The 144,179-nt window shown below is 37.0% G+C and overlaps 2 protein-coding genes across 2 annotated transcripts; both read right to left on the bottom strand.

The window, feature by feature from the left end:
• Positions 1 to 21,563: 21,563 nt before the first annotated feature.
• On the bottom strand, positions 21,564 to 50,450 carry LOC145667576 (testis-specific serine/threonine-protein kinase 3-like). The gene is given in 7 exon segments (XM_081735046.1): positions 21,564 to 21,617; positions 27,215 to 27,391; positions 39,893 to 40,166; positions 43,121 to 43,270; positions 45,393 to 45,436; positions 45,438 to 45,563; positions 50,415 to 50,450. Coding segments are annotated over 7 exon segments (861 nt in total).
• On the bottom strand, positions 45,400 to 91,739 carry LOC145669180 (uncharacterized). The gene is made up of 6 exons (XM_081737509.1): positions 91,655 to 91,739; positions 75,631 to 76,000; positions 69,837 to 69,997; positions 65,293 to 65,418; positions 57,288 to 57,441; positions 45,400 to 45,563 (listed from the first exon to the last, which is right to left on the bottom strand). The coding sequence occupies exons 1-5, from the start codon at positions 91,661 to 91,663 to the stop codon at positions 57,304 to 57,306; spliced, it is 804 nt and encodes a 267-aa protein (XP_081593635.1). The 5' UTR covers positions 91,664 to 91,739; the 3' UTR covers positions 45,400 to 45,563; positions 57,288 to 57,303.
• Between the last annotated feature and the right edge of the window lie 52,440 nt (positions 91,740 to 144,179).

The following is a 144,179-nucleotide window of genomic DNA, read 5'->3' on the forward strand; positions in this document are numbered from 1 at the left end:
TCCCCGTGGTCTAATTTACAAAATATATAAAAATCAGGTAGGGTCCAGTTTGCTTCCCTGCAGCCTACTTTTCAAACGAAACAGTTTTCCAGTGTGTACATTTTGCTTCAAACTGAGTTCTGCCCTGGCTAACATACGTAAATTCGCATCTATAATAGTCTTTAAAGTTCCACTTCAAATTGTCGTTCGGCATTCTTGAAGGCATGAATAATTCAAGTATGTTTGTCACAACATCTACATTCGTATAGAACTTCCAATACATTACATTAAAAACACATGAACTTCACAAAGAAAACCATTCTGCATTAGAGCAGATCTCTTATTAATAAATGTACCTGCACACGCGCACTGTTCAGATAGCCCACAGCCTGAGCCTGAGCGCGAGTCTAAATTTAACTCAATCGCGACTGAGATTGTCAGAGGTGTGGCGGTTTACGTTGAATATACCACCACTTTATCAACTAAGCCGTCTTAGATTTTTCTCCAATCCCAAAAATCGGGTGGTTTTTCGTGATTAAGATATGTTTAAGTGGGGAACGAATACAGAACCTGAAAATCGGGTGGTACCCGTTAAAATAGGGTAATATGACAACACTAAGCTAAATAGAAAATAAAGTATATCCCTATTTAAGATCACTCTATATGCAACTCATAAAATCAATTTGAAATCTCATCCACTTAGACTGAGATCTTTCATATTATTATTACTCTTTCACCTTGTTTTTAAAAATAGTACTGCCACTCTTTCTTTTCTTAACAAAAAAAAACCTTCCCTTTCTTAAAAAAAAATGAATGAATGAAAATTTAGATCGCAATATACAATTTTATTGTTGACTTGTTGCCACTTCGATAAATGTGAATGTTGTGGTTTTGCATGTGTTGACTAGTTTCTTATCGCAAGTCCCAGACACCTGCAATAGTTCATACGTGACGGAAACACCGATCATGTTTTATTCTGTATTTTTTTACTTCCCAATAATGATAGCCGTGCCTCTTTATGAGAAATTGCAACTTATTTTTTTATTCTGCCAATTGTAAAAGTATACTCAACAAGAATTTCCCTACACTTTGAGACATGTTAAGAAAAAAATATATTCTTTCCCCTCTGCAAATTTTCAGCATTTTTTCCCTACACCGAGGGAAGTTTCCCTCCATCTGGCAACTGTGAGACGAAGTGGGGAAAGATTCTTAGCTGTTTGTCGTCGTTACTTGATATTAGTGCTGTCGAATTACTGTGACATTTGCAGTTTTCGGTTTTTAAGGAAACCGACTTTCTGAAAACCGAAACCGCAAAAGCTGTTTTCAAAACCGAAACCACAAAAACGGTTTCCAAAACCGACATTTCGGTTTTATGAAATTTCACTTTTTCAAAAACCGGTTTTCGATTTTTCAAAAACCGATTTCGACAGCACTACTATTAATCAACCACGTTTTTGTCAATACAATGAAATCATAGTTTTCTGTTAAAATACCAGTATATATTTCATTTAATTCAGTATTAATTCCTGGTACATTCTTGTAACATATTGAAATCACTCTATCATTATTACTCATAAATTATATTAGTTTTCGAATATCCTCTACTGTAAGAAGTGTATAAATTAGAGAGTCATCTGCTATTTTTCTCAACTTCATATTACCAGAAAAATCGACTCACAAGTACTCGTAATTTTTCTCTTTAAATTTTCCGCGCCTCATTGAATACCATTTTCCTTGCGGAGAGACATTATTTACGTAAATATGTCCCCCTGTCGTTAACCTTTCTTTTATGTAAAAACATATCTTTATCTATTCTTCTTACAAATTTAACAATTATATTAGCAGCATCCTGACCTCGACGTTTTTTTTTTTTTTACTCCGTGGCACGCATCAATCATGGTGTCATTAATATCTAAGTCTAGAGCACGACCTATATTTTTTTTACACTAATTAATATGTCTTCATTTGGTAGCTCAGGGACGCCGCACACTTCCAACGTGTTCGTATCCAATACGTCGTCCGTATTGATCCAACTCATCAATTTGTAAGTTCATTTTATCTATTTGTTTTTGCAACCTTAAATTTTCACTTTTTAAATTATCGATAGTTTCCTGTTTTTAACAGTTCACTTTGATTTTTGAGAAGCTTCGAGTTTTCATCTAATTTTTCATGTGCTAAGTTTAACGACTTTCCCAATTCTCCTCCGACTTCCTTGTTCGCTTTTTTTCAAATCACTAATTTCTTCTTTAATAGATAACAATAACTGATAAATTTCAAGTAACGAAGGACAGTGTGTTGTATTCACTAGTAACTTGTCACTATCTATACTAGAACGCCTAGCTCTGTCGCAATTATCGCAACGCCAAGCTTGATCCATCGGTCGATGAAATTTAATATCATCTTCAGAGAGACTAACACAAGTATCATGATATATGTTTTTACAATCTTTGCATTTTTTCAGATTCAGTTCCTGCCTGAGAACAGCTTTGAGACATTTATTGCAAACTCCCATATTTAACAATAAATTTCTTAATACTTAGCAAAAAGTTCGAAAACTTGCTTCTAATCCGTATTTTATTAATAAAAACTGGGAAATCCCATGTTAACCATATTTAATAAAAAAATGTTTTGAAGTAATGTAGCTATAAAAAGTATCTATGACACTGACACAACACGGCTATCAGTTATGAAAGTTTCAAGATGTGACCTAGTAACACTGAATTTGCATCACAACAACTTTCTAATACTCAGTTTCCAATGCTGTCACAGGTTTGTTTACATTCTTTACGACCGATCACTTCAATATTTCATTGCTGATAATTTACTGAAATGAACACCAGCAAATAAAGTTATTAGTCCATTATAATCTACAGTACTAATAGTTCACTTGACACTAAATTATATTCAATAACGGATATTTCTTCTACATTAATATACAAAAATTTGCGGAGGACAAGTCACCTTCACTCTACCATGACGGGAACACATTCTACTATTCATATATATATATATATATATATATATATATATTATATATATATATATATATAAATATAATGTATAAATAAAACTTTACTTACCGAAAACAAAGAAGTTTCAGCACGGGTGAAAAGGGCCAAGACACATGTGAAATGTGAAGAAAGCGAACCTGTCAATACATAAGGCATTTCTTGTATTCTTTAACATTTTCCGTCCGAGTGTGCTAGGATGCATAGGCCCGGTATAGAGTTCCAATGGAGAACGATTCAGAGTACGATACTTTATTGCAAACACTATCGACGATGCTCACAGCAAACACACTTCTGATTAGTGATGAATTCAATAGATCTTCAATACCACTTCTTTTTAATGATACCTGAAACTAATAATAATGAGAAAATTACCTGTCTGTAAATAACGTTAATTCCTAATAATTAACAGTGGCCAATCCGTTAAGTTTGCCTGTGTTTATTTAAAAATGGATAAGGCATGAATGTACTTAGCTTTTTATTACTAAGACAATGGGCTATTTGAATATTAATAAGGTTGTAATCTCTTATGTAAAATCTATAACTATTTCTTTCATGACAACCAAAAGTATTTAGTAACTACATAACATGAGCACAGTATATAAACTGAAACTAGTTGTTACTGCTTACTTTTAGAACTGTGCAATATTTAACAAGTTTTAACATCAACGAACATAAATCATATATAGATTTGAGCATTATTTGTGCAGCCGTAAGTTAGTTGATGTATGAACTACTAATAATAGTAATAGTACGTAATAATTAGCATAAATGCAAGTAGATCTGTCTGAGTACAGGGTAGTGATAAGGGGTACCATGACGCACATAGCGTCATGTGAAATTTTTTGGGACGCAGGGATAGAAATATCTCAACTAATTTGATTTTCCGTTTAAATTATTTTACAATGTGATTTAAAATTAAGAATAATGCATTGCAGCTACTTCGTATCTTCTCTAATGAGTATGATTAAAACTATTCACGGGAGATAGTGCTTGATTTGAGGAAGGGGTGGAATTATATACTCGTCACTTCAAACATATTCTCAAATTCTGTTTCAATGCACTGCCAAGTTTTGGTAAATTTTATTAAAGGTAATAAACCATTAAGTGTGAAACTTCCGTAAATTAGGAGGGAGGGAGGGTCAGTCTGCATAGGAGTACAGAAATATTCACTGAAAATTAATTATTATGACTATTCGTGAAAGAAATGTCCTGGAGTATTTCATACTGTAATCCCTTTTGTGAATAGTAGAAACTATCCACAGGTAGTATTCGAATTACCGAAACTCTTGTAGAACTCGATGGCCCCAATAAGTAGAGATACGATTTTGTTGTAAATAAGAATTCGTAATTTCGTTATGAAAATATACGTAAAACGGGATAAAGTCGGTGAATTAAAGTTCAAATGTAAGAACACTATTTTCCTTGGTAATTACAATTAGTTACCTTTCATTTCACCTTAATTTCCACTCAATAATGATAATGACATGAGCTCATGCATGACTATATTAAACAATATTTTAGTTTTTTTAAAAAATAATACTAATCATCCTCATTGAATAAATTTATCATTTAAAGAAAAAAAGTCACACACAAAACATTTATAGGAAAAAATAGCTTTAGTGTTCAGTTTACTTATGAAAATAACGTAAGCATTGTTTCTATGTTTTCTGGTGTTAAATTTGTTCTTTTGTAGGTAAGTATGTCGTTGTAAGGAATCTCTCTCCATGTCAACACTCGAAACTGATATGCACATTAGCTGGAGGCACTTTCCAGCGATTTTTGAATGCTCATCTAACACCACTCAATACTCCTTCCACACTATCCACTTCACCAGTAGATACAGTTTGGAGCTCATTTTGTAACTACATGTAAAATTTGAAATATTCATGGTGGTCTGTTTTCCCAAAAGATGTTAATTTTCATTACATTGCAAGAAAACGATCACGTTTCGCAAGTTTGAGCTGGGGAAGATGAAATGATGATACTGTCTTAAAAATCTTACCAGCTGAATCCTTTTAAATCATGTTTGTTGCTGCACGTCACCCCAACTTCCTTGAACTTCTTTTCAGACTCTTTTTTTTCTCCACTCAACTCAGTTTTGTTTTTCTTCCTTAAACATAAGTTGTGCCACAAGATTATATTCGGACATTGGAATAACTTTATGGCCAAAGGAACGTTGAAATTTTCGAAGCACGTTATCAAGTCATGCTCTCTCGAAACATGTGATTTTCGGTTGCTTTGCGTTGCAGCCATGAAAGGAGAGTGAGGGCTGGTGCTAGACTTCAAACAGACCTGTATTTTATTGTGGTAGACATGACAAACCAGTAGCGTTTACTTACGGTGAAGTATGCAGAAGGGAGAAATAATGGTAATGAATAAATAGTAAAAGAGTCGAAAAATTGTCACTTTTGCGTAAATTTCGTGGAATATCGAGAATTGCTGCAGATTTCGCTAGATTCAACAGAATTTTGCGTTTAGTCGCGAGCGTTATATGACCTAACAAATAGTGAAAAATATATATTTTACGGAATAAACATTTTCATACTAAACTGATACATTTCGCGTTTTCGCGTGTCACCAAAAAATCGTGTTTCTACCGATAAATTTCCATTTTTCATGCTCATTGTTATGTGAAATTTGGGTTTGAGACAAAAATATTTCACCTAACCTTTTAATCTAAAACTGATATTTATTTTTCCATGTAATACTAAAAGTAACTGACCGAAAATACTTCGTCTCTCCTCCTGGGCATTACGATCATTATATTTTATACATCTGTAAAAGCACAAGCTCTCTGTGTGAAGGTATTGTGTCCTACATGATAAATTAGATGTAACTCTTAGCAGTGTTGATGGGGTATTTAATTTCCCCCCGGCCTCTCTTCGGCAACGTACATTTTCTCGTTGTAGGCAGATACATTTGTTGTTCAATGTAATCCAAAGAAAGTATTTAAAAAAAATACATTTGTACGTTTGTCCAGATTATGTGTAACCATATCTGCTACTATTGTGCCCAATAGAACTGTTACCGCAAGGTTTACAGTGTAATTTTAATGTGGGGTTTTCAGATACCCCACCAACAAAAAAAAAAAAAAACTACTTTTTACCAGCACAGTTAAGAGATAATAATATTTTGGACTGAAATTCTGTGAAAACAACAAATATTACTTATTTGAAATGAAGGACAGTGGACATTATCAGGTCAATATTAAAGCTATATTTATTTCTATCATGACGACTTATCTTCATTTACATACTCAGATACAAAATAATTTCTATTTTGTGTCAACTCGTTTTCTTTTATGTATTTCTTAATATACAAACTTGTAGATTGTTTCCTGTCTCCACCTTCCAACAATCACCTTATTTGATGTTCAATCTACACACCCTGTGTTTTCATGTGGCAATTCATTGAACTGACATTTCAATGACTCAGGCCGCTCAATAAAACCAAAAGAAGAGGGAACAAATGAGTAGTAGTAGACAAGCGAAGCTAGAATGAAGATGCAGGCGCGCGGACTGCGATTCTTGATCTTAGAATCATAACGTTGCTCATGTTTAAAAAGGGTAGATAATATCTACATTAAAGTGAAAAGTTATTGTAGATAAGAATGACATTGTTATCGGAGAGAGTATCCAAGCTTTGAATACGTAGTTCATCGCCGCTGAATAAGTAGTTTTTTTTCTGCATTTACGCCTAGCTTCTATTCTAGAGCCTTTCTATTTCAAGCGTGTCCCTTCTGGCGCTGCTGTTGATATGTTTTCCCGTACCTCCCTCAAAAGAGGAGGGACAAGTTGCTGCGACCGAGATCTTTCAATTGTTGGATTTGGAAGCGTTGCCAAAATGAATTATTTCACGGACTCCGCTGTGCTGTGTCTTGTTAGCCATTCTAAGTAGCCTACGATCTTCACTCGTCAAGAACAAACAACTGAATGACAAATTAGCAACCCAGCTGAAGTCATTCACTTCTTTTCCCTAAGCAAAGTGAGAGTTTCCTCCGTCAAAGGATGGCGGAGGTGAGTCCCAAGTATGTTTCACATATTTTCCGAGGGCACACCTGAAATAGACAAGCTCTAACAGTGTGAGCGCCCATCGCCTAGTGGTAACGCAACCAAAGGAGAACGACAATACACCGAGAGAGTCACCGATGGAGGATCACCGAAGGTTCCAGCTAACATGTAAGTATAGATTGTACAATAGCGAAACAAAGTATTCTTCAGTTGACAAAGTCGGTACTCTAATAGGTCAATTTATTGTTGACTTATTAGAAAAATAAATGTTGTCAAGTTATAACTATTCTAAGGATAACAACAAAAGTATCCAAATTAATTCATTTGTTCCCGAGTTATTGGCAAAAGAAAATTTGTCAACTGTCAAGTACTTTCTTTTTCGTGTGTACCTGTCCCAAAAATATCCTTACTCTCTTTTACTCTCTTTTATTCCCTTTACATCACACTCTGCTTCCAAATAGAAAATGTTCTGTTACATTTGTTAAGCAATCCAGGTATCAAATCCATTACGGTACCTCTGCTTTAGAAATTAAAATTTACAAATCCTTGGGTGGCTTGTCAGTTCTAAATTCCTTACTTCTAATTTTTATTGTTTTATTTCGAGTTACATCCAGTGTTTCTTCCAGACATGTTTTTTGGAGGGCACTGTCCCCATGGAGCTATGAGAGTCCCCGCCCGGACGAGACCAAAATAATACGTGTATAATATAATAATAAATAAAATAGTACCAGCAGTGTCTCCTCGGAATACTACGTGTGTCCTCCCGGAACAATTTTTTTTTTTTTTGAAAGAACGACTGGTTAGATCTTACCGGTAGCGCTTTTTTGTTGTTGCAAGGGAACCTACCACGTTTGTTTCACTTCTGTTTTTAGGATAGCAAGAAGAAACGTGTTGAAGAGCGTTGAAATATTCAGATCTTTTAGCTCCAGGTGATTTCGAAAACGATTTGAAAAAAAGATCAGGTAATTATTGTAAATGAATTTGGAAAGTGCATCAAATAGTAGTAGGGACAATACACTCGTAAGAGAGCCTAAAGCAGGCTGAAAAAAAAATTGCATTCAGCTCTTGATTGGAATTGTTTCACTCTTTCCGGATGAATGTATACTGATTTTAACTGTTCACTGTTTTTGACAATGTTTTACTTTCTATTTCGCAGAGATATCGAATAACTCTACAATGTATAATTAGTGTTTGATGAAAGTATAAATCTTCATGTGCAGTTTTCGAAAAAAATGTTATTATTATTATTATTATTTTGTAAACCTAAAGGTTGATTCTGTACTTTAACCTCACGGCCTATTGAGACAAAACTGAAATAAACTATACACTAATCAAGGTATTATGACACTACAGCATGGTTAACGGGACATAGCTCAAAATTATTATTAATTCTTAGGTCCTTATGCAGAGCCTTTTTTTTTTTAAATCGTTTTACTAACTCCCAATGCTAACTTCCGTATTTAGTAACACATAAGTGAAGTTAACAGCGATTTATATCGAAAACAGGAGAGTCACGACTTTTTAGCAGGGTTGTCCAAACACTTTAGGAAAAATCAAATTAAGGGAGTCCTATTCTCTTCTATATTGCTTTCTTCTATTGTATTTGGACAACCGTACGGAAATGTCATGGATGACCTTTTTCAATATAAATTATTGTTAACTTCACTTAGTGCTAAACACGAAAGTTAGAATCGCGAGTTAGTAAAACTCTTAATACAACGCTAGTTCAACTAACATCAATATTTTGTTCGACTAACTGTAAGATAAGACACGTCTATCGATAAATCACATCGAGCTAAATAATATGATATACTTGTAAATTCTTATATGTAATGTTTGATAATTGGAAAGAGGATAATTTTTATGGAATTAAATCATACATCATTCGTTGAATAGTTGATAGGAACCAGTTGATAACTTTTATTTTTGCTTCAAATGTTATTTATTCATAAATATACCTGAAAATACAATTTTAAGTAGCAAATTGTATCTATTGCTGCTTGGTTTCTCTTAACACTGACATTATAGTCCTAACAGCTACACAATACTACTTGTAAATATATCAATAACGAATAAGAGTTAGTATATAAAGTCGCAGGAAGTGCCAGTAATTAACCATTTTCGGTTTCAACGATGAACTCCGTAGAGCAAACACGATAACGGACATAGAAATTTGCAGACAAAGCTGTTTTTTTTTTTTAATCGATTTAAGTCTGATGAAAAAGTGTCATCTTCACCTACATCTCTGTATTAAAACCGGAAGTGGTAGAAATGTACTATTTTGTAATCATTCTACGTCCTAACAATAGGTTCCATCTATCATAGTGGATCAAAATTGCTTCAGAAGTAGATTTTATTTTATTTTTAAGGCAAGTTACAGCTACAGATTCTACACCATGGGCGCCCGAAGGAGAGGGCAAGGTGGGGCCCGAGCCCCCTCTGGCTTACGAAAATGTATTATATTACTTAAGATTTTCTTAATACTATTATGTTCCAGTGGACATAAATAATGAAAATTTCTATATTCACAAAAGTGAACTAATAATAATAATAATAATAATAATAATAATAATAATAATAATAATAATAATAATAATAATAATAATAATAATAATAATAATAAGCGATCCAGGTTTAAAATTAAAAAAGAAAACAACTCGCTTGACCTTGTTTTGAAAAAAGACTAATACGCAAATGGTATTTCCAATAAATACTCCGAAGGTAACTATTTTAAAGAAAAAGGAAAACATACTTTCCTTTATTTCGAAAAATAAATGCAAACATGTGGTTTTCCTTAAATCCGAAATAGTCAATCCGGATTAGTATATAACCTGGCATTTTCGAGCAATTATCATCATTCTTCATTCGATAACCATCATTTAATCGACGTTCGTTAATAGTGTGTATTCGATCCACTTCGTTAGTAAGTGCCAACTTCCAGGACCTGCAAGATGTCTCCGCTGGAGCCGACGTTCATTAAGGAATTCCTTGGTTCGTGAGTATGCTTTGTGCCTGTTATCATTGCATGACAAAATATAGTATAAAAAGGACTGCATAAACTCATGAGAACACACGAGGGGCTTCTAAGACAAACTATTTGATAAAAACCCCAACTATTATACCGTCCGATTTGATTTGTGATTTTGTAAACATCTTTTGCGTTATTTCTATTGTTTAATGTAGGTGATGGATACATTCATTCAATAAATGTATTTTTTATATATATATATATTTGCTGTGTTGCTTCTTGAAATTGAAAAATAATTTATCTTCTGTAATACTTATTTCTCAATTGTATATACAATGTGACAATTAAGCAACTCTCAGCAACAGTTTAATACAATACCAAACGTAATATAGCAACCTGGGATTTGAGCCCCTCCCTAGAAAATTTTCTTCGGGCGCCCGTGCCCTACACCTTTAAATTTTGAAATCTACGCGATAATAGTATACCTGATAAATAGACAACAATGTTAACAATAATTAAATTACAAACATTTATTTATGTTATAAGTGTACAACATATAATACATACATACAAGTGGTCCGTGGAATTATTTATATATATCTTTTATAAATTATGAAATGTTGAGTTGATTTTGAGTTTAACGTCCCTTTCAGCAGCAAGGCTATATAAGATGGGACCTACTAATTAACGTGGAATCCGAACCACATGAGCGCCTGCCGGGAATTAAACCCGGGTCTCCCATACCAAAGCCGCGTATACTAACTGCTTAGTCACAAAGGAGCTCAAAATTATGAAATTTTGAAATGTAAATAATGCCACGCAGAAGTTTCGTGGATCACAATTGGAAAAGACCGATCTATGCCATTTACCGTAAATTCAAATCCAAAATGGTAGTAATTAACCATTTCCAGCTTCAATGTTGGTCATAATAGCGAGAAAGCTCGTGTATAAAGGAAAGACACTAGATAGGGAGAAAAAGATTTCTGAAATCCATTTAACGTTTCAAAAATATGTTCCATTTCTTCCTTTAGCTCTTTATGCAAATCGGAACTTGGATGGTAGGTTAGCTCCCAAATGATCACCATATTGATTTTGTTTCTTTCCTACCTTCTTGTGACATTGCTCTTATGCTTGATTATGCAGTCCCATTAGAAACGAGGGGTTAAGGTGGCTCAGTAGTAGAACGCTTGTCTCTGGGCCACGGGGTCCTTAGTTCGATCCCCGGCCAAGTGGTGGACAACATCATGTCCGTGGGCTTTCCTCCTATATTATCATTCCACCAGTTCTTCCATCTTCATTCATTTTCCTTAATCACCCGTCTTCCTTAACCTAAAGAGCATAATTGTGGAACGCTAAACTGAAAAAAAAAAATCATTTCATTTTGTATTTAGAAACGATTCATGCGAGAAGAGTTAAAATTTAAAAAAAAAAAAAAAAAACGAAAAATAGAAATTAAATTAACTTCAAGTAAACAATGAAAAATGCCATGTAATAATATTTTTTTTCACCTACCTCACCCATAAAATAGATTCTTGATGGGAACCTCTTCGATGAGTAAATCTCTTCAAAATCTTGGTGTTTCTCACTAGGACAATTGATTCTAAGAGGAGTTCTAATTCTGCAAAATAAAAAAAACTCACAGGGAATATATGAGGTTCTAGGAAGTGTATTGCTCAACAATAATACAAAGAGAAAAGAAAAGAAAAAGAAAGGAAAACTAAATCATAATATGAAATTAGTTATAAAACTCCTTATCATTATCACTAGCAGCAGATCGTTTGCTGTCATTTGAGAATTTTCCATACAATATAAATTACCTTAGTTTCTACACATTACCTTCTACAACACCGTCTATGAACAGACTTTATTCCGGTATATGTTGTCAGAGGCGGGAAGGGGCAAATGTGAGAGAGCTGCAATAGGACATTACACTATATGCTAAAGAATGTTCCCTGCAGAAGAGTGACATGTAATTAATTTCATTAATTTTACTTTCGGGGGCGGATGATTATCTCCGGAAGAAACACTGAAGTATTGCTTTTCTACACCCTGTTTGACCGCTCACCATACGTTCTCTCGCATCTAGGGCTGTTCCGTGAGGTGTAGGAGGCAAAAAAGATATGGATTTAATGATGTGATATATGATTTTATTTAGCATCCCTTTCAGCAGCGAGGGATATGAAACATGAACCTACAGTTTAACGTGGGATCCGAAGCACCTGAGCTCCCACCCAGAATCGAACTCGAGTCTCCGACGCTAAAGGCGCAAACGCTAACCGCTTAGCCATGAGGGAGCTCGAGATTTGGATTTAAGATTTCTAATTAATTGTCTTCATTCCGGCGAAATTAAAATACCGCTAATTTTACAGTAGTTATGTGATATCTTCCAATAGATAAAAGATAATCGAAATGTGGAACAAGAGCGCCCTAGACATTATTATTTTACATGAGAAACCGCTATCACGACTCACTTATCTGCTTTCGATTTCGAGCCATTTTGAAAATCGACATTTATTTTCGCGTTTCTAAACAGCTGAAAACGGAAAGCCACTAAGTGACTTTTGATAACGGTACCTCACGCAAAATAATTTGTCTAGGGCGCTCTTGTTCCATATTTCAATTATCTTTTATCTATTTGAAGATATCACATAATTACTGTAAAATTAGCGGTATTTTAATTTCAGCGGGATGAAGACTCTTAAGCGCTTCTTTCATCAGTGAGTCTATAGGAGATGTACACCTACAGCTTAATATGGGATCTGAACCACATGAGCTCCCGCCAAGAATCGAACCCAGGGTAAAAGGAAAGAGTTAGGTCCTTCAGAAAAAGTATAAGTTTTTCACAATTACTATTTCTAATTCATTCTTCGGATTCAAAAGATTTATAGGTTATGAACCATCATTTTGTAAGACATTTTTACGACTGTATACTATTAATGTTAAGAATGGCTATTAATGTCAAGAATTACAAGAATGGTGACTGCTGGATTTCATTATCATTGATATGAAAAAGTAAAAATTGGTGCAAAATATGAATGAATATGAATTTTCTAACCTACATCATTGGCCCCAAAATTGACTATCATTCTAGGGCCAGCAAATCGATTGGCCAGCCCTGATTATATCCTAAGAAAAACAATTTATTTTCAAAATCTCATCAGTTTTGAGTCATTTTTAAAGGTATCTTCAGTATTGTTTTTTCCCAAACTTTTGCCAAGGATTCATTATTAGTTTATCCTTCCAACAGCAATGTTTTCTATCCTTGTCCCACCCATACATATTTAAACGTTTATTTATTTGTTCTTGATGTTCAGATCTCTCCTTCGTACAGCACAATACGTCACACGAAACATTCAATATGATTTTTTAAAATATATTTTTATTATTACTACACTGCACCATTAATAATGCAATACCAAGAAGGATCAACCTCGCTGGCGATACTCCACTGTTTTTATTTATTACTTTCCAAATCAGAAGCAGTGACATAACTAGTTATTTTACTAGAGGCTGATCATAGTTTCAACCGGTGATCCAATGATGTTTTAGGGGAGCCAGCGGTGTTCTATGGGAAAATCACACGTCTGTTCCCCTCAAGTTCGGCCTATGATCACAAGAAGGGAGAAGCAGTATAGAATGCGATTATGGTACTTAAGGATCTGTATCAATGAAATAGCATGTTTTTACACGTCCGATGGACATGTACAAGGTGGTACCAAAAGGAAACCGGAATAGCATTGTGGTGTGCGAAGCTTCTGTAGTACACATTTATGCTGCTAGGCGTGTATAGCGCAACTCATTCGTATTCAGTGCCATCTGGTTGTCGACTTGGCTTGTTGTGTTCATCTGCTGAGAGTGTTTCTGCTAGCTCTGTTATGTTCTTGTTTCGATTTTTCTGATAACAAGTTTAAGTGACCAGGTCAGACCATCAATCAAGCCTTTTATTTGGAAGGTTAAGAAGATTGTGCAACAGTGTTCGTCAAAAAAGACCCGATTTATGTCAGATAGGAAACCGGTTCTTCCACCACGACAATGTACCCGCACACAGCCATCTCTGTTCGCCAGTTGTTGGCTAAGAATAGCATGGTTCCGCTGCCCCACGCACCTTACTCGCCTGACCTGACTCCGTGCAACATTCTCTCACTTCCACGCATGAAAAGAGGCATGAAACGGCACCGATTTGACAATATTGAAATAACGAGGTCAAGAAAGTAGCGAGGGAAGAACTGTCAGCCATTTCTCAAGATGACTACAAACAATGTTTCGAACAGTGGAAGCATCGTTGGGACAAATGTATTAATAGCAATGGAGAGTATTTTGAAGGATATAAGATTGTTTTGTAAAAAGTTTGAAAATATAGCTTTTACACAATAATTCCGGTTTCTTTTGGGTACTTCCTCGTACTTCAAATGAATTCTGCACGTGTATAATGATAGATTTCTAAGTTTTTTTCAAAAATACGAAGTTCTCTTTAAAGTTGACATCTTTTCAAAGGAAATATTATTGGCTGGAGTAAATTCCAACTGAACAATGAAACTACGAAAATGGTAAGACAAAATTAAGTTGGATATGGGAAAATTGATTTGCAGTTTATATGGCGCTTGTTACGGAATCTGAAAGGAAAATCAATAATATGTTAGAAAACTTGAGGAAGGACTGGGAAGAATATGGCATGAAAATAAATGTTAGAAAGACCAAAGCCATGGTGATCGGAACGAAGCGATCGTGTCAAATATAGGAGAGGGGAAAATAGAACAGGTAACTAGTTTACAACAGCGGGTAGTAATACCAGTGATGATATGATGTGCAAATGTGAAATAAAACACGGATAGGAATGATAAAACAATCCTCTTCTGTCTAAAAAGAAAGTCTGTTTGATGGGACTTTGAATGAAGAGTTGAGAAAAATCTCATAAAATGTTTCATGTGGAGTATTGTACTGTATAAAACATAAACATAGACATTACGTAACGAAGCTTTTGAAATGTGGGTGTGAAAAAAATGGAGAAAATTAGCTGGGTGGAGCATAAAACTAATGAGAGAGTGTTGGAAATGGTGAAGGAAGAAAAGAACAATTTTAAATATTATTAAGAAGAGAAAGATGAAATTTGTTGGGATTATTGACTAAGAAGGAACTGTATTATGAGGAACGTGCTAAAGGGTATGGTGGCAGCAAAGAGAGGAAAGGGAGCAAAGGAGGCAACAATTAATAGACGATATTAAAACGGAAAGATCATACTTGAAGACGAAGATGCTAGCGAAATATTGTGAAGCATGGAAGCTACTCACAAGTAAACCTTACGTTTGGGTGAATCGAGTTGCTGAAGGAGACACATATGAGAAAGTAGTACTAAATGTGGTCAGTATTTCAGCGAAGTTATAGGTGCGAAGCTCCAGGGGTTTAGGAGATACAGCTACCAGAACATCACATGGAAGTACAGAATAGTCTTCATACAGTTGGAGGTAAAAGCTCTATAAGACCTCTTGTAGCGACAAAAGGTGAATAGCAAATATATGGATACATATTAGGACTAGAGAGAAGTCATATAGTAAGGGTATATCTGACGGCGGCCATCTTGAAATCCGCCATTTTGAATTAAGGTTAAGTTTTTAAAATAGGAATAGGGTCATGTGATACATGATTTAAGGCGCAAATTTAATCAGAAGAACAATGGTGACGTTAATTTTGATTTACGGACAATTGGTAAAAAGGTATAGGGAAATTAAATATTGTTGCAGCATATGTATTAGTCCTTTACCCCACCTTGTAATTTTTTTGTTAATGATAATAATTAAATAAAAAGCAGGTGGATAAATATTAGGTCTATGGTAAGAGTTGCCTTGATGGCGGCCATGTTCAAATCCGCCATTTTGAATCAGACAAAGTTTTAAATAGCGAACGAGAAATAGATGTGAACAGGATACAAGAAAAACAACGAAATGACGTGCAAGTACAGCATCAAACAACTAACATTGTAACGCCAACATTCTATTTTTGATTAACTTCTAGCCTGAAGTCATCTATTGCATTACTCTATTCCCATTTAATTTTGTGCTGAATAATGATAAAGCAAAAATGGTTATACCGTTGGATTTATGGCAAATTTGCTATTAATAAGATGTCACTGTTATGCGTTTTGTTTAAAACTTTTGTCTGATTCAAAATGGCGGATTTGAACATGGCCGCCATCAAGGCAACTCTTACCATAGACCTAATATTTATCCACCTGCTTTTTATTTAATTATTATCATTAACACAAAATTTACAAGGTGGGGTAAAGGACTAATACATATGCTGCAACAATATTTAATTTCCCTGTAACTTTTTATCAATTGCGCGTAAACCAAAATTAACGTCACCATTGTTCTTCTGATTAAATTCGAGTCTTAAATCATGTATCACATGACCCTATTCCTATTTTAAAAACTTAACCTTAATTCAAAATGGCGGATTTCAAGATGGCCGCCGCCAGGTATACCCTTACTATATGACTTCCCCCTTGTCCTAATATGTACCCATATATTTGTTATTCATCTTTTGTCGTTAAAAGAGGTCTTATAGAGCTTTTACCTCCAACTGTATGAAGACTATTCTGTACTTCCATGTGATGTTCTGGTAGCTATATCTCCTAAACCCCTGGAGCTTCGCACCTATAACTTCACTGAAATACTGACCACATTTAGTACTACTTTCTCATATGTGTCTCCGTCAGCAACTCGATTCACCCAAACGTAAGGTTTACTTGTCAGTTGCGGCAAGTGGCAGTCTATAATGGCAGAATACCTATGATAATGGTGATGATGATGGTGACGGAAAAAATTAAAACGAGTGGGATATGAGAACGAGTTTGCTGGAAAATTTAATTAAAGATATTTGGCTTCGCAATAACAGAAATAGAAACTAACTGCAGGTCACAATAGTTCAAAGGAAAGTTGAGCATAACGAAGGAAAAGCATATGTTACAGAAGAAATATTGAAAGAAATTATGAGGAAATAAAATTATTGGAAGAAGGAAAAGGATGTAAAAGAAGTAAAATAAAAAGGCGAAAGGAAACCGACAAAACAGGAAGCGTACTACAAATATAAATACGATGATGCAGAGGAATGAGAAAGAACAGTGAAATATGAGCAAATGTGTAGGGAGGTAAAAATTTGTTTTCAGTTTTGAACAGTAGGACCTTAGTTTATCGTGTAATCTGTTCTTTAAAAAGGTTACTATAATAATAATAATAAACACAAATCATAACTTGTTTCTTTGTTTGTAATGGACTATATTTGCAAACATGGGCGCCCGAAGAGGAGGGCAGGATGGGGCCCGAGATAGTTCCAAAATTCATTTCAAATGGATCGACCGTTTGTCCGTGATGCGGTCACAAACAAGAAACATCTTATCAATGTGAAGGAGAAAATTGTAGAAAATACCCCCTTAAAACGTGAATTCTCAAAAAACGGACACGGATCTACTTATTTTTAATGAGGTTTATATACCAGTTTTTTTTTTTTTAATACTTGACATGATTGTAAGAGATTATATTTTGAGCGCTCTCTACTGCCCTTCAAGATGTACCCTTTCATCAATATAACATGGGAAAAGTCCAATTTGAGATAGGTGATAACTGTCCAAAAATTCATTTCAAATGACTCACAAGATCATTTTCATTTCTATATAATACGAGGGTCGTTCAATACGTCTTTAGAAAATCCGAAAGATGACACTCGTAGTACCGAGAAAAGGTTTTCTTTCAGCAAGCGTCACTCCTCACTAGACTGTTGTTAAATTTTCAGTACAGCCGTCAACCGGTTTTATAGTCATAGTCGATTAAAGAAACAAACTCGTGTTTATTTAGAAAAAAATGGAAAGAAATGAGTTTCGTGCGGCTATTAAACACTTTAACACCGAAAGAGATCCAAGCTGAGTTGGATGAAGTTCATCACACATCTACTCCTGTGTTTGCGACTGTTTATAATTGAGTAAATGAGTTTAAACGTGCCCGTACATCCGCAAATGATGAACTCGTATAGGAACCTCCAGTGGAAGTGACTTCCTCCGAAATGATTGACAAAATCCATAATATAGTTTTGAGTGAGAGACGAACCAAATTGCACGAAATATCACAATATACAGTGTTTTCAATTTTGCACGAAAAATTGGGTTTGAAAACAATCTCGGCAAGATCGGTACCGTGACTGCTCTTATCTCAGTGGAGAGTAAATACAATCGTGAGATCGATTCGAAGACTGGTTTGGTACTTTTCGTCGCAATCCCAGCGAGTTTCTGCGTCGATACATAACAGTGGATGAGACACTACTACACTTCAGAAAGAAACGAATAATTGAAGCACTGAATGTTTAAAGGCGATCCAACTCCGAAGAAGGCGAAGAATTGAAATCGGCCGACAAGGTAATGGCCACAGTTTTTTTTTTGGGGTGGGGGGGATGCACGCGAAATCATCTACATCAATTACTTGGAAAAAGGACAAACGATAGATGGAGAGTATTATACGTCATTATTGCATTGGTTGAAAGGAAAAATCAACAAAAAATGTCCTTATTTGGCAAAGAAAATAGTCTGGGCCATCAAACCAAGTTTCGATGGCGAAAATCACTAATTTAAAATTCAAATTGTTACAACATCCATCGTACTCACAAGATTTAGCCTCCAATGTCTTTTTTTTTTATTTCCAAACTTGAAAACAGGGCTCGGCGGAAAACGATTCACGTCGAACGAGGAGGTTATCGCCCAAGCAGATGCCTATTTTGAAAACCTTCTGAAATCCTACCTTTTAATGGCTTAAAGAGTTGGAGAGTCGTTGGGGAAAATGTGTCGAGCTGAAAGATTATGTTGAAAAATACATAAAAATCTACCCAAAATGTTTTATTTTTTGTATCTTTTTTCTAAGGACTTATTAAACGACCCTCGTAGATCATGTAAATAATTTGCAAGTATCAGGAAACCGAGAGAAATTATGTAGAGATATTTAAAAAGAAAAATCCCTAAATTTTCCTTTTACTGTGAATATTGTACTCATGTGCACCACAGAATCAGGAATGACGCGTATCAGTATCGAAAATTAGCTTAGAGTGCGGATTAAGCATTGTTGTTAGAATTTTATGTTAGCATGAGAAGAAAATATGTTTGAAATATGTCTTTCAAACTACTGCTCTGGGGAGAAGTCCTAAACTTATATAACCTGCTTATCATGTAGAGAGAAATTAGACCACTGAGTTAGAATATAAAATTATGTAACTGACTAACATTTTTTTTTTTTTTTTTAAGTTTTGAGAGTTTCACATCTGGAATACTATAATCTATAGACCAAAGAAGAAATTAAGAAGCATGAGTGGGATATAGTGAAAGAAATGGGGTGATTGGTTGATTGATAGATTGGAATTCAGTGTCAATTTTAGCACCGAGGTTATATGAGATGGTACTGTTGCTTGAAGTGATAGACGAACTACTATAGATATACCGCATTGACTTGACACCTAATCTTCCATTCCAAGCGCTGCTATCGGCTAAAGGAATTCTATTCCCTTTACTACGGCTGCCTAGCTTAGCAACAGCTGAACCCTTATTGGCTCAACGCGTGGGTGTGTAGCAGGTGTGAGCTTTAGTTCACATTTTTGCCACGGCTCAAGCCATTTTGGCAGCACTATAGTGAGATTTATATCTGAGATAGTGATTAATGAGGGATAAAACCAGTTTTTATAGTTTCCTGTTTTCTCCCAAACTGGTTTAGTTTTTCCATCGAAACAGGTTTCAGCTTTGTCAAAAAAAATCCGTTTTTCATCAAGTTTTATAAAAAAAGAAAAAGAAAGAAAGAAAGGTTTTTAATTTTTACTGAAACCAGTTTGATTTTCGCCGACGCCGGTATGTTCTTCTTCTTCTAGTACTCGTTTCTAAATAATGATTTCTATTTGAGTTCAGCGCCCCTTTCGGCAGCGAGGCTAAATGAAATATGTACCTACAGCTTAACGTGGGATCTGAACGACATGAACTTCCACAAAGAGGGAACCCAGATCTCCCGCGCCAAAGGTGCTTATTATTTTCAAAAAATGACAAAGAAGCAACTAGTTTTTGATACGAAACAGAATTGGTTTGATAGGAGGCCAAAAACGAAACAGGTTAAGAAAAATAGGCTTTTTTGAAAGTTTTCAAAAACCGGTTTCGATTTTTCTAAAAAAAGAAAAGAAAAAAGAAAAATTCATGTGTCCACTAGGGACTGAATACAGAAACTGCGCTCGTTAGCCAGTTGGTTACGAAAGATTACACCAAAGAACAAAGTAGAGAACGGTCGCTGAATAAAATCTTGCATTAAAAAAGTTACGTCATGCATATATAGAGATTTGAACTGCAGTGTCACTTCTAGATTTTTCTGCTTCTGAGCAATTACGAAAACGATAAAACGCTACTATTTTGTTTGTTCCGGAGCTCCTTCTCGAGGGTTTGATTCTATTTTATAACATGTGAAGGCATTCATTATGACCTAATGAATGAGGGCATTAAGTTATATGAGGGCATTAACAGGGCATTAGGTTATAATGAATGCCCTCACATGTTATATTCATACTATATTCATGTGAGGGCATGAACAAATAAATTTTTATTATAACCTAAGGACTAACCGCGGTTCTAGGGAAAGAAAGTGCTAATAATCATTTTTGCAGACTTTTACAAGAGGAGACAGAAGTTTATTGATGCGACTTAGCTCTTTCAACAGAAACAAATACACTTTCTGAGACAACGAGACATCTTGTAATCTTATCCCGTAGGCATAGACAATCATTTATTAACTTTCTGTGTATTTTTTTCTCTGTCTTCCTTCAAATGGCTAAAGAGAAACACGAAAGACGGATAAATGAAATTAGCTGGTTCTTCCTCTAGAACCTGTAATTAAAACTAAAGTGTTTGAACCAAGAAACTTACTTACCATTTCAAAATTACAGTATCATCTTCTCACGGAATGCTGTTAGCCCTAAACTTTAAAAAAAAAAAAATCACGGAACGCGAACTAAAGGAAATGAATGATCTATTCTGCTTCCTATGGTACAGGACCTATTTAGAAAAAAAAATAAATAAATATAGTTTATTGAACTACCCTAATAAAAATTGTTTAAAAAAATTAAAAAATTGTGGCAGGTTGGAGGTAGGGATAAGAAGGGGGGTTGTGGGTCACCCCTCACATATCACATTTTTAAGAGGACCAATGGCCAAGCAAATGTTGAAGGCCGAATGGGGCTAGAAAATAAAATCGAGTAGACAATGTGAGATTCCCCCGAACCTCCTTTGAAACTCCGCTAGGAGAAGGGAAAGGAAGTCGGAGGGAGTACCCACAGAGTCAGCCTCGATATCCCAACCCCAATTTCCCTTCAACATTTACTCCTGTTGCAAATATGGCTATGAATGCCCAGGTCCCACCTCTTCCCCTTTATATCCCAACCTGCCTCACGTTAGACCTCATGAAAACTTGCGGGTCTTTAGTAACAATATTTTGAGTCCTAATCAGTCTATACTGGGGGAGAAGTTGCGGAAGAGAAGCAGCATCTGCTGCCATTTATCACCTGTACGAACTTTATCGGTGGTCCTGCACCAAACTATAAACTAAATGCAGCCCATGAGCCGTGAGTAACAGCGAAATGCCTTTTAGCCTGATAAAGAAAAAAACAATAAAATATATATTAGTACTAGAATACTAATTCATGAAAAAAATATTTTTTAGTAATTTTAAGCTAGTATTGCCCATAAGATGAAAACAAGACTAGATGATATGAGGCGGGAAGTTTCTCGAGTTTCGTGAGCAATATTAGTTCACTCAAGTCTTAGATCTTAAGGGTCTTCACTACAGCAAAATTAAACTACCGCTAATTTTAGAGTTTTTCTGTAATATCTTCAAAACAAATAAAAATATTCGAAAAGCAGAAACGTAGTGAACTAGACAATACGATTTTGCATGTGATACCTTTACCATAATTCACCTATTTGCTTTTGATATGCCGTTATTTACAGAGCCCGCAAAAAATGCTAAATCTACCTACAGTTGCAAATCGAAAGCAGATAGATGAATTGTGATAACAGTATCACATGCAAAATCGTATTGTCTAGTTCACTACGTGTGTGCTTTTCGAATATTTTTATTTCTTCTGAAGATATTACAGAAAAACTGTAAAATTAGCGGCAGTTTAATTTTGCTGTAGCAAAGACCCTTAAACATGGTTTTAGAGTTACATAATTCATAGAGACTTTCTATTTCAAGTGTGCCCCTGCTGGCGCTGCTGTCGATGTGTTTTCCCGTACCTCCCTCGAAAGGGAAGGGATAAGTTGCTGTGACCGAGGTGTTTTTTTTCAATGGTTGAATGTGGACTGGCTTGCCACATTGACAGGCTTCGCTATGCACTGTCTTGTCAGCCATTCTAACTAGCCTACGATCTTCACTCGCCAAGACCAAACGATTGAAGCAAGTCAATGATAATAGAAGAATTGGTGGAATGAAATGTGGGAGGAAGCGGGAGTACCCTGACAAAACCCACGGATACGATCTTGTAGACCACAAACTTACTTGATCCACCAGAGGGAACGCTCTACCATTGAGCCGCTGCGCCCAATGATTGAAGCAAGTCAATGATAATAGAAGAATTGGTGGAATGAAATATGAGAGGAAGCGGGAGTACCCTGACAAAACCCACGGATACGATCTTGTCAACCACAAACTTACTTGGCTCACCAGAGGAAACGCTCTAGAACTGAGCCACCGCGCCCAATAATTAAGGTAAGTGAATGATAACAGAAGACTTGGTGGAATGAAATTTGGGAGGAAGCGGGAGTACCCTGACAAAACCCACGAATACGATCTTGTTCCCCACAAATTTTCAGGCAGGGGATTGAAAGACCCAACGCACCAGATGAAGCGTTCTACCGCTGAGCCACCGTGCCCAAAGATTGAAGCAAGTCAATGAAAATAGAGAAATTGATGGAATGAAAAGTGGGAAGAAGCGGAAGTACCCTGAAAAAACCCACGGATACTATCTTGTCCACCACAAATTTACTTGTCCCACGAGAGGAAGCGCTCTACCACTGAGCCACCGCGCCCAATGATTAAACCAATTCAATGATAATAGCAGAATTGGTGGAATGAAATATGGGAGGAAGCGTTAGTACCCTGACAAAACCCTCGGATACAATCTTGTACACCACAAACTTACTTGACGAACCAGAGGAAGCGCTGTACCACTCAGCCACCGCACCCAGTGATTTAGGTAGGTCACTGATAATAGAGGACTTGGTGGAATGAAAAGTGGAAAGAAACGGGAGTACCCTGACAAAACCCACGGATACGATCATGTGAATTACAAACTTACTTGGCACACCAAAGGAAGCGCTTTACGACTGAGCCACTGCGCCCATTGATTGAAGCATGTCAGTGATAATAGAAGAATTGGTGTAGTGAAAAGTGTGAAAAACGGAAGAACCCTGTGAAAACCCACGGATACGATCTTGTTCAGCACAAGCTTACTTTGTCCACCAGAGGAAGCGCTTTACCACTGAGCCACCGCACTCAATGATTAAACCAAATCAATGATAATAGAGGAATTGGTGGAATGAAAAGTGGAAAGAAGCGGGAATACCCAGAGAAAACCCACAGATACGATCTTATCCACTACAAATTTATTTGGGTGGGCATCGAAACAATAGGGATCTTACGCATTAGAGGAAGCGCTCTACCACTGAGCCGCCGCGCCCAATGATTAAAGCAAGTAAATGATAATAGAGGAATTGGTAGAATGAAATTTGGGAACAAGCGGGAGTACCCTGAGAAAACCCACGGATACGATCCTGTTTACCACACAACTTAATTGGCTGGGGAACGAAACAATAAGAACCCCACGCACAAGAGGAAACGCTCTACCTCTGAGCCACCGTGCCCAATGAATAAAGTAAGTCAGTGATAATGGAGGGATTGGTGGAATGAAAAGCGGGAATACTCTGAGAAAACCCACGGATATGATCCTGTTCCAACACAACTTACTTGGCAGGGGTTCGAAAAAATAAGGACCCCACGCACGAGATGAAGCGCTCTATCACTAAGCCACTGCGCCCAATGATTCAAGCAAGTCAATGATAATAGAGCAATTGGTGGTATTAATAGTGGAAAGAAGCGGGAGTACCCTGAGAAAACCAACGGATAAGATCTTGTCCACCACAAACTTACTTGGCCGGAGATAAAAACAATAAGGACCCCACGCACCACAGGAAGTGCTCTGCCACTGAACCACTGCGCCCAATGATTACAGCAAGTCAAGAGTGAAAGTGGCAGGAAGCGCGAGTACCCTGAGATAACCTACGGATACGATCTTGTTCACCACAAACTTACTTGGCCTGGGATCGAAACAACAAGGACCCCACGCACCAGAGTAAGCGGTCTACCATTGAGCTACGTGCCCCAGAACAAGAACAAGAAAATTGGAAGTTACTGGGAAACATTTTTAGAAGCAATATCTTTCAATGGTAAAGACAACTGTCCGATGATCGTCTTTTAATAACTCCATGAGCAGAAAAGACTGATACGTCTCCTATTATGTCTTTTTAAAACCATATACGTTATCCGGATCTTATCCGTCATCCGTTATCCAGATATTATCCGTCAGCCGCATATTACCCGCCATCCGTTATCTTGATATTATCCGTTATCCGTCAACCGGATATTGGAAATCCGGATAAGTTTCTATCTGGTAATTGTATAAAAGATTATCCAGTTGTGGCCATCCCTAATCAGCATCGTCAGAAGCATACACGAACTAAATGTCTTCAAATCTGCTACACAAGAGCAGGGGCGGATCCAGGGGGCGATCATGGCGATTGTCCCCTGGAAAGGGAACTTTTCTTATTTTATATATAAATAAAACCCATTTCAGAGTTTGGATCTCTTAAAAGTAACTCTAAATAGGAGTATTATCAACCACCGAGCCCTCACAAGTCAATCCTAGATCCGCCTCTGGACAAGAGAATGGGAAACACTTATTATTAACATTCAGTTTGCATATCTCAAAAATAAACAATATTTTCATTCACTTCCATCTACTACTGCATTCTACTGAACTGTAACGACTTTTTATATTTAAAAATAATTATTCATTTTTCAATAATTGTAAATGTTAGTAAGTTTAGTAATTTACCATAAATAAAGTCAACTACAAGTGTTTTTGTAACAAAGAAGCAGCAACATGAACTGTGAAATATCTTCTCACAAACTGTCGAGAGTTGAGAGTCGACAAACTATACTCTTTCGTTTACCGATTACCTCGAAACCGCGGTAGCCAGAATTAGGACAGGATAAGGGACTTATATTAAAAAACTGAAAATCTCATGAAAATGCAGAAGTCTTTTAGTCTGAGAGAAAAAAGGAATGAAATCTCTAATTTCTAGTTCTGTTATTCTTGTAGCACCTAGTCTGTACCAAAGTACTGATAGAAATATGGCCAATGAATTATGACTATTTTGTAGAACATTCCACTTTGATATCACAGGAAATTCATCTTCCGGCTTGCTTGGTTGTGAAAAGTTATAGTGTTATTGGTATACTATGTAAAGTATGTGCACTGTCGCTGATTTGTGATAACAATCAGAAACAGAAGTAAAAGCTAAATTACAGTAATAGTTGTCTGTTAATTTTTGTATTCAAAGGGAGACGGAAAACCTACTTTTATCTTAACATTTGTTTTCTTAAAATTTCTATTCGGGTTCACACCCTTCCCCCTCAACATTGAATACGGAAATGGAGAACTTATTTAGAATTTGATTCTTGATACCAGTATATTTCAAACATCACTTCTCGGACCTGGGCCTGTGGTATGTCGATACATCGCTATCGTCGATATCTATATTATCATATATCAACATTCGATATCGCGAATATATGGACATGAATATATCATTCTAAATTTTCGATATCGATATTCGGGGTGTGGCGAGGTATAAGGGACACCTAAGACTTGCGATGGATGAAGCAATTAAACTTTCTTTTTACAATATTGTTTTCTAATCATAATATCTTTATTACCACAAATTGCAATGTAAATACACCCACTTACAAATTTGCAATATTATATGGTATAACTTCTTAGGTACCAGAACTTTTCTGTTCCCTGAAAAAAGAAACAAATAGTCACGTGCAAAAGCAAGTGCTTCGAACTTTGAACTAGAATTTACCATAAGAAAGTTTTTTTATTTCTCTCTCTTGGAGATTTCCACCCCTTTTGGCCTTTGGGACCGTTCATTGACAAAACGTGCCACATGATTGCTATATGCATTCATGCTCTTAGGCAGAGTCAGAAATTTTGAAAAGGAAACGACTTTTAATAATAATAATAATAATAATTATTATTATTATTATAGCAATAGGGTTTACATTTCTTTATCTTGCATGGGAGGGCCGCAAGTCTGCTACGCCACTGGTGTCCCCTATTCTGTGTTTGTCTCTTTTTCGTTTCGTTTAGATATTTATTTTTGTGCTGTTTGGCTTTTATATGAAACCTTTATATTATATAACTTTTTCTTTTTATGAGTTTCTTTTTTTGGGTGGGGAGGGGGAAAGAGAGAAATGCTTTCTTCTTATATCTGTTTCTTACCATTCATCTTGTTTGAACTGCTTAAGTAAGTCATTTTGTAACTTTTGATGTCATCCAACTCCGTCACAATAATAAAATTGTCATTCTTAACAATTTGTTTTATTCTCTTATTTTCAGTTTGCCACACTGATATATTTGTGAGAAAATTGAGGTTTAGTCCAACGCCTTTCGAAATTGCAACCAACCCAACCGCCGAGCTTTTTGGGTTGCCTGCTATTGCAGGAAAAGGAGAATTGCAGGTGGTAATGCACTTTTGGAGTCGTGTGTACAACACACAACGTTACCCACATCATTGTAGACATAAATTATTCATCTTCACAATACAATACTTACCACACAGCTTCGAACCTTCCTTCTGAAACAATAGAATGCACTTTGTTTCTCTCGATCTTATAACACCACTACATCTATCACATACACAGACTGCCTGTCTTTCATGCCTAGCTCCTACTCGTCGAAACGGGACAAAAGACGTTCAGCGTACGCTATCTACCTATATACTAGTCCCATCTACCGACTTATGACAACGTGTTCGGAAATACACTTACTGGCAGAATTGCAAACATGGCGAAATTGCGCATACTTATCTTATATACAAACTACAATTCTACATTTTGAAATACCTGTAACATCTGCACGCTGGAAGTACCACTAGTAGTAGGAGTTTCAAACCATGGATCCGTTTTTATTTGCTGTATAGACACTCTCGTACGAGCTGGTGCCAGAAGCTTGTTTATAAGATATTTACATGCTGGAGACATCTTTGGTTCTTTCGGGAACATTACTTTACCTTGAACTTGCTTGAAAATAAAACGAAGAAAAAATTGAAAGTATAAAAGAATGATATAAAATTCTCCAAATACTAATTATTGAATACTTTACATGTTTAAGCCTACTGGTGTTTATCTATTAAAATGCTACAATAGCAACAAAAGCGTTTTTTTACAATGCTAGCATGCTTCATGCTAGCCCCTTATAAGGGTTACGCCCTTTTCTCGGGAAGAGAAGGAATAGTAATATGGAAAAGAGTCAGCACGGATGGTCTAAGTCATTTAATAATTTATATGAACTTTATTGATCATAAATTATATAGTATTGAAGTACCATAGCAGACATTATGGCCTTTAGCCATAATCATTAGGATGGGTGATGAGAGGGAGATGAGGGGAGGTGCACTGAACGCCCCAATACAGTAAAGGGAAGGGTTAGTTAGACGAATGCATGTTATCTTCCGATCCTGGGGCTGCTCAGGATCATGATGAGAGACACAATGAGCCCTGTTGGAAGAGATGAATTACTGTGCATATGATGGGAAGATGTAGTACGAATCTGAATGAATGGCAAAGGCTGATGCGATGTCTTCATCAGGATGATTTGGTGGGAGTGAATAACGATATAAAGTAAAGAGGAGGGAGAGTGGCGGGTGGCGCACAGGATGTTGTGGAGCGTAGTGGATATCACTGTGTAGAATATGAAGGAAAAGGGGATGTTTCTGAGCCACTCTATTGGTAATGTAGGAAAGTCGAAGTTTTTCAATATGGTAAAGGACGTGAGGAAAGGAGATGCAATCATACAGATCCTGTGTAGGGCTGAGTAGCTTGATACGATATGCAATACGCAGGGCGTGTCATTCTAGGATCTTGAGCTTGTTTTAAAAGGTTGAATATGCAGCATCCCAGGCTCTAACCTCATAGGTGAGGACGGGTCGTAGGAACACCTTATATGTTGTGAGAATGGTATCTGCTTGTAGGCCCCAGGTTGTGCCTGTGAGTTGGCGAAGAAGATTTAGTCTATTGTAGGCTTTAGTAATAATTTGAGTTAAGTGAGTTCTCCATGTGAGGTGAGTATCAAATGTAACACCTAGGTACTTAACATGTTTGTTAGGTTTGATGAGAGTATCAAGAATAGAAAGGTGCAGGCGTGTTGGATTTCTAAGGACGCGGGACCGTCTCTTAGAGTCAAGAAAAACTATTGCTTGAGTCTTTTCAGAATTTAGGCGTAATCACCATTTCGAGCACCAACTACTAAAGATATCGATGGCAGATTGGAGTGCTGTGTTCAATTGATGGATCGTTTTGCCGAGAGCAAGAAAGGCTGTGTCGTCTGCAAACGGGAAGAAATGTACATTTGAAGGAAGTGGAGAAAGATCGGCAGCGAAGAGCAGATACAGAAGTAGAGATAATGCTGGGCCTGTGGAACGCTGGAATGAATAAAGATAGGATGTGGTAAGGAATTGTTTATAGATATATATGTAATGCGACATGATAGAAAGTTGTAAATGAATCGGATGCAGCACATTGCTAGTTTATAGGACAGGAGCTTAAAGAAGAGCGCAAGATGCCATACCTTATTGAAAGTCTTCTCAAGATCGAATAGAAGTAAGCATGAAGGCTGTGAGCGGTTAAATTGATTCGTAATGAGATTGGTGAGGCGTAAGAGTTGGTCATGAACACCAATGCGAGGACGGAAACCTGCTTGATGAGGTAGAATGATACGATGGCAAGAGAAGTGAAGTCTGTTTACAAGAATGCGTTCGAGAATTTTGCAGAAAACAGTGGTTAATTGGATTGGACGGTAAGATGATAGAGAGGTGGCTGGCTTATTATGTTTCAGAAAAATTACAGTCTTGGAAGTTTTCCAATCAGCGGGAATGATACGGGTACGTAAAATGGAAGTGAAAATATGGGCTAACAGGAGCAGTAAACAGAAGGGACTCTCTTTAATGTGATAGTAGGTGATAAGGTCCACGCCTGGAGCAGTGTTACGTTTGCGAGCTGTGACCACGAAGTTCTGGAACTGTGATGGGTGTGGTAAGTTCGTGATGAGCTGGAAAGTTATGCTCTGTACTGGGTTGAAGATGAGAAGAATCAACATTAAACGTTTATACAGGATGGTGTCGTACAGATCTTTCAGGAGGAAATGGAGTAAAGATGGTTTGGAGATGATTCGCAAAGGCATCAGCTTTGGCAGTATTTGAGGTGAGTGGATGATCACCGTCTATGAGAGGGTAAGGTGTTCGAGGAGGTTTGCCAGTCAATGCATTAAATCTCTCCCAATATTTTGTAGGATTTGAAGTTGCGTCGATTGTTTTGCACGTCTTGACCCAGTTTCGAAGTTCATAGGCGACAACGTAGTTACGAACCGTACCTTGGAGTTGTAGCTGATGGCGTAGAGCCTCTTCGTTCTTTGTGCGTACGTAATCTCGGTAAAATTGTCGAGAATGCCTGATCATGTGAAGGTACTGCGGTGGTAATCGAGGACGCCATGGATGTACTTGCGAGGTAGGTATATTCTCGGCAGATGCTGTATGAATAGAAGAGGTGATAGCATCCAGCGTCGAGTATAGTTCATCCTCAGTATTTGGTGGCTCGACATGCTCAAGCTTAAAAGTGAGATGAAGTCTGTAGTTATCCCAATTAGCTTTGTCAAATCTAGGGACCTCCGTAGGTGGAATGTTTGCAGAACAGTGATGGTGAAAAGAACGTTTGATAGTTAACTTGACTGGAAGGTGGTCACTGCCAAGAGAGTCTGAGACATTGATATGGCATTTGCCTGATAGGGTTGTGGAGGTGATAACAACATCGGGGGTGGTATCTGAAAGGGGCGGGTTGATTTTGGAAGTTTGTGCAGGACGCAAGATATGAGTGTCGTGATGAAGTCGTGGAACTGAGCCTTCTGGAAAGCGGGTCTGTTATGAATATTGATATCCTGAGCTCCAACCTATAACCTTTGATTACGGTTATTTGTGATTTCACGCTTAACAGAAACAAATATTTTAAACTATGTGTACTTTAAATAAATTATGTAGACCTTTCTCATATAAAGTTTATTTTTTAAATTTTTTTTCAAAGCCTTTGTATTTTAATAAGCCTTTTCCAAAATCAATGCAAATGAGTTGTGCTGCCTTTTTTGGAGTTTTTTAAAACTATACGTTTGTGGGCGTTTATATATTTGTGGTCAATCCTTTCGACAACGAGATCTCGGAAACTACAGGCTCTAGGAAGATGACGTTTTCACTGATCGATTTCAAATTTTGTGTAGATTGTCAAGTTTTAATTGAATATTAAAAAAACATGGCCATTATTTCTTTATTACATTTTACGGGTACACTGGAAGTGTTGAAATTAAAAAAGAAAGAAACTAAAGCATCATATCCTACACATTCTACATTCCAACACCACATAATTGTATACAGGGGTCGCAAACCTCTCAGGAGTTTGTTTCATGGCCAACTGACAATGAAAAACGAAGAATAACCATTTCTCCACTCTAACAGTAAGTTGAATCTTTATTGATTGGAGTGTTTTACACAGTGAACGCCATATATCACTGACGTTTTAATTGATTGTGTGTGTAATGTATTTGCTTATTACATACTGCATGCAAGAATAAAGAAAACACTGATCATACATAAATTAAAAACTCCAACCGGAAGTATGCTCAAATCTTGCAAACCGTACGAGGTATTGAAAAAGTAATCGACAAAATCCCTTCTTTATGGTATATCTTGCCAATTTTTATCAAGACCCCTTTCACTTGTGTCTGTAAAGGGACATGGACAGATGTGAGGAATAACAAGGAGATTCATGCTCATATGTGAATGATGCGCTGTGTAGAGAGCGCAGGTTCTGCTAGTCTTGAAATGCTAGGTTTATATGTTTGTCCCCAATCCTTTCAACAATCAAATCTCGAAAACCACAAGTGCTAGAAAAGTGCCGCTTTCACTGGTCAATTTCAAATTTTGTGTAGATTGTCTAGTTCGCACTCAAATTTTCAAAAACCGAGTCGCTGTTGTTCTATTCAACATTTTAGGAGCCGTTTTGAGCCCTTAAGATTAACATTGTTGCAGATCGAATCTGCTGTGTTAGGCAACCAATACAGAAGTTACGTATGGAGGGTTGAGGAACATTGCAGGCGCTTTGCTTAAATCTGAATGGCAAAATCTATTGCACGCTGGCAACTTCAAAGGCCTCCAGACGGATATGGATGTATAAGAAAAAAGTATTTCCACTTGATATCGTGTTACTTCTACAAATTTGCTACAAACTCATTCCAACATATATACATAGCAATTCATATCCTTTGTGAGTCTCCTATCCTTAATTATGTGAGTAAGGAGACATGCACAGTGGGAAGGAGATTCATGGTCATAACAGAACGAGGCGCTGAGAAGACAACGCAGGTTCAGTTAGTACGTATTAAATGCTCTAGAACAATACCTTCCTTTTCCCGCATTCCTTTGCAGCGACACCCTATTAGTACTCACAATTTTACATAACACCTGTTCCCTAATATCAAATGCAAAACAAAGACTCTATTGGGACAAAGATAATATATTTTATTGTTTTTTGTATTTATAACGATTCCTCAAGTATAATATTTTAAATGCCCTTTTCACAGATACAAATCTTTACATTTATACATCCAAATAATTTTGAATCTTCAGTGACGGTGGCTCACATTGACAGGTTTCTTTGTGACAACAATTTTTTCCATTTCTGGAGCTTTCGTAAGATATATTACTTTCAATTTGTAAAATAATTACACATATCACGGATCAAAGAGGAACTGAAGAGAAAACTATTTACAATCTCTCACTCTTGGAATTCGCTGATATTCCTAGATTGGAACAGTTAAAAACAAGCCGATAGAGCACTAATATAGAGCATTAGGAATAGAGAGATACATAGAAATAGTGTCATCATTGATTGTTACTCGCATAAAATTGAAGACTTGAATTGCAGAACATTCCAAGTCCACCGGAGTATTTTTGTGATTTTAGAAGAAAGACTAGATTATTATACTTGGCATGCTATTTTGTTTAGCTGAAATTATTTTGTATTTTTTTTTAAAAAAAGGTTTTGATTTTGATTTACGTCTTATGCAAGAGAATAGCCCTTAAAACATAGACGCTAACATAAAAAAAAAACACAGACTACAAAGAAAAAGAGTGGACTTGGGATGTTATGCAATTCAGGCCTTGTGCTTGGGGTCCCTGGTTCGATCGCAGCTCACGCCGTGTAGACTTTGTGGTGGACAAACACCGTGCTTGTGGGTTTTCTCGGGGTTCTCCCGTTTCCTCTTCATTCCACCATTTCACTCATCTCTCATCATCACCGTCTCTTTTAGCCTGACCGGCATAACCGTGGGACGTAAAACTTAAAGATTTCATTTTATTTTTCAATTCAGGTCTTCAATTGTAGAAATTAACATTTCCATCATGCAGTTAATATGCTGAATGACAACAAAGAAATTTAGTGTTAATTTATCACAAAATTGTAATTTATGTTCTCAATTTATAACAAAAGAGCTTCTGAATGAAGTACCGGTAACTGTCTTTTGGACATGACTAGGCCTTTTCCCCGCAACAGTATTCCTTTCCTCCTATCCTTTCTCCAGGCTTGAAAGTGCTTTCAGTGTGTTTGTAGTTGTTCTAAGCCAGTGATGGCTAAATGACGAACTGCAGGCCGAGACCGGTCCTTGGATAAAAAATGTATGATTTATCTCTTTAAGAAAATGGTATCAGCAAGTTTGTAGCTGTCTATCATACCTGCTCGAGATTTAACTTTAACTGCAAAAATATGTTTTTTAACCTTTTTGTTACTAGTCCCATTCTGTAAGGTATCCATCCCATTGGTATTGAGCCGAGTTCGAGAAAATGCAAGTTTCATACAGTCACTTTTCAATGCTCAAACTCTATTTGGCCTACACACATGAGCAGGAGAAGCAGGAGACGCAGATTTAAACAAAGGTTCAGGAAATGTGTGACTTACATACATTCAGGGAATTGTCGACTTAGAAGGGGGAAGGGAAAATGCCCCCAAAATATAGTTCTTATTTTGTTGTGGCCAGCAATGTATTATAAATTAGACCACTGTTATAAACAATCAGTGGCGGCCGGTGGATTGTAGTTTCGGGTGTTGCAGTACGAGCGATAAGAGACATAAGATATAAAGTGGACTCATTGACTAATCAGCATAGCTTTAGATGCAAATGCTATGTGACATGTGAAATTAAATAAAGTTCTGTTTTTAAAAAATAAAAAATGCAGAACATTTTATCCGATTAATCACCATAATTAATAATTTCATTCTCCTCTCTTTGATCGGAGCAAATCTGTCTAATACATGCTGGTTGAACTCTGGTATTCTTATTGTCAGGTCTTTTTCGATGGAAAGCATAACCAATGGTGATAACCTTTCTTGGGACATTCAATTCCTTGAAAGTGTCAATTCTTTCTCATGTGAAAAAAACTTTTCGTCTTTTGCTGACGCCATAGGTACAGTTAATATTTATTTCAAAGCTTTGTAGATTTACTAAACATTTTCTCTAGATTATTGCGAACGATTCATTCTAGCAAACTCAGTCCTTGACAGTGATCCGAATTCCTCTTCAGCGTTGACTGAAGAGAGTTCGTAGGAGAGATTAGTGTTATAAAAAAAATGTACATTGAACACACTTTATTCACAGTTTATCCAGGAAAGTTTAAAATAAATTGAGGAAATGTATCTGGTCCAAACAACACTACTGCCATAAGATATCCTGTACATTTAAACTGGATTTTTTTTTTTTGAACACTCTCCTGAATTTCCCTTTGCTTGTTTTTGTCTAAGCCTTAATTGCAAATTTTTCCTCAGTTGAAAGCTGGTCAATGTTTTTTGTAAGTTATTTACAGAAGTCATGGTATACAATTCATTCAGAATTTGTAGGTTATTTACAGAATTAAAGCACACACAATCAAATTAAACCTAATAATTAAAAACCAAAACAGCTGATACAAAATAGGTACTGGTATATGAATTCCGAATGTCACATATTCATACACCAACACACACACACACACATATGCGTAAAAGAAAAAAAAACTACATTCCAAATCATCCGTCTTGCTTGTTACGCAATGCACGATGAACATAATATACTTCCACATGAGGCGAAACAATGCCTACCAATGTGATATGTTCTGGAAAGGAAACCTCGAAACCCGCCAGATGAAGGATCAGCATGTAACAGAAGCCAAAAATATCAAAGAACATCAAAACAAACAGCACTGCCAGTTCTACACCCAGAAATATTAACTGGGAGGGGTCCAAAGTATTTGAGGGAGGTCCAATACGTCTACATAATATGGAACCTGTCTTATACTGCACCCGAAAAGACGATAAGTAATTCTTACTTACTGTCACCTATATTTTTAGAAAAAATGATAGAACGATTATTTTTATAAGAAAAGAAGAGTACATGATGAGGCGTAAAATAAAATATTTAGCCTACATCAATCGTTTCTGTGTTAGAAAAGTATAGTTTATTAAGAAAGTCTACAAATGTTAGTCAAGTTTCGAAATTTTTTGGAGGTCCGGACCCGGTGGACCCCCTCGTGGCTACGCCCCTGATCATTGCTAACTAGTCCCAAATTCAATGTGGCGTTCCCCATCATACAGTTTTATGTGGAAATTACCAAGAGTATAAAATATACTTATTTTATAAAAGAAATATGTTTATACTAAAATACTATCCACAGAGGGGGGGGGGGCGATTCTACATACTGACTTATTAATATTTGATTCACAAATTACTGTAGAAGAAGCCTTCATTATTAATATAAGCTAAGAATTAACTTGTAAATGTGGGTCCACTTTCATTTGTTTTCTCCTCTACTAGATATTTTCTTTCTTATTTTGTAATTTTCCAATCATTTTTTTAATTGTCATTATATTGATTTGCTTCAGTATGGTCCCGTAATTTAAAAATATAAATGCATAAAAACAAATTCCATTTGTTAATTGCTAGTGAAAGAAAATTCAGAAATCTTATTTAGCGTGAAAAACCTTCTCGTTCACTGGAAATCGTGCTGTGTTGCAGAAGCACTGCAACGACCAGTCCCTTTAACTTCTGAGATAGGGGAAAGGAGACTTAACATTTGCTCCAATTCCCGCGCTGAAGGAATCTGGTCGTTGCATGCTCGCTGCAACACAATGTAAATTAGAGACTCTGTGTGGGATTATTTTTCGCTTTTTAAAATGGAGTAACGGAACGGACAGTTACAGAAGTAAAAAAATATGTTATTTAAAGTGAATATATGCAACTATTAAAAAGTTTTTTTTTGTTCTTTACTACTATTAATAATAATATTTTTTTCTTGAAATACTTTGGTCGTTGCGCAACACTAACATTAGCCGCCACTGTAAACAATCATATAAGGCAGTGTCAGTTTTAGTTTCACATCCATGCTGAAACTTGTTTGCTCTAATTCTCTTTCTTCTGATAAAAGAACTAAGCTGGATATATAATATCTTAGTATTTATGCATTTTTTTAGTTGTCAATACTCAAAATTATCGTTTGGGAAACTAAGCAAAATAGACCCATTGTTGATATATTGTATTTTAGAACGCTATTTCTTTTTATTGCCCAATCACTTACCAAAGATAGCCCAATCATTTTAGTCAGTCGTGTTAGCAATTTTTAGAAAATACACTGGTAGAAACATATTCAAGAACAATTCATGTATATCCTTGTATTTGAATTAATTTCGCATCATAGTAGATTCAGTAGATCCAGCTCATGGTTCATCGTAGAGGAAAGGCTAGTTCGATGGTCGTCGGGCATGACTACTATAACTGTGTGTACGAATCCATTCGTTATCAGTATATCCTATTTATACAAAATATGTCAGTCTGTAACACTAATTTCTAATAATATACATTCAAGCTAATAGATGTCGCTGTGTGCCTGCTACCGATAGATGGTGCTACCGTTGTGAGGGGTTAGCTGCACCTTAAAAATTGTATTGTTTTAATTTATTTATTATCTGAATGTGGAGAATGATGATTCTAAACATGAAGGTGGTTTCCTGTTTATTATTAGGACAAGTATAAGAAATAGTTTTTAATTAAGCATGATTTTGTCGTATAGTGTACAGAAGTGCTACCACTGTCTGTAATATCAGGACGACTGGATGACACTTATTTGTAATTGTAGTTAGCTTCTTCAACCGAAGTGCGGTTCGTATATAAAGAATGCCATCTTCAACGTGTGCTGGCTCATGCAATAAATAAGTCACCATCCGAGGGATATTGAGGAAAACATCCCCGATAAGAAATAAATGGCCAACCAGAACAATCATTTCAAACAATTGACAGTCGATTCTCAACTCCACGTGGTGTCTTAATGTAGAAATATATTTGGAACTGTGGCAATTAAGTTAGTGCTCAATTCCCTGTTCCTAAGACCAGCTTCCTTGTTCTAACATTGCCTGACATCCGTTTCACACTAGCCATAGTATTGGGAAGAAAGAACAGACAAGATGGATGTTAAGACGTCGCAACCCCGCAAATGCGGTCAAAAGAGGGATGGAGGGAAGAAAGGATGCTGTTGTAAAAATCAGCATGAGAACTTAAAAGAAATTTGCCGACAGAATTTTGCAAACTGAAGAAATTTGCCGAAATTTTCTGTTGAGTGAACACACTATAAATGACTTCGAGTGTGGCCGTATACTGGAGCTGCTAGAAGCCGGGTGGTTTTTCAGCTAATTCCCGCTCGCATAAGTCGTAATGTGTCATTGGTCCATCGGTGATGTACATGATGGGTAGTGCAGTGTTTGCACAGCAAGTACACTGAGGAGCACATGAACAGAAGGATCGTTAGGGCTGCCGTAACTGACAGAACAGCTCTCCTGTTGGTCTAATGGTTAATGTGTGTGCTTTTGCTACATGAGCATCTGGCTTCGATTCCATGTGGAAGAGTATCGAACGCATTACGATGATTCAAAATCCATTTTAAACCGTAGATCATGTCCTCCATAATCTCATTGCTAACGAAGGACGTAAATAAAAACCAATGAATCAACAGACAGGATGGCCACAAGAAGATCAATCAAAACCACCGTGTGAGTGTACGTACGAACGCTAAATCTGCGCATATTGTCTATGACCCTGCACTTCTCTAGCACAATTATCCCTGATACCTACTGAAAACAGAGAACACGTGTTCGGTGGTGTCGACCGATGTTAGTGGTGGTGGGGGCGGTGGAATTCAGGAATGAAAGTCGTTTCTGCCTTACACATATAGTTTATATGTGTTAACTTGTATATTGTGCACGTGTTGTTGGTAAGCTCATTTGGTTCATTTGATTCACGTGTGAAACTCTTATTATCTATTAATAATAGGATATAAATTAAATTAAAATAGGATAGACAAACTATAAGACGATAGATCCAAGAATATGCAAAACAAGAATAATAGGAAAAATTTTGAATATCACACTAATTATATTCATGCTCCAACAGAAGGTAAAGAAGAAACGGAAAAAAGACTTCTTTTATGGTCAATTCAACTCGAAAACTATGTGATAATTCACAAAACCATGATGTTAAAGTAACTTTGGGAAATTGCAATGCAAAGATCAGAAAGGAAGATAATATATCACTCACTGATATAAATATTTGGTATGTTCCCAACTAGCTAAAAGTACGAAAATTTGCACATTGATAGGCGGTAACATGTACGTTTCCAGAAAATTCCAACATTTCCAATACTGTAGCTAAAGGAGCCAAACAGCGCCATCAAACCACCAGACTACACTTTGTATAGACTGAAATGATAATTTTCAACCAGATATGACTGTTGACTTTAAATATTATAATGTCAGCAACGTCAAATTACAGACAGTTACTAGCAGGCCTGTATTGAGGGCGGAGCCATTGCTCTAGGGCTTCACAACTAAAGGAAGCGAGTAGATTTGTAAAAACTACTGAAAACATATTTTCAAATCCCGAGAAAAACCCCACGCACACTCTGTTTGCCCACCACAAAGCTCACATGGTACCAGCCAGGGTTGAACGAAGGACCCTATGCACAAAAAGTGAACGCTCTACCTGTGAGTCCCCGTGACCCCTTTGCTTACTAGTAATGAAAAGCTCTACAAAACTACTAAAGCTGAAATACAGGAGTTCGTGGCAGGGGTTGAGATACGACCCTTAAAACTGCATTTCTCATGTAAATTGTGGACGAGATCGAAAAGAATTATGTTCACGATTAACAAGAAATATGAGTTTGTATCTTGATATACGTAACATTTACATAACCAGAAAATTCAAATATTTCGCGTACCACTAATAGTGGCGGAGCACTATCAACTTCCCAGAGAACCCCTTTAATAGAGTTGAAATAGATAAAAAAAAGAGAGAACTAATTCCCACAAAAATGATCTCTGCCTTGAAGTGAAGCTAATATTCTGCCAATCAACATATTTTTAAAAAAATATCTAAATATAGTCATACGAGATATATTTTTTGGCTGCCACCTTGAAGAAATGGGGCCATTTTTTTTAATGCAAAGAAATCATCTTGAGTTTCAAAGTACAGGGAATTTAATGCTGAACGCGAATGTGGCGTTGGTTTTTCGAATCTTACCTTTTCTTAAACCATTTACTGCAAAGTATACTGAACTAGGCTATATGGAGTGCTAAAACCAGTCAAACATACAAAAGTTCTGATATTTCAATTAAAACACACAGTCAAAAAAGTCAAGTTTCGAATAAATACAAAAAAGTAATCAATACAGACAAATTCTTCAGCCAAGGTAAGTTACGATATCAATTTTGCCAAGTTGTTGAAATAAGTTTTCTCGTTCTGAAAGTATTTGAAGAAATTAGCCTACTAGTTCTTAGACAACATTATCAATACAAACAAATTCTTCAGCCAAGGTAAATTATGATATCAATTCTCACAAGTTCTTCACATGAATTTCGCCATTCTGAAAGTATTTGAGACAAGGGCGGCAATTGACTCCCCCCTGAGTTTGAGATTTATATAGCTTTTTATCAATAAAATAGTAGTAAATCAGTGAAAAACTCAAAATTTTACTTATATGAAGGGGTTTTGCCTAAGGGTAACCACTTGGGCAAGGACTTTTGCCATCACCACCACCAAGCAAAATCTAAAATGACGCTCCTGATTTGAGAAACTTGCCCAAGTGGTTACTATAAGAGATCGTAAGTTATCGTGGCTGAAGAATTTGGCTGTATTGATTACTTTTTTTGTACTTGTTCGGAACTTGGCTCCCTTTTGACACGGAATGTTTTGGATTGTGATAACTACTAAAAACAGTTTAACTTTAATGCAGGCTACTTTAGAAATGAAAACAAAATGGAGGAAGAACACGTTCTACATGGATTGTAGCGCCGAGGAGTAGCTAAGTAAGTAAACAAGTATATCTGAAGCCGAACTTCCTCTTCAACATATATATTTCGACTTAACAAAACTAAAGCATAATTTATTAGTACTAATAATATAAAACTTACCTTTAGCAAGTTATTATAGTTGGAATCATCGAAAGGAAGGCGTCCAAACACAATGGCGTAAAGCACTACTCCTATGGACCAAATATCAGCCAAGTGAGGTTGATAAGGGATGCCTTTCAGAATTTCAGGCGACGCGTAAGCATAGCTGCCACAGAAGGTATGACTGAAAGATGGATGACCATCCCGATAATGCATATGCCCACGAGCAAATCCAAAGTCTGACAATTTAATATTGTAATCGTGATCGAGTAATAAATTCTCACATTTAATATCCCTGAAAATAACAATAATAATAATACAAATATTTTCCTAAACCAGTATCATCTTATACGTTTAGAGACATAGAGAAGAAACATAATGAAATATGAAATCAAATTACGTATTATACAGGGTTAGCCTAAAAGAAATAGACAACATTAATGGTCACCCAAAGAAAGAGTTTTAATGACATGGTGTGGTGACACTACTTACGTGAGTTGTAGGGTACATCTGGAAGTTTTTGTGGTACAACTACAGATGTTCTATGTGTGATCCTTTGCTTACACGGAAAACATCTAGTCTGTAGTTCAATTCTTCCGAAACACGCATCAAAGTCTGACTGTCCACCAATGCAACAGCATCTCTGATTCGTTTTCAGTTGCTTCAGACTCTGGGGGAGAAGGAACAAACACATTATCTTTTACGACACCTCATAGAAAGTAATCACACGGTATGAGGTCTGGAATTCGTGATGGCCATTGAGTTATAGCCATATTCTCAGCAGTTGAACGGCCAATCCATCGCCTTGGAAGAACTTCATCAAGCTAACCCCTTACATCGGAATGCCAGTGTGGTGGGGCTCTATCCTGCACAAAATGAAATTGTCACTATCTTCTTCAAGTTCTGGCACCAACCAAAGTTGCAACATGTCCGGGTACGTTCTTTCAGTAACCGTTTCTTCTTAGAAAAAGAACGGACCATACACCTTTTTGGACGATGCAGCACAAAACACGTTAACCTTTGGGGAGTCTCTAATCTGCTCCACAATCTCGTGAGGGTTTTCACTTCCCCATATACGCGCGTTATGTTTGTTTACGACACCACTAATGTGAAAGGTTGATTCGTCCCCAAATGTAAGTAGCTGAAGGAAGTCATCTTTTTCTTCACAAAGATTTTGATGAACACAAAAACTCTAAACGTTGCTGATTGTCACTTTCACTGAGATTTTGCAGTAATTCCAATCGATATGGATAGAGCTTGAGACGTTTGCGTAGAATGTTCCAGACAGTCTTTTGAGGTATATCAAGTTTCTTTCTTGCACGTCTCATTGATTTCCTCGGGTTGCGAGCGTAGCACGCACGAACGCGCTCAACTGTTTCATTTGACACTGGAGGTCTTTCGGTGTTTTTTTTCTTACACAGAAAACGTGTTACATCAAATTTATGCATCCAGTCATAAATGGACTGCCGTGTGGGTGGTTGTTCTCATACTGTGTCGTAAAATTACGTTGACTACAGTAACTAAATTTGTCTTGGCATATTCCAAACACAGAACGTCTTCTCAACTTCTCTCCATATTTCTCCAAGCCACGTCAAGGTCAAGTTCGAGGGCAAGGCCGCTTACGTTACACGCCCATCACCAAGGATGTTACAAAATAGAGGATCTGCCCATACGTATCTTCATTCTATGAAGTCAATGAAGCCAAAAAAACAACCGAGCGTCCTCTGAGCCGGCACGTCTGATTGGCTACTCTCGTTTCCGCAATGATTGTTGGCTCGAAACATTGCGATCTTAGTGGAGCGGAGCGGGCAGAGTGGGCGTGGACAAACTGTGACATATGGTTTTCACGATTTTGTTGTATGGGCAGATCCTCTATTTTATAACATCCTTGCTCATCATTGAAACAAAAGAAAAACTGTTAGCCGCAAAACTTCAAGTATGTACGCATGACCACAGGTAAAATCTTTTTGCTCAAAAAAATACATAACATTTTATACATAGTACAACTTGTCTATTTCTTTTAGGCTAACCCTGTATTATTATTATATTTAAGGCAATGAAGGACGAAGGGGAATAGCAAAAGAAAAAGTAATTTTATTCTTCGTTCTTTTTTCTTCATGGAAGTGATGATATTCTGACAGAAAGTACCGTATTCCAAACACTACTACGTTAATATGCAAACTAACCAAACTATTTTAACTTTACATCATGCACTAAATGTCTTAATAGGTGAAGTTTTACATGCAATTGATAGTGTGGTTACACTATGCATATTAATCCTGATTTGCTGCTTTAACTATCAAGAACATAACATTATTCTTAATGGATGGGTCAACCATGATGCACTTCTGCCAATACATCTGTCATAATTTAGTGTTGGGTTACATTGTTAACAGAGTATGAGAAATCAGTTCCTCTAATAGAATAATATTTTTACGCATTAACTTCTAAATTTTAATAGTATCTACGACTATCATTTCTTTTATTTATTTAAAAAAAGGAAGAAATTGTTTTACGAGGAAACAAATAATGAATAAATAGATGAAACATATGGAAGGTAAGAAACCTACTTACATGAAATTAAATGGCTATGCTTTCTTAATTCTAGTAGGCATATTGTTTGGAACCTTTCACTTTCGTTGATATCGTAACTGATTAAATTGCTCAACCCAATAGCTGAATCTCGTGTTAAGACGACAGAGTTTCGGCTTCACTCTCTTTGCCTTTTTTTTTTTTACTGGATCTAATCTAATATATAAAATTAAAGGAGCCACGGTGGCTCAGTGGTAGAGCGTTCCCCTTTGGTGTGTGGGGTACCTGGTTCGATTATGGTGGCACCAAGTGGACTTTGTGGTGGACAAACACAGTGTGCGTGAGTTTCTCGGGATTCTCCCGTTTCCTCCTACTTTATTCATTCCACCATTTCATTCGTTTCTCATTATCACCATCTCCTTTAGCCTCACCCTCAGATGTTGTCGTTACGACACTACTGGCGCTAGAAGAAGCTGACTGCGAGGCTATTGGTTATTGGTTGCCTGTGTAATCTGCATTTGGTTTTGTACGCTCCACCTTTTACCGATACGAACCAATATAGGCGGTGGAGGGTACCAAAGTTTTGGGGGGACCATAGGCGTAAAAAATACTTAAATATGGGCCTGATATTTCAAATTATAATTTATTACTATTGTATTTATAATTAAAAATGTGTATATTAATTTAATCAGTTTAAATAATAGGTTCAATCCTTGCCTATAAACAACACCATTGTCATGACAGTATTCAATAGCGTCAACCAACTGACGAAACCATCGTTTTGCACGAACTTCATCTATGTGTTTCTCCTTCCGGATAATATCTAAGAGGCTTCCGTTTTCTGCGTACTGCATGATGATGCATACTCTAAAAAGATATAATATCGTAAAAGTTAAATTTAATACTTGCATTTCTATAGGGTAATTTTGACAGTAAGGGGCAATATAAATGACTAGTATTAAGAAACAATGTATGATGTGACATTTTATGTACAAATCTATTTCTTTCTATATAGTTGCAATTTAATAATTCTTGCTAATATACGAATAGTCTGATACAAAGAATATAAAATTAATTATCTAGTATTTGTGTGCAAAAATTAAGAAAAAAAAGAGACAAGGTATTTTGTTTGCAAACACTATACATGTCATATTCCAAATACTATATTTACTGAAATATAAGTGCCTCCTTTTTTTCAAAAAAAAAAAAAATGTAAGGCTAAAATTCTAAAGGGGCGCTTATAATCGAATACATTTTTAGATAAATTACTTCTCGCTATTATGCTCACTCTCCACCAGTTGTGCCGAGCCGCCCACTGCTCTACCAACTTACGTCAAAAATACCAGTTCTCCATATAAACCACTAAAATTATCGATGAATGAAGATCAGCCTGAAGACTCAAGATCCACTCTACGGGATCTCCTGGATGTATTTAGAGATTTGCAACTTACCAAGATGCTTCAAGCTGTTAGACGCAGTCAACCACATCTAAAATTAGCAGCCGATCCATTCACAAATCTTTGCATCTTTTGTGAAATTGTAGACGAAATCACTGCTAGTGATTTCCTTGCTATTTCATCTATTGCATTGTAGATGAAATAGCAATAAAGGATTTAGTGTTTGCAGGGTCAAAAGCGGACACATGAGTTGTGCAGTGGTGCGTAAAAAACAGATTTTATGTTCTATGTGACTTTTGTTCTTAAAAAAATTTCGAATGCTCTTTGACTAATGACATTTTACAATTTATCTATATTTTTTTATTTAGAGGAGTTTACCTTTATAGATATTGATAAAAAAAACATCTTTTGTCTATATTATAACATTTGGCATTAATGTTGAAATGTATGCGAGAAACAATGCATGTGGAAGATTTAATAGGTATAGGCCCTACTATATCTAAGCCACTCTTCAGCAAATTTGCAAGAATTAAAATTTTCAAAATGGAAACAATATTTTATTGGCCTGTTCTCCTCTGCATATGGCACATTTAGTTAGAATGCCTCTTTCTTAGTTCTACTATCGCATCTTTTGACAATTTACTGATGTAATTTTATGCATAAAATTCGAACCTGGACATGTATTTCTCCCGAAAACCTTAGTTCTTGCTATTGATTTTCTTAATTTTGTCATACCCATTGGACAAAACGGGAAGAAAATACTTAATAGGATAAATAAATTCACAGATTTAAAATTTGAATTTTAGCATATAATAGAAGAAAGACTGGAGAGTGTTTCAGATCCATTTCTTACTCTTATAATTGTACTTTTATAATTGTCTTGTAGCTATTTTGTCCAACCCTTGACGTCACATTAATTAACAATTGACATGAAGCAAAATTGTCAGCATCAAAATGGGATAAAATAAAAAGAATGTTTAATGGTATAAAAGGTGGCAAGACATAGTCACAACAGTGATCGCCAAATGGGGACCTGCGAATAAAAAAAAGTATGATTTCTTGATTTTTTAATTTCATGCGAAACAGGAAGTGTATATAGTTGTCCCAACAATATACCTGAATCGGGACTTGACTTTTAGCTGTAAAAATATCTTCTTACTGATTTCGAAGTCCATTCTGCAAGGCAAGGTCTTTGGCACCGGACCGAATCTTTGAAAAAAGCAAATTTTGTATTGTTACTTTCAAATTTTCCTAGTTCAGGCCCTAATTGGTCTAGATATGTGAAATGGAAAGCAAGATACGAACAATAAAATGAAGATTCAGAAAATGTATAACTTCCGTACATTAAGAATACCGTTGTCTCAGGGAAGGAAAAGGAAATGGAAAATGGCTCCTAAAAGTGGCTCTAATTTTGTTTAAGCCACATTACGTTGTGGATTGGCTATCAATGCTGTACCATATGAGAGTGATTGAGCAAATATTTTTGACACCAAGACACCAAGAATATCACAAAGTAACCAAAAGTTAACAAGCAGTTTTTTCTTTTTCTTTTTTTTTTCCGTCGAGCTCGTTTACACACCTGATTTACATACCTATGAGTCGTCTCGATTGCTTGAAGAAAACGAATGAGATTCGGGATGTTTTAAACCTTTGACCACCTCGATTTCTCGAGGCAAGAACTTCTGTAAGAAATCCGAAGGTGTCTGAAACTTCGAGACTATTTTCACTGCTGCTTTGCCTCCATGCTTTTCAGAGTACGCCACCTAGAACAAAGAACACCATATATAATATTATAACGCAATCACTTCATGAAAGAAAATGGAAATGGATTATTTGTCTTAAAAAATACTATAGGCCAAAGTAGGACCACATGTTAACGATATATGTGTTCTAAATAAGTAAAGGGTTTACCAATACGGACAAGCCAATACTTCGAAATCAAATAGAATGAAAACTGCAAGTGATTAAACACGAGGCATATAGAGAAAGTATGGTAAGTTTCGAAAGTGACCAAGATAGCACGTGTGATCAAAGTGGGACGCGCTTACGCAGGAGTTGAAGAGGAACACAAAGTTATAAGTTGGCGCCAGTCCACTTATGCGGAGCCAGTGTTTACAGAACTGGGGTAAATATCACGTGGCTAAATGCGAGGTACACACAGTAATTAGTTTTTTCTACCCTAAGTGAAATGAAATGAAATTTTGAGTTTTACGTCCCACGGTTATGCCGGTTAGGCTAAAGGAGACGGTGATAATGAGTAATGAATGAAATGGTGGAATGAAGAAAGTGGGAGGAAACGGGAGAACCCCGAGAAAACCCACGCACACGGTGTTTGTCCACCACAAAGTTCACTTGGCGGGAGCAGGGTTTGAACCCGAGACCCCTAGCACCAGAGTTTTCTACCCTAAGTCTAAGGGTATTTGAGAAAGCGTTACCCCCTGTAGCGAACGCGGCCAAAGTGGCTATTCAGTAATTTTACTTTCACTAGATGTGTAAATCATACTGTGAGCCAGTCAGGATTTCCGGGTCTTTTTGCCAGGTCCAGGTGTGTAATAGCAGAGTTCAATACTCTGCACAAACCATCTTCCAAGCAGCTGTTTCTTGTTACAATCCCTTTGCCTTGCAACACGTCTTTCCTTTTTTAATTTCCTTTTGAAATCTTTTAAACAGCAGGCGGTCTATTGTTCCGACCCGCACCAAATACGCTCGAGCTGACGTTTTCTCAGCGATTTTATTGCTTTCGCGTTTATGATTAGCCATCTACATTTAAATACATGGTCAGCGTATTCCAAGAGTACGAATGAGCAATAAATACTCTTTGCGATCGCCTCAAATAGCCGGGTACTAAGAAGTTGTCGGCGTCAGGGATCTACCGACAGTTTTGTGAAGTGTATGGACCTGCAGTTGTGGAAAAGTGTCACAACACCGCGTTCGGCTGTGATGGTGTGTCCCTTGGGTAAGAAATGGATTAGAAGACCACCGTTGTAGTCCCAGAAGACTGTACACAACAATTTTCGGACAGACAATGTTTCTTTAAATTTGATCTTGACACCTGAAACCCTATGTCGTCAGTAAATGGACTGTTTCTTAGTTTCTGGCTTCATGTAGGACACTCATTTTTCGCCTCTGTTCACCATGCGATTGAGGAACTGGTCACTTTCCTGGTGGTAACATAGCAGAAAGGTCAAAGCGGACGCAGGGCTTCTTGTGTTCCACCGTCAGTTATTTTCGAACCCTCACGAAAGTGAAGTCGCTGGGTGACGATCTAATGCAGTAGGGAACGGGAGATTGCGGAAACTGGCATAAGAGTTTAAACATTTTGAATGTCGGTTCTGCAGAACTGTTTGCTGAACAGTAGGACAAGCAATTCGCTAAACTTCGCCTTACTTGCAGCCTAGGTGCAAGGAGAACAGTTATACAAAATTTCAAGATTCTACGCCTAATACCGGTGATCTGGTGAAAGGCAAAAAATCATTCTATTTCCCACCCATGCCCCCTTACGATATGTAGTTCGCAAAACGTCATGTTATCTACAGCCTAGGGTTCAATGGGAAACATTTCTCATAGGAGAGTTTGTTTTGCCTTATATGGAATGAAGCTTAGTCATACTTTCCTGAATGAAGACCAGAGGAGGCGTGCGGCGGTACATGTCATATGTAAATGCTAGGTGTATGAGGTGCGTAAAGGTCAATTTTTTATTTAGGGGTCCAAAGTAATACACACACATACACACACACACACACACACACACACACACACACATAGCTATATATATATATATTCACAGTGGATCTCCCTGAGTGTGCCCCTGTTGACAATTGTGGGACAAGACCATCTATCAGTGTGGGAATTGTGGGACAAGTGCGGGAGGCATTTGTACGTAGCCCTGAGAATCGGGCCCACATTCAGTGTCTACGACGTATAGTAAAAATATGAGTTTTTCTTTCAAATGTGACCAATTTCATTTAACTACGATTATCCAAAGCGACATAATACCACTTTAAAACATGATAGTATTTTTAAGGACACGCTGTGTATATATAAGCTATATACTCAAATTCGACACTTTCTGAATACGTAAAGGGTATTAAATAGAAATGACCCCTTTACCCCTCTCAAGCGGAATTCTGAAAACGCTGAAATGTATTTCACGTTTTTCATTAGGAAAGTATATGCCGAATTTCACGCATCCAACTTAATCGAACCCTCACACTGAGCACTTTCGGAATAATAAAGAAAATGAAACTTGGATATTATAGAAATAGTCCTATTTTTTTCTCTTTAAGAGCGGTATTTTTGAAATTGCTGAAACACGTATTACCTTAAAAAAAAAAACTATAGAATTTCACACCTTCAAGTTAAGCGAACGCTTATATTCCGCACTTTCTGAATATAGAAAGAAAATGTGGATATTATAAATAAAGAAAGGGAAATGTGGATATTATACAGGAGAAATTACCTCTTTCCTTAATCAGGAGCGAAATTTTTGAGAACGTTGAAATATGTATTTCCTTGTTCTCAATTCATTCCATATACCGAATTTTTCAGCTTAAACTTAAGCAAATCCTCACATTGAGTAGTTTTTAAAAAAAAACAGACAGGAAAATTTGAATATTAAAAGTATCTCCATTCCCCCTCTTAGAAACGAAATTCTGGAAAATACTGAATGGGAGACCCGGGTTCGATTCCCGGTGGGAGCTCATGTGGTTCGGATCCCACGTTAAACTGTGGGTACACATCTTATATATATAGTCTCGCTGCTGATGCGAAAATACTGAGGCATGTATTTTCTAATTTTTCATGAAGAGTTTATATGCTGAGTTTTGCATCCCTCTAACTGAAGGTTTCGTAAAATGTTCAATTCATGTACTACTACTACTACTACTACTACTACTACTACTTATTATTATTATTATTATTATTATTATTATTATTATTATTATTATTATTATTATTATTATTATTATTATTATTATTATTATTATTATTATTATTATAACGCCGTGTATAACCATGAAAGATAGGTGGTTTGTATCTTAATACTAAAAACAAGCTGACTGCCGATATCGGTCGTCGAGAAGTCTTTAGGAGGCAAGGACATTGTTCACGAGATTTGAGTTCCGCAGAAGCAAGTGTTCGGGTTCGCCTGCCAAAAATGTTCCAATCTTCTCGGCCCGGGTTTAGGGTTGTCAATGGCTCGAGTGGCTCGGCTCACAGCACATTCACTATCGAGCCGAACTAAGAAGTGGTCTGAGTCAACAGCTTACCCAACCTAGCCCGCTCGAGCCAATGGCTCATACGATCCTATCCGAGGTGATGGCTCACCTCAAACGAGCGGTTCGAGCCATCGGATCAGTTGAGCTGAGTCGAACCGAACCGATAGACTTGTTTCAACGGAGCTGGCTCGAGCCGATGGCTCACCTGAGCCAAGTCGGTGGCTCATTCCAACCGAGCAGCTCAAACCATCGCCTTAATTGAGTCGGGCCGATAAGTCGTCCCAACCGAGCTGACTCGAGCCATCGGCTGAATTCAGCCGAATCGATGGCTTGTCGTAACCGAGCCGGCTCAAACCATCTGCTCAACTGAACCGAGCCGATGGCTCATCCTAACCAAGCCGGCTCGAGCTATTCGCTCAATTGAATCGAATCGAGCCGATTGACATCACTACCCGAATCGAGCTTCTGCTTGGGTTAAAAAAAAATCTACGGTGCAGGTCTCAACCTTGATGGTAAGAACTACAATATATACTTATATTGGTGCTCAAGACATTTGAGGCTGTCTCCTTATAAAAATCTATTCTCTCGTTATCGAGACGAGACGAGATGAGTGTAGTGTCTCCTTTCGTGAACAACACTAGAAGTATTCCACATTAATGCTTACTTCCTCATCGCTTTCCAGTCTAATCAGGCCATGATTTCAAAACGAGTTACAACGAGCTGAACAAGCGAGCCATTTAGGAAATTCGACTCGACTCGAAACTCGACCTAAAAATGAGTGACTCGGCTTGAAACTCGTCTCGAGAAAATTACATTCGACTCGAATCGAAACTCGAGTCGAGTTTTAGCTCGACTCGTGCCCATCCCTACTGAGCGCTAAGTTTATCCTCTACCGTTACAGTGTAAATACCATTATGAACAATGATATCTGGAAACAACTGACGCGGCTGAAATCCTTATGGTTTCGACAAAAGAGGTGATATTTGGGGAGGGCATAGGGAAGGAGCTATTGCCCCCTTCTGAATTTGAAAAATACATATTTTTAATCAATTGTACAGTAATTTACTTATAATAAACCATAAAATTCTTATATGATTGGAGAATCTAGCCCCCCCTTTACCAAAATCTGAAATGACGCTGCTATTCGATAAATTGCTGAAAAGGGGTGTCAAATTTCGATTAATCAAGATACCCAGTTTTAGAGTTGTTGCTCGCATGGAATTCAGTAGAAAATGATAAAATAAAAAATCCTCAGCAAGTCCACTTCTTTTATGCTCTATGTACTAGAAATCAATTGGCAAGTTTGAAAAGTCCCTAAGCAGTGCTATAACAAATCTTTACGACTCTAGGTGCAGAAGGGTGTATTTGGGGGCTTACTAATCAGAGTTCGTCCAGTACATGAACAGTTGGTTTGATTCGCTTGCTAGAAGCCATAGCAACAGGTCCCTTTTATTATATACATATATGGTCCCCCGCTTGGATTTTCGGGCCCTTCTTTCCTTAAGTTCTCCTGCTGCAGCATGGCTAGCCCAAGTCAACAACAAAGACATATTATACCTAAAATTTTGATAATTATCATAATGATATGTTGATGAGACATTTCCGTGACTATTTTATTATGTTGGCAACTAAGTTCCCGCCGTTTTGTTAAATTGTAAAAATCTGTATGACATTAAATACTTTTGGCACGAAGTTGTACATCATCCGAAAGAGAATATATTGTTCTACCTAAATATATGTTTCGTTGTTACTAAGATACATTTTCTTGTTATTTACAGATCATTAACATGGAATGTCAAGTTGAGAAGAATGAGCATTTTCGACACCTCTTGTGCTGTGTATGTAATGGGTGCTATAGCTAAAAGAATCACCCGTGATTGGTATGCAAAGTTCAAAAAAGGAAATTTTGACCTCAAAGACGCACCTCGTTCTGGCCGTCCAGTTGAGTTCGATGAAGAACGATGAACCACCTTTTGCATGTAAATCCGCGTCAAACAACATGGGAACTAGCAGATACAATGGATTGCTCCCACACTACTTTAGAGAAGCATCTTCACTCGATGGACAAAGTTCGGAAGTGTGGAGCATGGGTGCCTCACACTTTGTGTCACCAACAAAAGTCAACGAGCCACAATCTCCGCTGGTTTGCTGCTCGTCACCGTGCAACCCATGGACACAAGGAACGATTTCTTCACCGAATCGTTACTGGCGATGAAAAATGGCGCCTCTACATGAATGTGAAGCAGCGTAAGGAATGGCTTAGCCCCGGTAAACAAGCGACCCCACGCTCGAAACAGGACGTTCATCCGCGTAAAACGATGTTGTGCGTATGTTGGGACTGGGAAGGTATTCTCTTTTTCGAATTGCTTGAAAGGATCCAAACTTTCAACGCGGCACTCTATGTGCAACAAATTGAACGACTCAACACGTCTATTCAAGAGAAAAGACCTAATCGGCAGCATGGTGTTCTTTTGCTGCACGACAACGCCCGCCCTCATATCGCCAATATGACCAAGGAAGCCATTAAAACTCATGGTTGAGAAGTGCTGCCACACCCAATATACTCTCCCAATTTGGCACCAAGAGATTTTCACCTCTTTCGATCTCTTTTAAATGCTATGCGGGGAGTTTCTTTCAATACTGATGCAGAAATGACAGCTTGGTTGGATGACTTTTTCGAGTCTTAAACAGCTAATTTCTGCATGAGGTATTGAAAAACTGTTATGATGTATTGAAAAACTTGTTGAACGTTGTAAACAACAAAGGAGAATACATTCTTGATTAACTACTTGTATATGAACAATGGAATCATTTAAATAATACATTTATTCAATAACATATTTAGGTTGGTGCAACGTACTCACAGGACTAATGGAATGAAGCGTAATTGCGGCTCGCAGAATCACTAAGTCGCCGTCATAACGGTTAGAGAAGAGACCGTATGGAACATGGGTTTCTTTGGGCACTCGCGATTCATAAACCCGGTCTATTTTTCGAAATAGAAATAAGTTTCATCGGTCCATATTACACGTCTCCAATCACCACCGGCGATCCACTTTGCATGTTCTCGGCACCATTTCCTCATTTCATTGGAGGTGGTTACCGGTTTGGAAATTGTATTCGATCGCAGTTGATTAGGTTATGTAAGTCGCATCGGACTGTGATCGTCACAGTAATATAGGTCTTCCAGCTAGTGATTGAGTTCTGCACTCACTTCTGCCGCATTCGCTTGACAATCCTCTTCAAAACTTGGATATCTTTGCCGCTGAGGATTCTCCTCCATCCATGATTACTCTTCGCCAGTATTATTGTGCGATGAGCTCTGTAGGTTACCGCCTTGTTCACTGGTACCCACATTTTGGCTTCTTTGAAACTTAGAGAGGTCTCAAGTCTACCTGTTTGTATCGTCTGAGTCTGCCCTCTTCAACACCGCCTCGTTGTTCTTCTAGCGTGGGATATTATAGACAATCACCGAGCACACCATTAATGGATGAGGCAAATAATTTCGTCACTTCCGCCGTCAATTTAAGTCCAAGGTCTCAAAACTCACATTTTTGGTTCCAAACAATATGCCTGCTAGATACACAAAGTATTGGTTAATGTGTGTTTCATCTTATTTTCAACCCTTATCTATTTCGTCAGGTATGTGCTAATCTTCACGGTAATAAGATTTGATAAATCAGCAATGAAAATATTGTCAAACAACATCAAAATCGAATTGTAACCAAGGGTAAAAATGGATCTGAAAAGGTTGGGGAACGCATGACGTTATGCCGTCCCCTGTGCCTATCTTTGCCCACTATATTTTTTAGGAAGTGGAGGGACGCCATAGATATTTTTGGAAGTGGGGGATGACGTCCCTCGTGTTTTCCCTCACTTTTAACACTGGTTGTAACAAACGACACGCCATCGTTTGAGGGTAGCTTTCGAAAAAAGACTTTAATGAAAGGAGGTGTGTGTGTCTTATTTTTTTGAATGTTGAATTGCTATCTTTCTTTTTTTAATAGCCCATTGACTTATATGAGGAAGTATTTTTCTTTTAAATAGACGAGATTTTAATCATTCAATTTTACTAATTTCTTTTTCTGGTCTATTTAAGAGTTCCTTGCTTTAAAAATATTCAATGTAATATTGTTTTAGTTTTTATTTATATATATTAAAATTACATAATACCGTAGTTAAATTTCGCATAGAATACATTTAAAGATCTCAAGAAGAAGTAGTCAGTAAAATTAATAGGCTAAAATTCTGTTATTTCAAAAAATTAAAACAATGTTTCCTCATACAAATTAATGGGCTGAATAACCATTATGGTGCAAGTTAACAACATTCTTAAGAGCTACTCTTGTTTATTGGGATTTAAAGAAGCTACAATTAAATAATACATAATTATTTCGCTCGACTTTTCTATGAACGCACAGCTTCAGTAGTTGCTAGTAAATAAATTTCCTAGTTCGCAAAGTCAACTAGTTTCCTTACTCTATGATCTCACAAAAAAAAAAAAAAAAAAAAAAAGCTTGGGTCATGGAAGTTGTTACTAAAACAACAAAAACAAATACCTGCCTCAGACAAATACCAACCTCTCATAATAACCATAAAAAAGTCGGTTCTCTATCGAAAGGTGTTTGAAGTCCTCTGGACAATAAAATGACAGCTCAGACCTCAAGAGTGTGCTTTTTCCTTTTGTAAAGTTAATTCATTCTTACTTTACAATTCCGCACATGGAATGATGGAATACATATATATATATATATATATATATATATATATATATATATATATATATATATATATATATTATATATATATATTATATATATATATATATTACTCTAAAGCAAATGAGTCCACGTGAGTGTTAAGTGAGCGCGGGCTCGCACTCAATTTAACTCGCGCACGCTCGGGCTCACGCTCACTTCTCTCAACTGAGCTTGCACTCACTCGGGCTCGCGATCATTTCCCTCAACTGGGCTCGCGCTCACTTGAGCTCGCGATCACTTCTCCTAACTGGGCTCGCGGTCACTTTTCTGAACTGGGCTCGCGCTCATTTCTCTTAATCGGGCTCACGATCACTCGGGCTTGCGATCACTTCTCCCAACTGGGCTCACGCTCACTCGGGCTCACGATCATTTCTCCCAACTGGGCTCGCGATTATTTCTCTGAACTGGGCTCGTGATCACTCGGGCTCGCGATCACTTCTGTTAACTGGGCTCGCGCTCACTCAGGCTTGCACTCACTTCTCTCGATTGGGTTCGCGCTCACTGGGGCTCGCGCTCAATTATTGAGCCCGAGCCCGGTTGAGCGTGAGTGCCGAGTTGACGAGCGTCGGGCTCGCGAGTTTGGACACCTTTGGCTATCTTTTCTTTACATACTAATAGTCTTACAACAAATAGTACAAATTTATAAAAAGAAATAATATATATATATATATAAAGTTTGAATATATAACAGAGTTCGTCCATGTAAACATATCCACTTGCCTAGACCGTTCAAAATATCAGCATCAAATTTTACACTTTAGGTTGTTTTTTTTTAAAAAAAAAAAGACCCTCTAGTGTAGTGCTATTCAACCAGGGATGTTTCTGGGGCACATATTCCTAAAATAAGCATACGTCCAATATTTATTGAATTATTATTGTTAGAGAATTTTTTTCTTTCCAATGTTTTTTTCTGCGTTAACATCAATAGAAACGAAGCACGAAAATTGCCTGAATCCAGAATCAGCTCTGATTCTCGCACTCTCGAAGATTCGACCAAGAATCGAGGAGTTGGCCCCCGAAAACAAGCTCAGTCACCTCATTAACAGGTTAGTTCTAAAGTTAATTTTAGTTTTTGAATTTTTAACATTGTCCTCTGTGTACGAATAATCAGGGGGAATGAGGGGAAAATCCTCCTCAGTAGAACTGGATGTCTCACATATGTTTTGAAATTTCTCATGTTAATTTTTTCGGACGTGCAGTTTATTCCCTTGTAAACAGTCTTTTGATTGGTACACTGATTGTCCATTCGTTGGATCTCTATTTCTTCGACTTTTTAATCAACAAAACATGTGTATTAAGTTTAATAAGTTCATTTCGATTTAATGTCTTTTTAACAGCTTCAGGGGTACACAATTAGATGGGAACTGAGTCTAGGGGTACGCAAGAAAAGAAAAAGCTTGAATAGCACTGCTCTAATGAAGGTTTTCGAATTTTCTTCGTATTCCGAAAATTAAGGGTAATTTACAGATTTTGTTTATCTTTGATATATCAATATTTTATTAAGAACCCTATACGGTGGCATAAGTCATTTTTGTGGAAATATCTTCGAGGACTAGTTTAGCATGAGAGACGAGTCCTTTTAGGACGATTTTCTCAAAGAACGATCCAGCTTACTTTGTTCATATTTCATAGCTAAATATATTTCATTAGTAATCTAACAATACAACGTAACTTATTTATCCTAAAAAGTCTACGAGGGAGTTTATACGAGACTGTCTAAAAAGTACAGACGTTTTGGCCTATTGCTGCACTCGAGTCAGAACGTTACCACACTCAGTACGCATCGAGCTGTGGTAGCGTGAGCACTGTGACACCCTTACCGTGCTTTCTGTGTTATGTTACAATGTGCGCTGCAATAGAAAGTATCGCCTCTTGTGAGGTGCGTTCTGTGATTAGAGGTATTGTGAAAGACTGAGAAAATCAAGACTCGCGATTCACAACAAGCACCGCGGAAAACTTAGCGCGAAAGTGTTATTGCACGTCCACACACGGCCAAGCGTACCCGAGAACTCTTTGATGGAACATCTTCCACCAAAAACTATCCATCATCATACAGCCCGGATTTGGCGCCGAGCGACTAATACCTCTTCCCAGCGATGAAGACGGCTCGCTACACAACACTTTGATAGTGATGCCAAACTGTGTCCCGGTGTAAGCCATTGATTGAAATAGCAGGCGGCAAATGTCTATCGCGACGGTGTTGAGAACTTTGTACCACGATATGTGCCTTAATTTGCATGGCGATTATGTGGAAAAATAATTTAAGAGTGTACCTTCCAAATGTATATAATGCAATTTGGTTTCTTCATTCTGTCACTTTCTTTTTTATTATTTCAAAACGTCAGTTAATTTCTTGATAACCCTCGTAGTTTATATATTCGATCATTTTCACGAGAAAACTCAGACGATTATTATTATTATTAAGTGAGATTAATAAGGATTTTTTTTTCAATTTTAGATTTTGGCCTGGAAATGTTTCTTCCACTTTTGTCGATCTTCAGCTTCCTCTTTTAACTCCCAATATTTTCTCCTATCTTTCAAATCATCGATCAGCTGTGTTCTTCTTCCTATTCCTCACTTCCCTTCCATCTTTCCTTCTATGGCGGTGTGAAGAAGACAATTTCTTCGCAAGATGTGTCCAATCCAAAAATTGGCCTTTCTACGAAGGATGGTGGCTAGAAGTGTCCTCTTCTCTCCTATCCGTTTTAAAACACCTTCGTTTGTTGCTCTCCCTATCCATTTTATCTTCTCCATCTTCCTCCAACACCACATTTCGAAGCTCTCTGAATATTTCCTCTCTAACTTCCGTAATGTCCAAGTCTCTGAACCATACAGTCCAATGCTCCATATATAACACTTGACCAACTTCTTCTTAAGTCTAATATTGAGCCTGCTAGTTAACAGTGATCTTTTCTTGTTGAATGATTTTTTAGCTATGGCAATTCTTGACCTGATCTCTTTGGTGCAGTAAGCGTCTCTTGTCAAAATACTTCCCAGATACTTGAAATGATCGACCTCTTCAAATTCTCTTTGTTCTACTCTGATCCGTAAGGGCGTGTTTCCACGGGATATTCTCATGACTTTCGACTTTTCGATATCGCTCGCATTTCATAAACAAGTATTTCACTAATAAATTGATAATATGGTTAAACTCATTTTCATGAAACAATACAAAAGGAAGTTTACTTTCCGAGGTGAATACATTCGAATGATTTTTTCGAGATGAATATCTTCGAAGATAAGTCATTTCTTATTTTTAAAAAAAATCCACGAAGGATAGTTTACTTTTGGGGGATTTTTTTTCGGGCAAACTTTTGCCGAAAACGCTTTAAAATTTTGTTCTATTTCAAAAGAAAATATTTCATTAAAAACTGAAGCATAACATTATTTCGTTCAAGGAATTTGAGAGAGAAAGTTCCAATGCGATCGCCTGCATCTTTTAATTCTAACTTATTGTCATTAAAAATGACAATCAACTACATCCATTTTTTTAGAATTTACACGTACTTACCTAATCTGCAATGATGTTAGTTGTGGGAACAGTGAGGAGAGTCCTCCGAAACTTTGAATCCGAAGGACGAACTGGAGGTGGAAGGAGAAACTGGACCGTCTTCAGCTAAGATCAAGTTGTCTCTAGACTGTTCAACTACTAATGGTGGAGCAGGCTGTAAATAAAGTGAAATTAAATTAAATTAAATCTTTAAGTTTCATGTCCCACGATTATGCTTCATCCAGTTAATCAAACGAGAATACAAAGTGGATGATTAATTAGCATGTTTTAATTATTAACATGTTCAGATGGTCTAATTGTTTTTTAATAAACATTTTTAATTTGCTGTAATTATTAAATAAATTTAATAAACATAAAACAGAGTGACCCCCATTAGGGAAGACAGGAATTTGATTTGTGTGTTAATCTATCAATTCCCGCCCATGACATAGCCTGTGATTTTAACTTCACGTGCTATAAAATGATCCGGTAAGACGTATCACTTACACAACGTCTCAAAAATGTAGCATATCTGAAATAATAATAATAATATGTATGTATGTATGTATTTACTTTTGCAATTTGTATATTTGTATGTGTTATTGATGGTTTCATAATCTTGAAAGAAAAGTTTGGTTTGTTTTTAGTTTGTAAAAAGCCTTCCCCCCTGAAAAATTCATGACCCCCCTCCAGAATAACTTGCTGGCTACATCGTTAAATGACTATGTATTGGTTTGTGTATTGTGTGTTATATCACATTTGTAGTCCAGCGTCATTTATTTATTTTTTCGCTTATGCATTCGATGTAGTAATTATACTGAATAAAATTGTCCTTTCAATTCTAAATTTACAGCACTTTTAATGTATACATCGTTTTCCTACATACAGTATGTATTTAATGTTCATTTCAGTTTATTTTATTTGCGTTCAGTTCAATTTAGCAATCATATAAAAGTCGGATCCCTCCTTCGTAATCAGACGTTGTATAAGGACGTAAAATTCAGAAAGAAAAAACTAACTTTTAAACTATTTCAATGGTTCGTATCTCAATATACCCCTTCCCCAACCATGGTTGCGGACTTGATTAAAACGTGATGTTCTTGTATTAATTACATTTATTTTAAATTTCTCATTAATTTCAATTAAGTTGCTTTTCAAAGATTCCTAAAATTTCAATGTACTATGAGTTATGTTATAACCCATTAACTTCTGTGGGCAACCCAGCTTCAAACTACAGACTTAAATATTAGACAAAATATTTCGTTAGTAAGTAGTTGCCACAGTACTATTATGAAATTAGTTAATTAGAACGCTAACAGCTATATTAGTAATACTAAAACTATTATTAATAATAATAACGAGTAACGAGTAGTTAATAATGTGTATGACAACTATTTGCTGCAGAATGGTGTGGAAAATAGAAAAAACGGACATTATGAAAGATTTGAAAATCACATTTGATAGGTAGTTAAAAATATTGTCACCATGTAAATGCTATCATGCAAAGAGCAAGAAGGAACAATAGGCATTATCTTTAATTTCTTTTTAAATTTCAGAACGATATAATTTGTATTTATACAAATTACTTGTAAAACCTCAGCTAGAATTTGGATCTGTAATATGTAACTGTAAATATATCTAAAACATTGACTAAGAGCTTGACAGTATTCTTGGCATGGACACGATGGTAGCGCCACAAGAGTTTTTGGGTCTAGTGCTCTTTAAGTCTTGTGCCGCTAAATGATTTTTAGGTCTTGTACCGTTTAGGCCTTGTGCCGCGAAATGACTTTTAGGTCTTGTCCCACGTCTCCCTTTAACAGTGAGTGTTATCAAATAGCCGAAAATCAACCGATATTGGGAAGGTTACGTAATGGCCCTTTTTCATGCTAAGTTTTCGTACGTATGTATTGTGAAACAGTGTTGGGAGAATGGGTTAACACTCGTCGTGACGACTGCTGTACAATGTTGAAAAACATTTCAGAACTTACGCGTTCGTCCTACTAAAATTCTCTGTTGATGCTCCTAAAGTATTCCAGAGAATTTAAAGGTTCATCGTTGCTATTCTGTGCTGTTACTCTGGATTGCAGCTGTACTCGGTTCGAGCTCTCAACAAAGTACAAGTTGTTCAAATTCTATCCAAGAGAGCGTGTATCTTAGGAAACTTGAATGCGGTGTCTGAAGCCCAGTAGCCGCATATGCTATAGCTTCAAGGCAATGCCGAATACCGATGCCACGAAAAATGTTTTCTCGGCCTTAGAAAGCTTTCCGTATATAGTTTTTTTTTTAAAAAAAAACTTTAACGTTCCACATTTACCCACCGAGGTTGAGGGAGCGGTGATGATGATTGATTGATTGATACAGTTATTCTTAATTTATTTTTTCGTACATATTTCTGGGCGTAAGTGGCATCTATGACCTTAAGTCCGTCACGTATGAGGGATAACTTTCGTCGGTGAACACACTATCCGGGGAAGACAGAAATGGGGAAGGAAACAACTAGCTTGAGACCTGTAACTTAGGTATCATCCCGGTATTTCCCTCGTGTGAATGAGAAAAACTAAGGAAAACTTCTCTCACAGGATGGCTGGTCTGAGAAAGCTCTTACGCCTTTCCGACCGAGTTTTGTCCCCACCGGGAATCGAACCTGGCAATTATACGCGGGTACACACGGTGATGATATGGTGGGATGATGAAAATGGGAGGAAACGGGAGAAAACCAATACATATGGAACATGTCCACCACGAAGTCCGATTGGCGGGAACTGGGATCAACCAGCGACTCGACGCGCCAGCGGTGAGAGCTCTACTACAGAGGTGGGCTTCTTGATCTAAAAAGAGAATTGGGTGGTCAATTCTGTTTTGAACTTCCTATTAAGTGAAACCAATTTTTTATTTAAAAATATTGAGTGAAATTATTTAGTTATTTAGTTATATTTAGTTATTTAGTTATATTCCACACCTATGCCCTATAAGCTAACGGAGACAGATTATAATTAAAAAACGATTATTATGACATAATTTGTGGAAAATTAATGTGGGCGGAAACAGAAGGACCATGGGAAAATCCACGGATACGGTGTTGTCCAACACAAACTCACATAGTACACAATCGAACCAAATAACACATGCATCAGAGATAAGCACTTTATCACTGATTTTACAGAATGCATTAGAAAGAACGCACGCAACTATTTGGGAGAGATATAGTTTTGAGTGGAAGCGTGTCCTCGTACAACTCTGTATGTGTCATTTTTAGAGTGCACTAGCACTGTTAAAATTATTGGAATATTTTTTCTTCTGTTATTCGAATATGTGAATAACCTAATATTCGAACAATTTTATTCGTTATCCAAATACTTGTCGAATTATTATTCGAAAGGCATGGACTGGAGAACATAGTGCTTTAAAGATATACCATATTGACTTGACATCTAGTCTTCCAGGCGCTGCTATAGGCTGAAGGAATTCTACTCTCTTTCGCTAAAGCTCTCTCACTTAGAAACAGCTGAACCCTTATTGGCTCAACGCGTAGGTGTGAGCTTTAGTTCGCATTTTTGCCACGGCTCAAGACATTTTGTAAGCAGTATAGTTGTTGAGGAGTTTTATATAAAAATGACATATCACCAGCAATAACGCAGAGTGTATGCTGCCAGCCCCGAGCAGAGATAGAGTGAGTTTAAGATATGTGGGTGTGTCAACAGGACGTGACCCACTGCAACTCACCATGACCCACTCTGATCCACTGGTTATATGCCTATGCTTTATTAAATGGAATATTTTTTTCTTTACGTTGGTCTCTTTGCCTTGATTTGAGATTCTCAAATTTCATCCTATTTTCCACTGAAAAGTATATATGTAATTCATTATGTAAGGAAATAATTATATTTGTATATGATGATTAAATTGAAATGCATCGTAATGTGGAATAGGACTAACACTTTACCATTTCCTATCGTAAAGGTCAGATCCACTGGTATTGTAATAGACCGGCGTTTGAGCGATTAACAGTAGAAATTCAAACTCCGTTTAAAGATAATTTCACACTTTTTATTTTTTTAAAACTTCATGTGTAAACTCTTTAGTGGTAAGGTGGGCGTAGATCATGGGTCAGAGTTGATGACGATTGGTTTTGGAGGGTGGCGCATCAGAGTGGGTCATGGCTGTTGGTGAGTCGGAGTGAGTCATAGTGGGTCGTGGTTCACCATTGGCGGTGAGTCAAGTTTTTTATTGACCCACTATGACAATTACTTGCACACACATGATTAACTAGTTCATGTATTTAGAGTAAAATAAATATTTAAATTCAGTTAATTTAAAAACTCAAGAAGCATATTTTATTTTGTTTCATTTCTTCTGCAAAGCGAATCCTTTATTTTTCACAGGTAGAGAATTTTCTTTGTGGTTAAAAAAAAAGAAAAGAATTATTAAGAAGGCAGCCCACACTCTTTAGCTTTTACCTGTACGACCTCAAACACCACCCAGAATAGCGCCTCCCGAGTCATCGCTAATGCACTGCTATTGTTAGTGGAGCCAGAATTTCTCAGGATATAAGTATACAAATCTTGTGAATCGTACGCAGCAGACAGCCAGGAACCAAAATTTTTTATCTTGCATCCTCGCAAGTGTACATGAAGTTCACCAAAATCAAGTACTAGCAAGAAAACGACTCTAGAAGGCCAAGCCACGCCACTAGCCGATTTTTTAGAAAATGGTGACAGCGAATCAGAACCAAAAATTCAAATTTGACAAAAAGAAGCAAGAAGCGTCTATTTTTAAAACAAAAACTTCGGAAAACGCCTCAGCGGAAGAAAGGCACTCCAAGATCGTTTTTCGTACCGATCTACATTACGAGAACATCTACATTACGCCACGTCATACCTAGATACCGTACTCGGACGAACTTATATTTTTTTAAAGTATTTTTATACTATAAACATGGCAGGCTAAAACCGGGTTAGCTGCCGGCTCAGTGCCCACACTTCGTCCATAATTACGGTCGTTATCGATTTTTCTCTTGTAAATATTTAATACGTTATTATGGTTATCGCTTTATTATCAGGATTTAATTGTGACGCTTCATTTTATTCGGTGAACTAAATAATTTTAGTGACTGTGAGCTGCGTGCATGAAAAAATTTAGCACTATGCTATCAGTAAAAGAGGAATAGGCAAAAGTTTGTGATGCTGTCGTGCTTAATAAAAACTGTGCTATTTTAAATGAAGATGTACGTGCCAATGGATAAACACTTGCAAGTACACGTATCGCTGCATCCTAACACCATGAAAATAGAGAGGGACATAAACACGAGTTCGAGGCCCGTCAACCGAGACAGATGCCCTACCAGAAGGAGAGCTAGACGCTCCAGGGAGACGAGGACTTCCAGCCAGACGAGGGCTTCCTTTCCGGGATTTGAACCCAGGAAACTGAGCGGGAGACGCTACCGCAAGACTTGGAAATGGACACTAGGAACCACTATGGTACTCCGGAAAGTAAAGTGCAGCTTTCATATAAGTGTGGATATTAAGTGGAAGAGGAAAGTCTTCGTAAGGTAGGATGAATAGTTTTAATATTTTCTTTATTGAGGAAAAACAGAAGTCAATTTCCGGGATTCGTGATCTTCTCCATACCTACTTTTTTTTTCTAAAAACTTCGGAACATTGTTTATCTATACGGAACTGTCCGTAAACTTTAAGAACATTATTTTTTTTTTTTTAAAAAATATAGAGAAATGATGTAACCTTTATTGCATTTCTAAAATTAATTTATTTGCTTTAGAAATTATGGATTCAATTCTTGAATTACTACAATGAATTTTTGATTATTTTACTGGTAAAATCCGCATACCTGAGTTAAATATCTAATTGTGCATTTATTTAAATTTGTCATTTGTAAATATTAAAATTCTGGAAGGTATCATTGCCATCATTAATATGTAACTTAATATTTATCAATATCAAGTGTGAGTAATTTTATTTTTATTTTTTATATACGTATATAAATTGCGTGTAAGATGTCTGCATATCGTATAACTTCAATCTTGATAAAATCTTAATCTAACTTTAAAATATAGTTGTTCAGATTCTAATTTTTTGTATAGGTTGTGCTAAGGAAATTGGTGCTAAAGCGTCAAGCAAGCTCGATATCATTTTATTGTAAATCGTGAATTATTATTATTATTATTATTATTATTATTATTATTATTATTATTATTATTATTATTATTATTATTATTATTATTATTATTATTATTATTAAAAGCAACCATTGCTAAGGAATTTCCAAAGTCGTGCTATTTCAAGCAAGTTGTAGACAAATAAGTGTATATCTTCTTATCACGAAATATATTAATAATTCCGCAAATAATGTAAACAAGTCAAGACACTCGAGTAAAATTGTTTTCAGAGGTACCTATCTGAGCATCGTGCGCAGATGGGGTCCATAGCTATGAAGAAACATTATTTTAAAAGAAGGAATCATTGAGATAATTAAAAGTGTCGACAGTATTTTTTTAATCAATTGGCCAATAATAGTATTTTATTGTTTGTGCATTATGTTTGAGTATAATATCTGTGTGTAGTTAGTTGTTGTGTGATAATTTTTATTTCATTGCATTATTTTTTTATTTATATAGTATGTGTATTAAACCTGTGTATTGATTGGGTAAAGGAATTCATAAATATTTTAATATTAAATATAGCATACACTTACAAGAGTTAATTAGAAACAAGTGCACTACCTTTTCGCAAAACATTCTATCACTTATAGCTTAATATATCTCCTCATAAGTCTTGCAAGCAAGCAAAATTATTATTTCTTTCTTTCATCAGTCCGATTATTGAATTTATTTCCTTTTCTTTTCTTTCCCTGTTCTTAGTTTACTGTGCACACTGAGGAAGAACGAGCAATCGTTTCTTGACGGCACGTTTAAAGCAGATGCGACGTCTAGTTTTCATAGTTTTGCGAGACAGGGCTTGGATAGCAATCTGAAGAAGAGTAGAAAATCAGCTTACGAATGATTGCAATTAGTCCTGGAGAAGCTCGGATATGGCGGAGACTTTTAAAAACTGCTTGAGAAGCTTGAATATCCCCAAAAGCTGGAACAATGAGCTATGAATTGTACAAAATTGATTGACTATTTACAGAAGTATGAAGCCTTCACGAAATGCCGCTCACTGTAAAAATAACGAAATGACAAGGTTCTTCTTAGAGCCGCTTTGAGTATGGAGCTAATGTTCTATGTTTTAGAAGTCACAGTGCTTTTCTATGCTCTGGAGCAGGGACATTTTTCCTGGATTTTTAAACTTCCTGACAATTCTCTGATGTGCTGTTAATTTTAATCTTTATTTTAATTTAGGATTATTCTATCTTCTGTTACTAATTATTTTGTTATCGATTATTCTTTCTCTGTTCTTATTTATTTTTGTTCTTTTCGTTTTCGCCTGTTTCAATTTGCAATAGTTTTTGTTATTATTTTTCTCTTATTTATTTCAATTTCCCATTGTTTATGTTATTGTTGTACTCTTTTTCTTTACCATAATTTTTGTTTGCTATTTTTTGTTGTTGTTGTTGTTGTGTATCTTGTTCATAGTTATTTTAATTTCCGGTTATTTTCTTTATTATTCTTTTTGTGAAAGTGAAACCTTTCCTAAGCTCTCCAGCTCTAGTATTAATTGAAATTGTTCCTATTTATTTTAACTTGTTTTTGTTCTTTTTCTTTTCTCACTTAGTTCATATTTGTTTTGTGTTTTCCTTCCCCTTAGAGTGAAAGCCTATTGAGGATGAATCACAAGATTGAAAGGTAGACCGTGTGAAAAAGCACAATATCTGCAGAATGATTAATCCGATAAACAGAACCATGCGAAATTGCTCGACAATAAGCATCGTGTGAAATTGCACCATGCGAAAATGCAGGACACCTCTCAGATTATAAAATAGTGCTTCGAGCTGATACATCTGCTAGTTGAAAACGACTGTAATAAGCAATTAATTAATGAGTGTAATAAAATTCAAAATCAAATACACGTACCTGGAACGGCATAAAAGACAATAACTGCATTTGAGACCCCTGCAGTTCTTTCTTCTTTTTAACTATATCTTCTACCAGCCTCTCCTGTACCATATGGAGACGGTCAATGCTATGTTCAAGGTCTGTCTATACACGCATACATGAAACGAGAAAATATTATCCTTAATATTCTACATTATTCTTAAATTATTCTTATAGTTACTTTGATGTAGGCCTATTATTAACTCAAAGGAAGTGTCACTTGTACACTACGCACTTGCTCAAAACATTTCTAATCGATAGTTCGATTTTTTATAATCGATATTTCGGTAATTTGAACTTTATGATATGTACATACTTTACACATTTCGACATATTTTTAATACAGTTGAGTCCCTAAAACCCGACCACATCCTGGCAGGGCGAAAAAATACCCACGCGCAGACTCGTTCAGTGTCATTGCCGCGTATTTTCCTGAGGTCTGTCTTATCAGGTAATCATTAATTTTAATTTTCATGTATAGTAAGGGCTTTATGCATTCATAAAGCACGTACTTTTCCTTTGTTAAAGGATGATTGGGCAGTTTATTCTCTGTAGTATTCTCCAGCAATAAACACATACAAGTACAGTAGTGTATTTTCTGAGGAAACACTCGTATCCTATTTATTCTCTTTTAACCCCATTCCCGATAACCCGGCCTTTTCACAAATTCGGCCACCCTTCTTTCCACATTAGGCTGAGTTTTCGGAACTCTACTGTAATTTATATATGGAACGTTCAGAGCACAAATAACTGAAATCCAATTACCAAAGGTATGCAAACAAGAGACAACGTTTGAGCGTACGCTCTATTTAAATACATGGAAAAGTTAAAAAAAAAAAAAAAAAACATATGAGTTATTGACAATATCTTTCCATGAACTTTTCAAACCCTGAAAGGAGATTCAAATAGAGATCTTAAATATGAAATATGTCGGAAATGACCATCATCGAACTTGAATCCCTTATGCAGGAACGCCTCCAACATGCCTATCAATCATGTTTCGATACTTTGTCAATATCGATTTAGTGTTTCTCTTTGTCTCTCTTTCTCTGTCTCTCATTCTTCCATATAATTTCCATTTATGATGGAGATAGATTTACTTCATTAGCTCTGGCGATCGGGTTGAACTTAACTTTCTATATACTTACAAGGTACATTTGCGAAGTGTTCCCTTGGGATAGAGGTCTGCAGGGGCCGGCCCGGCCCGTGAATTTGTAATGAGAGGCCCGACCCGAGTCCGAAATATGTTCAGCTTTTAGGCCCGAGCTCATGTTATAATCAAAAGCCCTAAATAAGCCCGAATTAGAGAAACCTAATAAATAACTCAAAAACCTAATAAATAAGTAACTCAAAATAAATATGGTTGTGCAGTATATTTACGTAGTTAGGCCCAAGAAATATGTTTGACTATTTAAATATTTACAGCCCGAGCTCGGCCCGGGCCCGAAATAATATATGCTTTGTAGGTCTGAGTCAGGTCCACGGGCAGACTTCTACCTTGGGATTCGTGCAACTAATTTTAGAAGCCCATACCAGTAATTGGCATATTTATGGGCCTTCATATATCCGGAATTTAATCATATACTACCGGTACTATAACGCTCGGACACAAAATTGCCTTTAGTTTCTTTAGATGTAACTGAACATAAATGTGAGTATATGCAAAAGAAATTGGATCAAGTATTGCTTCTCTGACACATGTTATCCACCAAGCCGCCATCTTGGATTCACCATATTAAATTCAACTTTCGGTTATTCAAGGGAGAATAGGTGCAAGTGATACACCAAATTCATGTAAAATTTTCTCGGAAATGCATTGGTGTAGTCAGTTTTACCGTAGCTTGTGCCGTTTGGAAGGTATTTCATGTTAAATGTCAGGCACTTCACGAATATTGAAACAAATAGAAAGTTGTGCAGGGTCCCTGTGTATATGTAATCTTTTACATGATTTATTACTGACGAAATATACTCTGAACGTATATACATATAGACGGAAATGGCAGGTTTTCACCCAAATCTGGTCATATCTGGATTTACGTTAGGCTTTTTGACTGTAATACAATACTTCATTTTATAGTATAACATGGAAATAATAATAATCATTCACAGACATGTAATAAGATTATGACACCCAATGTTGTAAAGAGTTTGTTTATACCTACAGTATTTTTTCAGTTAGAAATTATTTTAATTTGTCAACATAAAAAGCGTAAGCGTAACTGATATTAATCTGCAATGTCTATTCCCAAAGTGCCTGGAGGAATTTAACATACAATACCTTCCAAATGGTACAAACTACGGTAAAATTCACTACACGAGTGAATTTCTGAGAAAATTGTACGTGAATTTGATGTATCTCTTCCACCTATTTCCATTTCAAAAACCGAAAGTTGAATCCAACATACCAGATCCAAGATGGCGACCGGAGTAACATGTGTCAGGGAAGCAGTACTTGATCCAGTTTGTTTTGCATTTATGTCCAGTTACATCTAAAGAAAGTAAAAGCAATTTTGTGCCCGAGCGTTATAATAGTGTATTATTGAATTTGGGATATATTTAATATGAAGGCCCATAAATATGCCAATTACGGTATGGGTCGCTAAAATTAGTTCAATACACATTAGGCCGCGAAGAACTCTGCATTTGAATCAATTTTACACGAATCCCGAGGGAACACTTCACGAATGTACCTTGTTAGTGAAATGAATAAATAAAATTTCACGACCCACGCTTATGCTCTTTCGGCTAAAAGGAGACAAATAATTGATGGAAGCGGTGCAACGACATTGCGCAAATTTTCTAAGAATTAGATCGTTGATAATATCTGTAATCTATGACTTATTAACGAGGAGCAGAAAGTGCTGAAATTGCGCAAATTTCCACTGCGACATTGCGAACAACAGAATTGAAGAAATTGTGTGAAATTTTGCACCGAAATAAAATGTATAAACGCCTTTCCTTTGTGAAATATACTTGTATTGCATTCAAATATTTGCAAAGCAAAATATATATTTACAGAACATTTTACGTTTACAGCTTGAATCTCTGGTATTTAAATAATACAGCTTTTAAAATTGTCGTATGTGCCTTTTCATGGTTTATCCGCGAATTCCTAAACTCACCGTATTTCCTCATGGCGAACTCGCTCTTTTTGACTTCTGCTGATCTTTAACTAACAATAAGATGCAAATGCAAATATAAGGATCAGCGTCAGCAAATATAAAGAACGGTAACTAAAATGCAAATGCAAATATAAGGACAGGTCCGGATTTAGGGGGTGGGGGTGCACCGGTGTACGTTCATTCCCCTTCGTTGTAAATATACACTGTCTAAAATGAGAAACTAGCTGTGAAAATAGCAACACTTTCCGAAACTTTCTGCCATCACGTTTCCGTTTAGTGCTTAAAAGAAAGCAGAGCTTTGCTAAAGCAATAGTTTAAGTCGATTTTCTAAAAGTTGAATGAAAAGGATTCACCAAGCAAAACAATTTAACATTTCTCAAGTAAGGAAGAAAACGGAAACCAGGAAGAGAGAACATTTTTCCTACATAACACTTGCGACCCCTTTAACATAATTTTCCCCCGTTCTATGAATGAGCGTTGTCAGGGGTAAAGAATATTGTTACTTGTCACTTTGAAGAGTTTCAGTGTGATTGGTTATTTAAGGAATTATTGGTGCACCCCCCTCAGACAATCCTGGATCCGGCCCTGTATAAGGATTATTTATAGAATAGTGAAAGGACAGTTACTAACATACGTGTTAGACACACCTGAAATATGTAAACAAATGGTTGATTGTGATTGGTCAAAACTGGAAAATGTAAGCAAATCCTTATCTCTGATTGGTCGAAAGCCCGTCCACGATATTTAAAGGGAACTTCTAGAAATATTGATTTTATGTGTTTATTTCATTTACAGTTGTCCATTAACCATTTGCTTCCAACAACTATTTTCTTACAGCTTTAATCTTACAGGAAATCTTACAGTTAGATATGATACAGAAAAAATATAGACTGGGACATGTTCCTCCGCCCTCTCTCTAACGCTACCCGTGCATATATATAATGTTATTGTCACCCATTAGTTTGTATTTTTTTTTTCCTAAAACGACTTGCATTTTGGTGACTGTTTCTATTAGTCGAAATGTTATTGGTAATGATGGCAACGTTGTACACATAATTTTTTGCGCAATTTCCAATTTTGTTGCCTGCTCATTAAGGTTTTATTTGTGTCAACACATAAGGGAGTGAAAGTTTGCGCAATTTCAGTGCACCCAATGAAATTGAATTATTACCTACGCAAGAATTGGTTGAAATGCAAGTGTGTGAGGAACCGAGAGAACCGATGATCACAATTTCATCCATCACAAACTCTCAAGGCCTTGGATTGAACCAATGATTCCTAACATTTACCACTGAGTTCCCATTATGTATTTAATACGGCCCGTTATTATTATTATTATTATTATTATTATTTTTTTTTTTTACCTTGAAAAGTCTGAGAAAGAATAAAATTTAAACTTACTTGATATTTTGTCTTGATCCACCGCCTATGGCCTCCTGCTGTCCTGATGAAAAAAGGCTTGTTTTTCTCCCTCTCATCCTCGAGTTGCCTATACCTCACAGTAAGGAGATGTGATATCCTCTTCTCCTCCTTCTCCAGCCTGTTCATGCTTCTGGAGGTCTCTATGTAAAGTAGAAGATAGAAAAAACAGTAAATATATGTAAAGAACATAGATCATCTTGCAGTACTTGAATAATAATAATAATAATAATAATAATAATAATAATAATAATAATAATAATAATAATAATAATAATAATAATAATAATAATAATAATAATAATAATTCTGTGTTAGATTTATGGTTTGCCATTGTGGCTGAAGACTTTTCTAAAGTTCTTCCACCGTTGTTGAATTTTATTAGTCATCAGTACTCAATAACCTACTCTCTGTCACTCACCTTTGGTGAGTGTTGGTCTGTTAATTAATTCTGATAATTAGCAAAATAATAATAATAATAATAATAATAATAATAATAATAATAATAATTATTATTATTATTATTATTATTATCATTTTTATTATTATAAGTGCATAACTACCTAGGTATAAATTTGCATAGGGCGTTCTCTATTTTAAGTCCTTGTATCTCGGGGACCTACTTATTATGCAAGCACCCTACATAGAAAAATAAATGCAAAGAAATAGTTTTTTTTTTTAATCGAAAATATGATTTGCTTCCGAAATTTCATTCCGAGCATTTTTCTGAAATTTGTAGATTTCCTACTGACTACAAATTTTTATCAGTAGATGCGATTCTAAGACACTAAATTTCGCGTCCAAATACCTGTCTATAAGGTAGGTGTCATGTAAAATACAGTTTCACGTAGCTAAGCGAAGCGTTCACTTGTTTGATAAGAGAGAAATGAAGAAATAATGCGACTGCCATATGAAAGTTAGTGCTCTAAAGGCTAGAGTATGGCGTGTGGTTGTTGCTGTTTTATTGGTTCTATATAAGGATATGTTTAACAAACAGTGGTCAGGTCGTAACGGGGTATTCACGACAGTCAATGTTGGATAGTTCTGACACTTCTACAAATTTGCAATTCGTACAGTGTATTACATTAGCATCAAAGCTAAAGGATTCAAATGAACTTATAATTGTTCTACATTTATAATTGCAGCAGAACGATACGTAATTATCAATGTAAAACTGTTCAGTGCAGTTGATCATTAAGAAATATGAAGTACCGTTGAGTCTCCTCGAAACGAAGTGCCACTAACAACTGCAGCTAGAGGATTTGATGTGCCTAGGAATACGTTACGAGTAAGGATTATCAAAGTAGGTAGTTTCATTAATAAGAAATTCAGGGGTTTTCCAATTTTCATAGAAAAGCAAGAGAAGGAGTTTCTGAAACAAATACTGAAATTTGACGCCATGAGATTTGGTCTCACCATCACAGATTTACGTTGGATAACTTTTTCTTACGCTGATAAAAGCTGAATTGAACGCCGTTTCAGCTGAAGTCGGAAATGGCTGAATATGATAAGATGTACAGCTTCTAAAACCGGCATCCACCAATAACTACACAGAAAGCGCAAGGATTATCATTTGCTAGAGCTAGAGGCCACCAAAAGATACAATAGAATCATTTTTTAAGACTTCCAAAGAGTATTATTAAAAAAAAAATGTAATGTATGACTTACATATACCACTTACATCTATACCTCTATTGCAGCATTATTTTAAAACCTTTTCATTTCTACGTCGGAACTCCCAAAGAAAGTTTAAAGAAACTCGACATTGCGTACCTGTAGCGTTTGCGGAATATTGAACACATTTCAATTACATTTTAGGTACGGAAGTAGTATGGTAATGAGGATGACGTATATATAAAGTATTGCAGTGTGTGCAATCGTTTCGATGCAGATAAATTGAAGCTGTCTGATGCTTAGCATATCGGGATTACCCCAAATTATCTAGTCTCATATATCAGCAGCTATTTAACCCTAGGAAGTCCAGGGGAAGGAGGCTTCTCAAACCCACTCGTTTGTATCTCTTGAAAATAAAAAACCGTCGTAAGTCTTGAAAATCCACATAATTAATGTGTATTTTTATTTAGTAACTTGTAAGTTAAAAATTATTTCAAAGTAGTGGGCTCATCGAACCCCCTCCTTGGACTTCCATGTGACATATTTTCTACAAGTATATTTCCTGAAGTTAGATATTTTCGTTTGTATTTAAAAAGGATTGTGTTCTTATGGTAGGAAACAGCATATCAGCACGAGTAAGTTCTGAATACTTATTCTATATTCATTTCTTGTTAGATGGCGTTATGTGAGTTATAGTATGTTATACTGTGGGTTCGAGGAGCCCCCCTTCCCTTGGACCTACTTGAGACAAAAAAAAATCTTGGACTTCCTAGGGTTAATTGGATTTTATAGATAACATCTGGCTTTCTTTCTACCTCTTTGATTTTCTTCATTACCTTCAACTTAAGAACATTTGAAAAGGTTGGAAGAAGCTTAGCAAAGAGTTTTAATGAAAGTGAATGATTATTGGGGAGGAAATTGGTGTTGGGTTGCCAACTATGGAAAAGAAAAAAAACTGGCACCCCTCAAAACCCCTATGATATAAGCCTAAGTGTGAAGTACCTCTGTTCGGACCCATCCATGGGAAGGAAATGTACTATCATGAACAAATGTGTATTAGTACCTGTATATCCTTAGTACATTCACTAATAAGCTTAATATATACATTGTGCTATAAATGAGAAACTGAAATCGGCATTGATCATTTTACATGGTATTTACCAGTAACTGGCACTTCTTTAAAATTATCGAAACACATGAACAAAAGTATATTAATATTTAAGTGACAATTTTGGATTTGGAAAATGAAATTTATTCTTTAAACTTATACTTCAACTGCAGGAAATTGCTTTAAGTCCTTTTTCACTCTCAATAAATGTATGAAATTCCTCACAAGTAAATTTTAAATTTCCCTTGATTCAGTTCCTGTCATCTCTTTAAAATTATCTAAACTGATGAAGAAAACGTATTAAATCGTTCATAGATGGTGAAAGGTGACAGTTTTGAATTTACAGAATGAAAGTTACTTTTCAAGCCTATACTTTGAACTAGATGAAATTGCTTTGAACTAGATACAAATCTGAAAAAAAAGGTCATAAAGGGACAGGTGAAATGTTTGTACCGGTCACCGGCTTTAATCAAGATAATAGCAATATTTCCGGCCAGGGCGGTGAAAAACCGGACAGTTGGCAACCCTAGATTAGTGGAATAATAATGTGACACACTGTAAAAAAAATTCATAGGTAAATTTACAAAAAACAGTGGCAATCTGTTTGCCACTCCTCTATATGTAAATCAATTTACACCTATAAAGTAAAATTACTAATATGAAATGGTGCAAAATTACATTTGTATCAATATAAATATCATACTTTACTGTAAATTTGTAAAAAAGAAAAGAAAAAGAAAAAAGAAACAGCAAATTTTGTAATTTAATCTAAGGAAATGTATATCAACTTATAAAATGAAGGGTAAATGATTTTACTTTGAAGTTTGGCAATTTAATTACAAAAATTCTTTTCAGTATAGTAAAAGAAAGAACACAAGGAACATTCACGGACGCGACCAAGGCAGGCCCGCAACCAGTTACAGAGGTTTGGGGGGACATGAATATGTTAGGGGGGGCAAGTCATTAAAAATTCTTTTACAAATAGCTCAATTGTGTTTTTTTTTTTTTTTTTTGTATTAACAATAGCATTTTGTGTTAAGGTCTGGAGGGGCCACGAAAAGTTTAGTGGGCCAGGCCCCCTAGCCACCTCTGGTTGCGGGCCTGGACCAGGGAGTCCTAATAGCAAAAAGGAACGTTTGACTATTGATCCACCATACACTAAGCCACCGGCAAGATTCGAACTAATTTCCTTATTTATAAGTAGAGTTAGTTAGGCATATACCAGTGTTGTCAGGTGTATGATTTTACATGTAAGTTCTTGTGATAGGCGTGCGCAATGTGGGTGCCATGGGTGCCTTGGCGCCCCCATTAGACAAACTTTTTTATGTAGAATTATTACAAACTGAGAAGAGATTACGTGTAAATTATTTCCCGTCTGCATGTGTGCCGTGCGTCGCCGACGCAGCGTCGGGTGCAATGACGCTATCTTTTCTTAGGGGAGAGTGGGAAGCACGACATTCCATATGGTGGTACTTTAGATCTGACACCCACATTCCCAATGTCCTGCGCACGCTAGTGGTTCTTGTATATACTTAAGTTTTTCAAAGAAATAAATAAATAAATCTAATGAAATTTTATGACAGTAGTCGTCTGCATACCTTAAAAGGTTATGTAATGAACAACTAAAATTATTTAACTTGGGGCCAAACATTAAATCATCTAGATGATTACTAACTTAATTGACCTAAAAATGACAAAATGAACTTAGTATAGCACTTTTCTGCCCTAATTTTCATTTTCCATCTTGAAATAAACACAAATGACTTTAATAATATGATACAACAACACAAAGCGAAAAATTGATTATGCTTTATTTTTACTCCTCTAATATTTTGGCAATCCTGAAAAATACTACAGAAAATTACTAATGTCTCCTCTTTCAACCAGTGATGGAATGAGCCAGGAAGTTCGTGACCCGTGACCCGGAAGACTCAGAGACAGACAGACCTATGACCCACCAGACCCATTACCTGAAGTGATCCGGAGACGAAACTTCGCCATACATAGACTATCTATAAGGCTACTAATGTAATTCGAACAAAACACGATTATCTTATATGTCATTGTCTTTCCGGTAAATATAATTTTCTCACTTGCTTTTTGTTTGCGTCTTTGTGTCTCAAGTTTTCCACTGAAAGATAACTACAAGATTTATCATAGTACAAACACGTCAGAATCACAGAAAAGATAAGTTTCATATTTCTCGTATGAGAGATCGTCAAAGTTTAATCGACCTGTAAAGCTTGCCGTTTAGAATATAAAAGGTAACACTGAGACCAAATTTGTTTGAATATATTGTATAGGCTATGTTCAAGAATTAAAACGAGAAAATGAGTAAACATGATGTGACATTTGCAATATTCGAGCTCAATCCGTGAACATCAGCAATCAACCATAAAATTCTGCAAATCTAATACCAGAAGCAATCAAGAAGTTTCTGCAATTGTGTGAGGCTCTTTATTACTTTTATACATTCACTTAATCGATTTGAAAATTGGCTTTTCACTTTTGGAACACACATAAGCTTGTTCCACTGCTTCTGCGTTTGCTGTAAACATCGACGAAACGCCTGTTTTGATATAGGTCTATTCTGGAGTTCGTTTTGATCTCTTCTATATTAGCGAAACGGAAAAGGTTCTTTTTTAGCTTTGGGAAAAGCCAAACTGTTTTTAAAGCTCTGAAGCAGATTAACCTCAATATACGCACGAATTTGACGTTAGTGCGTTGCTCGATCTATGTGTGACATTGTGCTAACTGATCACCCACACACTCTTCCATTCAGCTACGTTACTCGTACACTGACCACTATAAACCTGTTCACCCTTGTCATATTCATAATTAGGGACAACCTAAGGACTGTGATGTACACGATTCTTTGAGATTGCTTCACAAATACCAAAACTACAATATTCCGGGAATTTTTTGACTGCTTCCCGGTCGCCTAGGCATCAGGTCTGTTTGGGTATCCAGGGCAGATTGGCTCTGAGACCCGGACAGAGCGCGTTACTTAAGTGACCCAAGTGATCCGCTGGTGCATGATTTATTCATACTTACCCATGATTTGATCTCGAAACTGCTGCCTCCTGGCAGCTAGTCCTATGGGGAAAGGAGGAGGAAGTGACTGTTGAGTTTGGGTGTCCTCACTTCCATATTGGTCAGGATAGGGGTCTATGATTTGCAGTATACGCTCACGGAAGTATCCACGCAACACAGTCGTCTTATCACCTCTGAGAGGTCGGTTCATAGGGTAAGGGCCATCATAGATGACCATTGACGACCCTTCTGAATCTGCAAGATCACCGACGTCCCGAGCAATAGTTCTAATTGAAGATCTCGCAGTTTCATCCTCTGTCTGCAGTGTCGTCCTATTTGCTGCAGTTTCTTCGTTTTGGCCTGTCCTCCTCCTGCAAATCTTGGACCAAATCTGAAAATAAAATTTAAAATAATAATAATAATAATAATAATAATAATAATAATAATGAATTCTATACAACATTAACGTCAAGGTCTTTGAGCTAAGTAAGTTAAAGAAGGAGGGGCTGAAGTGTTTTAATATCCTATTTGGAACCATTGTTTCACACACACACACACACACATATATATATATATATATATATATATATATATATATATATATATATATATATATATATATATATATATATATAGGGATGACCATCCATCTTGGTACGCCCTTGGAACTTCAAAACTAATGGACACAAAACCCTTAAATTTTATACCATGCAAATATTGATAGCGGAACATTGCTTGGTATTCTCTGTGCTAACACAAGATTAACAGTGTTTAAGATCCACATAAAGTTGTATTTTTTTTTTTTAAAAAAAAGGGCACTATTACCGTCACCTTAATACATATTTCAAATCTACATGTCAAACGAGAATTTGCAATGTTACATTTATTTATTCAGTATTCCAAACAAAGGGCGCTACAGTCCAGAAAGTGAAAGGAAATATTTCAGTTTAACGTCCCACGATTATGCCCTTTAGACTAAGGGAGACAATGATTCAAGAAAGTGAATGATGGAAGAGTTGGTGGAATGAGAGAGTAAGAGAAAACGGGAGAACCCCAAGAAAACCCACGGATACAATGTTGTCCACCACAAATATCCAAATTGTGGTGGCCTCTACAGCAGTAATAACTGAAATGAGACAGACGGGGCAACGCAATTCAAAGTGCTTTTGTATCAAATACTGTGGTCATGGCATGACAAAATTCGAATGAATACGAACAAAGTTATAGGGGATTGAAAATTTGACTCTTTTTCGGCGGGTGATCAAAAGATCTAAAATATTTCAGGCAAAAATTTTCTTGCAGGCCTTATATCTCGAGAACTGCACATAGTGTAGCCAAATCCAAACTATCACTTAACTCAGTACGATGTGCTTATTCCGAAAAAAGAAAAAAAAAAACTTGATTTATGGGCCATTCAAGAATTTTGTGGCCCTTAATCCAAAAACTAATTATTGGCCAAGATCGCAATCTGTTGATCCATATTTTGGATCATTTCTCAAATTCTTGTTTTCAAAAGCTTTTACATCGGGAAAGCTCTTACGTAAGTACCGTATTTTATTGCAAAAATAACCTTCAATAGACGTAAAGATCACAATCTTGTTTACAGCAATTTGATAAATCAACCCATTCTGGAGATATTGTAATGACTGTTAAAGTTTGCAACACTGCTTAAAATTATGTACTTCCGAAAATTCGTTGTAATTATATCTACCAAAGGATTGTTGTTATGTTATATAAAGGTAACCAAGAAAGTTCCGTCGCTTTTTCACCCACAACCTTCGAACATCGATACGTCACCTAAGACGTATCTGGAAGAGCAAAAATATTAACCATCAGCATCGACGATCTTCTGCCAACGTTCTAGAAGGCCATGGATTCGATAGCGGTAGAATTTGCTGAGCCGGAAAGCGAAGAAAGTATCAAGTGTATTTTGCACCTCTACTAGGGATTTGAACTGACGTCCTCTAATGTGATAGTCCAAGGAATGGAACAGGTGATAATCAGACGGTGCAATGTCCAAGAGTATGGCGGATACAATATTGTTTATCATCCAAGGTATACAATGGTGTCCCGGGTCATCCTAGCCACATGGAGCTTAGCGTTGTCCTGTAACAGGAGGACCCTTTGTGATTCAGAAGTGCTGGCTCCAGAGTTTCGAATTTTTCTTGAACACGGCTCAACTGATGACAGTACACAGTTGCATTGATGCCCTGATAGCTGGTAGCAGTTCCTGATGCACGATACCGCGAGCAGTCCACCAAACACACAGGAGGATCTTCTTCTGATGCAGTGCTGGTTTCGGCTGTTTTGGAACCGGTTTTATGGGATGCTAACCAATGATAACGGCGTCGTGGAGCTTCGTAAGGACCCACTTCTCATCACATGTCAACATCCTGTCCAGAAAGGGCTCCTTTCTCAGACGAGACAGCAAAGAAACATAGGTGTCTGCTCGCATTTTCTTTTGGCCCGGAGTCAAAGCATGTGGAACTCACCGACCCAACTTGTAGTGCTTCCCAAGTTGATGGAGGTGCTGCTGAATGGTTTCTCCACTTAAATTGAATTGTAGTTCCAGTTCTTCACATATCTTCCTAGTGTTCGCCTCAATTGCTGCCTGAAGATCTTCATTTTGTACATGTGTTGGTCTTCCGGCACTTGGTGCGTCTTCGAGTGTTTCGTCACCATCCTTAAACTTGTTAAACCACCGCTGCACTTTCCGCGTAGTCACGACACCCTCATCAAATGCCTGGCATATCTTCCGCCCCGTTGCAGCGGTGTTTGACCCCAGTTTGAACTCATACAGCATACTCGCCCTTATGACGCTCTGTGAAGGTCCTATGTTCAATCTGCCCTTACCCAAGTTTACGGTGTAACTGAACTGCCACTATCAGGTAGTATGTTGGATATACCCACACCACTAACTGACCTTCGCCTATCTCAATTTTCATTCAATTCACGGCGTGAGGGCCAATTGAACACAGACCTCCACAAAAAGCGACAGAACTTTCTGTTTTACCTTTATAGAAGCAAAGTAAATTTAAAAAAAAAACTGTTGTAAAGAGGTCCCGTTAATAAGCTATTTTAGGCAAAAGATCAATTTTAATCATTTTCTTTGTATCTTCCGAATGATTTGAGATATCAAACTGCTGTAAACGGCTTTATGGTCTTTATGTCTATGGAAAACTATGCACATAATTAGATGTGATACTTATCTAAACACTTTTTCGAAATAATTTTTTTTTGAAAAATCTAAAAATTTTCAATTCTTTACAACTTTATTCCTACTTATTTGAAATATATCATTTGATTACTGTGGTAGTATTCCACAGTAAAATAACTTCGGATGTGCGTTACCCCACTCGTGCCACTTGCGTTATTACTGTTCCAGAACCCTCAGCCATCTGTTCTTTTCTAGCCCTTTAATATTGTTCGAATACTTTTGAACTTTCCAGTCTAGTGGTAAACACTTCACCGTTGTAAACCATTGTCCCCATATTATGCTGAAAGTATTCTACGGATTTCAGTTTCTGGTACATCTTCAGACCATAAAAAATGGATTACGGGACGCTGTTCTTCTACAGTGCAGACACTGGCGCAGGCATGTTTAGTTCGCAACAGCGCAAAGCGAACTGGTGATAACATTAAAACTTGCCACATGCGAAGATCTACCGGCTTGCGAGCGCATAAAGTCGTAGAGGCAATCTACAGACGATTCGAACAAGATTGTACATACTTTTTGACAGAATTGTATCCTAATTGTTAGAACCACCGTGGCGCAGTCAGTAAGGTATCCACCTGCCAACTGGGAGACCTTGGTTAGATTCCTAGTTGAAATGGATTTATTTCTCTCACTACCCTCGTCTCAATGCTGCTTAGGAGTTCACCTGCTTAGGAGTTTATTTCCAAAAATTTCCGACCTGAACTGAAATAGAAGTTCGCATATTAATTACAGTGGTGATAAAAATTACTGCACCTAGAAAAGAAGAAACGACAGTCACTGCTAATAAGCCGTTATGGCATGTAGTACAATCTATGGAAGAAATAATGTATCAGTTTCAATTGTGTAGCTGTGTCAGTTCGTTAGAGGTCGCTGTACGTTTAACTTGCCTACTGCATGACAATGCTCTAGTCCACAAAGCTGTTGTTGTCAAGGCTACAGCTGGAGTTGAATCTGTGCTGTAGGGTGAGTGGTAAATCCTCTTGAAGCCACGGTGATAATAAGAATGAATGGAATGATGGAATGAAGAAAGTGAGAGGAAAACTACGAGAAAACCAATGCATACGGTGTTTAACACAATGCTCGTTTGGTGCGAGCTGGGATCGAACCAGAAACTAGTCCAAGCATCTGAGGTGATATATCTATCACTGAACCACAGCAGCCCCTACACGACAGACTTGAAAACCATTGGAATCCAATAGTGAAGTGGGAGTGATAGATGTAGTTTCAACAGATTGAACGGGACCAAAATAGAACATATTCTTGGGAAACTGAATCCATATTAACATATCATTTCCCGTTATTGAGCTGAGCGAAGCGAAGCTCTTATACTCGGGTTAGCCGTTTGGTTGTCCGCGAACTCCTCCTAGACCGTTTGGCCGATCTCAACCAAACTTAGCACGCTGATAGAGTATGTCGTGCTGAGTGACAACATAGGTCGAAATCAAAAATCCGATGTACCATCGAGGAATAATGACCGAAAAACGCTTCCTCCTAGACCGTTTGGCCGATCTCAACCAAACTTAGCACGCTGATAGAGCATGTCGTGCTGAGTGACAACATAGGTCGAAATAAAAAATCCGATGTACCATCGAGGAATAATGACCGAAAAACGCTTCCTCCTAGACCGTTTGGCCGATCTCAAGAAAACTTAGCACGCTGATAGAGTATGTCGTGTTGAGTGACAACATAGGTCGAAATCAAAAATCCGATGTACCATCGAGGAATAATCACCGAAAAACGCTTGCATAGACTTAACATGGGGAAAAAGTTTTCACGCGATTTTTTTGCCAACAATTAAAAATGGCATTTATTATTGCATAATGGCCAGGAATGATTACGTAGTTTAAGCTTGCTCAGCTCATTTCATTGCAATCGGGTACATCCATTGCATTCCTAGTATTTTAATGTTTTCGTTGTATAGCGGATCAGTACTGAAACCAAAAGTGATAAATTTCTAACACTTTCGGTTCAACAAAGAAAAAGATGGTTAATATAAAATCTCTTCGTGGTATGCTGAATCCATGTAAAAAATAATAAATAAATAAATAAATAAATCTCGGTTATCTTATCGTTTTTACTCCATTAAAGATTTATATTGAAATCCAAAGAGGTAGACATTCCGGTTTAGAAAGAATGATAAGGGTGAAGATACAGGGACTGATAAGCTTCTATATAAGCGAAACACAAAGGACACGTCGCAATACAGTGGAAGCACAGAAGCGTAAAAGATACACCATTAAGTCAGTAGTGTGTGATTGTCTGCTAGCAAAGTAATCAAGTAGTGTGAAGTCTAATGACGCCGAAAGTGAATCGATTCTGATAAGGCTCCATTTAAGCACTGTCCAATGCCCCCTTCACTGGTGCCATCACAGTTAAACCGTTCCACAAACGTGGACTTCCATACATTTCACTGTGAACACCAGTGCGACCGTTCTCGAATGTTTATGATCGACTAAGGTACATTCAAAATTGACCTCAGTGAGGCTTATACCATAAGTGTCGTCCAGAATGAAGAAACTTATTATGTCGTAGAATCCACTGATAAAGTGTTCCATGTGCTCCAATCAACCATTCATCGTGCCCCTTATACTGAAGGTCGTCCATAACGAGAATGTTCATGCGCTGAAAGTCGACCATTTTGTGCAACGGAAAACCACCTGCAGAAAAGTTCCACGAGCTTCGCCTGGCAGGAGATCTGTTGGTGCACGTTTTTAGTCATTACAGACGAGGCTTGAATATATCTGACCGAAACGGTTTGAGCAATTACATACAGAAATGTCGATGCAAAAACTCGTCAGTACACCAAAAGTTATCTCGCGGTTTCGTAATTTCGCTGGATTTTGTTACAGGAAAAAACAAAGGTACTGAATCACATTGACAACTATGTAAAGATCAATGCTCATAAAGACAGTTTGATGGATTTTTTTTTAAAACAACGAAATCCACACTGTATGGAACAGATATCTACTAGGAAGAGTTACATCAGAACAAGGCATCCAGATAAGTAGCCAAATCATTGTTTATATCCTACAAGCGGATGAGAGGCTAGAAGCGGAAGAAGTGTTGTTCCACCTCACCACTGACATCTCAGTGAAGAATCCCGATATCTGCTCAATTGATTGCTGTGCCTTTAGACTTCTGAATACCGCCTTTTCTTTCATAGGTTCGCATAGTTACCGGTCTCTGGAAATGTCCCAACAGAAGTGTACATCAGCAAAGAAATTTTCTCCAGTGGAAAGTGCGCTGTGGTAATTGTTATATGATTGCTGGTCGTCACGTTGAACACAACTAATAGGGAAAATTCGAATGGTCATCGGTGAGTGAACATTTCAGTCATCTATAAGGAAACTTATTAGCTTCTGTACACCTATTCTTAATACAGGGTGTTTATTACATTTAACGTACAATTATAAATAATACATCAAATTAAAGAGCAACTCAAATAGTTTTACTGTGAGTGTTAAGTGTAAGCGTCATTTGTCACACGGCACACGCCGAGTCGATAGGCGAGTGATCAGTGCGTTTGGAGTAATTGTTGCAACAACTGCTTCAATCCTTTTCTTAATTCGTCAACGCTCAGTGTCACCCACAGGTGACACTACTTTAAAGGCGTCTTCTTCCTTGTACAATACGTCGACTTCGAAACTTTTTTGTGTGGTGATGCAACATACACAGGTAAGTAGCTGGTGCTACTGTGGTTCACTAGGACCCTCTGGTAGATGATTGGTAAACAAGAAGACGCCTTTAAAGTAGTGATTAAATCGGATAGGTCAGCTGGTAGCGGAGACACATACACATGATCCTTTATGAATCCCCAAAGGTAAAAAGCGCATGACAAGATCTGGTGAACGTGGAGTCTTTGTCATTCGGTCCCTTTCGGACAATCCAGCGGTTGGATACAACGTCGTTTAACCGATCTTTTCTAACGGCAGACAGAGGAAACAGTGCATGCGCATGGGTGCGCACAGAACTGTTTGAGTTACTCTTTAAAGCCTTAACGCCCCGATATTCATTTTTAAAAACCCTGTATTAAGATAGTGTTATATTAATCTATATTGGTATACCATTTCTTGCTCTATTTTCCTCTGACATCTGTCGATAGACAGACAGAAAGCAATTCTATAAAGAGTTCCAGTTATGCGTAGCATAATTTGCAATTTTAATAATAATAGATATTCAAACAATAATTATTATGATAATAATAAATCATTCTTTGATATAAATCTATTTTTCACATTAGACATCACTGGAATTGAATGATAATTACTAAAAAGCTATACGATTTATAAAAAAAACAATATTTTGAAAAGTAGCTAACAGGTTTCCAACTTACGGAGTAAAAATAACACATTACTCGTATCTAGTAACGTGTTGCGTAGCCGCAAAATCGTGTGGTGGGAAAATGGCATGTTCTGCCTAAGGTAATTTTGCATCATACTTTGTGCGTTTACCAACTGCGTCGTTTTTAAGTCCGAACGTGTAGTGGAACCTACGTAAACTGTTTGAATTGCTCCGTCATTTGATGTATTATTTATAATTATACGTCCCATCCTTTATAGCCGTGGTATTGCGTAAGTACGTATCATCATCATCATCGTAGGTATTATGCCATTATTGGCAGGTCACTTGCCGCAGCTGACAAACTTCCATGGCCACGGTCTTCAGTTAACCTCTTCGTCTTCATGTACAATTTGTCTGTTTCAATATCGTCCATTAATTGTAGTCTCTTTCACCCTCTCCCTGTCTTTCCTGCCACCATACCTTCTAGCACGTCCCTTATTATATCTAAAGTCGTGGCCAATTTAAGCTTGCAGTGACGTAAGCACTGGCCCACTCACAATCAGAAGGAAAGTATTGTATTCATGCGCGCAGTTAGGAGAGTTTTCTACAGCTGACAGCCAGTAGGTGAAGCGATGCGTAGGAGTGGATATAGAACCAATCTTATTGACAATCACGTAGCAGTTAATCTCGTTCGAGGATCAGTTAACACACAGTAGAACAGAAACAGACGAAATGTCTTTGTCCGTGGAATCCTTGTTCCTTCTATTGTACCAAAATATATACACATTCTGACCTCAATCAGAAATAAGCGTTCTACCACTGAGCCACCGTCCTCCATATAGAATGGAAGAGAATGAAACTTGCTTACAAATCTCAGATCTTTAAAAATGAAAAAAAAAAAAAAAAAAACTTCGTTGTCTCTCTGGGCCTTATTCAGTAGAGTTTTCGTCAATGCAACACAACAATTACATCTTAATTTGCGATACTAAACATAGCAGTTATAATTGTTCATTGCTTTCTACGTTGCGTTACGATCAGCAAATTGTACGATGAAAGCCTCTGTCTTTAGTTCATTATGGGAAACCTCGTGGTAAATAGGGAAATTTTAAAGATGCGAATTATAAAGGAAAATTTGATGTCAATAAAGTGCATTCTGCTGTTCCTTGTGTTTATTTAAAAATGCGTAGTTGTTTGGTTGAATTTGAGTTCCTTTCAGCATTGAGGGTAAATGACGCGTGGATCTACTGCTTAAAATAGGTTCCAGAGGGAATCGAAGCTTGGTCTCCCGTACTGAAAGCCCGTACGCTAACCAGATAACCAAGAAAACTCAAGAGCTTGCGTAGGTTTTATATTATTTCTGTCGTTCATACTGAAGTTTGTAGAAAGAGGTGATATAAAATGTATTCTAAAGCTTATTTTATTTTTGTTTTTGTAAATCAGAATCACTATTTCAGCCAAAATTTCCTTCACCATGTGAGCCTTATTAAATCCATTGCACCAAAATTTATGCACTTTCTGACGGATGACATGCTTTGTAAAATGGCCATTTTTTTTTCAATCGTGTACCTTTATTTTTCACCCCGTCTTTTGTCTTTATGGGTGTTGACACTTTTTCTTCTTCCAAGAATTCCTTTTCCAACGAAAAAATCACCTGTTATAGCAGCGGCGAGGCTAACAACATCATTCACAGTCTTATAGGGTTTGATACGTCGTGAATATAAATATACGTTTAAAACAATTTGCCTTGCTTGGCTATTTAATGGACTTTTACCTATATATAATCAAAAATAACACATAGGTAAAGAGACACTGATTTCCCTTGCTCATAACGCCATATTGCATATCTACAGCAGAAAACAAGCTATATTGTAGTTTTTTTTTTTTTTAATCAAATCATAACTGCACAATTTGTTCTACATAAAGGATAATCTTTAAACTGTGGGATTATTTGTTTGCAGCCCTGTGTTCGTTTCTATAACAACCCTTATCCGGGCAAGCTTTTATAATGGCGCAGTTCCAACATTATTTGGGATCATAATGTTAGTGATTTGGAGCTACTGAAATTACGTCACTGAAAACTTAGGTTGGCCACGAGATAATAATAATTCATAATAATATCAAAAATTCTTTTCTCTCCACCATTTCTAACATCTTTTCAGTCGTTTTTCGCTAATTTTCTCTCCATTCTTCTTCACACCCACATTTCAAAAGTTTCCAGTCATTTTTCATCACTTTTGCATAATGTTCATGTTTCTAGGTACGTATTGGCCAAAAAAAAAAAAAAAATCATTCGAGCAATCAAATAGGGCTATATGGCAAAAGTTAATCACATGAAGACATTATGAAGTCGATCATGTAGAATTTATCTCAACTACAAGAATAGAAGAGGTTGTGGTGTGCTCACTCGGTTGATTTCAACAATAGCTTCTGACATTCCTGTTAAGAAATTGTCTATTCTGAAGGACAAGGAGAAACACATAACACATTAGGGAATCAAGTAGACTCTAAAGGGAGCGAGTAATTCAATTGACAGGCCATTTTATGAAGAGTTTAGAAGCAAAGGATCTCTATAAACCACAACACGCCCAGGATTTTGTACGATGAAAATCATCGGAGGAAGAAATCCCTGCAGAAAGATTATGAATTCCCAGGGAATTATACAGCTGGCTACCATTGTTTCCTGGGTGGCCAGATATTATTTGAGTGATAACATTAGAAAAAAATACAACATAATAATGCCATACAAATTGAATTTGAAAACAGAAACACAGTTCTTAATAACGTTAACTGTTGGTTTTGTTTGTGGGAATGATTATATGCTTCGAGGAAATTGAGAAATTATATTGCAAAAAAAAAAAAAAAAAAAAAAAAAGGATAACAAACAGAGCTTACAACTGATCCAAACAGGCTTGTTCAGGTTCACTATATATATAATATAGGATTGGATATAATTAGATTTTATTTTAGCTTCCCTTTCAGCAGCGAGTCTATGTAAGAAGTGGACCCTTATAGCTTACGGTGAACTCCAAACTACATGAGCTACCACAGGGAATCGAACTCGGGTCTCCCGTTTTTCGTAAAAATAAAAAGGATATTGTATGGAACAAGGGCGCAAGCATGTTCATTATCTTGAACCTATATTGCAAGCTCAATAAGGAAATGTCTTGTTTCCAAAGAAGAGTGAAAAATGCTGAGTGAGTTAAGGACATCCTACAAATGAGCTATATAAGATTCTTATGTTAACACGTACATTACTTCACACAATAAAGCTAGGTTGCCCCATTTTTCCATTCACTGTTTACACAGTTCAACTTTCTGAAAGCAAAAAAGTTTTCTCCACCCATACAGCACTGCACTCTAGTTGACAAATGGTGAACTTCCTGAATAAAAACGTGTATTTTGACGCCCTTCACCTCCCCGTCCATCGTTTCGGAAGCGGCGAAACAGAACTGTTTTTTTCTTCATGTCAGTGGGAGGACGGTAGAAAGTAGCAAGCAAGACGGCCCAGAATGTTGCACATGGTTGGAATCCTTGCAAGATGAAAAAATTGTTGCATATCCCTTTCAAGACTATGTTTACATAGAGAAATATTGTAGGGCTGCAAGGCTTTTTAAATGTCAGCTACAAGATTCTTGCAGCATGGGAACCTAGCTTAACTTTTGAATGAGAGCATATTTTTGAATTATGTATTTTCTAATAGATAGCTAGAGCAGCTATCTCAACCGAGTTCGTCTTCAATATTCGAATACTTATTATTTCCTTATTTATTGTGTGAATGACCACTCGATTAATTTTTACAGCAGACACTGGACGATATCGAAGTATTTGTGAAAACGCTGGTCGCTTCACAACTGTCCCGAGTTCATGCACCATTGCTATTGTACAATCTGTCATAGTTATGCACGCAAGCCAGTCCTCTCGGTTCAGGACATGACGCAGATGGCATCCTGCATGTCGTTGCTTATTGGCGTTCTAAAGTCACTGATTGTATTTTCGCACTTACTGCATTCCGTTGAACACACAGTATATATCACAATTATTTAATTACGTACGTAAACCTGTTGAAATTGATGCTTCATTGGATAACGAGGTATTATCCAATCTTACAGGCAAACTTACGTCATGCAAACACTCCAGACTCAGCCAGTGCTGGATTGTCTATTTCCGTCCAGGCTGATGTTGCTGTTACCAAGGTCGGCGCACGTGATGCGTTGCGGGGCAGCACTTCTACTCAGTGTACTATCTTTCGAGCATTTACGCATTCTGTAAATGTGGGATCAGTCTGACGCCTCATTCTTGGCTTTGCACTTTTGATGTTCAGCACTATATTTTGTCAATTTGCACTAATATTAAGGAAGAAAGCAGTGTGTTTAATTGCAATAGTAGATGTACTTAATTACAGCAAGGTGATCTCCCTTTATCTTACAGATAACAGTCGCAACACTCGCATAACAACTGTAGAAACCATGCATTATACGAAACTTCTAATTTCAAAACTCAAATACGAAGAAGGCTCCAATGATAACCTGAAAAGTTCTTACGTTCACATGAGCGGAGCAGTAATGTAATAATTGCGGCGTCATCTGCATTAGATTCCTGAGGGGGAAAAGTTAAACACAAATGGTTGTTTCAAAATTTCCTTCTGCCTTCACACATTAACTGCAGTGGTATGTTTCGATATACTGCATTTTATTAATGAGTTAATTTACCAAACTCCTTTATACTCGGGTTACGTAGTACGTGACAATAGATTCACTCTGTCCGTCCAACAGACCGGGGGACAAAAAATTTCAAGAACTATTTGATTGATCACTAGGAAATAGAAGGTCAAGAGTTAAAAATCGAATTTATTGATGGAGTTGATCTATCCAATGGTAGTGATAAAACCAACAATTTCCGGTTTTAACGTTGATTGCCAGAAACCCAAAACGGTAATAGATAGCGAGAAACGGTTTCCTGTAATCGATTAAGCGTCTCCCAGAAATATATTTCATCTTCATCCTTAACTTTCTACTAAAATCGGAACTAATAGAAATTCACTACTTGATTCTACATAGGCCAATTACAAAAACAATAAGAAGCACTGAGAAGCGTTTTAAAAATCGATTTAACGTTCAAAAAATTTGTATCATTTTTTCTCTTAATCCTCTATTAAAACCGAAAACGGAACTAAAATTATATACTTTCGGTTTTAGAGTTGATTTGTATAGAGTAAAAATAGTAATAGATATTGAGAAGTGGTCTCTGCAATCAATTAAGTGTTCGAAGAATATAGCCCGTGTCCAGTCTACTATTAAAACCGGAAGTGGTAGAAATATATCACCACTTCCGGTTTCATTATTGAGGAGTATCACACCAGAAAAGCAATCTCCTTCACGTGGTGTACACGTGACACTGCTAATTATTATTTGGTTTGTTTCGATATATTTGATCCCTTCCCACTCGACAAAAAAAAAAAAAAAAAAAAGTTGTTGCTCTTTGACGTATGTTGTCACTGATACCGTATTTCACACTACTACCACGTCCTTCGTGTATTGTTCCATTTGGTTGCTGTTATTAGATCATTCTTCGGACCATGCTGATCGAGACTGGGCGTTATGGTTTTGATCGTCACTAGATTCACTGCTCGCTCATGTCTAGCACGCATTGATGGGTCTTTGATCAGCCAACAGTACATCAGTGAGGTGTTGGGTATTCTTTATTGCAGAATCAGGAGTAAATTTTTAACAGAATAATGCGCGATCGCATGTGACAAGCAATGTCTTTGATTTTATTTGAGTTTAACGTCACTTTCAGCGGGAACTATATGAGACATTTTACCTACGGTTTAACGTGGGATTAGAATTATGAGCTCCCGTCGGGAATCGAATCTGGAACTCCCGCACAAAGAGCGTGTATGATATCTACATAGTCACGAGGGAACTGTGGCACGCAATGCTTTACATTTCCTGAATGTGGAATGTGTTTAACTCTTTCGCGAGCCAATTGAACATTTCTGATCCATGATTGTGCAACGTTTCGAACACCAAAGACGTCCTACAGATTCAGTTGATAAGCTTTGATAACAACTCGCAGATGCATGGCTTACCATACTATAGAAGAAAATCAAAGGCCACATTTTCTGTTTGCTTCGTCGTGTCGCAATCGTTTTGGATATCCATGATTCAAGAACTTGCTAGTGAGCTCTCTGGAGCTTCAACTACGCTCTGCTAGTGCTGTTACCCATCACATTGAGTGATATGTGTAATCATTTCACACTTGTACCTTAGGCTGTTTTGCCACCTTTTTGGCTGTGTACTCTTTCCTTATTTTTGGTGTTTCATTTTTAATATCACCACTTAGTATTTGCAGAATGTGAGGAAGATATACAAGGTTATGTATGTTAGTCTTTCATTGAATTGGTGTTAATGTTTTCATTGACCATATATATGTATGTGTATATATACAGTGGCGTATTTAAAGGAGGAGCTTCCGGGCTTAAGCCCCCAGAAATTTTATTTACTATATTAAAGCAAACGCAGAATTTTCACATTTCCAGGACTAAAGTTAGCAAAGCCCCCCTCCCCGAAACAAAATCGTAAATACGCCATCCTTTGTTACTAACAAGGTCGGACCTCAGGAGTTAATTGGTAGTCCTCTTCGGAGAAAATAGCAATTTACCCATATTTAAGTTTCTTCAACTTTTTTTTTTTTTTTTTTTTTTTTTTTTTTTAAATAAGATCGAATAAGTCTTCCTAATGTTTCCTTTGTATTTGTCAAGCAACGTTTCAGGAACAGCGTACGAGATGTGAAGACGCTACCGAAAGTAGACATCGATTCAGGTCACAACCTTCTAGAGGCGGAAGTTCAAACCTGGTTTTAAAGTGAATCAAGAAAAATGGGAAGAAAAATCGAAAACGGAGCTTAGAGCGACTGAGAAATACGGACAGTGATGTAAAAGAAGAGATTGAAGGAAAATTCTATGCAATGTGCGATATCGTAGGCAATGTAGAAAGTAGTTGGTAAAAGTTAAACAGATTCTACTAGATATACTTCAATGTAACATTGGCAAGATGAATGAACACCAAGAAAACCATGGATAACTAAAGCGATGCTTAAGAAGATAAAAGAACGAGGGAAATGGAGATTTCAAGATTGGAGGGCAGATCATGAACAAGATCAGGTATGCAGATGATACGGTTATTATAGATAGAACCAAAGAGAGACTACAAAAGATGATTGATAAAATAGTTGACTAGGAAACTATGTGAAATAGAGATCAATATCGAGAATTCATGAGAGTTCATGAGAATATCCCGTGAAAATGGACAATTACGGGTCACAGTAGAACAAAGAGAACTTGAAGTCGATAATTTCAAGTATCTGGAAAGTACTTTGACGAGAGACACCGACCCCACCAAAGAGATCAGATTGAGAATTCCCATAGTAAAAGAAACATTCAATAAGAAAGAATCACTCTTAACTAGCAGACTTAACATTGGACTAAGGAAGAAGTTATTCAAGTGCTATATATGGAGTAATGGACTACATATTTCAGATTTGAACATTACGGAAGTTAGAGAAGAAATATTTAGAGAGCTTCTTAATATGGTGTTGAAGAAGATAAAATGGGCAGAGAAAGAGTAACAAACAAAGATGCTTGAAAATAGAAAGGAAAAAATGAAATTAAATCTTTAAGTTTTACGTCCCACGGTTATGCCAGTTAGGCTAAAGGAGACGGTGATTATGAGAGATAAGTGAAAATGGTGGAATGAAGAAGGTGGGAGGAAACGGGAGAACCCCGAGAAAACCCACGAGCACGATGTTTGTCCACCACAAATTTCACTTGGCGGGGACTGGGATCGAACCCGGGACCCCAAGCACCAGAGGTGAACGCTCTACCACTGAGCCACCGCGCCGAAAATAGAAACGATAGAAAAGAGACCTTCGTAGGAAGGCCAATTGGATTGGACAGATTTTGCGAACAAATTTTCTTCTTCATAAAGCCACACAAGGAAAGATGGAAGGAAAGGTAGGAGTAGGAAGAAGAAGAACACAATTAATCGATAATTTGAAAAATAGAAGAAAATATTGGAGTTAAAAGAAGCAGCTAAAAATCGAGGAACGTGGAAGAAGAATTTTCAAAGAAAAAAAAGAAAGAAAGGAAAAGAGTCCCAGGACCTGCCAAAAGGCAGACTACTTTATAATAATAATAATATCTTTATATATCTATATCCATCTATCTATCTATCTATCTATACACACACACACACAATAATATATATATATATATATATATATATATATATATATATATATATATATATATATATATATATACATGTGTGTGTGTGTATAGATAGCTAAATAGATAGATGGATGTAGATATATAGTGAGTGAATGAGTGAGGGAGAGATACACTAGAATGTTTTGGATTGTTTATATTAATATGAGAAGGATCATATATTCCAACATGACTAAAGTATTGACCTAGTGAGTTAAAAAAAAAATAAAGAAAAGACAAAATTTAATATATCAAAGGTTAAAAGAGGATAAATTTCTACTTACGTGACCCATTTTTGGGGGTTGTGGAACTTTTCTTGACTTTATTTCAAATATTTTCAAAGAGCGGACTTTTTTAGGTACTGTTGTCTTTACTATTCTTCACCGCTCTGACGTTACTAGGAATTTTTGTGACAACATTGCTGTTAAACAATGGTGTTCATTAAACATACCCGTAAATAATATTTATTTATTTATTTTATAATTTTGAAGTTTTTTTAAAATATGAAATATACTTATAAGTTGATGATCAGTGTGAAATTTTGAGCCATTATATCTTGAAATATGTTCAACTCATTTGAATGTGCTTACAGCCTGTTACCGTAAAACTCTGTAGCTTGTGCATCGCAAGGGCCTATAATTCCTTAACAGTCCATTTTATATTATACCCTCCCCACACACATGTTCTTTTCATGGTCTACCTAAAATTTATTTGCTTCAGAATTCTAAATTAGAACTTGATACATTGCGGGCATATTCCTATAAGGCGACATGTACCGCAAATCTCAGAAATATCAATTTTCATCTTTTATTGATTTTTTTCTATGAAAAAAAAAAAAAAAACAAGGAGACGAGTTGAGCCGATCTCATCCGATCTGAATCAAACGTGGTATGCTGGTAGACCTTGATCTGCTATACAAGCGTGTGATATATAAATATGACTTTTGGTTTCCGAGTTATGGCGCATCAAATTTTGAGTCACATTTTCGGAAGCGAACAATATATATGAAATATTTCCGTGTTAACGTCCCATGATTATGCTGTTTAGGCTAAAGTGAGATTAATGATAAAGGCAAGTGAATGATGATGATGATGATGATGGGAAGAATTGGTGGAATGATAATGTAGGAGTAAAGTGAGTATCCCGAGAAAACTGTTATTCACCACAAACTTACTTGGCTGGGACTCGAACTAGGGACACCACCCACCAGACCACTGATCCACCCCTGCGTGCCTCCCTCAACAAGAAAAAGAAAGAAAGAACAACTTAAAATGAGAGAAAAAGAAAAGGTTTTAATTTAACGTTCTATTAATGAGAGTGAATGATCGTGAAATTAGATTTTCTGTGCTTTCCCACCTGGAATCGAACTAAGGACTACGTATACCCAATGCGCTTGCACTAGCCACTGGACCATCAGGGACGGACTCACCGTTTAGGCATAGGCCCTATAGGCAGGTAGGATTGTTAATATAATATTGATTTGTTGCGCTCCCTGCTTTCGAAGAGTAACCGAATTTAAAAAAAGAAAAAGGAAAAGTACGAGAAATGGTTCCAAAGTAAATATAAAGTAACCAAGAAAGTTCTGTCGCTTTTTCACTCACCACTTTCGAACATCAATATGTCACCTCAGACGTACCTGGAAGATCAAAAATAGTCCCCATCAGCATCGACGACCTTCTGACAATGTTCTGGAAGGCCATGGACTCCATCGCGGTAGAACTTGATAAGCCGTGAAGGAAGAAGGTATCAAGTGCATTTTGCGCATCTACTAGGGATTTGAACTGCCGTCCTTGAAGGTGATTGTGCAAGGAATGGAATAGGTGATAATCGGACGGTGCAATGTCCGGGAATTATGTCGGATGTAATAGCGTTTCCGGCGCAGAATGGCGTCCCGAGTCATCCTAGCCACGTGGGGCTTAGCGTTGTTCTGGGGTAATAGGAGAACCCCTTTGCGATTCAGAAGTGCTGGCTCTAGAGTTTTGAGTTTTTTTTTTTAACAGAGCTCCACTGTTGACAGTACAATTGCATTGATGTTCTGACAAGCTGGTAGTAGTCAAATCATGTGGGACCCATCGACCCAACTTGAAGTGCTTCCCAAGTTGATGGAGGTGCTGGCGAATGGTTTCACCACTCATACTGAATTGTAGTCCCAGTTCTTCATATGACTGGTCGGTGTTCGCCTCAATTGCTGCCTCAAAATCTTCATTTTGTACATGTGTTAGTCTTTCAGCACGTAGTGCGTTTTCGAGAGTTTCGTCACCGTCCTCAAACTTGTTAAACCACCGCTGCACTGTCCGTGTAGTCATGACACCCTCACCATTGGCCTGGCATATATTCCGCCCCGCTGCAGCGGCGTTTACCCCAGTTTAAGCTGGTAATGCATGCTCTTATGATGTTTTGTGGAGGTCCCATATTCACTCTGTCCTTACGCAAGTTCACAATGTAACAGAACTGCCACAACCAGGTAGTATGTTGGACATACCAACAACTAGATTTCGCCTTATTTCCATTTGCATTCAATTCGCCGTGTGAGGGCCAATTGAACACAGACCTTCACAGAAGCAACAAAACTTTCTTGGTTACCATTATAAATTACAAACCAGAATTACAAAAAAAAAAAAAAAAAAAGGAATTCTTGGTATCTATCTCGAAAATGTACGATGTTGCCACGTCTGCTTATAATGTCATCTATTATCATTTCAATGAATCTAGAAGTGACAAAATCGTTCCGCGTGACGAGCGGTCTGCGGAGCGTGTGATTAACAACATTTAATCCATATTTATTATTGGAGTGCGTTATGTAATTACTTCCGTATCTTTAAACGTTATTAAATTATTTTCATTATCCTCGTACAATCACTTTATACAGTGCAGTTCTTTACTGTGAATCATGTAACACGAAATCAGTGCTTGAGATCTAAGACTTGGGTAGACTAGTGTTGCCCTCGAGACTCGAGAAACTAATGGTCTCGTCTCGAATTTATATAAAATTGCAATTCTCGTCTCGATCTTCGTCTTTTTTTCGAGACGCGACGAGAAATTTCTAGTCTCGTGAGCAGCTCTTGATAGCTCTTATCATTATCGAGATACAGAGCATTATGTACGTTGAGAAATGCTGCATGAAAAATGCAGACAAGTGGAAAACCAGACAACCATAGATAAGAGATTAAAAACGGGCACCTAATTCAAGACACTGACTAAGAATATGAATTGCAACTAATTCTTTGAAGTCTTTCAGTTTAACGTCCAACCAGGGCCGGATTAAAGGGGGGCTTAAGGGGACTATAGCCCGGAGCCTCCAGGTGTACAGAGGCCTCCACTCTGATCAAAATCTTAACTGGCCATCTAAAAAGAATTAAGAAGATACAATAAAATAAAATATGACCAAAATTATGAAACATATTCCCTTAACTTTCCTACTGTATTTTCACAAAATGTATTAGATAAAGTCAGCAGGGGCCACATATTTTTTTCTAGCCCCGGCCCCTCCAGATGGGTTAATCCAGCCCTGCGTCCCACGACTATGTTCTTTAGGCTAAGGGAGACGGGTAATTTAGGCAAATAAATGATAATGGAGGAATTAGTGGAATTAGAATGTGAGAATAAACGGGAGTAGCCAGAAAAAAACATGCCAACACGATGTTGTCCATTATGTGGACTTAGGTACTAAATATGAAAATCAATAGCGGTATATTCTAATTTTATCGGAATATTTATGTTTATTTTACGCACTAGGATTTCTTATTTTTGTTCTTTTTTTTTTTTTAAATTGTCCATACAAGGCGGAAAAGAATAACATTATGTCTACATACGTATGTGAATTATGTTGTCTGTCTCTATTGTATAACTTACGTGTCATGTAAAACTGTGTATGTAACAAATTGTAATAAAATGTAAAAACTTTCTAGTTAAACCTACACCATCCTGAAGAACGTATTTCTCTCAAACTGACATTTTTGTGTACACGTCGAAATTTTGGATTTGAGACACCACAGTAGTAGAAACCTGCACGGGCCGAATTTTTCGGCCCGAGCCCAATCCAGCCCGAACGTACCTAGGCCCGGCCCAGCCCGGGCCCGAAAAGTTTAGGAGATTTTCGGCCCGAGCCCGGCCCGGCCCGATAACTTTTTTAAAATTCTTGGCCCAAGCCCGGCCCGGGCCCGATAAATTTTAAAAGTTTTTGGCCCGACCCCGGCCCGATAATTTTTTTAAAAAAATAGCTCGAGCCCCAATCTTTCTCAAAATTTAGAACTAAATTTGACCTAACCTCAGAAACCTTTTCTAAACACTGGTTTACAACCTGACGCTTGCCTCCCGAATGTTACCATTGCCTCCTAGAACTTTGCCTGTCATCGAGAGAACAAAATCTCCATTCCCTGTAACAAAAATCTAACTTAATTGATTTTTAGCATAAAGTGAAGATGGCAATATTGTTTAGCGACAGGCAAAACATTCCCACCCCTTCTTGTTATATTTTGAGTTCAGTGAAGGTCAAGGTCAGAGTTCAATTTACCGCATAATGCCTGCAATCCTCTATAGTGAAAGTGGAGCCGCTAGCAACACAAACTGTAAATAGCTATTGCATTCTTTGTAACATTTTTCACGGACACACTTCTTCAACGTTTGGCTTTATTCCAATTATCGTTTAACGAAAGTCAATAATTATTAAAGAATTGCAATTGATCGGCCCCAGCCCAGCCCGACCTGAAGAGAAATCAGTGTCGGCCAGCCCAAGCCCGGCCCGGCCCAAAGAAAGAACAGTGTCGGCCCGCCCAAGCCCGGCCCGCGGGCCGGGCCGGGCTTCGGGCCTCGGGCCAGGCCCGGCCCGTGCAGGTCTCTACACAGTAGTACTTTTCACCTCTTCCGTAATAAACTGAGAACTTCCTAGTTTCATACAGTGTGGTCTCTAGTGTAGTTACCCGTAACTAGAAGATTAACATCTTAGCCTTTGAGAGGATAAACAACCGAGTCCCCAACGCTAACTCTAAACTCAACCTATCCCTTGAGTAGAGCCTGTCTATTCCACCTGTGCCCCCGGAAACTGTACGAAATATACTTCGGCCCCACCCCCGCCAACGCTGACGGAAGAAACCCTCCCCTTGCTTAGGGAAAAGAAATGAATGACCTCCGCTATGTTGCCAATTTGTCATTCAGTCGTTCGGTTTTGATGAGCGAAGATCGTAGGCTACTTAGAATGGCTAACAAGACAGAGCTCAGTGAAGTCAGTGAAATAATTCATTCTGGCAACGCTTGCAAATCCAACAATTGAAATATCTCGGCCGCAACAACTTGTCTCTCCTCTTTTGAGGGAGGTACGGGAAATCACATATCGACAGCAGCGCCAGAAGGGGCATAGTTGAGATAGAAAGGCTCTAGTAATTCTCAATCAGCATCTATCCTCATCGTATTGGATAAGTAGTGAATCCAGTGAACTTCACATTTAGGCTCGTTCTTTGATCTACAAGGACGAGCCGTTTCCAAGTTCACAAGAGGGAAGTCATTTTTATCATCAACAGCAGGTTACTGAGAGACAAATATGTTCCTTGCATACATAAATTCACTGCACTACATAAACACTCTACATTTCCTAAATGTTCAATGGTAGTCTATTAAACTCAAATATAAAACATAATTCTGTGTCAACCTATTCATTTCTATGAAAAGACTGAGATTACCAATACAAGATTGGTAAAGTACTTGTGCCTTTATGGCACTGAATACTGTAGTATTTAAGCTCTACTTTCATCTCTACAGCAGTGCCATTAAGGCATGCTGTCAATTGTAAACTTATTTGGACGGGGATCGAACCAGAGGCCCCATGAACCAAAGATAAGTGCTTTAACCATGAGCCACCGCGCCACTCCTTAAGATTATGAAGTCCGTCCGTCATTCGCAATACATCGTGTTACATTCATATTGACATTAAAAAATCGGGCATGGGTAAATCAAACATGCAGATTTCCGAATCTGAAACCCAATTTGTCGAAAGCTATTTGCGTTTTTTGAGGCATGAACACTGGATATAACAGATAAATGTGCGGACAAGCCTAATACAAAACCGGCTCTTCTTAACCTTTTAATGATAAAAGGGACTGCTAAAAGAAATTAAAATTACTGGTATTTTTGCGACTCTTCTGCACTTTTCTATTTAACTTAATTATTTTATGAATATGCACTATTGAGCACAGCACATTATTGATTGATACGGGGCGTGTCCGGAAAGTCCCAAATAGTCTACTAAAACAGGTTTGTTCAAGTCAAATCTATTTTTTATATGAAAGAGCACACTTTAAACTATTTTTCGACATAGTTTCCACCATTGTTCAAACACTTGTCATAGCAGATCATCAACTTGTCCAAACCTTCCTCAACGAAACATTCTGCCAGTATCCGGCAAGTACACACCGTTTCGTTTCAAAGCCAAATTCACTGGTTCATTGCCTCTCCTCTTCGGAATGCTCAGCAAAGGAGTTGTATTGCTCCATAACAATGCTGGTCCCCATACTGCTGGTGCCACCCAAAAGCTAATCCGGCAGTTTGACTATTTGCCGTAAAGCTCCGACTTGACACCGTCTGACTACCACTTGTTCCTGCATCTGATGCGCGAGCTCGGCGGTAAGCCTTTGAAAGTCACAACGACACGAGAAAACGCTGTGGAGGTGTGGTTATCGTCACTGAAGGGATGTTTCTTTGTGGAAGTTTTAGACAAGATGGTCACCCTCTCTGACAAGTGTTTGAACATTGGTGGAAACTACGTCGAAAAATAGTTTAAAGTGTGCTCTTTCATGTAAAAATAAATTTGGCTTAAACAAACCTGTTTTAGTGTATATATATATATATATATATATATATATATATATATATATATATATATATATATAATATTAAGACGGTACTTACGTTCCGGACACGCCTCGTATTAACCATAGTTATTCACAATTCAGCTAATTTCGGGCCTGTAAAGTTAATAAATCCCACGGAATGTGTTCCTTCTGAACACTTTTTCAAAGAACTGAATATCACAACAGAACACTTACTTCACTGTTCTGTCTGCTTATTCTGTAAGGGGACGCGGTGGCTCAGTGGTAAAGCGTTCACCTCCGGTGCTTCGGGTCCCTGGTTCGATTCCAGCTCGCGCCGTGTGGACTTTGTGGTGGACAAACACCGTGTTCGTGTTTTTTTTCGGTGTTCTTCCGTTTCCTCCCACTTTCTTCATTCCACCATTTCCCTCATCTCTGATCATCAGCGTCTTCTTTAGCCTAACCGGCATAACCGTGATAGCTTCAGCTCATTTCATTTTCTCTCTGCTTATTAAGAAAAGATATCAAAAATTAATCTAGAAATGTATGTTTAGAACAATATACTATTGAGGAAAAAAGTGAAAAGAAATATTGGATTAAAATGAAACGAAATAATATTTTTGGCATCCACACGATTATGCTTTTCAAGTTAAAGCGAATGATTACGAAATAATTAGTGGAATTAGGATCGGGAAGGAAAGCAAAACCCCCTAGAAAACCCATGGACGTGATGATGTCCACCACATACTCATAGTCTAGGAACGAAGCAAAGACCTTCTCGCATTAGAAATGATTGCTCTATCACTGTGTCATTGTGCCTAATACGGCGGTATGACCCACTAATTAACTAAACTGTAATTTCCCCAAAATGTTTCACAGTCGTCAAGCATATTTCAAACCAAGTAATTGGCAACAGTTAACATAAACGAATCGATTTTGTGACAAGAATCTTCTTGGGGGGTTCTTGTCATAATCTAAGAACTCCTCCCCCTCATAAATAAGGAAGAAAGGAAGCTGAGGGTCAAATGCAAGGTCAGAAAAGCGAAAAAAATAGGGGTGGAGAGAGAATTCCTGAACGAGGAAGGAAGGAAGTAACTTGAGGATCAGAGTAACAGAAGACAAACGTTGTTGGTTGCTGTGAAACCGAATGTCACTCAATCCCACTGAAGTTATTTCCGGAAAGAGGAGAAAGAGTCAGCCACTGATCAAGTGACTGGAATCTAAACACAACAGTTCCACAATGTAAGGAGACAGATTGTCATCTTAATTATCAAGCTACCAGATAGGACTATATTTAAACCAACAACAGCTTGTTTTTTTAAGTCTTTCACTTCCTTCAGATCATCCCTTAACATAAACTTATATTATAGATACAAAGATACAGGTGAATGCTCTACCACTGAGCCATCGCGCCCCCCCCACAGTTGTTTTAATCAAGATTTACAATAGTCTCTCTTAAAAACTATTTCTAAATAATAATAATCTCACATTATTCATTCAACATTAGAAACGTTAGAAAATTTACCTGACATCTTTACTGCAAATACTTCAAGATATGTGGATATTTTCTTAGACTGCAACCGGGTTTGATTATTTCGTTCATGACGTCACAAAACATGACCAGTCCTTTTAAAAGAATATTTTGGATATTCCTGATGAAAATGCGATTGGAAGGTTGTTTTCTCTATAATTAATGTTGATTACAACAAACTTTCTGGAATCCTAATAAAATAAGAACTGCAAAATTTTAAAAAGAAATACAAAATAGATAAAACAAAACAAAAAATTATCACAAGACACAAAATAAACATAATAGACAAAATAGAATATTTGATGTGTATACCGTAAGCTCTTATTCTGTGTCCAGATTTATGTTCTGCAAAGCTATTGATTGTTTGGTATGTTATTTGGAAAATTATTGGTTGCTTTATTTATGTTTTGGAAAGCTCGTATTATTAGAGGTTCCATATAGGTCATCCTAGTTAGAACTCTTCGTTTTGTTTTATGTAAGTACTAATGTGGTAGCTTCAGCTCAGACCATTATATTTTCTCTCACAAAGATTCTACAGTCCATCACAGTTACCTGGAATTTCGTTATAACTTGAGAAATTGTATGAACATAAAATGTAAATAGTCAGACTTACCGAACGTGAAACGTCATATTTGGGTTTCAGATCATTAAACTGTAGAATCATATAAAACACATCCGTAAGTAAACGTAACTAACCTTATTTGTAGATTCCACTTCTTCGATCAAAGCAAAATTCTTTTGGGATATTTTCATTTCTCAGTAACTTTAAAATTAAGAAATAATTTTAAAGTCCACATTTAAGTCTAGATTTTCCTTTACTTATTAACTTAATCTAATTGGATAATACATTCCCAGATTACGGTATTTTTTTAAATACATTTTTATCATTTTCGAACATTACTGTAGCTATACAATTATAGTACAGTATATGTAATCTAGGTTCAGTTGAAACAATAAATATTTAAAATCATGTTGTATGAACTTGTAGGTTCTGTAAGAAGTAATATACAATTAATATCGAATAAGATTTGTTCACGACTTATATAACGTTATTCGAACGACAACCAATTAGAAAGCCCCTTGTACTGAACTTGCAGAATATGAAAATAGGCAATATACGTGGATTATAATTATAAGCTGCTATTGATAGAAACTTAATATATTGTGTAAAACCAACAAATAAGTTTTTTAAAAATGTATAATATTTTAATAAAAAATCTCACAAGTAAACCTTACGTTTGGGTGAATCGAGTTGCTGACTGAGACACATATGAGAAAGTAGTACTAAATGTGGTCAGTATTTCAGTGAAGTTGTAGGTGCGAAGCTCCAGGGGTTTAGGAGATACAGCTACCAGAACATCACATGGAAGTACAGAATAGTCTTCATACGGTTGGAGGTAAAAGCTCTGTAAGACCTCTTGTAACGACAAAAGGTGAATAACAAATATATGGGTACATATTAGGACTAGGGGGAAGTCATATAGTAAGGGTATACCTGACGGCGGCCATCTTGAAATCCGCCATTTTGAATTAAGGTTAAGTTTTTAAAATAGAAATAGGGTCATGTGATACATGATTTAAGGCGCAAATTTAATCAGAAGAACAACGGTGACGTTAATTTTGATTTACGCGCAATTGGTAAAAAGTTACAGGGAAATTAAATATTATTGCAGCATATGTATTAGTTCTTTACCCCACCTTGTAAATTTTGTGTTAATTAAATAAAAAGCAGGTGGATAAATATTAGGTCTATGGTAAGAGTTGCCTTGATGGCGGCCATGTTCAAATCCGCCATTTTGAATCAGACAAAAGTTTTAAACAAAACGCATAACAGTGACACCTTATTAATAGCAAATTGTACCATAAATCCAACGGTATAACCATTTTTGCTTTATCATTAACCAGCACAAAATTAAATGGGAATAGAGTAATGCAATAGATGACTTCGGGCTAGAAGTTAATCAGAAATACAATGGTGGCGTTACAATGTTAGTTGTTTGATGCTGTACTTGCACGCCATTTCGTTGTTTTTCTTGTATCCTGTTAAAGGACTAATACATATGCTGCAACAATATTTAATTTCCCTGTAACTTTTTACCAATTGCGCGTAAATCAAAATTAACGTTACCATTGTTCTTCTGATTAAATTTGCGTCTTAAATCATGTATCACATGACCCTATTCCTATTTTAAAAACTTAACCTTAATTCAAAATGGCGGATTTCAAGATGGCCGCCGTCAGGTATACCCTTACTATATGACTTCCCCCTAGTCCTAATATGTACCCATATATTTGTTATTCACCTTTTGTCGTTACAAGAGGTCTTACAGAGCTTTTACCTCCAACTGTATGAAGACTATTCTGTACTTCCATGTGATGTTCTGGTAGCTGTATCTCCTAAACCCCTGGAGCTTCGCACCTACAACTTCACTGAAATACTGACCACATTTAATACTACTTTTTCATATGTGTCTCAGTCAGCAACTCGATTCACCCAAACGTAAGGTTTACTTGTCAGAAGTAAATAGCAAAATGTGTGAACTGAAATAACAATTGCAACGGCCAACTATTTTGAGATCATTGAACACTTTATTGTATCATATTTTTAAAAAAATGTATGTAGAATACATTACCTGTCAAACTCTTGAACGTTAATTTAATTTATAGAAACATTTATACTTAAAGATTTTTGATATGTAATACAAAATTCTCAGTATTTAAAATTTTGAATTACCACCATTCTCTGAGTTTAAACATTGGGCTGATTCTTCGTAATTTTGTTGTTGGACACTATCTTGACATTTCATGTTACTTGACCGCGGGATTCTTATGGAGAATTACATGGTAAAGAGCACACCTTGCATTTCGCATTTCTATCTTATTATACATGTAATCATATTATATTTTAATTACGAGGCGTGTCCGAGAAGTAAGTACCGTTTTTTAAAAAAAGTACTAAATCAATTTGTTCAAGTCAAATTTGTTTTTACTTTAAAGATCATACCTTGAACTAATTTCCAACATAATTTCCACTAATGTTCAAACACTTGTCATAGCAGATCACCAACTTGTCCAAACCTTCCTCTACGAAACATCCCGTAGTCTTGGGGCCAGACCATGTCTGTTGGAAAAGTTGCGTATACGGCATTTCTCTTTTGGAATAGTTTGTATGGTAGTAGTGGACTATATATGGGTTGGTCACGTGGTCGGGATAGTGCGCAATTTCTCCCAATATGGCCGACAATATGGCCGACCAGCCAAAGTGCAATCTTTGTGAAAAAAACACATATCTTCTAAACTAATAATCTAATCTTCATGATTTAAAAACTAAATGACGCAGAAGGTAACAGGCTATAATAAATTATCTAAAGTGTTTGAATAATCATTGAAATAAACACCTATTAAAATAATTGTATATTAAAATTTGCATTTTTTATGATGGGTATAACTCATATTTTTAAACATGACAAGTAAACAACTGGAATGATCGAAAAACACAATTTTTAACTTAAAATGGTATTAAAATATCTTTCATTTGACACATAAATCATTAAGATCGGTTAAGAAACAAAGAAGATACAACGAATTAGTTGGGAGCATACATAGCATCTGTTGGAGAAAGTTGCGTATACGGCATTTTTCTTTTCGGATAATTTATGTGGTGTTGATGGACTAATTATGGGTTGACCACATGGTCGGGATAGTGCACGTTTGTATTAAAGAATAAATAGGCTCCTTAGGTTTTTGCGCCCACAGAGGAGGGGTTGATGACGTCATTACGTATATTGGAATACACACTTATAGAGCACCATTCTCGTTAGTGGTGCATGGGATTATTTCCAGTTTGATCAAAAGATTTGATATGAACAGATTTTTCCAAGATGTTGGTAAATATTTAAAACTAAAAGTTACAATCTTAGGAGTTAGAAGAATTTGGTAAGTTCAATCTTTTAATAAGTTTTCTTTGATAAGTTCAAGCTTTTAATGACAATCTTTCCTCTCAATACTTATATTTTTAAATTAAGTATGTAGTAACAATTGTTATAGTCTCAGAAATAATACGTAGTGTACATAGTACAAATGATGATATCATAGTAACATAGTCAACAAAAAAAATAAACATTATTTTGGATGTTACAAAAGAATTACACAATACAATGTTATTATATGAACTTTGTTATTTGGTACTACAGCTTGCATGCTAGTTGTATGGATTATTACAACCATTTAGATCGCATTCACAGAATTTCGAGCACGAAATCACTGCTAAACGACACTTGCAGACAGTGCTTTTGGCACATTTCTTGCATGTGCACGGTACAGGTAAATCCGGTGGAAGTCTTTCTTCTACTACAGATGGTAACCAATCACCGTCTTCTTCTACGAAACCATAGTCCGCTGGATTAAGTGGTGTGTAATTCTGAAGTATATTGTACCAATGATGACTTTGAAGATACGCTCTTTTTATGTGTGTGTTGATGATGATGTTGGAGGAAACTTTGTGAAATCAATACATTTCATTCTGTGATATTTCGTAACTCTGAGTTCATCCAATGTTGCGTAGTTTGCTTTTATGGTACTTGCAAGATATGACTCAGCTTGTTGAACCATTACATTGTTTAACTCATTCTTCCAAAAATGTTCCAAAAGTTGGGGTAACTCCATCGCACGTTTAACAGCAGCGTGTTTTGTCGAAAATTTGCTTGTGGTATTGCATCCAGACAACGCATGGACAGCTGGCAAAATGTTGATAAAAAGTTCTGGAATGTAGTCAATAAGTGTGTGAACTGGTAAATATCTGGTTGTTGACCCTGCGCCACACAGAACCCACATTTCAAGAAGTCCTCTCTTCTAAAATTCCAAGGCAAAAAAGTACCTTGCACATACAAATGAATCAGCATCGGATGAAACAAGTACAACGCGTGTTATTTCTGATGTCCTGATGGCGTGATTCACATGTAAAACAAGTCTTTCATTTGCTTCTTCAAGATGTGATGTTAAATCCTCTATTTCAGTAGACTCGCCATTCGAAATGCGTACACTCGTTTCCTCGTTGATTCCAAGACCGCCTATGTAGATGGAAATATTGTGCCGGGAACCATGTTCCATAATGTATTGAGCAAAGAACTGTTGAAAATTGTACTTGTGTGTAGACGCCCAAAACGAATTCATGTCCTTTGGTAGAGGTGTTTCCATGTTAGATATAGTAATTTCAATAGGATCAAAAGCCATTCTTCTTCTTCTCTCTGACGTCTTAATGCTTCCTTCCAAGTAAACATCCATAACAATATCTACCCTCACAGATCCTTTTGATAAATGAAGTATTCTTTGAAACACGCTCTTTACTAGATCTCCAAAGGTCTGCATTGACTTTCCTCCGGCGGCTGCTACATGAAGCGGTTGGAGTGAAGATTGGACTCGGAAAGTTGCTTCAGTACCGTTCCATCAGGTAAATCTTTCTCAAACTCACAAACCATTTCTGACTTTTGAGATTTACGGAGGAATCCATTTTTCATCAAGTAAAAAGATCTAGATGTGAGTTCCCAACATAGCAGACGATCGATTGAATAGCCTCTTTCACGTGCTATATCTACAAGCTGCAAGGCGTCAATGGTTTCCTTCTGAAGATCAACTGACTTCTTTGGATCTGAAACACATTGTTCTTCATCCGGTGTGAGGGTGAAAGCAGTATCTTTGTTTTCTCAACAAAAACATATTTCCTAAATTCCTGGTATTGCTTCTCTCCTATATCAACACATTCCAGCTTAAATTTCTTTTCTTCTTCAGTGAATCGACGACCTGTGATGTTCTGAATTCCATCATCGGATAAGGCAAATGGGTTGCCCCTTTCAGCGATGAAATTCACAGGTCTTGTCACTAGTTATTCATCATGAGCTGTTTGTGTTTTTGAAAACTCATGGTGCGTCACGCATTCATCATAGAATTGCATCCGACATAAAGTACGAAAAAGATGTTTCATTGCAGTCTTTTCATGTTGAACGAGATTTCTTAGCGCTACAAATTCTTTTCTCCGGGTTATTGCAATGATTCCACAGGGGCCTTTTGCAGGCTTTTGCATCTTCTCTAATGCCTGATCCATAGCGACACTACTGAAATGTCTTAGTTTGCTGCACAACGAAATGCCCTCCTAAAAAGTCTTCATACAAATTTGGATGCTCTTCAGCTAGTTTAAGACAGTCTTCAATGTGAGTACTTCCCCACCTAATGTAATTTATCTTTCCAAAGCAAAAAATAATGGCAGCGCTCTGCGGAAAGCGGACACATGCAGCTCCCAATTACCTTCCCTGTCGCTAGTCGGAATTTTCAAGTTGAAAATCATAATCTTTGAACACTCTTTTCAACTTTCCTACTGTAAAACTGTGTAAAGAAGTTTCTACATTCCTCACTTTATCAACAACATCTGGAATACGTACTTGTGATGAGTAAACTAACTGCGATTTGTTTTTTTCTTTAGGATAGACAAACATTATTTCTTCACCAAAATGATTTATCAATAGCTTTTTAAGCATTTTGTTTGTCACATATTCGGTAGATTTGCATTCTTCATTCATGAAGGAGCACAGCTGAGAAAGTTCATATCCTTTGGCGGGAAACGAAATCGTCTCAAGAAGTTTCTTAAACTCCCAACAGGACTCACATCTTTTTCCTGATTGTTGGTATCCCTAGTGTATTTTAACAAATACGTGCTCATGCATTGGCGATGGTACACGATATCACTGGCAAAGACACTATCTTCGTCTGTTAAAGTCCTTGTCCTTGAGAACACATCTTCTTAAAAGTATCGAGATGCTGCGAGAAATTGAGCAGCTCTGTCTCTTTCACAAATCCTGTACAATTTTTTGTCAGTTTTGTTTGATATCTGATCACACATAACACAACGTTCCCTTATGGAAGTATTCTTCTGATTGCGCAAAACTCGATCTTTATCGTAGTTACCACAGTCACCAACAACACAAACAATTTCCACATATCCTATTCGTTCTTCTATTCGTTCGCTTTTAACACGTAGGGTCTATAACACTCAATGTGATAGTAAATTTCACTGAACTCCACTTTATCTAACAGACCATCCTGGAGCTTCTGCGAAGAATATGAAATGTTTTCTCTACCACTATCGGTCCCATAAACTTTTTTCCCTCGAGTCTGGATCTTCCACAAAATACATACTGGATTCGCATTGTTTTCTGTTTTCGATTTCTTTTTGATCGGAGATCGCACTAAAATTGTTCCCTCCATTTCAAATGATGTAGAAAAAAATACTGACACGATACAAAACAGAAGAAGGTGTTATAAGCAACCAATTCACTGTAATTCAATAATACATATGCAAGCAATTGACGTAACTCTAAATAAAATCTATACATACTACTGTCCGCAAAGGGTTAAAATTTGAAACACAACTAAAAGAGAACACATATAATCTCGATCACGTGACCAACCCATAATTAGTCCATCAACACCACATAAATTATCCGAAAAGAGAAATGCCGTATACGCAACTTTCTCCAACAGATCCTATTTAGCTCCCAACTAATTCGTTGTATCTTCTTTGTTTCTTAACCGATCTTAATGATTTATGTGTCAAATGAAAGATATTTTAATACCATTTTAAGTTAAAAAATGTGTTTTTCGATCATTCCAGTTGTTTACTTGTCATGTTTAAAAATATGAGTTATACCCATCATAAAAATTGCAAATTTTAATATACAATTATTTTAATAGGTGTTTATTTCAATGATTATTCAAACACTTTAGATAATTTATTATAGTCTGTTGTCTTCTACGTCATTTAGTTTTTAAATCATGAAGATTGGACTATAAGTTTAGGAGATATGTGTTTTTTTCACAAAGATTGCACTTTGGCTGGTCGGCCATATTGTCGGCCATATTGGGAGAAATTGCGCACTATCCCGATCACGTGACCAACCCATAAATAGTCCACTACTACCATACAAACTATTCCAAAAGAGAAATGCCGTATACGCAACTTTTCCAACAGGTTCTATGTATGGCCCCAAGACTACCGCCAATATCCGGCAAGTACACACCGTTTCGTTTGAACGTCACTGCAGTGCTAGTGTCAGTGCTCCGCGCATTCGTGCTAGTTTCACTGGTTCGTTGCCTCTCTCCTCGTAGCACCTCTGCATTGATGCCAGTACGGTTCAGTTGTCGCGACCGTATTTCTCCTGTAATCGTTTACAATGTTTAAAACAATTGCTGAACCCGCAGACTGAGATGCGTTTTATTATCAGATTTTTTAATGCGAGGAACGTTAAGCAGGCCAAAATTCACCGTTAAATTGTAGAGAAAATGCAATAAGTTAGGGAATGGTGTGAAAGTTGGTGAGGCAGTGGATAAACGTTTTGAAAGTGGCAAAAAAAAAAAAAAAAAAAAAAAGACATGAGATATTATGGTTATCTTCACTAGCCGGATGTTTCGTTGAGGAAGATTTAGACAAGTTGGTGGAAACTATGTCGAAAAATAGTTTCAGGTGTGCTCTTTCATGTAGAAATAAATCTGCCTTCAAACAAACCTGTTTTAGTATATATACAGTATGGCGCTAAATTCGTTGTACAAAAGCAGAGGAGTGATTCCTGAGAGTAAAACAAACAAAAAAGTTCCTCTAAACATAGGGCGAAAACCTCATCGTTTACGTGTTATAGGCTGCCGAAAACATGAAAAAAATGAATTCTAAAGGTCCGTAGCTCCAAAACTATGGGACCTACCGTAGTCGGGTCAAGACTTCACTTAGAAACTAGTATGTGGTCTATCCAAAAATAGATGTTTTAAAATCCTAAGGTACTCCCGTAACAATTTTTATGGAGGTTGTTGGAGAGTACTTTATATCATAGGCCCGTAGTCAAACTCCCTCTATAAAAATTTTTATGAAAGCACCTCAGCATTCTGAAACACGCATTTTTGGATAGGGCACATACTAGTTCCTAAGTGAAGTCTTGATCCGACCAAGGTAGGTCCCATAATTTTGAAGCTATGAACCTTTAAAATTCATTTTTTCATGATTTCGGCAGCCTATAATACGTAAACTATGGGGTTTTCGCCCTATGTTTATTGGAACTTTTTTGTTTGTTTTATTCTCGGGAATCACTACCCTGCTTTAGTACAACGAATTTAGCGCCATACTGTATATATATATATATATATATATATATATATATATATATATATATATATATATATATATATATATATATATATATATATATATATATATATATATCGGGTGTTGCAAAGTAAGTGTTACAACTCTTGGGAGGTGACTCCTGCCACTGAGACAAGAAAAAAGTTCTCTTGAACTTTTGGCTATTGGACATAGTTTCGGATCTACAAGGTGCCGAAAGCGTGGGAAAATGACTTTCGGACGCCAATAGTTCGAAAACTATCCAACGTAAAGAGGGCGGGTAAAAAATTACTGAAGAAGTCATACCTGCTGTATTGAATTTTGCATGTTTCACAAACCTATAATGCACGCGCAAGGGATTCCTCAAAGAAACGTAGGGAGTCCCGGATAATCTGCCAAATGAAAATTGGTCTAAATGGATATGAATTGATAGGGTTTCTACCAGGTGACAATAATTCGTTTGAATTAAGTCGATATCTGGAACAAATACAAAATGGTGGACACTTTCTTTCCCGTTGTGTGTGGTTGCATAATCGCCAAGTACGGATGCTGGCCAACAGTGACGTTCTGAATATTAAGTGTAGCGAATTTGCACTCAAATGCTCTAGAAAGACATCTGGAGTGTTGGTAGAGCACAAAAGATGAAGCAGGGTGATTCACATGTGTGGAAACACTTAACGAAAAATGCCTAGAAATGCACTCATACTCAGTAAACATGAGTTCAAAGCGTCGGAAATGTAAGGATTAGCGTCAAGAACATGAAAGCCATTGTCAATTCACCAATAATATTCCATCAATCCGATGCAATATGATCTGCACGGTTGCCTACCGACAAGGACTGCTGAAGCCAATTTGAAATCGTGCAAGGGGACTCACTAAGAAAATGGGTAAACTAAAGGAATGCCACTAGTGGGATCGCATTATCGAAATTGAAATGTGACCAATGTGTGTGTTGATATAGCCATGTAGCTAATGGACAAATGTCAACATGTCCCACTACTGATGGGACACCGTCCCACGTGCTAAAAATTGGAAAATAACTACTCGGGTCTTGAATCTGAGGCCGTGGGCTCCTAGTAGAATTGGAAACTGCTATTATGCGAGCGAAAGCAAGCGCTCTAGTCCTGAGGCTTCGAGGGAGCCTCACTTTCTCTTTATTCATTTTTTTGAGGGGTGCCCACTTTGTTTGGAAAGCGCTCTTGTACAGCCTCCCGACATGCTTGTGTGTTTCATTTTGTTACTCCTACTCCACAGTTGTAAACAATCAGAGCTTTGAGACGTTTCTTCCTATTTCTCATGTCGTTTTATTTTCCATATGTATGGTGTTCCAGCAGTAGTTTTAAATGTGCCAAATTCGTTCATTTTCGTCATTGTCTTGGCATGTGCACTGTGTGTAAGATACGGATTTCTGAAGGTATTTTCCTATATTTCGAGTAAGTCATATGTCCCAGAAGACGTGGGACATGATACAAGTTTGGTAATTTCACGCCTTATCAGAATTTGAACAATGAATTAAGATATTTCTTTTCATATATGTCGACTGTGGGACAATGTCCCAAACAAAGAGAGACATTGCTACAATCGTGTTCTAGTTACGTTCTACCAAAAAGTGCACCAGATGTTATAGCAGAATGTACAACGTTACTTTCCTAGTTTTCGCATGTGGGACGGTGTCCAGCAGTAATAGGACATGTTGACATTTGTCCATTAGCTACATGTCCATATCAACGCACACATTAGCCACATTTCAATTTCGATCATGCGATCCCACTAGTGAAATTCATTTAGTTTACCCAGTTTCTTAGTGAGTTCCCTTGCACAATTTCAACTTGGCCTCAGTTGTTGCATCCCTATTGGTATGCAACTGTGCAGATCATATTGCATCGGATTGATTTAATATTATTGGTGAATTGACAATGGCTTTTATGTTCTTGTTGCTATTCCTTACATTTCCGACGCTTTGAACTCACGTTTGTTGAGTATGAGTGCATTTCTGGGCATTTTCCGTTAAGTGTTTCCACACATGTGAATCACCCTGCTTTATCTGTTGTGCTCTACCGACACTCCAGATGTCTTTCTAGAGCATTCGAGAACAAATTCGCTACACTTAATACTCAGAACGTCACTGTTGGTCAGCATCCGTACTTGGCGATTATGCAACCACACACAACGGGAAAGAAAGTGTCCACCATTTTGTATTTGTTCCAGATATCGACTTAATTCAAACGAATTATTGTTAGCTGGTAGAAACCCTATCAATTCATATCCATTTAGACCAATTTTCATTTGGCAGATTAGCCGGGACTCCCTACGTTCCTTTGAGGAATCCCTTGCGCGTGCATTATAGGATTGTGAAACATGCAAAATTCAATACAGCAGGTATGACTTCTTCAGTAAATTTTTTACCAGCCTCCTTTACGTTGGATAGTTTCTGAACTATTGGCGTCCGAAAGTCATTTTCTCACGCTTTCGGCACCTTGTAGGTCCGATAACCATAAGTTCAAGAGAACTTTTTTTCTTAGGGTGATAGGTAACTGCACCGAAAACCTTTGGGAGGTGATTCTTTATATGGAATCAAAGAAAAAAGTTCTAATAAACATGGGTCAAAAAACGTCTCCTTTCAGAGTTATGAACCGCCGAAAATTCGAAAATGCAAGTTTCGAAACGCTCTGCCTTAGAAACTACAGGACCGATCCCAGGCGGTTTAAGGAATTACAAAGGAACTAGTATGCACTCTATCTATGTTCTACCGTGGTCCGTTATCGGGGAAATGAACTGTAAAATGGAAGTTGACGTATTGGGATACTCCTTTAAGTACTAATTGCGCATTCGTTTCGATACCATCATGCCACACTTCGTTACTCCTTTATTTTGCAGAGAATATATTGTACCTCTATAGTTATTATAAATGCTTGCCTTATATTGCCGCCATTTTAAATATAGCGTCTCAAACTGGAAAAATGTATATTTTCAAAACGATTTTCTATGTTTTATAGCAAATAACTTTGAAACTGCTATGATTACGGAAAAATACTTTGAAACAATCGTGAAAGGTCATTTCAATAGCTTTCGAACGCGACCAGAATCATTGATGTATCTCAACAAATAACTGAGATAATTAATTTTTTGTAGGACTAAATGTCGAACTTTCGTGAATAATGTTCGAATGTATCCGTAGATGTAGTTATATGGCATTTGTAGTTCCATTGACCCTTTGATAATAGGAACATAGCACCGCTACCAGTATGTCAGCGAGAGAAATTTACAACACAATAAACAGTTATACAATTAAATATGTTAAGAATTTAGAAGAGAAAATATTAGGAATATAGTATGACTATTAACTTAACATTTGAAACGTACTGCAGAGAACATGGGAAAGTAATTTTTGTTAATTACATTTCTTATTTAGACAAGATCAACTCACAATAAAATGATCTTGATCACACTGTCCATCGCAGGTACACAATAAAGTGCACACTAACCAGAAACGCTCAATAGGGTGGGCGGAAAGAGGCGGACCTATTTGGTGGGTGGGCGGACAATGAAAATGAAAACTGGGCAATGTAGACATTTTTTTTGACAGTAATTAAGTTTCAATTTTTATATTCTTTAGTTAACTAAGGCTCAGACCGAAATAGAGGAGGAACAAGGATGTAAAAATCAGCTATCTGGGCCTTATAGAAGATACAATTTCGGCATTCGTCTGGTTTGACTGAAGAAATGCATTACATAGGATGGGCTGCGGGAGTTCGTAGCTATATCCTCGACCTACCGAATTCCGCGTGGCAGAGATACTACCTCTACTTCCAGGTTTTTTTTATTTTATTTTTTTATAACGATAATAACTATGTGTACTGTGTAGTCGATGAAGTTCAAGACAGATTTACCTCCTCTCCCTCCAAGAATGCACATGAATGCATAGAAATAAAAGAAGGTTCAAACAACACAAGCTAACAAGTAATACTCTACCTTTCGTTAATAACATTTACAACATAACGTTTATACAAATAAGTAGGTACAGTAAAACAAAATTTTTTGACGTGATCTCTATATGAAACTGCAAAGACTTATGCTACTAAAAAAAAAAGGGAAATTCGACAGCATGAATGTTTGATCATAGCTTACACAGATATCTTTGCAACTGAAACTCGTTAGCAATATATATATATATATATACAGTAAAACCTGTCTTCAACGGACCCTTTATTAAACGGAAAACTGTCTTAAACGGAAATATTTCACGGTCCCATGAATTTTGGAGAACAAAACGTGTAAAAAGTCCCTTCATTAAGCGGAAACTGTGTTACGCGGACAACGGAAAGAAAAATAAACATTTAACGGAAAATTCTGACTTCCGGACTACAGCGTTTAGAAGATGTTTAGACATTTTGTGAGACATATACATTACACTGTCTGCGATAAAATGTTCGTTCTTTTGATAAATATTTGTGGACAGTGTAGACTTTCCCCAATCACTACTCATATTCATCCCCACAAATTGTCCTTAATCCCCGCAACTTAATCAAGAATCATACGGAATGTCGGAAAGAAGAAAACGAGATAGAGGAAGAAGAGGAATACGATACCGAGTTCGCAGAAGAGTGTAGAATAAATACATATCAAGATGCTCTCAGAAGTTTAAAGGAACTACAAAAATTTGCCTTACGGGAAAATGATTGTGATTCACTTAGTATAATATCTCAGGCTAAAGTGTATGCGGAAAGTCAAGCAGCCAAGCAGCAATGTACACAGAAAACCCTGCTTGGCTATTAGAAAAATAAAGAAAACGTGTGCATAGTATATTTTGTATTCATTTTATTTATTTTTTTTTTGTATGTATTTATTCGTAGAAGAAAGAAGCACTGTAATCGAACAATGTACGTACAGCAATATATTTTCTCAGTATGCCCCTTTATAAGCATTTTTTTTTTTTTTAAGGAAAGGTCTACCTCCACTAAGGAGAAACCTGACTTTAACGGAAATTTTTGCAAGTCCCGTTCGATTCCGCTAAAGACAGGTTTCACTATATATATATATATATATATATATATATGCGCTTTATAAAAAGATTCATTTCACATGGCTTTCGAGAAAAAATAACAATTATGGATCATCTCAATATTGTTTTTGGTATAGCAGCAATAGCATGCTGAACATTAAGTGCGGCCTTTTGCCCCGCTTTAGTCTACTAGAGAAGAAATATCTCCTCCAGTTCCCTTCCAGGCGGCAACGTACCAAGTACTGACGAAACGTTGCCACGTTGGACCGCAATGGATATACGTTGTACTAAGAAGGACGCTGAACGAACATCTCCAGAAACGGTAGATATGCGTCTGCCTACCTCTCTGATAAAATCAAGGCTTCTAGAACCCCATGCCCCACTGGTCTCGATGAATATTGGAGCAAAAATAAATTTGTCGAGGAGATTGTTGTATTTCCTTTCCTTTTCTGCCTCTCTACGTCTAGCAACTTCTCCAGCATTCATAACACTCAATGGGAGGCTTGAATGGGCAAATATGTCCGAACATGTAAAATCCCAAACTAGTGATTTGCCTCTCATCCAAGGTATTAATGTCATGCCGTCAGGTGGTTTACCATCAGAACGACAACAGCCTGACGGTTCACGAATGGAAGGAATTCCTGCCGTTGTGAGGGCTCGCAAAATGATGTCATTAACAGATGAATGTCTGGTGTTCCTGCCTATGCTCTTCATGCATGAGAGGCCATGGAGGCCGCGTTGGGTAACTTGATCCCCGCAAGCTGGACAGCGATGTGGCTCACAAACATCTGAACCTAGTCTTAAGGCTACTGCGATTCGGAAGTTTTCATTAGACATGTGAAGACCTAATTGGGGGGAAGATAACGCATTTAACCATGCCCCAGCATTGGGGGATGACGCAGCAAGAAGCCTAGCTTTATCCTCAGGAACAGTAACGGATTGTAAAAGAAGTTCATGAAAATGTGCTGCTATTGGTGTGTACCAAGATGCCTGAAAACCTCTTTTGCTGATTTCTGGAAGGTCCGTATCTGTTATATTTATCCATTTACTTGAGCCTTCTTGAACTATTTCATCTGGATCCAGGTGGTAACCTTGTGAAAGGAGAGCCTCGATTAAACGAAGAGATCCGTGGTAGGACGCTAAAAAGGTAGAAATCTCCATATCAACGGTTCATCGAATACCAAGACCTAATACAACAGGTAAGGATGCTTGCATCCAAGAGTCGTCACTCAAGGAGCAGTTCAAAATTGACTCCAGACCCATTATAAGGATAAGATCATATTTTTCCAGTAGTGGAGTCTCATTCCAAGATGGGAAGCATCTTAAGAAGTAGTTTAAACGAGGGATCGATAAAGAGGCATGTAGAAGAAAGAAAGCTGCATGGACAGAAATCGAGGCGAGACGAGACAAAAAATATTCTAACTTCGATATTTTGCTTAAGAGGACATTGGTAAATGCTTCCTTTGTGAGAGCGGCGCCTAGAAGACAAGCATTATGGTTAGTTAGAAGACGTATTCCTGGGGCAGCTTCGTCAAATTGTTTAAATAATAGGTCGAACTTGGCTTCATCTGACCCAAGAAATCCAACTTCACACTTTGAAAAATTCAAATGTAGACCAAGTGCAGATGCCTTCTCATTTATTTGTGCTAGAGTTGAAAGAACTACATCAGGTTCATCAGCGATAGTCCCATCATCCAAGTACCAAATGTTTAATTCAGTGTTGATTGATTTCACTAAGGAATGAATGGTTATAGCAAAGAGTGCTGGGCCCAGGTGATCGCCTTGTTGTACTCCTCTCTGGGATGAAATAGTGTCTTCACCTAAGAATAGATCACTGGGTTGAGCGTAACATTGGTAAACATATGGATAGATTGAAGGAAATTCATTCAACACTGTAGTGAGCATGGAGTCCCGGCGAAGCTCATTAAATGCGTTGCGAAAATCCAGCTTTAACCCTTTCACAGAGGAAGTTGACTTTTGTCGACAGAACCAAATTTCCTTAACATGCGAATGTCGACGATAGTCGACGTGTTAAACTTTGTTTGTCCGTATCTTGGCTTTGTCGAGAGTAGTCGCCAAAGCTGTACCGTTCATTTTTGTTTATGTTCTATTGTTTTCGATAAACAATAGAAATCACACAGAAAACCTTAGGCGACTACAATCGTCAAACCCAAGATACAGGCAAATTTTAACACGTCGACTATAATCGACATTCGCAGGTTAGGGAATTTTTTTTCCGTCGCCTTTCACAGTGAAAGTGTTAAGACAGCTTTAGGAGCATTGTGAATGGAGGAAAAATAAACTCGGGTTGCATGTACAGCTGCTTCGGCTCCGTTGGGAATACAAACACCAAGTTGGTGAGGAAACAAAAAGTTCTTAAAATGCTCTCGTGTTCTGAAGCATATAATTTTGGCTGATGTTCTGCGCCAGACATTACCGACTGCGATAGGTCTAATTCAACCACATTTCTTTTTAAGAGCAGTAAGTTTGGCTCCGAAAAACAATGGCCGAATCTCCAAGGGGACTTTCCTGCAATAATTAAATTGAACAGATCGCATAATGATTTTAAGAGCTTTTCCTTCGATTCAAGTACTGGACAGGATAAGAGATCTTTGAGAATCGAAGGGCGAAGACCATCGAGACCTCCCGCGCTACCAGATGGGAAAGAATTAATAGCTACCTTAGCTTCATTATTCGAAACTCCTTGACAGCTCTTTGGGTCATCAGGAAGATTCGGTAAAATAAATTCACCAGGGTGGGCTGGATGCTTCTCCAATAGCGTCTGAAACACAGAAATGTCGGCGGTTGCAACAGTATCATCTGACATTAGTAGACGGACTGCTCCACGGATGTCACCATCTGCAAGTTTATTTTCTACAATCTTAAGATTGGAAACATTCTGTTTTGGAAGAGATTTCTTGATCTTTGTTGGACATATATATATATATATATATATATATATATATATATATATATATATATATATATATATATATATATATATCGGCTGTTGCAAAATAATTGTTACAACTCTTGGGAGATGACTCCTGCCATTGAGACAAGAAAAAAGTTCTCTTGAACTTTCGGCTATCGGACATAGTTTCGGATCTACAAGGTGCCTAAAGCGTGGGAAAATGACTTTCGGACACCAATAGTTCGGAAACTATCCAACGTAAAGAGGGCGGGTAAAAAATTCCCTGAAGAAGTAATACCTGTTGTATTGAATTTTGCATGTCTCACAATCCTACAATGCACGCGCAAGGGATTCCTCAAAGAAACGTAGGGAGTCCCGGATAATCTGCCAAATGAAAATTGGTCTAAATGGATATGAATTGATAGGGTTTCTACCAGGTAACAATAATTCATTTGTATTAAGTCGATATTTGGAACAAATACAAAATGGCAGACACCTTCATGCCCGTTGTGTGTGGTTGCATAATCGCGAGGTACGGATGCTGCCCAACTGTCACGTTCTGAGTATTAAGTGTAACGAATTTGTACTCAAATGCTCTAGAAAGACATCTGGAGTGTTGGTAGAGCACAAAAGATGAAGCAGGGTGATTCACATGTGTGGAAACACATAACGAAAAAATGCCTAGAAATGCACTCATACTCAGTAAACGTGAGTTCAAATCGTCGGAAAAGTAAGGATTAGCGTCAAGAACATAAAAGCCATTGCCAATTTACCAATAATATTCGGTCAAACAGAAGTAATGTGATGTGCACGGTTGCATACCGACAAGGATGCAACAACTGAAGCCAAGTTGAAATTGTGCAAGGGGACTCACTAAGAAACTGGGTAAACTCAATGAATGTCAGTAGTGGGATCGCATGATCGATATTGAAATGTGGTCAATGTGTGTGTTGATATCGACATGTAGCTAATGGACAAATGTCAACATGTCCCACGTGCGGAAAATAGGAAAATAAATACTCGGGTCTTGAATCTGAGTCCGTGAGCTCCCAGTGGGATTGGTTTTGCGACCACGCGAGCAAAAGTGATCGCTCTAACCCAGAGGCTTCGATGGAACTTCATTTTCTCTGTATTCATTTCTTTGAGGAGTACCCAGTTTGTTTGGCAAGCGCTCTTGTACAGCCTCCAGACATGCTTGTGTGTTTCATTTTGTTACTCCTGGTGCACAGTTGTAAACAATCAGAGCTGTAAGATATTTCTTCCTATTTCTCATGTCGTTTTATTTTCCATATGTGTGGTGTTCCAGCAGTAGTTTTAAATGTGCCAAATTCGTTCATTTTCGTCTTTGTCTTGGCATGTGCACTGTGTGTAAGATACGAATTTCTGGAGGTATTTTCCTATATTTCCAGTACGTCATATGTCCCAGAAGACGTGGGACATGATATAAGTTTGTGATTTTCACGCTCTATCAGAATTTGAACCATGGATTAAGAGATTTATTTTCATATGTGTCGAATGTGGGACAAGGTCCCAAACAAAGACGGACATTGCTACAATCGTGTTCTAGTTAGTCCTACCAAAAAGTGCACCAGATGTAATAGCTAGTGTTGCCACGAGACGAGACGAGACGAGACCTCAGACTGTCCCGTCCCGTCTCATCTCGAAAAAATGTGCTCGTCCGGTCTCGTGTCTCGTCTCGAGAGGTTCTGTCCCGTCCTGTCCCGTCTCGTCTCGTTTGTCTCGTCTTGTCTCGTAAAAAATATAGCAGCATACCATGGGAACGAAAGTAAAATGTAGCAGGCTGCACTATGCTAATCAAGATACAACTAAGTTACAAGAATTACCCAGAACACACAAGACAAGAAATGTCACGGTAGCTACACCGTGAAGCCTTCACCTCTGGTGTATGTGGTAGTCAGTTCGATCTCGGTTAGGCACATGTGAGCTTTGTTGTGGACAAACATTGAATGTATGTGGGGACCGCGGTGGCTCAGTGATAGAGCGTTCACCTCTGGTGCTTGGGGTCTCTGGTTCGATCCCAGCCCCGCCAAGTGAATTTTGTGGTGGACAAACACCGTGTGCGTGGGTTTTCTCGGGGTTCTCCTGTTTCCTCCCACTTTCTTCATTCCACCATTTCATTCATTACTCATCATCACTGTCTCCTTTAGCCTAACCGGCGTAATCGTGGGACGTAAAACTGAAAGATTTCATTTCATTTCATTTTTTGATTGTGTGTGTTTTCTCGAAGTTGTCTAGTATTCTACTACTTTCTTCATTCCACTAATTTCCCTATCATCATCCATTCGGCCAAACTTGCCTAAAGGTCTTAAAAATAAATTCAAATAAACTCACAAGGCAAGGACAAATAGTTTACAAGATAATATATCTCTGCTGTTAGTTGTCTGAGGCTTCTCGACTCTGGCTTCTTCTTCTTCTTCTTCTTTTTTTTTTACATTCTTAAACATTGAAATTTGTTTCGCCAGTTTCAATACACGAATATACAGTAAATTGCTCATAGGTACGTCGAGGATGAAGACACTAATGTCAAATAATGTTTACACGACAAGCAAAGTTCGATGTAAAGGTGTCACCATCCCCGACACTATCGTATACTATCAGCCCACTTGCTTTATAGTGTTTGTATATATATATATATATATATATATATATATATATATATATATATATATATAGAGAGAGAGAGAGAGAGAGAGAGATGGAAAGATATATAGATAAATAGAGAGATAGATATGTGTGTACACTTTGATTTCATATATTCCAGCCTTTAGGTTTCACAGTCTTAACCCATACCAATCCAAAAACTAGTTTCCATTTTAGCATGTTTAGATTTGTTGCAATTATTTTTTTTAAAAAAGCTCGGAACCAAATAATTTTATTGAGTAATGGAAAGTATTCGATTAAAATTTTATATGTTACTGCACAGTAAGCTCTACTTAAAGTGCCATAGTAATGGGAGCCGAACGACACATCGGACGAAAGAATGCTTGGGGCCAGTCTTCACCTGCATGGTTCAAATCTGTACCCATAACCGCGGGGTGTGTGATACTATATGGTGGTTGCCCCTTTGTGTAACAAACTCATGACAGTACACCCAGATTAGCTAGTGGTCTAAAAAAAGTTGATTTTTGGGTGGCCATTTTAGATTAAAGTTCCTTATATTGTCGGGATCTATTCGCAATCATACAACGTACATCTTCATACCAAGCCGAGCGGTCTGCGGCGATAGACCATCAGCTTGAAGGCCCCGAGTTGAGTCCTGGAAGGGTCATGTGTATGGATTTTAACAGCATTTGTTTTTTCGTATTGTGTCAGGGGGGAAATCGTACAGGGTAAAAGGATTTCAGTCTAAAAAAAGTCCTTCCCAGGATACTTTCATGGGAGTAAGGAATTAGTAAAATATAGGATATACATTTTATAACAGGTTTAAAAATATGGTTTGGGTATCCTGTTTCTTTTCTGTTAATTATGTTCTTCAATGTTCGAATTTTGATCATTCTCATGATATTTTCTGCTTTCAACGGAGTTCCATGAATATTATACCAAATGTTCTTTACATTTGTCAAGTTTGAAAGGTTTTATGCGCCTGTAAGAAACCATTTTTGAAGATAATTGAGGTCCTAATTATTCACTAGGAAAGGGAAGTATTCCCCTCCTCTCAACATGGAAGCAGAGGGCAATTTCGCACTCTGGTCAGATCAAACATTTCCGAGTAACAAAAGGAAGATCCCTCTGTAAAACCTCTTCACCTCCAGTGGTATTGTTAGTACCATAAATTTGCTGAAAGCAAAAAAATTGAAGGGTTCGTCGACAGTATCTTTTCTTTCTTTGTCCTTCGCCTGGCTTCCAAACGAAGAGGTGAATTTTACAACATGACTGCTGTATAATAAGCGAGCGATTGGTAAAATGGTAAAATTGTGTTTTTATGTGTATGTGTGTGTGTGTGTGTGCGTGAGAGAGAGAGAGAGAGAGAGAGAAGACAAAATTTTAGTTGCAAGATAACATACTTCAATTGCCGTTTTCGGTTCATGTAGCAAAAACAATACCGCAACCAGAGAATAAAAACAAGTGTAGTCTGTTCTGTTCTCTTCCGCCATCTCAGCCAGAACTTTCAACTACATCCTGTAATGAGTGTAGACCTTACCCAGTTTTCAAATTGAATAGATGGTGGTGGTAGTTCGGTCGGTTTGTTGACCATGTAAAAATCTTCCCTGTCTTTGATTTTGTTTGACATCATTCCAGCCAGAAATGAAAAAAAATCAGAATTCCTCAGTTTACAGCAAGGGAAATTGGGAACAAGACATTAAGGATGATATTCCTGGAAGCTCACATATCACGATTGTTTCATTCAATAGACCGAGGACACTTTTCTATGAAGGCTTTTCAACATGTTTTCTCACAAAGGGAATTTTCCTTTTGCAATCTATATGACCACTGGCAATTTCAATCTTGGCCATTCCCGCCAGCGTTTTCATTTTCGAGACACAAGACGAGACGAGACATTTCACGAGACGTCCAGTCTCGTCTCGTTTCCGAGACGGAACAAGTGGAATGTCTCGTCTCTTGTCTCGTCTAAAAGGGTTCTGTCTCGTCTCATACGAGACGAGACACCAGGAATGTCTCGTCTCGTGGCAACACTAGTAATAGCAAAGTGTACAACGTTATTTTCCTAGTTTTCGCACGTGGGGCCATGTCCCAGCAGTGGCGAGACATGTTGAAATTTGTCCATTAGCTACATGTTGATATCAACACACACATTGGCCACATTTCAATATCGATCATGCGATCCCACTACTGACATTCATTGAATTTACCCAGTTTTAGTGAGTCCCCTTGCACAATTTCAACTTGGCTTCAGTTGTTGCATCCTTATTGGTATGCAACCGTGCAGATCATATTGCATCGGATTGATGAATCATTATTGGTGAATTGGCAATGGCTTTTATGTTCTTGTTGCTATTCCTTACTTTTCCGACGATTTGAACTCACGTTTACTGAGTATGAGTGCATTTCTGAGCATTTTTTCGTTAAGTGTTTCCGCACATGTGAATCACCCTGCTTCATCTGTTGTGCTCTACCGACACTCCAGAAGTCTTTCTAAAGCATTTGAGTGCAAATTCGCTACACTTAATATTCAGAACATGACAGTTGGGCAGCATCCATACCTCGCGATAATGCAACCACACACAACGGGTATGAAGGTGTCCGCCATTTTATATTTGTTCCAGATATTGACTTAATACAAACGAATTATTGTTACCTGGTAGAAACCCTATCAATTCATATCCATTTAGACCAATTTTCATTTGGCAGATTATCTCGGACTCCCGACGTTCCTTTGGGGAATCCCTGGCGCGTGCATTGTAGGATTGTGAAACATGCAATTTAATACAGCAGGTATGACTTCTTCAGTAAATTTTTTACCCGCCCCCTTTACGTTGGGTAGTTTCCGAACTATTGGCGTCCGAAAGTCGTTTTTCCACGCTTTCGGCACTTATTTTGCAACACCCGATATATATATAAATTGGATAAAGTAAATAGTAATTAACAAATCTTCATCATTATCCGCAGAAAGAACAATGTATTTTAAACTAGGAAGGGCTGATCACATGATATGAACAAGCTTACAATAAATTTTTTGTATCTGCACTTTAATGAAGTGGAATGCGTCGATTTTTATGTCCAACATCGAATGCATGTACCACATCCTCTACAGTAATATTCACTACAAGCTTTCTTTGTACTGAAAGGAAACAAAGATCGCTTAGGCGACCATTTGCCATTCGATTTCTTGGTAGATATGTTTCAACCCGTCTAACAAGGAAGGTGTCCGAAGTGTAAATCTCAGATTTCAAAAAGGTTTATGCAGATTGTTAGGGGGGCTCATGGAATAAAGATAGGCACAACAAATTTCGGCGGAGCCCCATATTTGGGTGGGGCAGTGCCCTATTTGTGATTTTCGGCTTTCGTAGGAAAAATCGGCCTTTTGATTTGAAAATTGACTTATTATTGTCTACAATCGTTGTCATTTGTCTTCATTTGCCTAAAGATGCTTTAATTGTGAGTCTGGGATCCCTATGCGCCTGGGGCCCCCCTCACAAGTTTGATACATGTTCCCCGTTCATTTTGACAAGCTAAATTCAAATATGTGATTAAAAGTACTTTGTGGAGCACATGTGCGGCACAGGTCTCTACTTAGTTTCTGGGATGTTGAATCACAAATTGAAAGAGAACTGAAGGGCTTGAAATAGGAGTTTGGCAGAATCAGTGCTTACTGTATGGATTGTATGTTTTACAGAAATAGAACGCTCCCCCGGAATTAGTAGTAACAACGATATTACAATGTAGGTGATGTCATATTTACTTTAAATTATGTTCATATTTGATATTTTGTAATTAACGATTAGCAAGTATGTACTGCAGAATCTTTTGATACGTGTACTAGAAAGCCCGTTTGTTACTTAGTGGCTAATAGAAATAGTATAGGGAACATAACGAACAAACAAAATACTAAAGAAAACGGCAGAGACGTCAGCTAATCCAATGGCTTTGGGTTACTCAGGGCGCGGGAGCGAGAACCTCTTACTAAACTGCTGCTTGAGCGAAGCCTGTCTGACCATTAGCAAATAAACTAATTTAGACATGGACAAACTTTGTACATGCATTTATTTGGTAGTTATGAGTATTTTAAAATTATAAAATTAGTATTCAAAAATACAGTACATTCAATTCTATATTGTACAAACAAAATTAAAAGGAACTCCAGGTGGGGTAAACGACGAAAAGATTGCGTGTACAATGTTAAATACACTCACAGTTCATTTGGCGCCATTTAAAGCATGCGCGACAAACCTATTTACTCCATTCGCGAAGTGCACGCACCCTGGACAGTCGCTGTTTCGAGTTATCGTCTTATATAGAGATTGAATATCTGTTATTAGGAAGCCAGTGTCTTATGTCGCGTTATGAATTTCGTTTAGGTTCACTGTATTTACTTACGTATTATGTACTTACGTATTTACATACGTGTTAGTAAATTGAATACGTTTTGAACACGTGAAGTATCATAATGAATCCTGTGAATATCATTTTACTTTTACAAACTGCACTTCCTGCTGAAAAATATGTAGCAAAGATTATTACAGATAAGGAAAAAGAATTGGCATCATCTTTCATTGATATTTTAGAATGTGCTATGAAAGATCCCATTTTTGTTGTCGAAAAGACGGCAGAACTCGACATCGATAAATGCTTAACAGTGACCATAGCCGTAGACGATCCCGGAGTTGTAGAAGATGACATCCCTAAAGGCGATGAAGTACCAACAGAGTACAAGAAAAAAAAAAGTCGTCAAGTTTTGGAAATCTGAATCAAGTCCTGGAGGTAAAAAAAAAAAAAAAAAAAAAAAATCAAGTGTACAAACTAAATTTAAAAGTAAAACATGCGTCGCAGCTTTACCGGTGGGAAGCTTAAATTGATAATCAAGGAACACGCAATGACAAATGTTCATCTATTTCCAATTTTGTGTATGCAAAGTTCATTGAAGCCAAAAGAGATTTCATGCCTGTACATGACATGGATCTCCGGAAATGACCAATTGAAAACACGAAAGAAATTAATCTTGAAAACTTCAAGGTTTCCAAAAGTTGGTGCTCCCACTTGTGAGGGGAACCGCCCCCACACACAGGGATCCCCGACCCACAATTGAAGTATCTTTAGGCAAATGAAAGCGAATGACAACGATTGTAGACAACACGTCAATTTTCAAATCAAAAGGCCGATTTTTACTACGAAAGCCGAAAATCGCAAATGGGGCACTGTCCCACCCAAATATAGGGTTCCGCCAAAATTTGTTGTGCCAAGCTTTATTTCATGAGCCCCCCTAACGATTTGCACAAACCTTTTTGAAATCTGAGATTTACACTTCGGACACCCTCCTTGTAAAACACATGAAAGAACGCTCTCATGGTGAACTAGATACAGGAATGGTGACAACAATTACGGCTAATTTGTGAATTTCATGAAAAGCAATTTTGAAACGATCCATCACTTCAGTAAACTGAGAAACGGTGGTAATTTTGCATTGGTTTTCCTCCTCATAACGTTTCCAGTCTTTCGGGAGAAGTTTCAGTTCCACCTCTACACTATCGGCATCACATCCATAATGACGTGCAAGTGGTTAATTTTCTCAAATAAGAGGAAGTGTTCAATTTTTTGTGAAGACTGCTTATCCCACATAGAATACCTGTATTTTTTGTAAAACACCTATTCATTTCTGCAGGAATTCTGTCAAGTACAGGAAGAAATATCCTAAGTCTGTAGTCTTCTTGGGATTGGATATCTTCTTCCTCAACCGATATTTGCTCAGTCATAATATACTGACGTAAATGATGGGGCAGTGATCGTGTTCTGGACATTGGACCCGTTAGAGATATACCGTTATTTTCAGCAAGGCTTAAAGAATCTTTCCAAATGTTTTCGAACTCCTCGACTGTGTTTCGAATATAAGTAAAATAATCCACTACACCCTTCGTAACTAAAACAGCATCAGCTAGCGTGCTCTCCTTATTTTGTAGATAATCTGACAATCTTTTCAACTTTCCAAGAAGTAGTGTGAACAAGTTGAGTTGGAACTCAAATTGAACATTCACTTCACTTAATAGACGTCTTGTTTTAGAAGAGCGACTTCATTACTTATCTCAGCAAGTGTTAGAATAACTGCCCTAAGCGTTCTCTTCATAGCCACTGCAACCTAAGATAAACGGGTAAAAAATATTTCGTTAGTGATTCAGAAGATACTTAATGCGATAAATAATACTATATATTGAATACCATAAGAAGATAATACATTAGAAGCCGTCATTTTCTGTGTAGTATCACTGACGACACCTCAGCAATATCAAAGGACGCGATGATCGATTAGTGGAAGATCATTATGATGATGGAGTGTCCTGCCCGAAGGTCGATCTTTGACCCGAAGGTTCCTGGGCAAAGTGAACCCATGATGGCTTGCCATAGCCTTCCATGGAACGATGATAACGTCCTAAGAACGGGATCTAGAGTGGGATCCAAATCACTTGTGTTCCCACTGGGAAACGAATCCGGAACTCCGTGCTTACAAGGCAACGAGCGTATCCACTCATCTACCGGGGACACTGGAAGGTCAATAGGAGTAACATTATTTCGCATCTGTTTATTTTCATGGTAATTGTGCGGACAAAATGTGAACCAGTAGTAATCTTCGATAACTACAGCAGAAAGCGCGCGTTAATCCGAACATTTGCTTGAGCTGTTTGGATTTTTGAATTGTTTGGCGTAAAAAGGGAGTGCTCGAAAGCCACAAATCCAGTTACAAACAAATATTTGTCCAGGTTTAGTTCTAATCTAAAACATGTACAGTACCGTATATGTAGTTAAGCATTGAAAAGTCATTTGGAATAGTCTTGTATTCAAGGAAAGTGACCTTATCTAGTCCAATAATTCACAACTGTTTTTGTTTGAGCAACCAGTCTAAAAATATCAATCCCGCTCAAATGTCATTCGGACAAGCGCGGGGTTCGGATTACGGTAGGTTTGGATTAACGCGAGCAGCCTGTACTGCTAATGAAGAAGCAAAATACGGAAATGTGTAATTAAATGAGCTCGAATAAAAGCAAGTCACCTATACTCATGTTCAATAGAACAAGCTAGCAATCATGTTTCCACCGTGCGAGGAGAAACAATATTTGCAATTCTAGCCATACTAACTTTATTGGTAAACAGCAATTTGCGAATTATCTGGGAATGATGGGGAAATTCCCTTTTAACCCTTATCCGGGCAACCGGGGCCTTCCAGGCCCAGTAGCTTCATTTTTCTAAACTTTTTCAATAACCATACATATTTCGAAGACATATAATACTGAATTCTTCTATCTTTCGTCGAAGATAAAATCATGAACATATCGAGTTGGTAAAGCTAATGTTTTTTTTTTTTTAATTTGAAAATCTTTTCCTGACATAACCGGGCAACCGGGGCCTAGGAGGCCCCGTATAATTTTAGTGAAATTCCTGTCAAATATTAGATCAAATTGTCACATAATTATATATTGAACACGTGACTATTGTAACCTTTAGTCGGAACAGTATGCGGCAACAGACATTGAATTTTGAGTGTTCTGCACTTAAAATATATACTGGGCCTGACAGGCCCCGGTTGCCCGTTTACGTTACAAAAATGTCTGGATCGGATTTGCTATTCTGCTTGGCTTACAAAAGCGTGACACGAAGTTTCGCTACTTGACAAAAATATATACCGGTACATTCTAGAAGGCATTGATTTTGTGTATTCTGCACTTAAAATATATACTGGGCCTCACAGGGCCCGGTTGGCCGTTTACGTTACAAAAATGTCTTCCCCGGATAAGGGTTAAGACTAGATGCACCATGTGAGTTTTAATTTTTTCGTGGTATTTTCTCCTGGAGTAAAAACTGGAATTAGAAAGGAAGGTTTACATGGATTGTGATGTCAAATAATGGACTTCAAGGAATAATAAACACATATTCCTCCTATTAGTATGTTTGAGGAGGAGTGGGGGGAGAAATCTTAGTTTTCTTTCCTAAAAGCTAAATTTACAGTAACAACATTGCTAATAATGCAAGAGAATAAAAATCACGTATATCAATAACTGAAATTCAAGTAGAGATATTAAATAACAAAGGTTTTTTTTGTTTGTTTCTTGTGTCTGCGGCAAATACGAGTGATTATTCACGTTTTTTCCAACCCCACGAAATCGGTTTAAATGGCTTCGTAGTTCATGAGGTGCTGGAATTTAAAGCCCGTGTAATTTAAAGGTTAATCACGACTTTTGACATCATTATATTATTACAAGTATCTGTATTAAGATCATTGTTCATTGCAGAGTTAAACAGAGTCCTAAAACCTATTACATTACAATCCAAAGTAATACCTATTGCTTTTGAAGTACCGGATGTCACCTTCATTACTCTACTTCTGTTAGGATGGGTGGGCGATGCCTTCCATCGGATGGGCGGTCGCCCACCCTTAATGCCGTCCCTGACACTAACCCCAAGTTTTCACACTTGCAAGAATGTTGACAAAGAGTCTTGCAACCACAGGAATAAGTTCTCTACAGTGTGCAGAAACTTCTGGAAGTAAGGACCACAGAGGATAATAACTACGATCCATTATCTTCCAACCCCATCTACAAATTTCGGGTATTATGGACACTTTATGGAGAGCTTGAGACCAGTAATACCCAGCCTGTAGGGCAGCTCGCAGACAGTGTTGAAATAAGGCTGCCTATGTAGATGGGATCCCTTCGTAAGAACAATTCTTTTTCGTCATTAATCTTTGTTAGTGATGAGCGCAAAAGTCTTGGTCTTGCAGTTTTTGCAAGAGTCTTGCATGCAAGACCAAGACCAAGACAAGAAATCCCGATGCAAGACCAAGACCAAGGGGTGCAAGACAAAGACCTGCAAGGGGCACTTCGTTACCTTGCTTGATTAAGCATGATATATTTTAATATTATACAAATTTTCTTTGATTAAGTTTATTAGTTAGATCGAATATTACTCTCGCGCCCACTTGATTATAGACCTGGTAGAGAGGCTAGTTTTTTGAAGATTTCTCTTTGTTGCTTGCTTTTCCAGTAATTTTGCTGAACCGTTGCTAAGTTAAATTTTTTCTTCATTTTTTCTGTCCCTGGCTAAACACATAAAAAGGCGGATTTTTTAAATGGCTTTCACTTTTTCAGCTAGGGAGGTCTGTAGAGTAGAGGGCTATAGTGGTGGCTGTTCAGTCCGAGGGTAATTAGCAAATAAGTTTTTTTTCCGGGAGTTGCCTTTTAGTTTAGTTACTGGATGCCCAGTGGATATATTAGTCCCTGGCTTCCAGTCCCTCTAGAGAGAGTGTTCTCTGGCCATAACTTAGGTGAATTTCCGAGATAGGAGTAGGAATTAAAGAATTAAGTAGGATTTATTGACTCTACGTCAGAATAATGGCTTAAATGAGCTCTAGTTTAATGGTTAGAAAGAGTGAAAAGTAATTTGCTCTTGGGGTGATTCTAGGGAGAGAGTGAACCCAGGACACTTAGGTTTTTTGAAATCTCCAGGTACTGGAGGTCTTTCCCATTAAATTTGAATCCAGGTTGCGATTTGGGTTCGATCCCCGTACAGTCTGGCGGTAGTGAAGCCTGGCTGGTGTTTCTATTTTCACACTGCGATTTTCATGTACGAAAGTATTAGTGTGTGCGATTTACCTTTCTAACCTAGTCTTAATGATAGACGTAATAATAGCTGGGCCATGAGTGACGGCTGCTACTCCTAATTCCTTAAGTTTTTACCAATCCTTTAAGATTTTAGTTAGTTTCCTATCTGTATTTCTCTGCGTGTTGAGAGTCCAAACCAGGTGTAGGCTAGACTAGTGCTCTCAAACGGGTCGGGTCAACTCGGGTCGGGTTGTCGGGTCAATCGGGTCAGCTCGGGTCGGGTTACTCGAGTTAGTTCACTTTGGTCAACTGTGTTTAGGTTGAGCTTAAACTCGGCTGGAGTCGAAAGCTGCGGTTTTCCACTAGCTGCCTAATTAAAAAAAGCAATTTTCAATTGATTTTATAGAAACCATAAATTTATTTTGAACACTTGCAGCTCGCGTTTTTATGGTAAAAGCGTATTTTTGTACTTGTGTGTACTTTAATTTTTAAATGTGCAAGATTGATTTTACCAATCGACTGTAATATTAATATCTACGCCAATATGGAGTCTGGATTTAGAACAAAACTAGAAGTTGTTTAAGCAAGGCCGAAAGAAAGATTGAATATGGACGACGAAGCACAAGCAGGGCTGCGGTGGCTCAGTGATAGAGAATTCATCTCTGTTGCATTGTGTCCATGGTTTCATCCCAGCTTGTGCTAAGTAGGCTTTGTGGTGGAGAAACGCCGTGTAGTGGGTTTTCTCAAGGTTCTCCTGTTTCCTCCCACTTTTTTCATTCCACCATTACATTCATTTCTCATGGTCACCGTATGCCTTAGCCTCGGTGCAGAATCGAGGGACCTTAAACTGAATATTTCATTTTATTTCACCAAGCCCAAGAACATCGATACAAGAACAAGATAAAGATTCATATGCAAGACGAAGTGCATAGTAATCTAGCTCTTGGCCTTGTTTTGGTGATCACGAAGTAGCGATGAGCATATTTTCTTTCTTTCCGTATATTATGAAAGACCATAATCAAAATCACACTTCCAAGACTCAGGGTGCGAATTGTTTGAATTTCATTTGTTGGGCTGAAAGTGATGAAATAAAATTAGTACTTTATAATTAATTATCATACTGTATTTTTAAATTTTAAATTACAAAATTCATATTATGTATCTTCTTACTTGCAACTATATATACTGTAAAATACGTTTTAATTACCGAGAAAGAAAAATCAAAGTGGCGCGGGTCTCAGAATTAGAAGAACCTATTTTGGAATGAAAGTTGAAGGGTTTGGAAAAAATCACAGCTGTTCTCCCGTTTCCTCAACCCTTATCATTGTAGTTAAACGATTTCTTTTTGTCTCCGCCAAGAGACTCTTGTTACTGCCTTCCGAGAAGACCCCCTGCCTTCCGAGCAGGTGAGAACACTGACCTTGAAGAAAAATTTCGCCACACAGAACTAAAGCAAATAAATAAATAAATAAATAAATAAATAAATAAATAAAAATAAATAAAATAAAATAAATTTCTCCCCCGTCGGACATTGGTATCAGTTATAAAAACAAATAACCAAACCTCAAAAGTGCCAAATATTCCCTAAGATGCATATACAAATCCCCCGCTTGATGTAGCTATTGGTTAATGTAAAATTTCGATACGTGTGGTCCGGGTTTAATTCCCAATGGGAGTTCATTTTGGCGTTCACCCAGTGTCGTGACGTAGTGCTCTCAAACTGGTCGGGTCGGGTTGTCGGGTCGTGTCAGTCGGGTCAGCTCAGGTCGAGTTGTCGGGTCGGGTGAGTAGGGCAGCTCGGGTCTGGTTGTCGGGTCGGGTTATTCGGATCGGGTCAGCTCGGGTCAGTCAATTCGGGTCACGGGTCGGGTTGGGTCGGTCTTTACCCGATCCGACCCGACCCGTTAAGAGCACTAGGCCAGACTGTTACTGTAATGAAGTTTAACAGTCTTTGAAAGCAAGGAATATGGACCTAGAGTAGAGAGAGTTCTAGTTTCCATATTACCGCAGTTCCCAAAGAAATTTTAGAGAAGTTTTATTGTTTAAGCTTAGGGAAATTGAAATTAGAGTTTGTGCTCCTTGAACTCTTTCGTTGAGTTCTTAGCGAAGCCGAGCAAGATATTAAAGTTCTTTTACAAGGACAAAGTAACGTCCTTTGAATCTAAAAATTACTAATTCTCACCTTACCTAAATTAGAGGAATTTTAGTATAATAAACTATTTATCCACCATATATTCCTTGAATTTTCATTTTAACTCAATCGTATTTAGAACCTGTTACCTAGACAACAGCGAGCGGACGATTTATTTTCTTGAGGAGTTTATTTCTTTTGTTGTAAAGTAAAAATGGCAGACTCATTTGTTGAGTGGTGATAAAGAATCTCGATTAAATTTATAATTTCATATATAAATAGAAAACTGAGAAGACTGATATTACTGATAATACCAATAATAATTTATACATACATATATATATATATATATATATATATATATATATATATATATATATATATATATATATATATATATATATATATATAATATTACTTTACAGACCATACTTGCAAGAACAAGACCAAGACTCTTGTGCAGGAGTCCAGGCACTACTTGAGTTTTTTTATATAATGTAAAAGAGAAGGAGATGGATTTCTTGGCTTCAGTAAAAATGCCGCTGAAGTGAATGTGTTTAGAGTAGTGTATGCAATCCGTGTGAGTCGATTTGCCCCTGTAGTTTATAGCAACAGTATGTCGTTTTCTGAATTGGTTGTTCGCGTATTCTTTAGATATTACTCGTTTTCAAGCCACACAGGTGTCATTTCGCACAATGTGAGCTTTTTTGGTGGACAAACCCCGTGTGCGTGGGTTTTCTCGGTATTTTTTCGTTTCCTCCTACTTTCCTCATTACACCATTTCAGTCATTTCTCATCATCACTGTCTCTCTTAGCCTTGGTGCACAAACGTGGGACGTTAAACTAGATACTTCATTTCATTTCAAAGCATATTAGTGTTCTTCTTCCAAAACTAAAGAGAAATGTAGTATTGAACATCGGCAATACCGGACACCATAGGTGTCGACTACATGGGTATGGCCTTGGCTCCGAGACTCAAGTGTACAGGTCAAAAAAATATCAACCCTCTCTTGAGTTAGCTCTTTCCTATACTTTGTTATTACTTCGCTACTTGTTGTGATATATATACATATATATCTATATCTATATCTATATCTATATCTATCTATCTATCTATCTATCTATCTATCTATCTATCTATCTATCTATATATATATATATATATATATATATATATATATATATATATATATATATATATATATATATATATTACATCGATGTGATTTGTTGTTATGCGGAATTCCTTTATTATTATTATACTACTATATTTAAATGTTGACAAACGTTGGAAACGTGTGAAACGTTGGCCCATCACACAGTGGTCGCCATCCCATTTAGCTTATGTTACGGGAATATACCTGAAGGATACAAAAGATTAGACAAGTTCATGGATAGCATCTGAAATAACATCTGTGAATGAAAACACAGCGTAGCTCGGCGAAACTGAGAAAATGGATATGTTACACTAAATTTTATTAATATTTGAAATAAAACTTGCACTATGATTATTGTAAACTTTAATTTATAAATACTTCATAAATATACACATATATTTTAATGATCCTTGTGTCTTCTAATTTTGGCAGGATTCTGCACATCGCGTCCTTTCTAGAGTAATATCCTTAATAAAGTAATTATTATGATTCAACCTTCCCTGCATCAATTAATTAATACATTATTTTATTTATCATTTGTATATTATTTTTTCTTCATATTAATTAATACATTATTCATTCAATATGTATATTATCATTATTATTTCTTCATTCTATTTTCCTTTATTCCTTTCTTCCTTTATTCTTTTTTAATATACTATTAAAATTCTTTTGTTTATCTGCAGGTTCGTTGATTCCAAACACGATATTACTATAATTAATTATAAGAAAATAACTTATATGGAGACGCGAGGCTTCATCTGTCTTATTCAAGATCATACAAGTGGGGGCGCGGTGGCTCAGTGGTAGAGCGTTCACCTCCGGTGCTTGGGGTCCCTGGTTCGATCCCAGCTCGCGCCGTGTGGACTTTGTGGTGGACAAACACCGTGTTCGTGGGTTTTCTCGGGGTTCTCCCGTTTCCTCCCACTTTCTTCATTCCACCATTTCACTCATTTCTCATTATCACCGTCTCCTTTAGCCTAACCGGCATAACCGTGGGACGTTAAACTCAAAGATTTCATTTCATTTCATTTTCAAGATCATACAAGTGTATGTAGTTTGGAACCATTAAAATAAACTTGTTCCAGAAATAATATCCAAACAATATTTCTCGCCACGATGTACATTCTATAAAATCAGATCCATTTCACTTCGTTATGAAATATATTGGATTTCTGTAGTATTGGATTCCATAGATATATTCGCAGACAAAAATTTTGTAAGATGTAAAATTTACTTTATGTTCTAAAATTTAGATTATGATTATTATTATTGATCGGTGGAAGAAACAGTTCAGGGAGAGAAGTCTCTCCGATCAAAACTAAAATTAATACATTTTCATTTCTTTCATATCTCCTGCCACAAATAAATAATTAATATTAAACATATTTTTACCTTCAACAGATATATTTAACTCTGGACATCAATTCTTAAAGGAGATATTTTAATTAATCTTCGATATTATTAAATTCTTCAACTATTTTATCTTATTTTTTATTATCGATTCGAAAAAAATATTAATTTTATGTATATTTTAATTTTAGTATCTGAGGGTCCAGACCAGTGTCAAATTGCCCTTTGTCCAAATACTAAGTAATGCGCTGAGGTGTAGGCATAGATTAGCGGCGCATTACACAAGCATCCGTTGGAAATTTTCAATGTGTGCTCTTAAAACTAATAACGAAATAACATTTTCATGTCATTGACAAAAACAGTGCATGTGACCGCAAGTTTAATTTCATGGGCGGATGCTTATACATTGAATAACTGTTTATTAATATAACTTTTAGCCTCCTTAGGTATACGGCACACCGAGGATTGAACGATATAACATTATACTACAACAATAAATTTATATTATAAAATTGAAAGTGACTACTTTTGTGACTCCTAATCTCTTGAACCAGCCGACCGATCTCGAACAAATTTTCAACATAGACGAGGTTTGGGCCTGGGAGTGTTTTCATCATTTCTCTTTGACCATAAAACTTACGGGAGGGGAAGGGGGAGTTATAAAATAAATAAAACTTAATAACTCTTGGACCATACGATCAATCTCGATCAAATTTTTAACATAGATGAGGTTCAAGCCTGGAATGTTATCTGTCAGTTCACTTTGACGGAGCAATGCAGGGCGGAGGAGGCGGGGGAGATGTACAGAAATCAATATAAATAAAAATTACTAAGTTTGTGACTTAGTAACTCTTGAACCAATCTCAATCAAATTTTTAACATGTTTGAGGTTCGGTCCTGGAAAGTTTTTTAGAGTTTGTTTCACTTTGATGGTAGAACCTAGGAGAGGAGGAAGGGAGGGGATATATATAACTTAATAACTCTTGAACCACCCGACCGAACTCGATCTCATTTTCAACATAGATGAGGATCGGACCTGAGGTAGTTTCTGTCGTATCACTTTGACGGTGCAGTTTAGGGGAGAGAGAATAAAAGATATTTAAAAATGATCAGAAATGACCGATATTAAAATGGAGTCTATAGTTTTAGGGGTCGCTGAGATAAAAAGTGACACTTCCGATGCTATTTAATTCCAAGTTCAGCCCAGTAGCTTGGCGGAAGGAAGAGAAGATAGATATAAAAACTATGAAAATGACAAATATTATTGTCGAATCCATAGTTTTCTAGTTCGCTTAGTTGAATACTGACACTTCCGATACCGTTTACGACCAAATTCAGCCTCGTAACTTGGGGAGAGGGAGATACATAATAATGATCAAAAATGATCTCTAATTAGTGTCGATTCCATAGTTTTCGGCGTTGCTAAGGTGAACAGTGATACTTCTGATCTCGTTTAAATGCAAATTCAGCACTGCAACTTGGGGGAGGAACAAGATATATAAAAAATTATCGAAAATGACCATTATCAATGTCGAACTCATGGTTTTCGAGGTCATTGAGATGAACAATGACACTTCCGAAGCCGTACCTCGCAACATGGGGGTGAAGGAGATATATAAGTTTATTGAAAATGACCGATATTAGTGCCGAATCCTTGGTTTTTGGGGTCTCTGAGACGAACAGTGACACTTCTAATGTCGTTTAAATTCAAATTCAGCCCCGCAACTTGGGGAGGAGGGGGGGAGAAAAATATAAAAATAATGAAAATAACCGATATCAGAGAGAGCTTTACTAATAGTAAAAAGTGACTGACTAGCGAATTATTATTATTATTAATAATAATAATTTTAAGTTTAACCCAAGGAAGTGGGTAATTGATGCTAGTAATCGATATTCACAAGTGAGACTTCAAATAACTTGGAGATTGATGCCGTTGTTTTGTATTTCCAATACAAGTCAAAAGTATTTATGTAGATTGAGTTTACACAAAAGACATAGACAGTTGAATCATTTTCAGTTTTCACTCAAATTATTCTAAAATATTAAGAGGTTTGATTATAATAAATATTATTTTAATTTTTTCTATCTTATCTTTTAGTCAATATTGCTAAATATATCATCATCTTCATAATAGCTATTCTGCCATTATTGACAAGTTGCTTGCTGCAACTGAGAAGCTTCGAAGTTCGGTGGTCCTCAGCTAGTCTCTTCGTCTTGACGTAACAATTTTCTGTTTTAATACCTTCCTTCAACTAGTCCCCTTCGCTCCCTCCCTTTCTTTCCTTCCACAATACCCTCCAGCACGTTCCTCATAATAGAGTTCCTCCTCAGCCATTATCCTAACCAGTTGCTCTTCCTCCTCTTAACAATATCTAAAATTATTTTTTCCCTACTTCTAATTTTTTAACACCTCCTTCGTTGTCCGTTCAACACAGCTAATTCTCTCCTTTTTTCTCCATGCCCATGTATCGAAAGCCTGCAAATTTTCATCACTTTCGCGTAATGTCAGTGTTTTTGCCCCACAGAGTACATATTGGAATCAGTAAAACAAAATTTCAATATTTAATTGGAATTTTGATTAATACAAGGATTAGCTAATTGTACTTGAAAAGAAAAATCTGTCGCCTTTAGAGTGTAAAAATAATTTTGCAATTCATGGTATTTACATAATCTGTGCCGTCTTTATTTTCTTTCGTTCGTCTCAGGGGTAGCCTCCCCAGTTTGGGAACCAGTAGTGTTGGATCTATTAAAAAATATAAACAGATTACGAAACGTTGTGATTTAAGCATATCTTATTAGTAGTGAAGCGTGGGCACCCATTAAAAAAAGGAAAGGTCATCACCTATGATGTACACTATCATGATACTTACACTAAGTTAAACTATATTACATTTAAAAAACATGTATTGTATTTTCGTTACTATTGGCGCATTGTAGTTTATTATCCCTTATATCCATAATAAAATTTACCTATGAAAAGCTTGAGATTTCTTAAATGCAAGACTTGCAAGACTCTTGCATTAAGCTCATCATTACTTTCTTTTATCAATTCCACGCTAATACTACTAAAGCAGTTTCTTCATTTCTTAAAGGAAAATAAAGAGTCCTTGACTTGCCTCTGCAACTTTCTCTGTGAATAAGATTGAAGTTGATTCTGAGAAGTGTTCTCAAAGATCTTATATATAAATAAGGATTCAGCAAAATAGAGAACTTTTGAGTGAGAACGTTATTAACAAGAAATTCCATTTACTTTCCTCCAACTTTATCTGTGCATAAAATTGGAATCTGCATATGAAAGGAAAACAACACTTGAAGCTAGACTTTAAAAGGTCAAACAAACTTTTTTCGTACACGTGATGACATTATTGTAAAAGATTGTATAATTAAATAAGGAAAAATAACATATAACCCATGTTCTAAAACAATTTCACGCGTAAAGATTTGTCAGATGTATAGCTAACAATTGTACGAACAGTTACTGTAAGAGAAAAGTGTTACAGTAATCCATTTTAGAATTTCAGCTTACAGGGTACTTTCCGTTGCACTCTCTCTTTCTCCTCGTCTATACCCTAAACCAGTGTTATTCAACCGGGGGTACGCGAATATGTTTCTGGGGGTACGTAATACTGCTTCTGGAGGTCTGCTGGAAATATCTGTTGACAGTTTACTGAAAATGAAATTCGATAACTTGTCAATTTGTGACTTTTGTATTTATGCTCGAAAAGAGTATAATGAAATTAGTGACAGTGCTATTTCACAACTTCTTCCACTTTCATCAACATATTTCTGTGGACAGGGTTTCTTTGCATTAACATCAATAAAAACGAAGCATAGAAATTGCTTGAATCCAGAAACAGCTCTGATTCTCGCAATCTCGAAGATTCGACCAAGAATCGAGGAGTTGGGCCTCGGAAGCAAGCTCAGTCATCTCATTAACAGGTTAGTTCTAAAGTTACTTTTAGTTTTTGAATTTTTAACATTGTTCTCAGTATACGAATTATCAGGGAGGATGAGGGGCAAAATCCTCCTCAATGGAACTGGATGTCTCCCATATGTTTTGAAATTCCCCATGTTAATTTTTTTCGGATGCACACTTTATCTCTCTGTAAATAGTCTTTTGATTGTCTGTTTGTCGGGTCTCTATTCCCCCCTTTTTAATCAACAGAACATGTGTATTAAGTTTAATAAGTTAATTCCGATTTAATTTCTTTTAAACAGCTTCAGGGGTACACAGTTGGATGGCGAACTGTGTCTACGGGTACGCGAGAAAAAAATGTTGAATAGCACTGCTCTAAACAGAAGCATTTAGTATTTCATTTTGCATTAATTTTAACAATACGAGTGAGTATTGTATATAAATAATACTACAATCAGAGAAGAAGAAAGATATTTATATATTTATAAAAACATATTTTCGTTTCTTCTTTTCGGTGTCACGGTGGCTCAGTGATACAGCGTTTATCTTTGGTGCGTCGGGTCCGTGATTCGATCTTCGGCCAAGTAAATTTGCGGTGAACAACACCGTGTCCATGGGTTTTCTCGGGATACCCATGTTTCCTCACACATGATCATTTCAATAATTCTTCCATGATCATTCACTTGCCTTAGCTATCCATCTCCCTTAGCGTAACGGATATAGTCGTGGGACGTTAAATTGAAAGATTTCATTTTCCTTTCTTTTCTTCTTCTTTTTCATAATGATCATCAACGTTATCATAGTCTAATGTCATTGATGAGAAGTTATTCTTGGTGCAACCTGATTGGCTTATCAGTGGAATTTATTCTTGATGCAATTTGATTGAGAGCTCATACGTGGCTAAGCGGTTAGCGTACACGCCTTTGGCGTGGGAGACCCGCGTTCGATTCCCGGCGGGAGCTCATGTGGTTCGGATTCCACGTTAATCAGTAGGTCCACGTCTCATATAGTCTCGCTGCTGAACGGGACGTTAAACTCAAAATCAACTCAACTCAATATGATTGATTTGATGACTTTCAAATCTTTGTATACTTTTTAACAAAAGTTTAAAAATATTTGCTTAAAATGTTTTCGATCACTGTTTTTTTTTTTGTGTGTGTGAGTGCGCGAATTCGACTTGCGGGGTCGAGTTTTGTGTAAAAGCAATTACTTCCGGGGTCAGAAAACTTTCGGGGACGAAAAATCGCGTCCCGAAAGTCGGTCATATTTTTTTCTTATTAGTTTTCCTGTATTTTGCATGTTTATTTAAATAATCTGTACTTTGAATAATAAAATTTGAAATTTATACTTCCTAATTAGTATACTTTGCATCAAAGTTAAATAGTTTTTATGTATTTAAAAGTTTATCATTTAGAACCCTACGAAAAACACTTGTGTACAGTTATTTTTGTAGTTTGGCAACTTCCGGGGTCGTTTTTTTTTTTTTTTTTTTTTACGAAATAAAAATTATTTAGGAGTGTTTAATTTGCGTAAGTAGACGTATTGATAACTTTAAATGTATTCTTTTAATTTCTAATAGAAAGTCTACTTCAGTATGCTTTATATACTTAAACAAAATTACACACACATTTGCCTCAGTTGCCCCGCCCACTCCATGTCAGTCATACTATGAGTAGGCTTTGTCAGACCATGGCTCCTCCCACTGCCCCGTCTTCCTCTTTTCAATCATTGTCAACGTAACACGTGGATTGAATTAAATTGTACGTACAAATCAATAAAAATTAGTTTAATAACACTAGTTGTTGCTTCTTTTTAAATGAAGAAATTAATAAATGGAGCTTTGCTTTTCGGAAGAAACATTGCTCAGAATGACTATATGTCGGCATAAAGAAAATTATTCAGATGTATTATTTTTATGTGAAAAAATTATGTATTGTCAAAAATCATGTCCACTTCGTTGACGCGTGCATATTTCCTCTGACTAGCTTTGCTCAAATTTGTAATATTATGCACAATGGTAATGACTACAAAATTTCTATTATGATCATACATTCTTAACCAGTTCCTCTAGTATCTAATATAAATAAAATTATATTTAAATATTAGAGTTTGTTTGCTTGTGTTTGTGTCTGTCTGCCTGTGTGCGGCCTGGGGACCAGACGAATGGGCCGAGAGTTACCAAATTTTTGTCAGCGGTACGTTGGTCCAGGCCCCAGACCAAGGCGAAGAGCTTTTTTCAAAATTCGAACCAGGCGTCTCAGGGGATCGTTTACCGGAACTTGTAAAAAGAGTAGAAAATGACAAATATTAGTGTCGAATTAATAGTTTTCGCGGTCGCTTAGATCAATGGTAAAAATCCGATCGTATTAATTCCGAATTCACCCTATTCAGCTGCGGGCCTGGGGTAGGGAGGATACAGAGCATGTAAAAATAATCCAAAATGACCGATATTAATGTGAAATCCATAGTTTTCGCGATCGCTGAGATCAATAGTGACACTTCCATTAGCGATGACGTTCAAATTCAGCTACCAATGTATATGCTCCGGGGGTCACCGGGGGGATGCCGAGCTATGTAAAAATATCCAAAATCATCCATAATAGTTTCAAATCCATAGTTTTCGCGGTCGCTAAGATCGATAGTGACACACTTATTAGCGATGACTTTCAAATTCAGCTACCGTTGGGGACACCTGCAGATGGGGGGAGGTTACGAAGACATGTAAATATAATCGAAAATGAATTATATTAATGTGTAATCCATATTGCGCATTGAAAATCACATTAAACCAGTAATATCGGATTACCAACATGGATTCGTTCCTGGCAGATCCACCGTAACAAATCTCGCTGTCTTCACTGACCATCTAGTTGATACATTGGAGAGTAATAATCAAATAGATGTAGTTTATACAGATATTGCGAAAGCATTTGATAAGGTAAACCACACGTTGTTAGTGAATAAACTTAAATTTCTCAACTTTTCTGATCAGTTAATTGCTCTTATGAAGTCATATTTGATGGACAGAAAACAATATGTGGTTTATAAATCCTGTAGATCATTTGAATATCTTCAATTTTCTGGAGTCCCACAAGGATCTAATTTAGGGCCGTTACTTTTTATAATATTCATTAATGACCTTCCTAATTGTATTAAAACATCACATAAACTACTCTATGCAGACGATTTAAAATAATATGGGAGAATTACAACAGCACAGGACTGTGTCAGTTTGCAGGAGGATCTAGACAGGGTAAATGAATGGTGCAAGAACAACTTGTTAAACATAAATTCAGATAAATGCAAAACCGTGTTCTTCACTAAGAAACGGAATGTTGTTAAATTTCAATATAAGATAGATGGTAAAGAATTAAAGGGGGAACAAACTATCAAAGATTTGGGTGTAATATATGATAACGAACTATCGTTTGAGCATCATATAAATCAAATTGTAAATGACGCAAACAAAAATCTTGGATTTATTTTGAGAATGGGAAGGGAATTTAATAAGTCGAATGTTTTACTGAAATTATATTTTTCATTTGTTAGATCAAAATTAGAATATGCGTCTATTATATGGAACCCCCACACGAAGAAAGGCTCTATTAGAATAGAAAGAGTTCAAAATAAATTTCTGCGGTTTCTGGTGTACAAGAGAACAGGCATCTTCCCCACATATGAAAATAGTACTTCTCTTAATGAAAATTTTAACACAATGTCTCTCAATCACAGAAGAGTGTTAAATGACATGATATTCTTGTACAAAATATTAAATAACAAATTAAATAGTAAGGATTTGGTCTCTGCCTTTCATCTCAGGGTACCCAATGGAAACATACGTGTGAGCAATGGAAATTTCTTTTATTCTAAGAAATCTCGAACAAATGCAACAAAACAGTCACCAACGTGGAGGATGGGTGCAGTCTACAACAAACTGAGTAAATGTAAAAAAAGTTCTGGATATACACAGTATGAGTCAGAATAGATTTCGCAAATATACTATAGATATTCTATGTATCTCTGGTATGAACACTGTAATTGGGTAGAATAACCTGTTGTGTTCTTCTTAAATAAATAAATTAAATTAATATTTTTCGGGGTCTCAGAGCTCAATGGTGAAACTGAACATTGCGTTTACTTTCAAATTTAGCCCTTATTAGCTAAGGAACCGGGTCCATAATAAAAAGATTATTGAGACATGTAAAAATAATCAAAAATGACCGATATTAGTGTCAAATCCATAGTTTTCGCAGTCGCTGAGGTCAATAGTGACACTTCCATTAGCGGTGAGTTTCAAATGCAACCAAAATTGTATGCGGGCTGCGGTCTCCTACTGGGGGGTAAACGACATGTAAAAGTAATCGAAAATGGCTGATATTAGTGTGAAATTTGTAGTTTCGTCTACATTCATGTTCGTTTTTTCTGTTTAGTAGTACCGTAGTTTTATTTAGTAGTACCGTAGATGGTAAAGGATATTTCATAAAAATAATAACTTCTTTTTATTTTTGGCACGCAAGAGGTTTATCGTAATTTTATGTAATTTTTTGATATTTTTTTCTAGTGTTGCCCACATGAGAGAGACAGGAAACAAGGGTTTATCACCTCGTTTCAAACATTTTACAGGAGATGTATCGCCTCGTCTTGAATCTTAAAAGAATTCCATCTCGCCTCGTATTGATTAACTTTTCAAAATTGCTCGTCTTATTTTGTAAATGTATGCATTGTACAAACTTTGCGCGTTGATTTTTCTACTTTTTTTTTTTTTTTTTTAGAAGTTATGAGATTTTCTCGAGTGACTAGAAGCCTCAAAAAGATTGTTGTAATAAATTTTAACCCAAATTAATTACTGGTGTATTTGGATAATAACTTGTGTAGCTTTAATCGTTGATAAAGCTGTTCAATATGTTCGTTCGTACAATCAAATTATAGTTTTAAAACTATAAATCATGTTACACTAAAACAGTGTTTGAAAACGAATATTAACTACGTCTGAAAACGAATGGAAACTAATGTCGCCTACCAAACTCGTGAAATTTGTCGTCTCATTTTAAAAACGAGCCGAGAATTGCAATGCTGGATCTAGCCCGGGGCCGGGGGCCTAGCTCCGCCAGTTTTTGAATCACAAAAATAATTTAAGCTATATTTGTATATTTTTGAAAGTTTATATTAAATCCATCATACATCTATGATAGTCTCTTTCTGGCTTCCCCCCTCCCAGTTTTAACCTTCTAGACCCGTCCTTAGAGAATTGTCATATTTCTCGTCTGGACCCAAATACAAATACAATTTTCACGTCTTCGAGCCAATAATACAGGCGAGGCTTTTTCATAATACACAACGTTCATTTTCCTAACTAATGTAGATTAATAAAACTATCATCGTAGGTGTTGCAAATGAAATGGTTTAAAGTGAACGAACCTAAAATTCTTAACTAGAAGTTCAACTTGTAATCTATGCTAGATTTGCTGAGCGAGAGATTCTGTTAAAGAAGGCAAAATACAGGAGCATGAGAGTGTGTATTAGCATGCGATGGCAGGCCATAACTCGAAATCTCTTAAGATTAGCAATATGTTAGGGATACGAGAACTGTGTGGAAGTAGGCCGATCAAATACAGGTCTTCGGGTCGTCCTCGTACTTTTCGTATATATATCTGTACCTTGGGTCTAAAAGGGCCAATGTCACTTTTTGACAAAAAAATAAGATACTCTTCAATTTTAACGTCTATAAATGGATCTTTTCTTATGCAAATGTCAACACGAAATAGTTTGGAATATATGCCATTCATATTATTTACTTTTCTTGCACAAGAAAATATCCATTTATAGGCGTTAAAATTTAACGAACATCTCATTTTTGCCCACAAAATGACATTGGTCCTTTTAGACCCTTCCCAAAGATATATATATATATATATTCTATGAAATTGCTCTATCATTAGTCGTTAATGAAAACGTTCGCAAATGTGAGTGGAGGGATTTAAAAAATTAACCGATTGCTAGAAAATTTGCATATAGAAAATGCAAATTCGACCGTTAAATTTAATCGTGGCTGTATGGTTTTAATAATCACCTTCGGCGTGGGAAAACAGAATTCTCTTCTTCCCATGTTCAGTGATGTCAAGCTCAAACATTCTAAAATCCTATCTCGAGAGGCAAAAATTCCCATTTTGTTTTTGAATTTCCCACGTTATAGTATTTTAAAAAAAATCAAAATTATTGATGATTCATTGGCCTATTTCCCACCCATAAAGAATTTACTTGTTCTCAATGAAAAATCCCATATTTGCTGCCAATTGCGACAAAAATTCCCTTTATCCCTTTTCAAGAAATTAATGTTAAAAAATCCCACAAAATGGGATTTTTTCCACGGGTTGACATCACTGCACATGCTTCGGATTCCACGTTAAATTCTACATCTACTTCTCATATTATCTCTGTCCTGAAAGGGATGCTAAGCTTCAACTCAACCAAATAAACATGATCGTTGATCTGGGCGGAAGAATAACTTTGTCCTTATACTAAACGATAAGTTGTACAGCTGCCGTGGTCGCAAGTTAAATTTTCCACTTTTGTTCTGTTACATTCAATGTTTCATTTCAATAATCTTCCTTTGAATATTGA

This window comes from Thermobia domestica, chromosome 13 (assembly GCF_964235325.1).
Source record: "Thermobia domestica chromosome 13, izTheDome1.hap1.1, whole genome shotgun sequence".
NCBI classification, from domain to species: Eukaryota; Metazoa; Arthropoda; class Insecta; order Zygentoma; family Lepismatidae; genus Thermobia; species Thermobia domestica.

Bases quoted from the DNA above. Each gene is read 5' to 3' on its own strand.
- LOC145669180 (XM_081737509.1), bottom strand. The intron at 69,998-75,630 runs GTAAGTATGAAT...TACTTTACATAG, and splicing joins GTTTCGAGATCAAATCATGG to AGACCTCCAGAAGCATGAAC. The intron at 65,419-69,836 runs GTAAGTTTAAAT...ATGCGTGTATAG, and splicing joins GGATCAAGACAAAATATCAA to ACAGACCTTGAACATAGCAT.